The sequence below is a fragment of the Amborella trichopoda genome, chromosome 9, assembly GCF_054954075.1.
Source record: "Amborella trichopoda isolate Santa Cruz 75 chromosome 9, AtrichopodaSantaCruz75HAP2 v2.0, whole genome shotgun sequence".
Classification (NCBI taxonomy): domain Eukaryota; kingdom Viridiplantae; phylum Streptophyta; class Magnoliopsida; order Amborellales; family Amborellaceae; genus Amborella; species Amborella trichopoda.
This window is the reverse complement of record NC_142344.1, coordinates 49,740,177-49,884,355: the sequence shown is the minus strand read 5'-3', so window position 1 is coordinate 49,884,355 and position 144,179 is coordinate 49,740,177. Positions and strand designations below refer to the sequence as shown.

Here is a 144,179-nt window from a genome sequence, read left to right as displayed (position 1 = left end):
GTCTTTGTTGTTGCCATTGGCAGAAAAATAATCACTCAACCACCTTCCAATGACAATGACCAAAACAAGTCCATATTTATGTGAATTACGGTTTGAGAATAACATATTAAACCTGGTTTGTCCACAAACATTCATCGATGTCCTAGGAAAGTCTTTGTTGTTGCCACGGGCGAAAAAATAATCACTCAACCACCTTCCAATGACGATGACCGAAACATGTCCATATTTATGTGAATTACGGTTTGAGAATAACATATTCAACCTGGTTTGTCCACAAACATTCATTGATGTCCTAGAAAAGTCTTTGTTGTTGCCATGGGCAGAAAAATAATCACTCAACCACCTTCCAATGACAATGACCAAAACATGTGCGTATTTATGTGAATATACTTAGAAAAAAAAAAGGTTAGCTTTTAAATTGCCTTCTTTCTTATCGGGTAAGTTGACTGACATTGTGCTGCAACTATCAGCAAACTAATCATCAATCGAGGTGCCCGTTTACCTGCACAGTTAACAGCATTAACTGCATAAATCATAATCAGATTAAAGGAATTTGAGTCTCATCTCGTTCTTCAGCAGGCTTACAGCAAATGACATGTATAAACTGGGAAAAGCCAAAGATGCAAAATATGCCCTCTCATTGTTTTGTGGCTAGTAAATGCCAATCTATTGGCTTTCTGGTCTTTCCAACCACTCAATCTGAATAAATAGCATTAATCCTCTTTTTTCTGATTTAAGTACTACCATTTGTCTATGCCACATAAAATTGACAGCCTTTTTCCATTTTTATTCCGTCCTTTTTTTGGAAGAAATTAGAGGAACCAAACCTGGATACAATCTGGAAAGAATATCAAACACAAAAGGAAAGTAGAAAAAAGCTTTTATGATAATAGAATAATAAAAAAAAGCAGCTTCTTTGTAGTTTAGCATCTTGTTTTGACCCAACAGAAATATCATGGTCATCAAGGTCATGAACACATATATAGGCTCCAGCAGGAGCACACTGTACACTTATTGCCTTGGGCAAAATACCAACTTGGCAAAATTTTGGGATCCAAATTAGATTCACCATATTACATTTTAAAAAATAGAAAAAAGGGACTGAGTTGGTAACACGTTAAATAGGACAATCTTCGTTCAATCTTAGGACATTCTTTTTTCAGACATATATAGAATACATATTTTCCTTTTTCTCCTTTTTGAAGTTGGTTGTGAAGACTTAATACAGCACCGGTCAGGAGGGGTAACATGGTTCCAACGAAGGCTCTAAAAGGTCAAGTGGAAGGCCCAAAAAGATATAGATAGAAATAATAAGACGAGATATGGTGACTTATGGTCTGACTGAGGGTGTGGCTCTTAATAGAGAAGAATGGCAGAACAAGATTAGTGTAGTAGAGCCCAAATAGTTGGGATAAAGCTCAGATGATTATGATGATGATGATGATGAAGTTGGTTGGAAGGTTGAGGAGATTACATCCCCAAAACTCGGGGTCTAACAATACTCCTAAATAGGCTCTTTTTACCCAAGAGAGAATATCCCCATGTAAGAATATAATATTTTGACCAAAGTCATTATATCACTAGGTGCTCTTCACTTTGTTTACACCCACACCAAGATATTCTATCAAAGGACACGGCACTTAGGGATACAAATAACTCCTTTTTCTTCGCTTTTTTGTGATGCCATGCTTGGGATTCAAAATAAAAACTGAAGGATAGAGAAGCTCCTTTCTCTCCCCCTTTTTTGTGATGCCATGCTTGGGATTCACAATAAAAACTGAAGGATTGAGACTCTCGGTGCCACTAGAATAGGGCAATCCCAATCTGCTTATATTATCAAAGATAAAAGGGTGGGGGAACAAAAAGATAAAGAAGAAGTCGGTGAAGAATAACTTACAAGTTCTGTTCACCGACCACCCTTCCAGCCCATGGGGAAGATGAAACACAACAGAAAGGACAAGGCCCCGACTATGTCACTACCAGAGATGGTGCACATTTCACAAACGAAAGAACATTAGTGCTGTGAAAGAATGCTCTCGCTACAGTATTTCTTAAAGTTTGCACTCTCTTCCACCATGAACTCGCTGCAGAATATTCCATACAAAATTAATCAGCAAATAGTGAAACAGCATTGAAGGGTTTAGAATCTGCAATAAAAGATCATGTAGGCATACACAATTTTCAGATAAAGGCCAGCAATGTTCAAAACACAAACTTATAAATCATTAGACACATCATAGTCACTAAGTATGAAAATCTGACATGCAAGCTTCAACATTTAACATCAATTCGTGATGGTGTGCATTCAACTGAAATTGTAGATCAATTCGTGGTGGTGCGCCTTCAACTGAAATTGCAGATTCACATGATGTGGGGTGTGCATATGCCCATGGCCATAGGTAGCCCTTATGCACGATTTAAGGCCCACCTTGCATGTCTCAGAACATTTTGATATTTGCGTCACTTTGGTTTTAACAACCATACATACATGTGCATTTCTATGTATGTGTTTGTACAAAAGCATCTATGTTCGTCATGTGTCGACACACATACATGATATTTGTTTGTTAGAAGTATACAAATCAATGACAATTTTCAGTGAGAAATTGTATGTGCTTATGTATTTCAAAATCACGGAATGATGAATGTGAGGCAGCATGTGAATTGGCTTCACATTGGTATATGTATATGCCTACATGTGCATAGCTTGGATACTCGAAACTCTTTCTGTTTTTTTTATGATCGGTAAGTGAAGATCCAATGAAAAGAATTAAGTGAGAGGCCAAATCCCAGTTTCAGAATTACATGTTAACACCAAATTGTATACAAAAAATGAGAGAGAAGAAACCCTGAACAGAAAGGTCAGCTGAAATGAGATTAAAAATTCATATAAAATAAAGGCTTCTAATTTCAACGCAAATTAAAAAAAAAAAAATGTACATACAATATCCGTTCAACCATTTGTGATGCATCCCATCTTGGGCTCCAGGGACAATCAGAAATAGGAGGGGACTTAATTGGTATACCCATGGAATCAAAATGCTGTAAAATCATGTAAAATAAATTGAATGAGTATTATGAACATATGATCTTAAAATGTTAAATATCAATGATCCAAACAACTATGAAACTTTCAATATTATTAGAGATCAGTATTCAACAATGATCCAAACAACTATGCAACTCTCCATCTGTTCAGTCACGGAAGACATGATCTAGTGACGTCGCTGAGTATGCCTTGAAAACTAAATTCCTCTTCAAATAAACAGGATAGGTTAACACTCTAGAGAGAGAAAAAACAAACATGGATAAGCTAGAGGGTCCTAGAGAAATAAAAGCCAAAAAATAAACAATAAAGTTGGTTATGAGCTCTGAAATTGAACTAACACATCTAAATTAACAAATTCGTTATAATTATGAAAGCTGTAGATGCTTCTAGAATTGAAAAAAATGAATTTTTTATCCTTTTTTTTTGGAAATTGTTAACGGTTGTATTAATAACAAGGGAAATTACATCGTTTTTATCAGAGGATCCTAGAGAAATAAAAGCCAAAAAATAAACAATAAAGTTGGTTATGAGCTCTGAAATTGAATTAACATATCTAAATTAAGAAATTCATTATAATTATGAAAGCTGCAGATGCTTCTAGAATTAAAAAAAATGAACTTTTTATCCTTTTTCTTTTTGAAATTGTTAAAGGTTGTATTAATAACAAGGGAAATTACATCGTTTTTATCATTTTTAAGTAATAACAATGAACTGGACTTCCATAATTTCCTTGCATTTAACAGTAAATTCATATTTTTCAAGGGCCAAATCAGCTGCATTGATTGCTGTGACTAGTTATCAGCAAGCACTAGAATTCCGAGATACAAACGCAAGTAGTTGGAAGTTCTTGAAAATCCGTGAATGTGAAACTCTCAAAGGACCTTGAAACTGAGCCATCCCGAGGGGGTCGAATATGGGTTGGATGGGTTAAGAGGGGAGTGTTCCTGAAATGAAGGGGAGGGGGGCTGGGGAGGGACGGGAGAAAGACTCATTGGTTTGGCTAGGAGATGATGAGGGGATTGCAGCTAAAGGAGAGGGGTGACAGAAATCAGGGTTAAGAAAGGGGGAAGAGGGGGCATTGTGCATACGAGCAGGGGGGCCGGGAGAATTCCAAGGGGGGGGGTGAGGGTCTGGGACTCTAGGGAGAGGGAAAGGTGCATGTCCCGCAAGAAAGGGGGAACTGGGGTTGCAGAAAAAGTAAGGGGAGAGCGATAATGGACCCTGAATGGCAAAGGGACCTTGGAAGCTAAAGCAGTTGAGAGGTATAGGGAAGGGGGAGAGTGGGTGACAAAAGCTGCTATCCAGGGGGTCGAGATAGAAAACGGAAAAGGGAAGAGGTATGGAGAGGGAGGGAGCTTGCAAAAGGGGCAGGGAAGGCAGTAAGCGGGGATTTGGGCGAGAAGTGAGGGGAGGGTTAGGCCTCTGAATGGAGAAGGGAGGTTCCTCGTCAGGGGCATCAAGGAGAAGGAGAAGATAAGACGGGGTGGGGGCAAAGGATGGTGGTGCAGCAGGTTCCATCAGCTGAAGGGAGGGAAGTGTGGGGGCTAGAAATATGAAGGGCGAAAGAGGGAGAGGATCGACTCGGCGAGGGAAAGGGTGGGGAGATGTGGGTTGTGACAAGGGGGGAGAACGATTGCGATGAGGGTAATTCAAAGGGATTTGGGGGGGGAACAGGATAGGAGCCGGGACCGTCGGAAGGAGAAGGGCTAGGTACGGCGGGTGTGGGGACATGAGTGGTTGAAGGATGCCAGAAGGAGGTGGGTTGGGGAGGAGGCACCATGGCAAGGATGGAGAAGGTCGGAGATGAGCGGGCGGCCACTCGGGGGGAGAACAGTCGGACTGGGATGGCTGATCGAGAGGGGGAGTATAATTGTCGCCAAGAGGCAATGGCGGCAAAGGTGGCTAAGGCACGCATATGGGTGGCTCATTGGAGGAAAAGCACGGGATCACTGATGAGTGGGGACGGAAGGAAAGCAGGGGATAGGCAGTGAAGAATGGGGATGCCTCTTCGAGATAAGTGGGGTGGCAGTCTAGTTCTCATTGAGAGGGGAGGGGTAGGCCGCCTATCAGTTGCAGGCGGATTTAAAATGGGAGAAGTGGCAAGGATCACGTGCTGGAGAGAGGTGGACGGTGCCATGCGGTGGGGGAAGCCGGGTGGAGCCTCGGATGGTGGCACGTGGTGGGAGGGAATCAGGTGGAACCTTGAGATGGGTTGGGCTGGAAGGAGCCCCGTGATGAGAAATACTGGTTACAAACACATGGTGCACGGATGTGTAGTCCATCAAGTGGAGCTCCTCGGGGAGAGGGGAGAATGAGAGGGGGCTAGGTAAGAGGAAGGGGTGGGAAAGTCAGGGGTTGGGCTGATGTCAGCCCTAAGGGAAGGTGGGAGGAAGAGAGGAAGGCGAAGGAGGGAGGGGCAGGGAGGTTGTGGAGCAATCCGTGCCGTAGATGGGGGGGCAAGATCGGACCTTCTTTGGCCCTTCAACGGCAATGGTACTTCCTAGGGCGCTGGTTGCGAGTAACCGTAGCCCATCCGTAAGACATGAAGGAATGACAAGAGTGCTCCCGAGACTGAGTATTCAAGAGGGTGGGGCCATAGTCCTGGACATGACAGTGGGATGGAGGTGAGACCATGACCCTAAACCCTAAGGACACAACAATACAAAAAAAAAGCCAACCACTTCTACCCAAAGAGGCGGAATGAGGAAGGGATTGGGTGTCTCAATCAGTAGCTGAATGGTGCCCATGGGGAGGAACTCTGGAGAATTCCAATGCACCGAGACAAATGCGCCACAAGCCTCTCCGATGCGTTTTAAGGTATTGACATGCCAAGCATGGAGTGGAATGTGAGAAGCTCTGAGCCAGATCTTTTGGGATAGAGTTGCCCCCATATCCTTGCTCCAATGGGTAAGAGATAGGGTGGAGTCTTTGAACTGTGGTTTTCTTCCACTTCATCGCTCTAAGAGCACTAACCTCGGATGGGGAGGAGAAGAGGATGTCGCCACTAGAGATTTTCCAGAAGGTGACATCTGGTTCGACCCAGAGTTCCTTATCCCATTTTTCTATGCCTCTGAGGTCGCCTCTGTGTGGGTAAAAATGTCCAACCAGGGATTGCTTCATGGATTGCTCAAGAAGGGCAGTTTATTGGCCTCCCACAGAAATGGAGTTTGGAGAGAGCAAGGAGGGATAAGTATTGCGGGGGGGAAGGATGGGGAGGAGGGGATTGGGGGAAGGTAACCTATTTCAGCTTGGAGGGTTGGAATAGGTGTGTGTGATTCTCGTAGAGGGGAGGGAGGGAAGGTTGGGGATGGCCATCGGACGAAACCTAACTGGAGAATTTCAAGCCCGAAAAATGAAGCAAATTCGTCGTATCCGTGAAGAGTTGAAATGAACAGTCCAGGAAATGTGCCGCTCAATTCTATGTTTCTTCTATGCAACCAGTTTCAATGGTGCAAGGTAAAGATACAAATCAAGGTTCAAACTTTGAAGCAATTAAGATAATCACAGATAAGGGCCCGGTTTCTATGCGGCCAAGCCCATATATGTAGAAGTGCGGGCCTCTTAATAAATCTATTTTTGAGATGGATTTTAAGACTTAACTTTTTCTGGACATGTAATCTCTAACATGGAGATCATGAATATGAAAAAATAAATAAATTTTAAAAACTAGAAATAATAATTCTAATAAGAAAACATTTGGACCATTAGTTTCCATTGTTTTCAGATGGAACACTTACTTGCATCCATCTTTAAGATGGATGCTTTACACTTTCTGGACTGCATATGTAGAAATGCGGTCCAAAACAATTTTCCCACAGATAAAATCCTAACAAAATTGCTTTTGTTTCTAGAGACAGTGTCTTTATTGTTTTTGATATTTCTGTTTCTACAAACAATTTTATGTTTACATTGTCCATGCAATCAAAGTTGGCAAAAGCTCTTAGAGCTCCAGCAATTATTTTGTAGCCCTAAACTTAGACTAATTCACATAAGAACTACATGTACAAACATCACATCAACTTCAAAAAGTAATACATGAAACAAGAACAAAAATGTGATCATTACCTGAGAACTTTGCAATATCAACACTGGTTGTTGCTTAGGGAATTGGGTCGAAAGGTAAAAGTGTACCTACAATCACCAATTTAGAAGGAGATGAATCATATCATATGTTAACAACAACGAAACAAAAATATCAATATACTCTGCAGAAGAAAGATAAAATTAAAGAAACTACTTTAGCAACAACACAATAGATATGTTGGTAGACTTTGCACAAAAGAAATAAAAGGGAAAAAACTCATTTTAACAACACGAACACATCTTAGAAAATTTTTGCAAAACTGTTCACCAAAAATTATCATCTAAAGCATCAATCTAGCAAAAGAATGTACGATTACAAGGATCAAAAAATACTGCAACAAATTCCCCATCCCATGTTCACCAACTATTGCATATAAAATGCAGAACAGTGAGTTAATAATGAGGTACATATGCTATATAAAACAAAAAAGAAAGAGATCTCATGAAAGTATATGAACTTTTCTCGTACCAGAAATGTAAATACCCCAGATGAGGCAAGCATGGTCACTCTCCTGCAAAATATCTGACCAGAGAAGCACTCAGAAAAACCAGACAAATCACATAAACAGGAAATAAGTACAGAGTGCCACAAGAGCATACTGGATCAGCTTCCAATGGCCTGCCAAATAGAGGAGCTAAAGCTTCAATAAAGCGTCTTCTTGCATTAAGTGATGCAACAGCCTCCATTATCTGAAATCCAATAATGTTAAAATCAAACAAACTTGCATTAAAGGAGTAAGGGAGGCCATGAGCATTTTAATCCTGATGGTTTAGCAATCATGCGCCAGAGAGAATACTCAACAAGCAATTCATCTATGATGAAAAACAGACACTTGTCAGAAGTTTGTAAAATTAATCACAGGGACATAATTCACTTAAATGCTAGTGAATGAATTTCCAACCGATGGACCCAGAAAAAGAGCTGCACCTTGTGCCAACCAGGGAATTGAGTGCACCAAGTAAATTCATTCACATTAATGTGTTGTTTAGACACTAAGTTTTGTGATTCATAGGCGAGATAAGCACTTGATGTTACAGTAGAGTATACTACCAAAGGGGTTAAAATGAGAACATTTTAACGAGCATATCTATGGCTAATTTATTGATTTAATCTCTCACACCCTTGTTGGATCCAAGTCAATATTTTGAAATTCGCCATGCAGAGTATGGGTCTTTGTATGGAAAGGTTATAATATGCAGGTGGAAGATGTTCCTTTATTCTTCAATTATCATGTTTACCACAAGATCAAAAGATTAGATCCTCTTCAGAAAGGCTTTCTATTTAGGGAGAGCTTGTTGAGGCAAGGCGAATTTTAGAGGGCTATTAGAGATGAAAGCACAACTGCTTTTGATTATCACATGGTATTCAAGCAATTTGATCACTATAGTTTTGTACAGTGATGGGTCGTAGCGGTAACTATTAGTCATTGGGTGCATAAATATGTCTCTGGTCTAGTTACTCACTTTCATATCCAAGGTGCAGATAGGAAAGTTGCAACTTGCAAAGTATCAAGAAAATGTACAGCCAATGATTATTGAAAATTGAAGATTCGTGTTACCTATAAATCCAATCATTCTCTGACAAATTCTTTAGCAAGCAACTTAGCATCTCTAATGTGGATATTCAGATATAAGTAAGATTTGTATTCTGGATTCCCTAAAGGACAGTAAATTTTGACTGTATCCTGCTTTGGAGCCAATATCCTTATGGGAAATACTGCAACAAATTTTTGGTTCCTAAAATTCACATTACATATAGGAGATGCGAACTACCACAAGGGCCATAACCCGGTGCTGGTCCCGCCTAAGCAGGGTCCTGGGAGGGGTGGGCTGGAAACGGTCCTAACCTTTGGCTTATGCACAAAGTGGCCACTCTCAGGACTCAAACCAGCGCTCTTTCGCTGGCTACCCAAGCCTTTTACCGTCACACCAAGTGACAGCCCCTGCGAACCTATCACAGGTCTGAGCAAGTATTACAGCCCTAGGATTGCAGCCTTCTCTGTGTTTACGGAGACCACAAGAGTTTTCCTACCATCGTGATGGAGTTCATTTATGCTGGTTCTATCTTTTGCTCAATGGAAGAGGGGCAGTCTCTGGAATATTTTCCATCCGTTCTATTATATGGGATTAGAAGGAAAAGAATAGTAGAAGTTTTCGAGGGCAGTCATCTAACCAGAGATTTTGTGCATGACCAATTGATGGTTATATCAGTAGCTCCTCTGAAAGTTGAAAAGGTGGCATTCTATGATCCAAAGGATGGTCCTATGGTCTCTTCTTAAGAAATGGTGAGAAGGGATGAAGTTACGGATTGATAAGGTGCCATAGGTGGATATGCTCTTAAAAGTTTCTGAACCATGAATCAATGTATCATGAGAAGAAATCACCAAAGTTGCATTATCAAGCAGCGATAGAACAAATGTGTGCTGGTAGAAATACACAAATAATTTTTTCCAGGATTTATATCCGTTTTCCTAGGTGTTTTTCATGATCTATATAATCACACATTCAAATGTATGTTGTTACTGTTTGTGTGTATGTTAGATCAATCTAATTCACAAACATTCCAAGCCAGCATCCAACCAGTTCATATTTGCCATACTGCCTCGAACAGGACACAAGTTGGCTATGTCCTCCTCAGTAAAAGGGCATAAAACCCAGGGATGGACATCCGGGCTCTCCCTCAGCCAAACAAGCCTCGAAAGGCAGAGACCCAGAGGAGAAATTAAAATATTGGTGGTCCGCCATCCATAGAGCCAGATTACAGAACAAACAGGCAGCAGACGCCCAATATAGATCTGGTTGCGGAAACCATGCAAACCTCTCATAGACACCTCAAGCGATCTCGACATGAGGTAAAATTTGGAGGTAAACAAAACATGCATAAAGGGACCGCTTCACAAAAAATAAAAGGATTTGGACCTTCAAATGCCCCCCGGTCATTGGATCCACAGAAAAAGAAGAAGCCTATCAAAGACTTGGCTAAAGAGTTTGAAACAGTGTAAAATTGGGTGGAAGCTTAATCCAGCGTTCTCCAAACCTGCCCTCCAAGGTTCAAATCATTTGGACACCATCCGACCCCATTCTCAAGATTTTAAGATCAAAGGTCACTGCAATAGCAGAGGGTGCTACTGATACAGACAGTGCCTCAAAAAGGGGTCTAATTAACAAAGCCACCCATAGTGGATGGTCTCAGCTTGAGATGAAGCTTAATGGATTTTAATCCAAGCCTTGAACATCATTTGACCCACTTTTCGAAGAGATGAAGATCAAAGCTATTGCTCCAGCTGACAATGCAATGTACTACTCATACCGACTATAGCTGAACATGGCCTGCACATATACTGCAATGACCTCAAGGCCTTCTTTCTTAAATTTCTCTCAAACCCTGTGATGCTATGAGTTGGAAGTTCAGGGAAAATGGTCCTTTTTGACTAATCTACAACCAATATAAATGTTGAAAGAGTTCATTTTAAGATTGGGGATCGAATCAAAATTTAATATCAAGGATTACAAAGGGGCTGCTGTCGGCAGTAAACTGCATGAACTCCGGGCCCTCTTTCTTCCATTTCTCCCATACCCGAAGCTGTTTTGAGCTGAAATTTGTTGACAATGATCCTCTCTCAGTTACCTACAAGCTCATATAACCATATTTGCTTTAAGATTTGAAAGCGAATGAAGGCCCAAATTGCGATAATGACATATAGATTATGATCAATCCATAACTCCATGAATGAGGAATTTTTTAATGATGTTTAAGCCATGAGATTCCCAACTCAATCCCCACCAATCTATGAAAGAAATCAAGGCGAGACCCAAAGCCATGCTAATTTAGTCAAACAAGAGGCTGAACCGACAATCAAAGTGAAGCCCTAAGTTTCAAGGCATGACTTAAATTTTAGCTCAAAATGTGTATCTAACTTGCCTCAAAAGTTAAAACAAGGCAAGAGTTACACCCCAACGGCTATAAATATCTCATTCCTTTGTCATTTGGAGAAAAAAAGAGAATAGGAGAGGAAGGAGAAAAAGAGTTGCCAAGGATGAGACCAAAGGGGTAGAAAAAGAAAGAGAGATTTAGAGTGCCTAATAGAGACTTAACGAGTTCTATCCTAAGAGGAAGAATGCATGACTCCAAACCTTGGCTATGAGATTCTCAACCTAACGGGAATGAGATCAAGTGATTAAGGAAAATAGAGACTTCTTAAAGAAGATCAAAGGCCTATAAGATCAAGATTCAACTTTAGCTAGATCAAGCCCAATCTTCTCTTCAAGGAATTGTATGAATTGCGAGAGAGTTGTGAGGAAGAAACGCAACCCCCTTCTCTTATATCACAAGGAAAGAAAGCTCATAATCTTGTGGGGTCCTATTTCATGTTTTGTACTTCAATTCCTTTCAATCTTACCTTTGATTCCTGTGCTAGACAGAAAATCGCTCCTTCCTGTGCTAGACAGAAAATCGCTCCTTAGAGGGCTGCTACCACATTGCTTGCGTAGCACAGAATTATGTTCGAATTGTTAAGGGGGCCTTTTTTGCAACCTTCAAATTGTTTAGGGTGCTTTATTTGCTCAAAAAAAGGCTTTCTTATAGTGTCAATGGGTAAATCAATGGGCTGTTTATAAAGAGCCTGGAGCTAGTTCCTCTAACCATATATATATATATCTGTGTGTGTGTGTGTGTGTGTGTGGAATATACCACAAAACGCCTATAGATGTAAATAAACAGTGATTTCACCTACCCTCATCACCATCCAAACTTCATCGCACGGTCATAGTTGTCCGGTAGTGTTTCATTTTTCATTTCTGTTTTACTCATTGGAATAATGTGAAATTTGGAGCGTGTGTACATCTTAGTGAAACGCACCTAATAAAAATATGAAAAAAATAATTTTCAAAATATAAATTAACCAAAATACCAGCGTGAAATTTCGGGAGTATTTTGGTCAATTTATATTTTGCGAATTATTTTTTTCATATTTTTATTAGCTGCGCCTCAATAAGATGTACACACGCTCTAAATTTCAAGTCATTTGAATTTTAGAAAAAAAATGAAAATTGAAACACTACTGGACAGTTGTGACCATGCGATGAAGTTTGAATGGTGATGAAGGTAGGCGAAATCACTGTTCATTTTCGCCTATCGGCGTTGGGAAGAGTTTTCCATATATATATATATATATATATACATATATATACACACACGTATGTATATATATACATGTATGTATATATACGTATATATAAATACGTATATATACGTATATACATATATATACGTATATATATACATATTTATATTTATATATATATATATATATTGAAATTCATATTCTTTGAGAATTGTGCAATGATTTTGTGGGCGTTTTCTCTTGTTTACCCTATTTGGGATCCCATAATCTAGTTATCAAAAAAATCTACTACCACTTTCACACGTACAGTTACTTCTCATGCCAAACCTGGAAAGAAAGCAAGCTATTCTGCAAATTTGCAGAAAATACTCAACATTCTCATAGCATCAAAGTATTTAATCAATGTATCCAAACAAATTTACTTGCATATGCATGGTGTAATACATCCCAACTCAATATGCAATAGGAAACAAGCAGGAATGTGGAAGTTCCTCAGAAAATCGGATGGGAAGCAGGAATAGAGAACAGTTTCAAACCTGCAATTTGAGATTTTCTTCCAGCATAGGGAGGTATTCAGCCATGCACCTAAAGAGACAACAGGAAAAGAGATGCACACAGAACAATGATAAGTAGCCTACTGTAGCCAATTTAAAAAAGCATCGATTGTGCAGCATTTGATAGAGAGTGAATTCATGCAAAAAATCTGACTCCAGAAACTCCTTAATTAGTATTACCAAATCAACTTACATTCCATCTAGCCAGACAGGAAGCTTGATATCCTCAATGGAGAATAATGACTTCAGTTCTGAAGAAGCGACTAGTTTGATATGAGGAGCAGACGGAACAGAAGAATATTTTTTGCTAACTAGAAATACAACCTGCATGCCTCAACCATCAAGAACATAAAACAAGCGCAAGGAAAATATAGTATTAGGTAGCTATGTATTAACATTTAACCATCACTTTGAAAAGTTGAAGCCACATACAGGAACGATAATCTTTTATCATTAACTAAACTCTCTAATATAGATGTGAACCTCAATGGCTCAAACAGATCCCAATCTCCAACATAAAACTCCAATTGTTGCTATCATTTTCAAAAGCCAATGAGCGAGTAACATAAATACTAAGTAGACTGAACCTAATAATAAAAGAGTACATTCCAGATTTTTGAACACAGGCAACGTAGTCAAGGGCATTGAGCTCACATCTTAAGTTATTAACCTCTAGGTCCAGGGTTCAAATATAGCATTTATCTAAGGAAACCAAAGACTCTGCTTAGCCAGTTCACAAGTAAGGCTCAAAATGCTCTATGTGCATGTGTGTGTACCTGAGTGTTGGGCAGAGAAACCAAAACAACAATAAATTAACCACACATCAGGCGATTGTGTAAGAAAGCTATTACGAAGTGCTATGCAAGTTATGAAGTGCTATGCAAAAAGCTTCAGGAGGAATAGCTTCACAGAAAACAAAAACAGCAAGTTATGACCTAACTGCAGTTATCTTACAAAAATTGCAAAAAGCTTCAGGAGGAATAGCTTCACAGAAAACAAAAACAAGATTCGACAAAAAATGGTACAGCAATAAAAGAAATAAAACACATTTTCAAGCTGACTCAGTTCCCGAAGTAAACTGAAAAAAAAATGAAAGGAAACCAGGACATGAAAGGTTAAATTAGTCCTTATGTCGGAAATCATTGAATTGTTACTGGAAACACTAACTTGATACACAATTTACTATGAATTCATGTGATATTTGCAGAATCCCACAAGTTAAAAAGATATACACCATGTTTCAAAGGGAATACATAATGATTGGATGTGTTTGACTGGATTGACCAATTCATTGTTCAATATAATACATGGGAAGGAAGGAAATAGGCAATCCTTGAGACAACATTTCTACCAAGTGAATTCCATGATATATTCATTTCTATCTGAAACCCCAATCTACAGAACAAGTATGCATGAAAAGATCAAAGTGTGACATACTGTGCATAACACTCATGAAGACTGACAACACTTATAAAAAAAAAATTTTAAATGCCAAATATCACCTGTACGTAAATCTTTTGTTGGTGTTTCCAAGTGCACCCGTGCACCAGTTTATTCAAGTCCATGTCCAATAAAGGGACAGCAAACTTCACCTCTTCAGGCTACATTAGAATGTAAAGATGGGTCATATATATATGCAGATAAAAAAAAGGAACTGCATAAAAAAATTATTTCCAAAACAAATATAGCATATAAATAGTCCACAACCTGTGTAATGTATAAGCACAATTGCACAAGTGCAACCAATCAACTTACACATTACCTTTTTCAAATATCTTATTTTAAATTGGCACAAATTATTTTTACAATAATTACATTCAAAAAAGCCATCTCTTATGAACCCTGGAAACAGTAAACTATGGGAATTCATTTAATTTGAGAATTTATCTTCACAAAGCTTCACCCAAGATTGCAAATAAAGCATATTTCTTTGGACTCTATCCAAATGCAAAGAAAGCATATTTGTTGGGATTAAATTAATTCAAGACCATTTATTTTATATTTTGCAAAAAGAAAAACGTAATGAAAATTCCTAATTAAAAAATGATTTTTTAATAAAACATACTTAAATTATCTTTTAAGAAAGTGGTTTCTTCCACCAAGCCAAGAAAGTGTACGTCTTAGAAATAAATAAAAAAAAAGGCAGACAAACAATAAAAGTTTATCTTAATCTCAAATAGGAGAGAGAAAGATATGTAAGAAACCTTATGTATTAGAATTTTAGTTTGTGGAATTCTAATTTGTAGGGAGGTTTCCCACTTCATAAAAGAGGTTTCTTTTTCTTTCTTTTTTTTTCTTTTCTTTTTTTTGTTGTGGGGGGGGGGGGCTGCTGGTTAAGAGTATGCTGATGACGGACAAATGGATATCTCAAGAAATTTAGACAGGTAGGATATAGATGTATGAAAGTAGATTTACCTTATCAGATTCTGAAATTAGACACACTTCAATACCCTGTAACAGGAAAGAGGAGCTAAATAAAGGAATCAGCATTTAAAAACCAACCCAAGGAAAAGAATAGTTATGCATAAGAGCAGCTTAATCATTTCAAGAATTGATGTGATATTTGCTTGTCGATTGCCTAAGATTATATTATTAACGTAAACTAAGACCAGCCACCACATCGCTCCATGCACCAAAACAAAAGTAATTGTGACAATTTTAAGCAAAAGTCCATGCTGTCTACTGTAAAATTATCAGCAATGATTTTAACTACTCTAGGAAACGACATAACTAGTCATCTGGAGAAATACTCATAAAATAATTAATACACAAACAAGCTCGAGGAGGAGCCAAAAGGTTAAGGATTACAATCAGTTTGCCAATATCCAAATTTTGATTTTAAAATCATTGGCATGTGCTCTCACAAATTACAAAAATGATTTAACTAGTCCAGGAAAAGTTGCAACAACATAATGAGCCATGGGAAAACAGATAATACACAAACAAGCTGGAGGTGCAGCTAAAAGGTCAAGAATTTACAATCTGTTACACCAATATCCAAATCTCCGGGCCAATTGTAGCCAGGCAAGGCACTAATGTGTAGTTTTCAAAACAAATATTTCAATAAAAAAAAAAATTTAAAAAAAAATTTTAAAAAAAAATTTAAAAAAAAAAAAAAAAAAGTGGAAACTTATCATGTAAGGCAAAAAACTAGGATCATCTGTAATTCACAACTTAGTATACCCAGCTAAATTTGTTACGGGTGAAAATGAATATTTCGTTACATTTTCAAAACAGAGTATTGTATTGCATTTTCTTCATAGCATTTTTAAGTTTCAAATAATTATTTAAGGTTGAGCATCTCTAGCCGGAGTTACAAAAGAAGCATGAATTAAAGAAAATGAATGCAAGAGGTCAACCCATGAAGCACCAGTCCACATGCTTTAACATAATGGCAATTATAAATTAAACATGACAAGAGCTGAGCAAGTCTCAACTAGTTGTTATTCATCACTTGACCATGGAAGCACATCTTTTTTTCTTTTTTTGAATGTTAACTTGAGAGCTGCTGAGTATGGAACACTAGACATCAGTTTGTGGCACCCGCCACCCTGAACACCTCTGGCTGAAGCCCATTCTCATGGAAGCACATCTTGTTCACATAGGGTAAATACAATCATCAAGCTAGCAAACTTGAGAGTAAAATTTCCCTAAAACTTAAAATTCAAATAAAAACTTATGAACATAAGTTTTATAATTCCAGTTAAATTCAGGATAGTTTCGGAAGGACTACAGTACCTCCCTGGAAATAAGGGTACTGAGTTCAAACTTCAATCTTGCATCATCGATTTCTCCAACACGCTTCCTTTGATAAGCCACATACAAATCCCTAGCCATGATTCCACAGTAAAAATTTACTTATTCTTGCAATTAAAAAAAGACACTTAGCCATAAAATTTCAAAACAAAGGCATTCATAAATACAAAAACTATAATAGGTCATGCATGTGTTGCATGCAATGATGCCATAAAACAAATTAATGACCACTTATATTGACTTCAATCCAAGTTTTCAGGTCTAACCTGAGTCCATGAACAAGTGATAACAACCTCGAAGGATCTTTGATATTCCAATCCAACAAACTACTTATGGTTGTATTGTTATCACTTTGTCCTTCTGTGACATATGAAAGGGGGTGAAAGTTTTCATCTTCTGGTGCAAAAATGACATCCGGAGGAGCCAAAGGGTATACCGCATTGTATATAATATCCCCTTAAAAAGTCAAACATCTACTATCATTAGAATAGAATTTTGTGATAATATACTTCTGCAATCAAAGAAGCAGACAAAAAGTCAAAAATATACAAATCAGGAAGACTACTCACATCTTGTGTAATCTAGGCAGTATGGTACAAGTAAAGTAAATCGGTCTGAGAAAATAGGCTGTTTGCAGCCAGACCATACCTGATCAACCTGTGCAGTTCCAATTGTCAGTGAACTACACTGTGTTTTACAAGTTTACAGCAAAAGAGAGATATTCGACAAGCAAGGACCAAGTGAATCATTCTTTGCCTCTATCATTCCTAAATTCCTGAATAAATGAAAAATAGAATGCATTTTAATCTAACTCTATCAAATGCTAAGCTCAAACCACTGATACTCAAGAACATGCAAACTGAAACTCCAATATAAATCTCGAAATGAACAGGATCAAAGGGACATCCATAAGAGATCACATACACAAAACAATTTGCATAACTTCGGCCGCATTTGCCATGTAAATTTGAAATAGGCCCCATACAAAGCTACAGACCAAAGCCATGGCAAAATCACAATCCTTCTGCATTATTAGAATTTTGACAACTGGTTTCCCGCAAAATATGAATTGAATCCACAAATTTAATAAGAAACAACAAATATAGTTCGATATGACAAAAAAATTCGTTGTTACACGCAAATCACTTCTTTGTTGTCTTTTCTCTTGTTTGATGCCGGTAAAACACAGAGAGAAAGAAGAAACATTTGGCCAGTATCTATCAGAGATATTTCGATGTACCTTTAGAGTGAGAGGAGAGTGAATGAGGAGATAATTAAGCTGCGCAGCAATAAGAGGGGCCAACTGAGGTGGAGCGGTGTTCGAAGCCACTTCCATGGACATGGGCTCTTTACTGGATTTTTTGATATCTGAAAACCTAACCCTTCTTCCCCCTCTGATTCATATAATTTCGTGACAGGAAAGCAAGGATGAGAGAAAAAAGCATAAGAAGAAAACAGGAGCACGAAAAGATGAGAGAAAAATAAACAACGCACGAAAAACCCCGAATGACATTTCTACTGAAGAATGAATATTTATTCCAAAAATATGATGTACAAATGCTTGTCTATTTACACAGAAGCGAACGCGTGCTCACGAGTTGCGACTCTTCGGACTTGGGAAACTATGGCTCCAATATCTGGGAGGTGGACACGTAAATGCATATGGCCCAATCGACCTATTTTCCACGCATACTACTCCCAAAAATTCTTGGACGTAAACCTTTTGTATTTGAGAAAATTACTAAAACCACCTTTGCCACAACATTTTTAACTTCCTCCACTAAAAAAAAATTAAAACACTAAAAAAACGAGCATTGTTTTTTAATTTTTTTTAATACCAAAATATCCCCATTTGACTTATGCTTATAATATATATTTTTTCTTTTTTTTTAGAATGTCACGAAAAATATATCAGACCGGTCCGACACATTGATTTTATAGTGCTGGCCCAGCAGCCATACTGAAAAATGAATTCACTCCCTATTCGATACATTCATTTCATAGTGTTGGACCAGCACTATGGATATGTTGGTAGATGGCAAAGAAGGGTATTTTGGTCATAATTTTATTAATTTTTTTTGACAGGGGAAGTGCAAAAGAAAACGTTGTTGGGGTTTTTTAGTGTTTTAAGATGGTCTTTGAGGGTGATGATGTTAAGAAAGTTGAATTAATGGGGGTTTTAACAATTTTTATCATTTACAAAAACCCCTTAAAGTTAAAAAAAAAAAAAAAAAAAGGGTTTTTGGACCAAAATTCCATCTTTTTAGACCATGTTTTCTACTCTCTTTCTCTTAAGCACAAAAAAATGCACCTGATCGGCTCTATATTTAAATGCGCCTATGTGTATTTGGTTAAAATAAATCACTTTTTACTTGAAGAGTAGTTGATAAGAAAAAATAATGTTACGATTCAGGATGTGGTATCAAAAGCTTCTTCTTCTTTTTTTTTCTTAGTCGGGGATGGTGATCAATGTTTATAATTTTCTCCACACTTAATATACTAACTTGCTGCAGGACTCCAAATCGACTTGAGATTCCCCTAGTATAATCTTTGGGATTGTTTACTACGAGACTATTTTTATTTATTACAAGGAAGTCACAATCACTTATGGGAAAGGTTTATGTACTTCCCCTACATCATAGAAGATCTATGGTTCCCCTACTATCTAGCTGTCCAAAGTATTTTATTTTTAGTTTTTTTTATACAAATTGTATGAATATGAAATTTGGTATATGTCATCTTCTCACTAGGGCGCACCTATAAAAAATATTAAAAAATAAATTTTCAGTAAAATATAATAACCAAATACCCTTAAAACTTTTTAGGGGTATTTTTGGTCATTTTTATTGAAAATATACATTTTTTATATTATCCGCTAGTGCGAGTTTAATAGAGGATTGGACGTACAAAATTTGGTGTCAAAATAGTTCATAGAAAAAATAAAATAGTGTAGAGAAGTGACATTGTGATTGGGGCAATCTTAGGTCTCCATTCAAAATGGACGGCTAGATAAGGGGAAGAATATAAGTTTTATATTGTAGGGGAAGCATGGAAAGCTTACCCATTACTTATAGCCATTAGATGTCAAAGTAGATAGCTTATGTATATTATGAAGTGTGATGAAATTTTAAAACTTTGAATATAGTCAATGACACTCTTATAACCATCAATTTGAATTTTTGTAGACAATAGCGTTTGTGACCTCCTTATACCAAAAGTAAATGGTCTCACTATATACTTTTCCATAATCTTTTGGGAAATTTATAGATATCCCCTAAATACAATGGACTGCCTAACATCTTTAAAATACACTACTAACCTAATACTATGTAATATTACATCTACCTGCCAAGTAAAAGAGCAGTATTTTTAGGACGAAAATACTATATGTGTATTTGAGATAATTTATCTCTCATAAGAGCCTTATCCCAACTATGTGGAGTCGACTTGTAAACAATTAAAATTTTTAGAGAATGAGACTACATCAAATCTCAAACTTGTAAAGAGAGAAATTGTCTTAAAAATTTTAGTCTCAAATTTAAAGTTATAGATTCTAAAGAGAAAAATTATATCAATATTTTATAGAAAGAGAAACTATCTCAAATTTTACGTTTATAGAGAGAGAAACTATCTCATATATGTGGACTTATAGCCTTACTGACGGTATAATTTTGAATCCACAAAAAAGTCATTCTAGTCATTTTCTGTCAAAATAAACTATTTTCTAAATATTGGTTGATGTAACCTTTAATCTACAAAAATATATTTCTAATCATTTTCTATCAAAATAAACCATTTTCACAATATTTTAAAATATTTTCAAGGGATATTAGGATCATATAGAGTTGAATTAAGAATATGAACACTCCATTTGGCTATGCACTGAATCCAAAGCCACTTTCTCAATATATTACCTAATAGACTCATGACTCCCAACAAAATCAAACCAATGGTGCATTTCAGGTGTACCCCCTAGAGGATATACATACACAAGGTGTTGGGATTCCTCTAGTGGCACATGTGTATACCTCTTCTCATTGGATCCTTAGAAGAGTAGGTTTTTCATGCTTTGTGACTGACTATGCACTATAAGAAGGTTCCAATAGTCAGGGATTTAAGCCAGTGCCCTATGTTGGCCCTAACTTTCTCATACAAGACTAATTATTGAGTTTAAATCATCATACATATAAAATCACAGTGCCCTGGCCTAATCATCCAAAAGCCTAATTGAGCCCAATAACAATAACAATAAACTACTTAACTAGAGGCAACCCTGAAACCTCTCGGTGCCTTTGACACACACACACACACACACACTCACACATATATATATAACAATCCTCCTCATGACTATCCTTTAGTTTCCATAACTCTTGATCCGAGTGTGCTGAGATCCTAGAGTCATGTCACTCTTTTCACTCCCACTGTGATCAAAAGTCATAACATGTCAGTGTTAAAATGCTCTGAAAGGCCAATATATATATACATATATATAACAATCCTCCTCATGACTATCCTATGGTTTCCATAACTCTTGATCTTAGAGTGCTGAGATTCATATATATATATATATATATATATATATATATATATAACAATCCTCCTCATGACTGTCCTATGGTTTCCATAACTCTTGATCCTAGTGCATCGAGATCCTAGAGTCATGTCACTCTTTTCATTCCCACTGTGATTAAGAGTTATAACATGCGGGGGTTACAATGCTATGAAAGGCCATAACTCCAACAATAACACGTTGGAAGTGAGTTATCGAGCATTTCATTGCAGGATAGTGCAATTTAGTACAACACAAATTGTCCGTCTCCATGTGACTTGGACTATCCAAGTAAGAGGGAACCCCCCTGACTCCGATAGTGGATGTAAGAGTCTATGGCTTTTAAGTCTTTGCACCTCTGTTTTTTCAGATCTATGCGTGCTCTATGAAAGCAAGTGGGAATCTCCTCTAACCTTAGCCGGTTCGATTATTCTCTCTCCACCCCTAATTCTCTCTCTAGCTGTAATTCTCCTCGCATGTTTTACAATTGTGTGAATTTGTCTTCCTACATTGTATTTTTGTTGTTTTTATTCATGGATAAGAGATTTCTGCTACAATTTTACTTAGTTTATTGGCAAATAGTTTTGGTATCTATGGATTGTGGTATGTATTGCGTTATCCCCATTATTATTTATAGATATTGAATTTCAGTTAGGAGATGAGAGAGAATAAGAGAGGAATTTCAATGTGAACAATACAAATCTGCTTATTTTTGGAGATAGAGAGCATTTTGGGTAAAGAGTCTAATAAGAATAGGCCTGAGGTGCAAATTTATAGTTAGAAGAAGGCAAATGTGGAGCTTCTGGTGAGCGTGGGCGCAATCATGGTTGTCTGCCAGTTCCTCGCAACCTAGGTATAGAGAGGGGTAAGATTCAAAGAGTGAGAATGCGAAATATTGCCCTACTATCGGGCAGCTCTGAAGTAAACTGTTAGCTATTGCGGGACAACGCGGGAGAAAAATCAGTGAACGGCCATGGAAATGCTAGACAAATGTTAAAGAAGAAAAGGAAGAATATTACTATGCAAGAAGTTCCCCAATAACACCAATGCTGGACAGGTGGTGCAATTACAGAAAAACGAGGCTGTTGGGGGGAGTGGGGTGGTCGGTATAATATTCGGGAAATAATACCCTCTTAATGATAAAATGGAAGAAAATGTGTTCATACATATTTTTTCCAAAAAAGAATCTTATCTCTATATAATACTTTTATTTTTGTGTTTTTGTTGCGTTGGGATTCACCTGAGGAGGTATTACTGCAAAAGAAGATGGTGATGGAGGGATGCCCCAAAGACAACACTAGCTTACTTATAGATTGACTCCCTATCGCCATCCAACTCGTTGAGGTGAGTGGATGGTGATAGCCTTAATCTCCACATACTTGATGTGTGGATAATAACAACCTTACCAATAATTACAAAACACCACAAGTGGAATGGCTGGTAATTACAAAACACCAAGTTGAATGGACAAGGAAATCACTTGCACCCCCGACTGTGATCCTAGTTTGAATAAACTTGGTGCCCGCCAAGCCAGGGTGCCCGTGGACAATGATCACCCCACTTGTGACTATTATGGTCTACACACTTGCCCAACTAAGTATATTGATAGTCACTCCCTTGTCATGATCTAAACCCATGTCTCCCTAAGTCAAGCCATCCATAATCGAGCCAACCAAGTCATTGTTTGGATTACCATTTGTCCTCACCATCTTACCCAAGATCTCGAACCAAAGGTCTTTAGCCACTAGCCCACACATGCATACATTAACGCCGCACCATTTTGACCTCTCGCACACTCAAGACGGAGAGGGTCTCCCCTCCCTCACATACGGTCATCGGTCTAAAGAATTAGCGATGCTAGGAGAGAACTAACTACGCCAAATTAGGAAAATGTTTACAGCCTGTGTGAGAGCTTTTCGGAGAGGAGCCCGACATAGTTCTCGACCAATCTACAAGCAAAACTTAGCTTGCGTGCATTTGAGGCTAAGGAAGAAGTTATAACGGTGCACTGTTTAGGAAGGTTCATAGCTTTGCCCTAAAAAATCATTTGCACGTGCACGGAGGGCACCAGAAGCGTGCGTGCTTTGAAGGTTTAGTGAAAGGGCGGGAGCGAATCTTCGTTCCCTTGTGTGCTGCTCTACTCACTAACCAAATATGCGGAGGGTTATGAGAGAGGGTATAGAGAGTTGAGGCAGCACTTCTACTTATGCTTGATCGCTCCATTCTAGACGACAAAAATGGCGAGCGTTGCAGCGGCCATTAACCAGGCAGCGCTCTCAAAAACCCTAGATTCATCTTTGTGGTGGGACTCCTTTGTGTCTCTTCTCACAGAGCTTGAAAACCTGTCGCCACCGGCGTCACATCCTCCCCCTTCGCTGGTATGAGCAGTTCATAAACCGTAAATTCTTCTTTTCTCTCTCTCTCTCTCTCTCTAAAATCGCTACCTATTCTCAATCTCGAAGTGTTTCCATTCCTCAGACGAAGAAGCTCGAGGACAATAAGGGATGGCTTCTTAACACTCTTGCCTTTTTTAAGCCACCAAGTGTGGAGTCAAGGTCTGCTTTGGACTCTCCAAGTATCACACTGGGTTCGCATCGTGTGGTTATAAACACAAAATTGACGGAGGTTGCTCTTAGAGTCGGCTCTCTCCTGGTAATTTAGATGATTTTCCTTGATATTTTATGAGTTTGGTTTAAATTTTGGGATTAGTTGATTATTGTCAAAATTTCACATGATTGCAAACTTGTTAGAGTGTATTTCACGATTCATGGGAAAAGGTTTTGTGAATGCCCTGAATTTCACAGTAAGAAGAACATGTTTATGTGTATCAGTATTGTTGCATTATAGAGCAGCAGGTATTGCTATGATTAACTTACTTGTAAGACATTATTGTTTTTAATCAGATTTCAAGTTCACATATGGTTTTGTTCTTTTGCAGGATTTAAATGAAGTGCAAGCGTACATTTTAGTGAGTAGGTCCATTGAAGTCCATCAAGCGGCTGTTGACAACAAATTAGAGGCGTACCTACCTCAGGTTAGTGACTTGTTTTGCTTTTTGTCTTCCCTTGTGTGCTTGTCATTCTTTTGAAACGTAATGAAATTTTTATGAGCAAATAGAGATGTTCTTGCTGTTATTTGGGGTTGTTAGAGAAGAATTGAAATTTTTTAGTTGCTTTTGTAATTCTTTGTTTTATTTTATTGCCTTACTTTCATTATTTGTTGCCTTTCTTTTTCTTTTGTCCTGGTAAATTTAACAAGGGCAGTTTTTTGTGGAAACAACATGCAACAAAAAGATGCCAAATGTTGAAACTTCTGCAGGACAATCAAGAAAGATGAAAAGCATATTTTTAATCCCCTGAAAACTTATAAGAAAGTAGCTAAAGGTCCAAATATGAACCCCTTCACGGTTGGTTGGTATTTCAATTACCACGGCATCATCATTATTTCATCAGCCGCTTTGGACCTTTCTAATTCTCTCAGCATCTCTCTCTCTCTCTCTCTAAATTCTGGCTATATCTTCTTTGGCTTCCATAGTTTCTTTTTGGATATTCCTCCTCTTCAATCTTTGCATGCACTTTTCGGGATCTCCCTCATGCTCAGAGGATGGATGGAGTACCGCTTATGCTTGTCCATTTTACTCATAAAGATGAATTACTGGTGGCTGTAAAAAGAGTGGACTATTCTACTAAGGCCTTGTGATTGCCTAAAGATTATTAGCCTTTGTGCTAAGATTTAATTAACAACTTGGAGATAGTGATCTCCTTTCATACAAATGTTTATAATACCGTTGGAATCATTTCAAGAGTTTCTTAGGTTTTACAGTTCTATTTGACCTAACACATCCTCACTTTATTATTTTTGGACACCAGTAGTTGGACCATAGCTGTAACCTTGAATCCTGACTCTAGTCACACCCTTACAACTTGCTATTGCATACTAAGGTTGGTGGCATTCCAATAGTTGGGTGTCTCGGGTGCCACATGATTTCAGAGAATGATAACTTTTTCTGACTCTAAACCGATGATTGCAATTTCTTAATCAATTCTAAGCAAACTTGGTAATTTTTTTATCTACAAATACAAAATTTCAGACAATTATCTGATACAGGATGATGATGCTGAATGGTCCAAGTTAATTGCATAAGTATCTTAATCAAAGTCAAAGTGACCTTCAAGTAATATGCATATACTTATTTTCTTGAATTAACATCTGTGGGTGATTATTCCATAGAATCTGAACAGAGTATTCACTTCTTTTTTGTTCTCTCAGAATGATTGGCAAGTGCTAGCAGTATTGGGTATATCCTTTTGTTGCTCAATAATAGTCATTTCCTGTACATGTGTGCATTTGAAAAAATCTATACTATGTGTATATGCTGAATTTTATCTCCAATATTTTCGGATGTTTTTAGTTGAGCTATGTGGCTGTATTTTCCTTATTTTTCAAACCAGCTTACTGAAGATGTATGCAGTTTAGGTCCAATCAATTTCCATTAGACGTATGGCACTTTGATTGAATGGTTGAATATTTGGTTTGTGATTCTTTTTCTGCCTTCAAACTGATGGTTGCCCATTCTTTCTGCACTTGTTATAAAGATCATGATCCAGTACAATCTTGAAAGGCAATGTCTGCTGAAGTGCACTCGGCAGATTCTGCTGCATGCACGTATGTAACTCCTCAATGCCTTTGTCATATGATGGCTGTATCTATATACTTGTCTTGCTTTTTATGTTGCACGCCTTTATGTTTTGTTGTCTTTGTCTCAATTCTTGTCATGTTTTTTTTTCTTATTCTTTGCTCTCATATGCATATGGACAATGTAGCTCTCGGTTTAATCCAATGGTTTTCAATTAGCATCTCATTCTAACTTTCAACAAAGAAACAAATGCACAACTTGATTGATTTGATCATCTTGAAGGACATTGATGAATGTCTAAGAAGTTGATTGGCAGTTCGGAGGCTGACGTCTTGGGTTGCTAGATGTTGGATGGGCTGCTGGGACTTTGATAAGCTTAAAGCCTAGTACTAGATTTCTGAGAGAAGCTGGAGACGTGTGCTTGAAGGAAAAGGAAGAAGTTGTGGTAGAGACCCCGGAGGAGGGGGATTATGTGGAAGAAGGTAGTGGTTCAGAAGATGACAGTAAGCAATGGGAGATGAAGATGGAGATAGTGAGTTGGATTGCTCCATAGATGTTGGTGATACTGATTTGTTTTGAAATGCAGTGAAATTTTGTTGAGATCAGTGAAATTGTTTGGTTTAAAGTTTAAACATTTATTTTGACAGTTTTACTTTATATCCAATAAGTTTTACCTATATGTATTCATAGTATCATGTTATGAATAATTAATGTGGCCGTGGTGTTTAGGTTTCACTTTTTATTATCTATTTGGGGTTGGATCAGATGGGCCACACGCATATAAATTGTGTATTTAATTTTCTATAATCATGATGAATATAATTTTTTAATCATCATTTGTATTTAATGGGCCATGAATTTTCTTTTTCAGTGATTAATTAATGAACTTTTGGAATTGAAAGCTCACCCTGTATTTCAGCGTTTCAATTTTTCTTTCCAATATGTACATATCAGAGCATGGGCAGTGATCCTAAATTATATTCCTTTGGGTTCTAGTGAAACTACAGACTGATAATGTCACATGCTATTTAGTAACAATGTTATAAGCCATTGGTTATAAATGAGCCATTATACTTGACATTTTCAATAAATTACCCAAAAGGAAATAATTGACATTTTAATAACAAATATAATTTTAGTATTTAATTTATATGTATATCTGATATTATGATATTACATGATATAATATTATATTATATATGAGAAAATTATGTAAGTCAAGACCTTAATGTAAAAACTGCCTGTCTTTCCCCTTTGCAACCTAGTTGTCTGAACATGCATCCCAAGTTGTGCATCTTGCAATACACCTGGGATGGCTTGCATCTGGTAATTACTTGTTCAATATGAGCACCTGGGTGGAATTTTAAAGCGCTCGTATAGTTAGGTGGTTCATTATTCAATTATTTGCTTTTCTAATGAATCTTCTTGTTTTGTCCTTTGATGAATTGTGCTTGTATATGGGCTTGAGAATATGCTAATTGCTCTTTTTTTTATTTTCTCTATTAATAGCCTCTTTCCTAACTCCATTGTTTATTACAATTTGGTGTAGTATCTATTGGTAGTAGTGCCCCTGAAACCGATGCCATCAAGAAGTTTGCCATGGAGCTAGTACATGATGGCCTGGAAAGAACAGCATTTGAGACCCTCATGAATCTTCTCTCCTCTAAAAACCCAGAGCAAATGGTATACTTTCTGGAAGCAACCCATTCGCTTTCAAGCGAATGTCATAGTTTAAGCTGTTACTTAGTTTCCTTACATTATTGCGTGGCATTTTTGAAATGTAGCATGTTTTCTGAGAACTATTATGAGGTATACTTTAACAATTTAGCACAATCCATATCACTTGGGGATTTTTACTGGAAGGTATATTATGGTATTATGAACGTGGTATTATGAACTGTAAGGCTTCTACAGCTATGCTTCATTTATCCTCTTCTTGTGGTATGCAGTTACTTGTTAAATCCTTTCTTTGGTTTTATGATTTTATGGTGTTTTCTTTTGGGGCTCTTACTAAAATTCTTGTGCCTCATGCAATGATTGAAAAACATTTACTACATACATGAAGTCTACGGTTTTTTATTTAATTTGTAATAATTTTTCTTCTCTTTCTTTAAAATTGAGTGGCAGCAGCTGTGGTGGTGATGGTGCAACAGTAGTAGCGGTGTCTATGGCGGAGAGGCTGGGTTGTTTAGTGGCATCAGCAGTGGTGGTGGAGTGGTGATGTTGTGTTATAAGATGGGAGTTTGCCTCATAAGATCATTTTCTTAAACAAAATTGATTTGGAAACTGGCCTTTCCTAATCCCTAGTAATGCTATGGTTTCCCTACGACACTGTTTAAGATTGATATTTACACTGTTTATGTTTGATATTTACATGCCCAACAATATGTTGCCCAAGCACATCCAACGATCCTCTTTTTTTTTTGGCAACCTCTGTATTTCAAAGTTAGTGCAATATAGTTGCTATCCAAGCCCAGCATTGGGTAATGCTTGTGGGGGTAGTCTTGGTTTCCCGCATGGAAATGGATGCAGTAAGTGGTGTGTGAATCAAAATCCATGAACAACAACTGTCATTTACATATACATCTAGATGAGTGAAACATGGGATATAAGAAATGCTTGCTTCTTGGGGGCAAAATGTGTTTCTAGGTATCAATGGTATAATCAAGGTTGATCTTCGAGTTAAGTTTTATGGGGCCAGTATTTGACTGATGCACTTTATAGTGTGATCAATATAGAACCTCGTATTTTCTCGTGGTTTTCTGAATGAAAAGCTTGAAGAGAAAGAGAGAAGAGTGAATAAATGAAAGAATTGCGTGGAGGCCCCCTTGATCTAACTTGGGGGTCCTTGCATCTCTTTTTTAAATATGCCTATATGCATTGTGCAATTATGCCCTTGACTCTGATGATTATGTCAACATGATGCAAAACAAAATATAGAACAGCTGCAATTATAAATTATACATTTTCTCAACACACTCCCTCAAATTGTATGTCATGTACAATTTGTGTTCTAGAAAATGATGCCTTTCATTCATGAGTCCTTTGGTGAAGATATCAAGAGTTTGATTTTGTTGTGAAAGTGAATCGTATTTAAGTGAGTCCTCATTCTCTTTGAATTGTATTTATGTCCCTAAGGACTTATTTGTCTTTCTTTTCACTTAAGAAAATAGAAGAGATGTGCATGGAGGTCAGTTAGACACTGTGACTCTTCTCTTTTTCCCTTCTCTCTAAGTACCTCTCATCCTTCTCTTTCTTTCTGAACAATCTTTTGATTTCTCTCTACTTTCTTCTTTCCTTGGTTACTGCTGTATTTTTTATTTGGTATCAGAAGAAGGTTCCTTCGAGAATTTTCTTTTGAAACTATAAAGATGTGATTTGGCTGTGCGAAGGTCTCCGGAAGCCTTGTGGTTAGAAACCCTAGATCTGGGAAAAAGGGTATAGAATAAAAAAAAACCTAGTTTCACGGCTGCTTCATTGAGTTTTGATGCGGGATCAGAAATCCTGGATCTGGTTGGTATGGTTCGATGGTGTTAAAGGCTGTTGTCGGACCCCCTTAAATGGATCAGACCCTTGTTTATGAATTGTGAAACTGTCTTTTTGGAGATCTTTAGTATGGAAAGTCTTGGGCCCTAGTTAAAGTGTTTTTTGAGTGGCTGGTTGTGTTGATGAGCTTGTTTCTTTGGTGTTTCCAGGCTATGTTGTGGTCAATATGTCTAATATGCATTATTCGAGCTTCCGCCTTCTCTAGTGCTCCAAGTGTAACCTCCCATATTGGTATCCATGGGGATAACCTTGGACTGCATATTACTACTATCAAACTCAATGGAACAAGTTATTTAGAGTGGCCAGTCTGCAAAAATGTTTGTTGGTGGAAGAGGGAAGTTGGGGTGTACCAATGGTAATATTACTGAACCCAAAGAAACGTATCCTTCACATGATAAATGGGAAACTGAAGTTTTGTTTGTTACGTCTTGTTTTTTACACTTCATGCAACCGTTGATTACTGGGGTTTTATGTTACTTTGAACTAAGAAATATTTGGGACTCTGTACACTAAACTTACTCCAAAAGCAAGAATGCGGCTGAAGTCTACCAATTGAGGCGGGAAATTTCCATCTTTGACGGGGAAGATGTCTCTTGCATCATATTTTTCATTACTTCGTACTATCAGATGTTTAAGCCGGTCTGTAAAGTAGATGAAGAGAAATACAAAGAGTTTGGAGAACAAAATCATATTTTTGAGTTCTTGATAAGATTGAACCTTGAGTTTGAATTAGCTAGGGCTCAATTACTCAGTAGGGATATACTTCCATCCCTTAACCAGGTGTATTCTTTTGTCCAAAGTGAAGAGAGTAAAAAAAGTGTCATGTTGCCTGGTTAATTAATTGATCGATCTGCCCTTGTTTCGGCCTCATTACCTCCTAGAAAAAATAAGGGGGACGGAATTTGGAAATTTGGAAAAGGAGGGCCGAATCAAGGCAATAAAAAATAAGTTAAATTGTGACTATTGTGGTAGAAATCGTCATATTAAAGAACCTTATTGGAATTTGTTGGTTGGCAAGCTAAATCAATCGTCCAAATCAGCTTAATGCTTACAAAGCTTCATCCACTGGGAGTTTCACCGCTGCTAGTACAGATCAATCAATACAAAATGCAATCTAATCTTCACTTTCTACTCCAAAAGAGATTGTACCATTCCCTAAAGATGTTATTGGTTAGATGGCTCATCTTCAACCTCTACTTCAACCTTTGCACACTCAGGTACTCAAGCTTTTACTAATCATGTCTCTCTTGCTCTGTTTGGACAATCCTGAATTATTGATTTATGAGCATCAAATCACATGAGTGGTATGTCTTCCTCGGCTATTCTCTGTGTTTTGGTGGAGACAAAGTTAAGATTATTGATGGGACTATTTCGTCTATTGCTGGAAAAAGATTTGTAAATGTTTCTCCTCAAATGTCATTGTTATCAGTTTTGCATGTTCCTAGCTTTGCTACAAACTTATGTCTGTAAGTAACATTACCAAGAGTCAGAATTGTAGTGTGACCTTTCCTTCCTATTGTGTTTTTTGGTATCTAGATATGAGGAAGGCGATAAGCAGTGATCATGAAGCTGGCGCTCTCCAAATTCTAGACTTGGCAATTTCTTCTCAAGCCCTATAGTCCTGTTCTAGTGCTAATAAGGATCGAATTTGGCAGTGGCATCTCTGACTTGGTCTTGTGTCTTTTCAATCCTTACAAATTTTCCTAAGTCGTTTATTTCTATTAGTGTGTCTGAGTTTCAATGTGAGTTCTATGAGCTATCTAAACATTGTAGAAGTCTTATTTACCAAGTAATAATGAAAGCAAGGTTTCTTTAGTTATTGTTCATTCTGATGTTTAGGGTCCTCCACTTATTACATCTTGTTTTGGTTATTTGTATTTTGTTTCTTTTGTTGATGATTACTCTTGATCTACCTTGATACCTTTTGAAAACCAAATATGAAGTTTCAAATGCCTTCAAGGTCTTTCCTAACATGATTATCACGCAATTTGATACTACAATTAAGGTACTTCGAACTGACCAAGGTGGGGAGTATCGTAGAGCAGCAGCCCTGTTTGGATGTGCATGGAATAACACTTAAAAATTCTCACACTTATACACCACAACAAAGTGGTGTTGTTGAAAGAAGGAATAGACGTCGTTTAGAAGTGAATAGTGCCCTTCTCTTCAGTATGAATGTACTTATAAGAAATTCTAGTATGAAGTTGTGCTCACTGCATCTTATCTTATTAATTGGATGCCATCATGAAGATTACAAGTCCCCATATAAAATTCTATTTCCTCATCGTCCACTGTTCAATGTTCACTCTAAAGTCTTTGGGAGTGTTTGCTTTGCTCATGTTTTGGGTCTATACTATATTGAATTGGATCCCAAATCTGTAAATGTATTTTACTTGGTTATCCATCTTCGTAAAAGGGTTACAAATGTTATGATATAGTGTCAAAGAAGAAATTATTCTCAACAGATGTAACTTTTTTGGAGTTCATTCCCCTCTTTCCCACCACTCTTCAATGGGAGAATAGTGTGAAGAGTGGTCCTCTGTTCCTCTTCCTATCCTTATTATTTCTGATTATAGAAGCCAGGATGACAGTGAGGGGCATTTCATGCTGCTGAAAATAAAGAATCAAGAGTCTAATACTCGACGAAAACAGAAGGAAGTGTAGACCGTCATAGCTGACAAGCATTTACACCAATTGTGCTCCTCTGATCTAGGTAATATCTCTATCCAACTAATTTCCAGACCTCAATGTGATGATTCTGATTTGCTCAGTGCGGCATGCAAAGGTAGACAAAGTTGCACAACACAGCCGATTAGCAATTTTATTTCTTATGAGTCATTGTCTACTTCCTATCATCTTTTGTGTATGCTACACCTTTTTTCTATTGCTTCTAGCATTATGGAAGCTTTAGCTTATTCCAAGTGGAAAGAGGCTATGTGCGATGAGATAAGGGCATGAATAAAGAATGGTATTTGGGAGCTGGTAGATCCTCCTAAACAAAAGAAGATGGTTGGTTGCAAATGGGTTTGCACGGTAAAACACAAAGCTAATGGTATAGTTGACAGATACAAGGCACGATTAGTTGAGGGGTTCACGTGGACTTATGGAATAGACTATTATGAGACATTCTCTCCCTGGTTAAGATGAACTCCATTCAGCTCCTTTTGTTTTTGGCACCTAACATGAAGTGGTCATTACATGAACTAGATGTCAAGAATGTGTCCTTTCATGACGAATTGCAAGAAGAATGTACATGGTTACTCCACATGTATTTAGGGCTCCTGGCTCCTGGATATTAGGGAAAATTGTGTAGATTGTGAAAGGGCATTTATGGACTAAAGCAATCTCCCAAAGCCTGGTTTGTAAGGGTTAGTGGTGTTGTCCAAAGAGTCAGGTATACTTGGAGTCTTGCTGATCATACTTTATTTGTGGAATATACCATGGTCAGTACTATTGCCTTGATTGTATATGTGGATGATATTGTTGTAACAAGTAATTGTTTATTGGAAATTAAAAAGTTAAAGAGCTTTTTGGGAAGGGAATTTGAAATTAAGGATCTAGGCCATTAAAATATTTTCTTGGAATAGAAGTGGCTAGGTCTAAGAGAGGAGTTTTTATTTCTCAAAGGAAGTATGTGCTGGATCTCCTTAAGGAAGTACGCCTATGGAAGAAAACCACAAACTCGATGACCAAAGGGGTGAAGCTCTTAAATATGTAGGTATATTCCAAAGGTTAGTAGGTAGATTGATATATCTTCACCTAGACACCCAAATATTGCATATGCTGTGAGCATGATTAGCCAATTCATGCATGCTTCTAGAACTATTCACCTTGTAGCTGCTTACAGAGTTCTTAGATTTTTAGAATCATCAACAGGTGTGGACTGCTGTTTGCTAATCATGGTCACTTATGAGTTGAGGCTTATACAAACGCATAGTGGGCAGGTTGTATTGTGAACCAGAAATCTACATCAGGTTATTGTACACTGGTTGGAGGTAACCTTGAGACTTAGAGGAGTTAAAAACAATCAGTTGTAACCTGTTCAAGTGCAGAAGCAACGTATCGATCTATGGCTCATAGAGCATGTGAATTGATGTGGTTCAAATCCTGTTATGAAAGCTTAGTTTCCATGAAGTCCTTGTATTGTGATAACAAAGCGGCCATCAGATGGCTTGCAATCTGGTTTAGCACGATCAAACCAAGCATATAGAGATAGATTGACATTTTATTAGAGGAGTTGCTACTGGAGAAATTTGTCTTCGTAATGGAAAGGCAAAAGCTCAATTAGCAAATACTCTAACAAAGGCCATTGGGAAATTTCGACTATGCACCATCTTGAGGGAGAGTGTTGTGAAGGTGAATATTGAATTGTATTAAGTGTTGTGAAGGTGAATATTGAAAGCTCCTAGGTCTCTTTCAATTGTATTAAGTCCTTAAGGACTTATTTGTCTTTCTTTTCACTTTAGGGCACTTTTGTACATTGGTGAAATTTATAAGTAATATGAAATCGAAGAGAGGTGTATGGAGGTCAGTTGGACTCTATGCGACTCTTTTTCACCCTTCTCTCAAAGTGCCTCTCTTTCTTTCTCACAAAACTTTCGATTTTTCTCTCTATTTTCTTCTTTTTTTCTCCTCCTTTCCTTGGTTGCTACTGTATTGTTTGATGTATTCAGGCCCAATATGTTCTACTTGAATTGCCTCTTCTTCTATCTTCTCTTGCACAAAATGATAATCATTGTTGATATGTTTAGTGCAATCATGGAAAATATGATTAGCTGCGATAGCTAGTCACTCCAATTATCGCAATGAATTTTTGAGAGGCTGCACCTTATTCAAGTGCTATAATTAGGTTTTGAATCCAAGAGATCTCTGATACAACACTAGCCAATGCCCTGTATTTAGCTTTTGTGTCAATCTTCCTACGGATTTTTGTTTCTTGCTTCTTCAGGAAACTGAATTACTTCCTAAATAAATATGATATTTTGAAACTGACATGCGTGAGTTAGGATCTTCTGCCCCATCGATATTTGACTATTCAACAATAGAAACAACATGCACATCTTCTATATGATTTCTATGATATGTATTGCGCAAATTAATAGTACCTTTGATCTATCTGGCTCTACGTTTTAAGGCTTCCAAGTGAACATCGGTAGGAGCATCCATATACTCCGAATGCAATGTCAAGACAAGTAAGGGTAAACTGAATTACACTTACCATGCTTATGTATTTTTCTAGATCATCAATTAATTTTCCTTCATTAGCTCTCACCCTTTGTTGAGTGCTACAAGTGTAGCTGATGGTTTGCAATTGAACATATTATAGGGCACCAGTAAATCCAATTCATATTTATGCTGAGACAATTGAATTTTATCTTGGGTCCAATCTATTTCTATTCCCAGAAAATAGCTCAGCTCTCCCAAATCTTTCATTTTGCACTTATGTTGGGGAAATCTCTTGCTATTTGCAATAAGGCTTGGGAATTTCTTGTGATAATGATTTGGAAAAATAAAAAATGCTGGGTGTGGGCCTGACACCAGCAGAGGTCAGATCCTTCATTCCGAGGTGGGAGTGTAAAGTGGAAGACTTATTGACAACTTATCTAGGCCTCTCTATGGCAGGTAGACATGCATTTGGCAGGGTGGAAGGGTCGATTCCTCTCTATGGCAGGTAGAATGACTTTGATCAATGCTACCATTGCCAACTCCCTGATCTACCGCATGTCTCTATTTCACATGCCAGCCCAGGTTGCCAATCAACTTGGCCAAATCATGCGTAATTTCCTTTGGTCGGGGCAGGCAGATACGACAAAGTTCCATCTTGTAGCATGGGACAACATTTGCCTACCCAAACAGCGGGGAGAACTTGGTAATCGAAGCCTTCGTAAACAAAACCAGGCACTCCTTGGGAAATGGTGGTGGCGTCTAGCCACCCAGCAGAACTCTCTTTGCCCAGGTGTTACGAAAAAAGTATAATATCCCTGAAGGAGCCTGGATGCCAATTAGGAGTCACTGGCACAATGCGTCAAGGGCTTGGAGATCCTTTGCCTCGGCCCTTTCCCAGTTCAGAAAATTCATAACGTTTCATCCTAGAGAGGGCTCTAGCGTGAGATTCTGGTCCGATTTGTGGATAGGACCCTCCCCTTTGAGAGAGGTGTTCCCTACCCTCTACTCTCTGGCTCAAAACAAATAATTCTCAGTTGTTGAGGAAATGGTCCTAACATGCGGACGTAGAGTTTGGAACCCTACCTTTCGAAGGAATCTTATTGAAGTGGAAACCAACCATTTTCAATCACTCTCGACCTCTCTCTACTCCCACTTCCTCTCGCCTCAAGGAAGTGATGCTATCATCTGGATGCTAGCTCCCTCTGGCATCTTTTTGGTAGCATCCTTCTACAAAAGCTTAATTCTGCCCCCAACTTTCCTGGCAAACCCAACAGCAATCCACTCCAATGTTTGCCCACCATTGCTCCACCAAAAGTCCAAACTTTCAATTGGCTTGCATGCTCCTATAGGGCTCTCACAGTGGATCAACTTTAAAAGATAGGGATCCTGATCCCCAATAGATGGGCTCTCACAGTGGACCAACTTCAAAAGAGAGGGATCCCGAGCCCCAATAGGTGTGCCTTATGCTTATGTGACGAGGAGTAGAACCAACATTTGTTCATCCACTGTGACTATACTTTCGACCTCTGAGGCCAAGTGTTGCAACTTTTTGGCATTCAATGGGTCACCCCCCCCTTCGGTCAAGGCTTTGATCTCTTACGATCTCGACTCATGTTGGTCGAAGGTAGGAAGATTGTTAGGGAAGGCAACTATTGCAGCACCCATATGGTCCATTTGGTTGGAAAGATACCTTAGAATCTTCCAAGGCTTTGAACTTCACACACCAGCTCTCCTTCACAAGATTATCTCTCTGGTTACCTTTTGGGCCTCCAACCACAAGGTTTTTTTTGGGATCCCAGGAAGTGTTTTCCTCACCCAATGGATCAATGTCCTTCACCACCAACCGAGACTGGTGACCAGACCTTATACCTGGCAACCACCACCCCAAGGATGCATCAAACTGAATTTCGATGGGTGCTCCATTGGGAACCCTGGCCCGGCAGGGGCTGGGGGGGTCTTCCGCGAATCAAAGCAACGTTCTCTTGACTTTTTCAGAGTACATTGGCATAAAGGATTCCAATCTTGACGAAGCTTTTGCCCTCTTAATAGGCATAAAACTCTTCAATCCTTCATGGGGCCTTCAACTAATAGTGGAAGAAGACTCATATAATGTTATCTCCTGGGCAAGGAGAACGACCACTGTGGTACTTAGCCTCACTTTTTGACGAAATTGATCATATATGCAGGGATATGGACGTCTCTTGGAGGCATATATGAAGGACGTCCAACGGCATCGCAAATCTATTGGCGAAAGAGGGTGCTAGAAGCCAGGGCCAAGGACAAGCACTACTCGGGTCCGACTCCTTTTTTGCTCAAGGCCAGGGGCTCACGACTTACTACGGCTCGTTTTTTTGGTTTTTCAGTCTCGATGTATTTTTGCAAAAACTTCATTTAAATTGTTGTAATTGGGAGGCTCTATAAACCCTTTCTGTATATGTTAGGTTAACACTATTTTTTACTGAGTCACCCTTCTTTAGGGTGATCTCGGACTCCAATGTAACTCTCTGCCAGCAATACAATGTTAACTTTTATCAAAAATAAAAATTTCTTGTGATAATAATATCATCTACATATAAGGTAATGATCACAATACCTTTATTGCTGTTATAAATAAATAGGAAGTGGTCCAATGTCGACCTCATAAAACCATATGGCTTTATTGCATCATAAAAACTTTAAAACTAGGTACGAGAAACTTGCTTTTAGATCTCTTCAGTTTGTGTACATATTTTTTTTTTGTGAGAACTGTTTACATTGTATTTCTATAGAAGTTTACAAAAGGTATGTCTGAAAGCACACCCTCCCTGGGTGGCTAACAGTAAAAATACATTAACCTTCCATTATCAATATAGGCTTATATGAAGCGCCCATGTTACAAAATTTACAATGAGATTTACAAAAAATCTATACTGTGGCTTGCTCGATGAGAGAGGTGCTACTCTGTACGGCTGAGGTCCTGAACAAAAAAGGAATTGGACCTAATCTCGGAGTCAGTACGGCTGAGGTCCTGAACAAAAAAGGAGTTGGACCTAGCCTAGGAGTTTGAATGCAAACTAGCTCCCTCCTTCGCCAGTAGATGTGCTAGATTGTTGGACATCCTCCAGATATGCTGTCATAAGACGCTGGTAACCCTGCATAAATGAGAAATTTCATCAAAGATTGAGGACAATTGTCAATGAGGGAGGGACAAGCCTCTTGCCCAGGATATGGTGTTGGAAGATTCTCCTTCCACTATCAGTGTAGAACCTCAGGAGGAATTAAAGTTTCTCAATCCCAATAAGAGGGCCATGGCTTCTGCATATTGGGAGTCGAAAGTCCCTAGATGCACCGAAAGAGTAAAGAGGACATTGCCCTGGCAGTCTCTGAAAACACCCCTACGCCTGAGGGACCAGGGATGCCTAAGGAGCAGCCATCAAAGTTCAGCTTGATGCTGCCCTCTGGTGGGGGTTGCCAATTGCTAATTCTTGGGGGTTTGGGAGGTCTATGTTTAAGTATGTTTTGCCATTGAGGGAAGAAAGTGTTCTTAGGGATGCCCGAAAAGGATTTGTGTTGAGAAGCCCAGAAGGTGGTTAATGAGACTATCTTGTGGAAGAGGGCTGGCTGTTGTAGCTGAGCATCGTTGAAAATCTTATTGTTCCTTTCCAGCCAGAGAGACCATATTGTAGCAGCCACCGTGGCCTTCCATAATATTTTCCCAGCCAAGGGCCACTGAGAAGCGAAGTTGTGGGTGATGAGTGCTTTGACCGTGGGTGGGGTAACCCATTGGATGCCGAAGAGCTGGAGTTCAAGTGACCAGAGTTTACTGGAAAAGTCGAAAAGAATGAACAAGTGCGGGTTAGATTCCTCCTCACAGAGACGTAGGGCACATCTGTTTGGTAAGGAGAGACCTCTTCTTTGTAATTGGTCGATTGAGAGGGCTCTTTGAGAGCAGGCAATCCAAGTAAAGAACTGGATCTTTGGTGGGGCTATGGTGGACCACACTTTTGACAGGATAGAAGTGTGGTTGAGGGGAAAGGTTGGGGGTTGAATGAGGGCTTTGTAGAAAGAGGCTACTGAAAATAGGCCAGAAGGGGATAGGCTCCATACTAAAGAATCACTGCCGAAGGAGGGGAGGAAGTGGGAGGACAGGGTACCCAGTAGATGTAGGAACTGAGTGCACTCGTCCTCTGAGAGGTGTCTACGAAATGAAGTCTGCCACCCACAAGAGGCAATTCCTTAGCGATAGAGGAGTTATAGTCAGTGGAGAGGGAGAAGAGGGTAGGGAAGGCCTTGCACAATGGTGAAGTACCAAGCCCGAGGTCCGTCCAGAATTTAACTCTGGTGCCAACTCTAGCGTGGAATCTAAGTGCCTTCTGAATAGTGGTAGGGAAGAAGCTAAAGACAGCCACACTCCAGCCGCCCTCTGTTTTTGAATGCTCTCTGGTACCCAAATATCATCCTGGATCTTGCATTTTTTGCACAATATTTGAGCCCAGAGAGCATTCGGTTGGGTGGCCAGGCGCCACCACCATTTGCCTAAAAGAGCTGTGTTATGCTCTCTGAGGATTCGAATCCCTAAGCCCCCTTGTTTTCTTGGTAGGCGGGTGTTATCCCGAGCTACTAGGTAAAATTTTGTCTTCTCTGCCTGGCTTGACCAGAGGAAATTGCGCATAAGTTGTTCTATGCTATTGGCCACCTGTGCCTGCATCTGGAACAGGGATATGAAATATACTGGGGTGTTTGCCAGGGTAACCTTGATCAGGGTTACTCTTTTTACAGGTGAGAGATATCTCCCTGGCCATAAGTTGTTCTATGCGATTGGCCACCTGTGCTGGCATCTGGAATAGGGATATGAAATATACTGGGGTGTTTGCCAGGGTAACCTTGATCAGGGTTACTCTGTCTACAGGTGAGAGATATCTACCTTTCCAGGTGGCTAGGCGTCTCTCAACTTTGTCAAGAACTTGGGACCAAAGTCTTTTTTTGGGTTTCCCTAGCCTCAGAGGAAGACCCAGGTAAGTGGAGGGGAGATCTTCCACTTTGCTGTCCCAGTCTAGAATAAGGGTAGCCACCTCGTTAGTTGTCAAGGCAACGCCCATCATTTGGATTTTCTTATGTTGACCTTTAATCCTGTAGCTATCTGGAAGTACTGGAGAAAGAGTTTGATGGTGTTGATCTCCTCTCGGGTGGCGTCTAGGAAAGCCAGGGTGTCATCTGCATATTGTAGGTGTGACATCAAGGGACCTTGGTTGCTAGTGGTGAAGCCAGAGAGGAGACTAGACTAGTAGAGGTGGGAGAGGGATCTTGAGAAGACTTCAGCGGCTATGGCAAAGAGGAATGGGGAGAGGGGGTCCCCTTGGCGGAGCCCCTTGTGAGCCGGGAAGAAACCTTTCGGTGACATTAATGAGGATGGATAGATGGGGGTTGGAGTAACATCCCCTCATCCACCTTCTCCAACCATCTCTGAAGCCCATCCTCGACATGGTTTCATCCAAGATAGACCAGTCTACGTGATCGTAGGCTCTCTTCCAGTGTATTTTGAAAATTAAACCTGGTTTCTTAGCTAGGTGTCTAGAGTGGAGACACTCATTAGCTACCAGGGCCCCATCCAAGATCTGCCTATCTTGGATAAAGGCAGATTGGGAAGGAGAGATGACTGTTAGGAGGACTTTTGGAGTCTTGAGGCTAGGACTTTAGCCAGAATTTTGTAGGTGGAATTCTGGAGGCTAATAGGTCGAAAGTCCTTGATTTCCTCAGCCCTTTCGAGTTTAGGCACCAGGGCTATAAAGGTGGCATTTATGGCTTTGTGAATGATTCCCCTATGAAAGAATTCCTGGAAGAAATTGAGGAAGTTGGGACGGAAGGTGCTTTAGAAAGTTTTGAAAGGGGCGATTGGGAATCCATCAGGGCCTGGGGCTTGTCAACGGCGAGGGCTTGAGAGTAAAGAGATTTGAAGAATTCTATGATGGCCTGCTCGATTTGTAGTGGTTGTGTCAAAAATCTATTGTTGACTTTGAGCACCGAGATGGTGTTGTCCCTTCGGCAACAGTTTGCTATCCGGTGAAAAAAAGCTGTGTTTTGATCGCCTGTTTTTAACCACTTTACTTGGGATCTCTGGAACCAGTAGATCTCTTCCTTTTTGAGGGTGGATAGGTAATCGAGTTTGGATTGGGCCCTGAGGTTTAGTTCCGAGTCATCAAGGGCTCTGGATTCTTCCATACGGTGGAGGCGTTGGATAGTATCCAAGAGAAGTGATTTGGTTTGAGAGAAGTTGCCAGGTAAGGTTTTGCTTCAGGTTTTGAGGGAGGCGTTAAGGAGCTGGATTTTAGTTTGAAGTTTGTATCCGGCTCTACCCCTGATTTGAAGCGAGAAAGAGTCCCACCAGATGGGTATCTGAGAATGGAGAGAGGCTTCTTTGAGCCAAAGAAGTTCAAATCTAAAAGGTTTTGAGCCTCTTAGTATGGCATTGGTATCCAGGAGAAAGGGACAATGGTCAGAAGTAGGTGTGGGTAGCGTTAAGGCTTGGGACCTCAAGAAGTGTTGATCCCATGCGCTAGAGAAGAGGAAATGGTCAAGTTTGGAGAGGGAAGGGCTAGAAGAGTGGTTAGACCATGTGAATAGGCTGCCTTGGAGAGGAATGTCCATGAGTGCATTCCTGTTGAAGAAATTCGTGAAGTCCCTCATGTCCTGGGAAATGGAAGAGGAGGTATTTCGCTCATGGGACCATCTAGTGATGTTGAAGTCTCTTAAAAACCAAGAAGGATTAGGAAGAGCTGCAACGTGGTCCAATTCAGCCCAAAAACTGTGTCTGATGGAAGATGAATTTGGGCCATAAACGGTCGTGAATTTTCAGGGGGAACCATCGTTCAAGGTGAAAAGGAGGATTGTGACAAGAAGTTTCCTACATATGAGGAGATGAGGTTGTGTTCTAGCGGGTTCCAGATAACCCAAATGCCTCCTGCACGCCCACAACCGGTAGAGCCACCCACTGGGAAGGTTTTTTTCCCCAGATTTGACGGATGAGCTGCAAATTGGGATTTGGTTGTTTGGTTTCAATGAGGGCCAGAGTTGAGGGGGAGTACTTGAGAGAAATATCTCTGACAACATTCTTCTTAGATTGGTGACCCAGTCCCCTAATGTTCCATGTTACAATCTTTATGGGAGAAGAGGGTGGTGGGGATGAGGCCAGTCTGGAGAACCTCCTAGGGTAGGAGATACAGAGGAAGACAGGGGAGTCCTGGGATGGCTTGTCCTGGAAAGAAGGTGAGGGGAAAAGGCTGAGCAGTTCTCTATGTCCTTTGGATCTTACCTTGAGCCTGCTGTGTGCGTCTGCGGTAATGAACTTGTGGCTTGGACCTTCTGGGCCGTCATGGTGAAAGCCCATGATTCTGTACATTTCTTTCATCTTGTTTTTGATGTTAGAGTTCCTGCCATCAGCTGCTTCATCCTCCCCTTGGCTGGGACCTTCTGCTACGGTTGGGGGATTGGGATTAGGTTGACTTGGTCATTGGGGAAGTCTGCGAATTATTGTGGCTACAACTCAAGGCTAAAGGGAGGATATAGGTCAAGGGGTAAAGGAGGGAGTGGTTCACGAGGTGAGCCAGGTGTTGAAATGGGCTTGGTCTCCTGAGATGTAGTGGAGGCAGACCCCTCGAGTGTGGCTGGGGGAGAGTCTGGTCTACTGTGGATAGGTCCAAGAGAGGAAAATGCTCCTGGTAGGGGTAGGGGAGGTGGACAAGCTAGCTGAGAGCCTGTTGGGTGTCAGGGTTGAGAGGCCAAGGAATGGGCGAAAGGGGAGAGGGGAGAGGGGAGATAGGCAAGGTAATGGTAGGTCTGGACGGAGGAGAGGGTAGTGAAAAAGGTAGACTGGTAAGAGGGCCAAGTGAAGTGAAGGGAGTTGACTTTGGTGAAGCTAACCAGGTGGGGGGTATAGGAGAGAAAGTGGGCCAACATAAAGGAAAGGGAGTCAGTATTCGGGGGTGGGAGGTCCCAGGTTTGGGTGGTCATGATGCCTTGGGGAAGGAGGTTACAGTCCATAGGGGATAGTTGAGAAGGGTCTGTAGGTTCCTCAGGGGTATAGAGAGGCAGTGAGAAGTCAGAGAGGCGAAGAGGGAGGTAGTTTATAGAGATGGGGAGGAAAGGAGGGTGCACCGACGAAGAGTGCGGCTGACTGGAGGGGGAAGAGGAGCACCGAGGCGACGAAGGAGAGTCCTTTGCAATCTCTTGTTAGGAGAGGGAAGGGCTAGTGAAGCTGGGGTTGATGACAGAGGGGCAAGGGAGCTGTGGAGGGTTCAGCGAGAGAAGTAGGTTAGATGTCACACCCCAAGAATTTACAATACTGATATTCCTGAAATGTGACAGTCAAAACATATATACATCTCTTGATAGGACAAATTTATAGTGGCGAATTCTTGCAAAGTAACAAAAGAAAGCTTAGGCACAACTATAATATCTTTCGAAGTTGCCCTTGACAAGTACTCAAAATGAAACCGCAGTTATTCTGAAAAATGTTTACCATAGTTGGATGAGTTTGGCTACTCAGTAAGTGATCATCATAATAAAAAAAAATAATCATGATTGAAAGATATAAACGAACTTTCAAAATGGAGGTCAATTAAAAACAATGCGAGCACAAGCATTTTCAGAAATGCACAATTAAACATAATCCAAATGATTGAAATGCATATAACATTTTAACGGCAGTGCATAATTCAAAGATTCCACAAAATTACCCTACTGGCGTCCCAAGTAGGTCACCTATATTCCCCATCAGCGTCCTGATGGGTCCACTTAATCCCTATCGGCGTCCCAGATAGGTCCACTTAATCCCTGTAGGTCTACTTATACCTCTCCGGCGTACCGGATGAGTCGACTTAATCCCTACCGACGTCCCGGATAGGTCCACTTATACCTCACCGGCGAACCGGATGAGTCCACTTGCATACTTAAATTATTTCTAAATCTCTTTAATCATTCGAAAGCAGCAATATCATGTACTCAACATATCACTGAAATCATTAATATGAATTTCACTGAAACCATTATTAACAGTCACTTTCAATAACATTTCAAAAGAACCAATCAAGTATTTTGGGCTCAAATTTAGAAAGGTAGCAGTTCGTAAAGACATTCTAGTATAATTGCCAATTTAATATGTATAGAAAAACTCTTATAGAAATTCAAGAATACAGAATTATCACAATTTATGGGATATCAATTCACAAATAAACATTTCACAACAATGCTATAATCAATTGCAAAAATATCAATTTTTAAATAATAAGGCAGTCATTTGCACATGAAATTTACAATGTCTAAATATTCAAAAACAATAGAAAGAAATCTTACAATTTTACTAACAGCAGAAATATCATATTTATTTCTAATAATTTTACAGTATCTAAAATTCTCTAACAATAGAGAAGAAAAGTAAATAAATTTATTTTTAAAAATTTACAGCATTGAAAATTTCTAACATAGATAAAATATCACAATTTTTACTAAAAAGGTTATGTTTCAAAATAATGAGGTCGCGTGCGCATAAAATTTATCGCGTTTAAAATTCATGATAATAAGCAGAAATAATTATTTCATTTCATTTTTTAAAAAGAATGGATTATTTTTCAAGATAAGGAAGTCACTTACCTAAAATATTTGAGAGGGAGCTGCCGATAAAAATTCGGCTAGACAGAGAGACCTCAAAATTTTCTAGGGTGGGAGTCCTCGCCCTCGTACGACACCTTATAATAATATTTTATTAAGTTACACCTCATACACGAGGTGTAACGTTTATATTAAACGTAAAAGCTTTTAAGTCCCACGCAACCAAGGGACGATTTAAAGGGAAGTTAAGGTTAATAAAAGTGGTGATGGTCCCTAAGGACCATCATACTTATATGGACCATCACTTATAAAAGTTTCTTTTCTCTCTTTTTTTTTTTTTTTTTTGAAATTTTAGGATTATTACATTCTTCCCTCCTTAAAGAAATTTAGTCTTCTAAATATGTGTACCTGATTACTGAAAAAGATAGGGATATTTTTTTCTGATATCGTCTTCTTGTTCCCAAGTCGACTCCTCTCTTGAATGGTACTTCCATAATACAAGTGCCAAGGGAATCTCCTTGTTGCGCAACACTTACACCTTTCTATCCAGTATCAAAATTGGCTGCTCAATGAAGGATAGGTCCTTCCTGATCGGTAAAGGTTCATATTTCAAGATATGGGATGGGTCGGGCTGATATTTTCGTAGTGATGATACATGAAAGACATTATGGACGTTTGCCAATTCGGGTTGTAAGGCAAGTATATAAGCGACATCTCCGATTCTTTCCAGGATCTCAAATGGTCCGATGTAACGTGGGCTTAGCTTTTCTTTCTTGACGAATCTCATAATGCTTTTTATTGGTGAGATCTTTAGGAAAACTCGATCACCTTCCTCAAATTCAAGATCTCTCCTTCGGTTATCGGCATAACTCTTTTGCCGACTCTGAGCTGTCCTGAGCCTTTCTCGAATTAATGCTATCTTATCTGTGCTATCTAAGCTTCCTTTCACCAACCTCATCCCAACAGATGGGTGACCTGCATTTCCTTCCATATAGGGCTTCATATGGTGCCATCTGGATACTGGCTTGGAAGCTATTATTATAAGCAAACTCAATCAGGGGTAAATGGTCATCCCAGCTTCCTGTAAAGTCAATGCCACAGGCCCTCAGCATATCTTCCAAAGTTTGGATGGTCCTCTCCGATTGTCCATCAGCTTGGGGATGAAAGGCAGTGCTAAAGGTGAGTCTCGTCCCCATGGCTGACTGTAGCCTAGCCCAAAATTTAAAAGTAAACCGAGTATCCCTGTCCGATACATTATTGATCGGAACTCTATGCAACCGCACTATTTCCTTAATGTACAACTGGGCCAGTCGATCCAAAGTGTACGTTGTGCGAATTGGCAGAAAATGGGTAGCTTTAGTCAGTTGGTCTACAATGACCCAAATGCTATCATGTCTTGAATTTGTTTTAGGCAAGCCAGAGACAAAATCCATAGAGATGTGCTCTCACTTCCACTTTAGCACGGGTAAAGGCTCCAACAACCCAGTGGGCCTTTGATGTTCAGCTTTTATTCGCTGGCATGTTAAGCACTTAGACACAAATAATGCTACATCTTTTTTCAAATTATTCCACCAAAAGGTTTTCTTCAGGTCCTAATACATTTTAATACTTCCGGGATGTACCGTATAACGAGAGTGATGTGCTTCTTCTAAAATAGCTTTCTTCACACTCTCATCATTCAGGACACAAACCCGACCTTTGAATCTTAATAAATCCTCACTACATATAGAGAATTCATCTCTTTTTCCTTGCTTCACTTTTTTTATAATTGTTATAAGCTGGGGGTCTTTCTTTTGTGCCGATCGGATCTGTTGGATGAATTGGGGTTCTGTCTTAATGTTGGCAATCATACTTAGCACACCATTAATGGACGGAGTCGGATCCCAATCCACTATTTCCTCTAATAATCTCATTTCTTGGATCATTAGATGAGCTAAGACTCCCGTAGATTTTCTACTTAGAGCGTCGGCCACAACGTTCGCTTTTCCTGAATGATAATAGATTGTACAATCATAATCTTTTAAGAAATCCATCCATCTTATCTGCCGCATATTTAAATCCTTTCGAGAGAAGAGTTATTTCAAGCTCTTATGATCCGTGTATATTTCGAATTGCTCACCATATAGATAATGCCTCTATATTTTCAAAGTGAATACTATTGCAGCCAGCTCCAAGTTATGAATTGGATATTTTTTCTCATATTCTTTCAACTGTCTGGATGCATATTCTACTACTTTCTCATATTGCATTAATACACAGTCTAAGCCTTTATGTGAAGCATCACTATCCCCTCAGGAATAGTTAAAATAGGTGCTGAAGTTAATCGAACTTTTAGTTCTTGAAAACTCTCGTCACATTCACTTGTCCACTAAAATTTGACATTTTTCTGTGTCAATTGAGTCAATGGGGTTGCGATTCGAAAAAATCCTTCTACAAATTTTCTGTAATATCCTGTCAATCCCAAAAAGCTTCAAACTTCAGTGACATTACTTGGTTGTTTCCAATTAACAACGGTTTCAACCTTTGAAGTATCAACTGATAGACCTTCTTTTGATATGACATGCCCTAAAAATGTCACTTGTTCTAGCCAAAATTCACATTTACTAAGTTTGACATGCAATTTCTTTTCTCTTAATATTTGCAATACCATTCTTACATGCTGCTCATGTTCCTTCTGATTTTTGGAATAAATTAAAATATCATCGATGAATACCACAATAAATTTATCCAAAAAGGGCTTAAAGATCCGATTCATCAAATCCATAAATGCAGCCGGTGCATTCGTTAATCCAAAAGGCATGACTAAAAATTCATAATGGCCATACCTTGTTCTGAAAGCTGTCTTGAGAACATCTTTATTTTTAATCTTAAGCTGATGGTATCCGGATCTAAGATCAATTTTTGAAAATACTTGTGATCCTTGTAATTGATGAAATAAATCATCAATTCTAAGTAATGGATACTTATTTTTCACTGTCACCTTGTTTAACTGCTTATAATCGATACACAATGTCATGGTCCCATCTTTCTTTTTAACAAACAATACCGGAGCACCCCAAGGTGACACACTGGGCGTGATAAAACCTTTATCTAATAATTCTTCCAATTGTTGTTTAAGTTCCTTAAGTTCTGCAGGTGCCATTCTGTAAGGTGCCTTAGAAATTGGGCCCACCCCTGACAATAATTCAATAGAGAATTCAATTTCCCTGTCAGGCAGTAATCCTGACAATTCTTCAGGGAAAACGTCGAGAAATTCTCGGATAATCGGAGTGATACCCAAATTTATCTCTTCCTTCTTATCTTCTTTGAAATAGGCAAGAAAGCCTTGACACCCTTTTCGAAGGAGACGATTAGCTCGAATACAGGAGATTAAATATGATGGGGAGTCTTCTATGATACCATTGAAGTAAAATACTGGTTGATTCGGAATACTAAAGGTAACCATTTTCTTATAACAATCAATACTTGCATGGTATGCAGAAAGCCAATCCATGCCTAAGATTACATCAAAATCTTGAATTTTTAGGAGTATTAAATCAACCAACAGTTCCTTTTCTTCTATCTTTATTACACATGATTTGTACACTATATTGGTGTTAATTGAATTTCCCATCTGTGTGGCTACCTCTAAAATGTATTCTAATTGTTCTGGTTCTACCTTTAAGTGGCATGCAACGTGTGATGACGCAAATGAATGAGTAGATCCAGGATCAATCAAAACATGAGCTACTTTTTGGAAGATAATAAGAGTACCTTGGATCACTGATTTTGAGGCCTGAGCGTCTGGCTCGGTGATCACAAATACTCTTCCCTTCATCTGAGGCTTTTGAGCTATCTCTCCCTGCTTTGGAAGCTGTTGCATCTGTATGCTAGGACATTTTCTAATCTGGTGCTTCGGTATTCCAATAACAAAGGCTGGATCCATGGTTTTTCCCATATTTTTTACATGGTTCTATTGGGCTTTGAAGTGGCAAGGGCCTTGGCTTCTTGTTTGCCCTTTCAAACTGTTGTCGATGAGACGGTGTGGGTCTAACATGGCTTTTCTGATTTTTCGTCTTTTGGTAATCTTTGAAATTTTTTTCAACAATTAGGGCTTGATCCACTATTTCAGCATAAGTTCTCAATTTTAAGAATGATATTCTGCTTCTAATAGCTGGCTTGAGACCCCTTTCAAATTTCTTCACCCTTCTTGTCTCATTGTTAATCATATGTGGTGCAAACCTGGACAATTCAGTAAACTTGGCCTCGTACTGTGCTATTGTCTGATTTCCTTAAATTAATTACAGAAATTCCATTTCTTTTTGGTCTCGAATAAAATCTGGGAAATACTTTTCATTAAATGCCTCTAGAAATACTTCCCAAGTTGAGGGTTTATTTTCTTCAACCAATACTCTTTTTGCCATTCGCCACCATTGTTGTGCTTCTCCTTCTAACATAAAAACTGCCAAGGCCACCTTTTTATCATCAGGACATTCTATTACCTCGAATACTTTTTCCAATTGCATAATCCATCCCTCAGCTTCCAGTGGGTTTACAACACCCTTAAAAGAAGGTGGGTTCAATTTCTTAAATTGTTCGATATTATTCCCACCATTTCCCGTAACTGACTGCCTGGGTGGATTGTTTTTTTCCATCTGATGCTGCATTTGAGCAACCATATTGTTTAAGGCTTTGGGAATTCCTTCCATAATAGCTTCAACTATTATAGATATTGACCCCGGTCCGTACACGCAATAAATATTATTTTGATTACATTCTTTTTAAATTTCCTAAGAATCTTAAACCTATTGCTCTTATACCATAATTGTCATACCCCAAGAATTTACAATACTGATATTTCTGAGATGTGACAGTCAAAACATATATACGTCTCTTGATAGGACAAATTTACAGTGGCGAATTCTTACAAAGTAACAAAAGAAAGCTTAGGCACAACTACAATATCTTCCGAAGTTGCCCTTGACGAGTACTCAAAATGAAACCGCAGTTATTCTGAAAAATGTTTACCATAGTTTGATGAGTTTGGCAACTCAGTAAGTGATCATCATAATCCAAAAAAATAATCATGATTGAAAGATATAAACGAACTTTCAAAATGGAGGTCAATTAAAAACAATGCGAGCACAAGCATTTTCAGAAATGCACAATTAAACATAATCCAAATGATTGAAATGCATATAACATTTTAACGGCAGTGCATAATTCAAAGGTTCCACAAAATAACCCTACTGGCGTCCCAAGTAGGTCACCTATATACCCCATCAGCATCCTGATGGGTCCACTTAATCCCTATCGGCGTCCCAGATAGGTCCACTTAATCCCTGTAGGTCCACTTATACCTCTCCGGCGTACCGGATGAGTCCACTTAATCCCTACCGGCGTCCCGGATAGGTCCACTTATACCTCACCGGCGAACCGGATGAGTCCACTTGCATACTTAAATTATTTCTAAATCTCTTTAATAATTCGAAAGCAGCAATATCATGTACTCAACATATCACTGAAATCGTTAATATGAATTTCACTGAAACAATTATTAACAGTCACTTTCAATAACATTTCAAAAGAACCAATCAAGTATTTTGGGCTCAAATTTAGAAAGGTAGCAGTTTGTAAAGACATTCTAGCATAATTGCCAATTTAATATGTATAGAAAAACTCTTATAGAAATTCAAGAATACAGAATTATCACAATTTATGGGATATCAATTCACAAATAAACATTTCACAACAATGCTATAATCAATTGCAAAAATATCAATTTTTAAATAATAAGGCAGTCATTTGCACATGAAATTTACAATGTCTAAATATTCAAAAACAGTAGAAAGAAATCTTACAATTTTACTAACAGCAGAAATATCATATTTATTTCTAATAATTTTACAGTATCTAAAATTCTCTAACAATAGAGAAGAAAAGTAAATAAATTTATTTCTAAAAATTTACAGCATTGAAAATTTCTAACATAGATAAAATTTCACAATTTTTACTAAAAAGGTTATGTTTCAAAATAATGATGTCGCGTGCGCATAAAATTTATCGCGTTTAAAATTCATGATAATAAGCAGAAATAATTATTTCATTTCATTTTTTAAAAAGAATGGATTGTTTTTCAAGATAATAAAGTCACTTATTATTTTTCAAGATAATGAAGTCACTTACCTAAAATATTTGAGAGGGAGCTTCCGATAAAAATTCGGCTAGAGAGAGAGAGACCTCAAAATTTTTTAGGGTGGGAGTCCTCTCGTATTTAAATAATATTTTAAATAAGTTGCACCTTATAATAATATTTTATTAAGTTGCACCTCATACACGAGGTGTAACGTTTATATTAAACGTAAAAGCTTTAAGTCCCACGCAACCAAGGGACGTGTTAAAGGGCAGGTAAAAAGTTAACAAAAGTGGTGATGGTCCTTAAGGACCATCATACTTATGTGGACCATCACTTATAACAGTTTCTTTTCTCTTTTTTTTTTTTTTTTTGAAATTTTAGGAATATTACATTAGAGGGGGAAGCAGGCAAGGTCAGGTTGTCAGCGAAGGGAGAAGTCGGGGGCGGCTCAGGTGACAGGTGTGGAGGGGAGATGCTCGAGGAGGATGGGTGGATGGGGGCATCGGTCGAGGATGGGAGGGGCGACGGCAGGTAGGCGGGAGGATCTTAAGAAGGGAGGGGAAAAGGCGAGGGGGGTAGGTGAGTGGCGTCAGACGGCACCGAACACATCGGTGGGCTGGTAGGAGCCTCGTTTGACGTGTGTCTAGGGAGGGGAGGGGCTGCCACGTGTGCTGGTGAGGGAGTGGAAGGGGACAACTGATCAGGGGGTCTCAGAGCAGAAGGAGGGATGATGGAATCTTTCGAAAATGATGGGCCCGGGTCAGTCGTGGTACCCGAGGAGAGAGGTAGAAGATCCTTGTGGGCCTCTTTTTTGGATCGACGAGAGGTGGGCAGGGAAACAGTAATGGGCGGGTCAGAGGGGGTCTACACCCTAGGAAGCGGGTCAGTGGAGGCCCGCCCTGCACAAGACGTGGAAGGCGGAGGTGGTTTGGCCGAAGACAGGGCCATCAGATGGGCCTGGGCAGCTTTGAGGCTTCCATTAACAACCGACCTTTTCGGGGTCCGTCGACGTCTTCTGCTCGAACGAGCTTTCTTTGAGACCAGGGTCCAAGAAGCAGCCTGTGCGACCTTAGGTTTGAAGAGGGTGGCATGGTGTAGGAAAGCAGGGGATGGAGGGGAAGCCATAGTCCAGAGGATAGAGATTGGGAAGTAGAGGTCGTTGACTTCGAGCCACAGAGTTTTGGGAATCAAAAGAGGGTCCAGGACTTCCTCCAGAACTCTGATTGAGCCCAAGGGGAGGGTTTCAATCGAGATCAAATGGATCGAGATAAAGGTACCACAAGCAGCTGCGAGGCGGCGGAAAGTGTCGTGTGTCCAAGCCTGGAGAGGGATGTTGTTGAAAGTTAACCACACCCTTTGTTTCCTGAATGACCCCTCCGACGACGACCAAGGGCGAAGGCAGCAGCAACAGGCTCCATGAAAAGAAAAGGATTTTGAATCTTGAAGAGCAAGTTGAGCGCTACTTGAAGAGGGGAAGGAGAAGAGGATTTCGCCATTTGCGAGGTGCTGCAAGTGATATTAGGTTCCCTTCAGTATTTTTGTGCAGCCCTTTCAATGCCTCTGATGTTATGGCGCTCAGGCTGGAAGCATCCAATCAGAGATGCGAGCAGTTTAGGCTTTGATTTTTCGATCTCTCCCTGATCGATGGGGATACAATAGGGGAGAAAAGTGGACCATTCGGTGCTGCATTTCCTTTGCTCTTGAAGCAGAGGTGGGGGATTGCATGGAGTGGGGGAAATAACGGGCTTAGTGGAGGCTACAACCTGGGAAAAGGAGGCCTTAGGGGAGGGACGGGAGGAAGGATGGGAGGAGGTAAGCGAAGATCTCAGCTGGGGGAGGGGGGGGAGAAGAGAGGAGGACGGTGAGGTCCTAGGATAGAGCTTGTAGATATCGTTCCAGAAGGTAAAAAGGTGGGAGACGAGAGGGGAGGAGTGTGAGACGCGAGAAGAGACTCTCATGGAGATGAAATTGTATCACAGTAGTTTGTATACATATTATGTGGGATCATTTTCACTAAAAGCAAGTGGCTACTCCATGAAGGAATGTGTTCTTTACATCAAGCTGGAAGAATGGCCAGCCATGTTAGAGATAATACTACTCGAACCGCGACAATTTTTTAACATTTGGGCTAAATGTTTCTCTATAATCCAGTCAGTACCATTGTTTGAATCCTTTCATCACTAATGGAGCTTTAAATCTCTCGATACTTCCATCTGACTTGTATTTTATTTTGTACACCCATTTACTGCCCACAACGTTCTTCCCAACTGATCTCTTCATAATTCCCCATGTAATATTAAAAAACATTGTCTTCATTTCTTCGACGATTCCTTCAACCCATTTTGGATGCCATTTTGTAATGTAGCTGTTGACAGGCTCCTTTTTGCTTAGACAAACACCTAACAGTCCTTTGTATAGCGTTCGTTACTTATGCATTAGTCTCTAAGCTGGTGTAGACAATTAGACTTTTGGACATTTTGACCTGTTGCAATGGCCCCTGTATTGTCTTCTTGTCTTCCCAATTCATCATCCCCACTACATAAATGTTGCCCTTCTAGTATATCTGTGGAATCAGCCTGCTTCCCTTTGTGTTTTCTATGATATTCATCAACTCCTTGGAGGCAACATTAGGCTTTTGCTCAGATGAGTCCTCATCATAAAGATATTCACAATCTTCTCCAAGGTGATGAGGAACATCCTCTTCAACATTACTTGGCTGATCAATGTCATTGGGAGCACATCCAGGGAGAGCAACTTCTTCATTTTGCATTATTTGTTGGGTTGAGTGAAAGTAGGACTATGTAATATGGGCAAGTGTATATTGATTAAAATTTTTCTTTCTTTTCACCACCTGGATGACTTACAATAGCCCAATACATTATGAGAAACAATAAAAACATAAAGAATCCCAAGGACTCTCACTTGCTGCCATTTTATCCATTCTTTATTACACAAACAAAATTGCATAAATTTGATCTTTAGGAGCATGAAACACATAACTGTATAAACAAAAAATAACTTGCCAGAAGATTACCTCAACTAGATTTTGCACACCCCACTCCGAGTCTCCTCCGATGGCGCACGTGATCAATGATCCATTTTAGATATTCAAAGTATGTAAAACCTTAAGACACTACCCTTAGTCAAATTAGAGAGCAATAGTGGAACTATGGGTTACGTCTCTATACCTAGTATGGTAGGCTAGGTCTCAATACCTTGGCTTGGGACGTGCCCCTCTTTTCTTTTCTCAAAGATAACTCTATCTTGGAGAGGCTAGAGAGAGAAGAGATCAAGAGAGGGAGATGGAGAGAGGGTGGCGTGCGACTCTTTAGAGGGGGAGAGAGAGAGAGATGAGAGGTGCAGAGAATGAGGGACCCCATAGAGTCTATTTATAGATTTTCTGTAGGGTTAGGATTTCTTAAGGTTACAATCTTTACGGAGAATAGATCTAGACAATTGATCATAGGAAACCTGTAGGGTGAGAGATCTTAGTCATACAATTCTTAAATCAACCATCATGATTAAAAGGAAGGTGCTAAAGCCTTAGTTTTTAGCTTCTTAAATCCCATCAAATAAATAAAATATAAACAATATAATAGTACTTGCCCTTCTTTTCCATAGTCTTCTTACACATGCTTTGATTTAAAATCATATATCTTAATTTTCAAAACCTTCTAATTATTTCAACTCAATTGAATGCCTTGATTGATATGGCTACAAAATAGGAAAGAATATATGTGGGGCGTGCCTCTTGTGGGGCCTCTTGTGGGCCCTACGCACCACCCACAAGTTCTAATTTAGTGGTGCCTATGAAATGTAATGGTCCCTCGTGTGGAATAACAATTTTAAATTAAAGGAAATGTTTTTTACAATAAGATTAATATTTTATTTTTCTCTCGGAATATTAAAATGCTGAAAATTCAATATTTCTTTATTTATAAGTCCATTTTGAGAAAATAAAATATCCTAAGACTTTTAAAAATTCAAATTCTCAATCTAACAATCATTTAACATCAAAATAATTAATTTTAAATAATTTTGATGAGATTCAAATCCAACCATGTTAAGGAATATTAATTTACTGAAGCATTCCATCTTTTACTGTGGACTATAATCCACAATCACTTTCTCAAACTGCCCCAGCAGTTCGCATGACCTATAGATCATCGCAAGAGTTCATGATTGGGATACCAAAGCAGCTAGTGGGTGAGGGGACACAATCCCAGTCTATGAATTACAGGTTCTCTCCTAGGGACAAGTCCAAGGTCACATAGACCTGATGCAACCACAACTCTATAGCTCATAGGGGTCATCTCTCGCACATGTACACGTATCACCGTCAATGATGACTTTCTTTTGCAATACGGCTATCATATGTACATGCCGTGTGATAGTTGAATGATGACGCTTTGGCCCTTGTCCCTACAGGCCTACCATTACACACAAGAGTCACACAATTCATTGGCTCACTACCGTAGGTAACTCCGACCTCATCAAGGGATAATCCTGCTAACCCTCCTCGGTTGTGCTTTATACCCAGGTGCTTAAGGGTTTTTCAACTCGACTGGCCTAGCATGTTAAGCCTAATCTGAGTATCGAGAAATAACATTTGCTTATCTTGGCCATATGGACCATAATCTCTTGATCCTTTTGGACTATAATCTCTTGGTCACTCTTGACCATGCTCTCATTGGAGTTCTTTGTTCTATCATATGAGATATTGATTACATGCTCTCAAAGGCCTTTAATGGCCACAGAAACCCAACATTGTGGCTTTTAAAGACCTAAGAGAGATTGTAAACAAAATTACTTATAGTAATTTATGTGCTTCAGTGGGAGTATATTGTGGCTAACTGGTCGAAGTTTTCGTAGTCTATGGCCCGGGTCATGTCTAAACCTTTTCCCCTGTGCATGTGGTACCACCATCAAGGGTTTATTTTGGGTCATCGCTTGTTGAGGTCGAAGAGATGCCCAGGGATATTGTTTGTAGGTCAAGCGAGCTGTATGATCCCTTGTGTGTGGAGGAAGGGCCTGTGAGAGCCAGGGCCAAATCGGCAACAAAATTTCCATGCGACATATACATATGACAACTGCATTTTGGGGAACAACCTTATATAGAGGGACACTTTTGCATGTGCGTAGAGAGAGTGCACCCTTGAACTATGTGTGCATTTGACTTGCGCTTAGGGGGGAACCTATAATCTACATACTGGGATTTTGGTTCTACTATTTATTGGTTAACTTTGATGGGCCAATCATGAGCCCATGCACTTGACTGTGGGTTATAGGTCTCGTTGGGTTAACTTGAGAAGACAGTTGTGGATCATGAATCTAGACATGGTGGAGTGCCCTGATATTCACTTGTTTATGACCAATTAGGTATCTATCCACTTCTAAGTTGTATTTCTGTGTGTTTTCGATTTTTGTGGAACTCTAGAAATATTGTTTTCAACTAAAATTGTGTTACTGTAAATTTTGGAAATTTTTAGAATTTTAAAAATGGATTTTAATGTGTAAAAAACTCAAAATGGTATTTCTGTAATTTTTAAATAACAAGGGAATTTTAGGAGTGACAAATTTTAATTGTGTGGCGCCCACGTGGAGGGGTTAAGGGCACAACCCCACACATGTGGGCCCCACATGGGGTGTCACGTGGGGCCCACTAGGGCCACATGTGTCATTTTATGGGACACCCCACTTTATTTTGGCACATGTTGTTTTGAAATATCCCATTAAAATATTTTCTTAATGAAAATGTTATTATTTGATTGAAAATATTTTTTAAGAAAATCTTTTATGATTTTGTTGTATTTATTTTATCTTTGTCCAATTTGAAATAATTTGAATTTCCTTATTATCCCTTCGTTAGAGGAAAGGAATTATGGAAGAATATGTTTGATTGGTAAAAGTTCTAGATAAATTAGAAGTGGATATGGGTCAAATATCAGGGGATAAGGTTCCTAAAGATCCACTCTAGATCATGATGGCTGATCTTGGAGTTGAATGGCTCAAATTAAATCTTCTCTTACCTCACAGATCACCTAATAATTCTAGATAATGTTGAACTCCTAATCTAACAGGGACTTCTAGGCCCTAGAGGCCTATAAATTGGGGGCTCTTTCTCTCTCTCTCTCTAGCTCCTTTCTCTCCTCTCTGTCTCTCTAGAAGGTGGCATGCCACCTCCTCATAAGTGTAAGGGTGACATGCACCTCGAACGGAAGTTAAGGATTGGGGACATGCCCAACCCTCGTGTTATAAAATATGGGGAGATATGGGGAGGTGCCGTCTTGGCATTCCCTAGAAAAGGGGTCCTTAATGAAACCTTAATTGTGACTCTAACTCTCTTTCCTTGTAAGGTTTAGAAAGGCAGTCCCATAGGTCCTTCTCAGTTTCAGATTGGTAAAGTCAATAAGTTCTAGAATCAAGTGCACTATTGGTCCGGTGATCGGTGTGAGGTGTGCTAAGCCTTCAAGGGGTAACCCTAGGCCAAAGTCTGTAAGTCTTGCATATTTATTTTATTTTATTTTCTGATAAAGTTAACAAACGCTTGCATATTTATTTAATTCTTATTTACTGCTGCTCTCGTTTATTTATTTCCCAAAGTTCTAAAGTTTTATTTAGTTTGAATAAAGTTTATTTTTGGCAGTAAATTATTAAAATCTTAGATTGTAGTAGGCCGATTTTATTGTAATTGTGGCACCTATAAGTAAACTTTTCAGGAATTAATAAAAGAAAACAAGAGTAATTTTTGAATTTACAGCCTAGAATTCTACATTGCCAATTCTTTAATTATAGATTTTTTTTAGTTATCTTGAACCATGCCCTTGCCGGCTGTGTTGAATTTGACTGTAAATTAATTTTAGGTGGATTTTCATCCTCTTTCCATCAAAGGTAACATTTCTTAAAATAAGAACACGTTTTAGTCTATGGTTTTAACAACAATAGCCTTTATAACCATCTTCATGTCCAACAAAAATGCACAATTACGCTTTAGGAGAGTTTCTTCCTTTGACTATGGTATATATGAACATACGCATGACATCCAAAAGATCGAAGAAATGAATAACCTGCATGCTTACCATATCTTTAGGACTTCAGCCATTCAAAACGTGAGTGTGTAATCCATTTATGACATAAACAATTGTGTGAAAGGCTTCAATCCATATATATTTTGGTGCCCCACTAGCAAACATCAAGGAACTGGCAGCCTCTCCAAAATGTCGGTGTTTTCGTTCTGCTACCCCTTTTTGTTATGGAATATGTGGTCTTGAAATCTGTTACTCTATCATGTTATTCTTTTTGAAGTTAAATGCAAGAGATGAGAGCTCACCTCCCTCATCACTATGAAAGAACAAACTTGCTATACAAAAATGGTTCTCTACAAATTTTTAATATTGTACAAATGCTTCTAATACTTGCGAGTTTTCCTTGAGGAAATAAATCCAAGTATATCGTGAAAATCATCCCTAAAGATCACATAATATTTGGTATTTGAAGAAGCAATTGGTGTAGGTCTGCATACATTAGAATAAATTAATTCGAAAGGCGAGGAACTTATTTTACTAGAAATGGAAAAGGGAATTTGAGAATGTTGACCCCAACTATCAAGCATGAAATAAAACAAGCTATGACTCGTGGACAATAATGGGATTAAACCCTCTTGACTTGAGCTAATGACTGTTTTGTGACTGCAATGACCTAGATGGTGATGCCAAAAATTGGCATCTGCAGTTATTTGAAACAAAGACTAACAATGGGAGCTTCCTTGATTCGTCATTCAAGACATCTAGACGTCCTTGTCAAATCCCCTTAGCGAATGTTCTCCTGGATAATGGATCCTTCACATGGCGGACGTTGAACGAGTTCGCCGACCTCCTAGCTAAAGATGGAGCGCCGACCACGTATGGAAGACAATGAATGGTCCACCTCCTTTTTTGCACTGGACCATCGAGGTTCCCTAGGATTCTAAATTTCTTTGTGACTTCTTGTAAAAGGGCGTGCTTATAAGCCTAATTTTTTGGAGACCTCAATCTTTTGTTTGCAGTCTCTACAAAAGTATATAGTTTGTATAGGGGTTATGGCTTAATTTTTTGACTGAGATTCCTGTCTCGAGGGTAATCTCAGCTCTCTCTATCCTCAATCTTTTGTATTCGTTCTTGTTATAGTAATACAAAGTAAACATTATCAAAAAAAAGAGAAGATAATGAATCCTTCAAAAAATCAGAGGATGGTATAAAAACGAACTTTGACTTATTTTCTTGAGTCAATTGAGAAGCAGAAATGATATTATGATTGATTTTAGGGACCAAAAACACATCAGTCAAAAGAATGGGGCCTTTGGATTTTATGAGAACATTTCCTACATGTGTGATAGGGTGGAGGACCCGTATCTAGTTATCTCAAAATCACTACCAGAATAAGGAGCAAGATAATGTTTTTTACTAGGATCACCTCTAACATGGCTAGCTGCGCTATTGTTGATAATCCATGCTTGGTCATTCGGTGAAGGCAATGTCATGGCTTCTATTGAAGTGTTCAGGGTGACAACTTTGTCTTCATTATTATTTGAGCTTTGTCCCTTTTGATTGTAGTGAGAGAGTAACAAACCATTGCTGTATGGTTTCGACGACCACAAATTGGACATGCCACCCACTATACCCCAGATTTGTATTATGTGGATAATAATTGGGTGCAGGAAGAAGGTCCGCGCCTTTGATTTGGTGGAAATGTATGGAATCCACTTACTCTTCCACGAACTCTATTGCCATGACCCTGTCCATGTTCACCTCATTCACCATTAAACGTTGCAGGGTTGTTGGTCGTGACTAGTGCATCATGAGAACCTTGATTCTGAATTATATTTCAGAGTTGGTTGTCTATGAAAAAGGGACCCCAAAAATTTGGGAAATGGTGGCTTAGCAGTTACTGAGGTGATGATCATTTTATATTTATCCCTCAGGCCTGCTAGGACATCATATAGTTTCTCTCTTATTGAAAGGTTGTGGGATAATGACAAGCTGATCACAAAATCCTTCAATTCTGTTATAATATTCCACTATCGTCATCTTTTCTTGCTTGCATTGCTGAAATGCAAGTCACAAATGCATCACGTGTGCCTCTGACTCCTGTGAGAAGGAGTCATGTTGAGCCTTCCATAATTCTGCAGTTATCAGCATTGCAATGATTTCTATGAGGATCTCTTCAGAAAGAATTTCTCTGATCCATCCAATGAGTTGATGAATCGGTAGCGACCCACTCCTCATAAGCAGGGTTTGTGAATGAGACTTCTTTTGTTTCCCAGTCTCATCATTCTCTCCTTTGATAAGAAGTTCAGAAGGGGGTTTTGAAGAACCATCTAAAGGTCCCATGAGTTTCTAAGCACGAATGAATGGTTCGATGATGTCCATGTTATGAAATTGGATGAAGTCAACTTTGTAGTGTCCATAGAAAACGGGTTGGAGGAAGACATTGTGCTAGGTTAGAAGTTGAGAAGAAAGACAAAAAGGTTGCTGGAATTTCAGGAAAGGTTGTTGGAAAAGTGAGCACATGATGCTCTATACGAAGAGAGTTGAGCACGTGATGACCTAAGGAGTGGATATAGAGAATTAGGGTTTCAAAGAGAGGAATTATGATATTTCTTAAATAGACAAAAAGAGTGAGGTGCTGGACAGCTAGGTGTGTGATGCCATAGAGAGAAATTTAGGGGAGTGAGTCCCTCAAGAAAGAGAACTGGGCACGTGATGCCCCTATTGAGATGATATTTTTTCTGCCTTATTTTTTTTCTTCTTCTTTTTTTTCCCCTTCTGTTTTTTCCTTTTGGGAAAGGTATGTGAAAGGAAAGAAGAAGAAGATGACGAAGTTGGTAGTGGAAGGAGATAAAATCTGAAGGAGATAAAATCTGGAGAAGATAAAGGAAAAAGAAGGCGATAAAATCTAGACTTATGTGAAGGGAAAGAGGAACATATATATGTAGGAAGAGGAATGAGATAAAAACTACAAACATTTGAAAGGAAAGAGGAATAAAGTTCTGTTGAGTAAGTAATTAAGTAGAGAGAAAATTAAGGTTTTAAGATGGTAAAGACAAACCATCAGAGAAGTTATAGAACCTTGTGGTAGGGTTTGTTTGGAGAAGAATGATTGCTGTTTGCTGAAAGAAGATTGAAGAAGACGATGTAGGACGAGGAAGGAGATAAAATCTAGAATTATGTGAAGGGAAAGAGGAATAGATATGTAGAAAGAGGAATTAGATAAAATCTAGAGTTATTTGAAGGGAAAGAGACAGAAAGTGCCATAGAATAATTAGTTGATCATAGAGAAAAATTAGGGTTTTAAGAAGGTGAAGACAGAGGTGTTGCAGAACCTTGTGGTAGGGTTTGTGTGGGGAAGAGCAACTGCTGTTTGCTGAAAGAAGATTGAAGAAGACGTTGGTAGAAGATCCATGAAGATCTAGGGTTTTCGAACTGCTCTAGTACCATGATGGAAAAGCTTGAAGAGAAAGAGAGAGAATAAGATAAAGAAGTGTGTGAAATCCCCCTTGATCTAACTTGGGGGTGCTTGCCTCCTTTTAATAAGTACATATAGTTGCATTGTACATATATTCCCTTGACTATGATAATTATGTCAACATGGTACAGAATAATATATAAAATGACTACAGTTGTACATTATACATTTAAGTACATATTCTCAACATTTTCTGGTTAGTGGAACTCTTTTGCTCTTGTTTATGATCTTAGGCTATTTCATTGAACATGTTGCTCCACATGTGGGCGTTTCATTGTTCTATTTTGATTTCTTTATTTTTTTCTAAGTGATGAACCAAGGATTTCCTATAATTTAAGCATGCACTGGATCTTCAAATTTGTTTCCTAGGCTGCCAAATTTTGGTAGTACAGGTATTGATGGTAGACGATGAGTTAGTTTTGTTGGGTAAAAATGGGAAATTTCAGCAGCTAAGCAAACTGATGAAACTCACAATTAGCTTGCTGGAAGATATTACAAAACTCTCCCATTTCCCATGTTGCGAAGTTGCCTCCCTCTTGAACCATGTTATCTTTCTTGCCTTTGTTAATTACTACCCATGCTATTTTTTACTGCCTTGTTTTGATTCGTTGAATGAAGTTTGTATTATCTTGTTTTGTTTTTTGTGAACTCATGTTTTGCCAATATTATTAGGACCGGACCGGAAATTAAATCGGTGGAGGCACCAATTAAGTCGACCTTGACCTGTTCACTGATCTGGTTAAAATTTTAAAAAATTAAATAAAAAAATACAAGAATTGAAAAAATAGAAAAAGTTGGAAAAAAACTGAAAAATATTTAGAAAAATTGGAAAAATTCAGAAAATTATTAGGAACAACAGGAAAATTATAAATTCATAAATACATATGATTAGAAGCGAAAATTACATAATTTGTAAATATAACACGCTGTATCACCTGATGCACTCCACTAGGCCACTAATTCATCAAGCTATAACCAATTATACAATGAAATTAGTTAAGTAGTAAAGTGAAACACATCATATCCAACTATCCACAATTAAATGTTACAATGCCTCATATTGGCATACTTCCTCTCACTCTCATAAAGCCATAAGACTCATTGAGTCCAAGAATAAAGTCATAGAATGAACTCATGAAGGAACAAATATCCAATGCAAATGCTACTGTTAGATTTTTATATCACTGATTATAATATACATAAATGCTAAAGCAAATAAATCCAAGTCCTATGGAGTCTCCATTATCTTCATCTTCATCGTCATCTTCTTCTTCTTCCTAATAATTTCGACCTTCGTAATATCATTGGAATCGTCTCCACTAAGACCTTCTAAATCATCGTCTCCACCACCTATGAGAAATATTTTATATTACTAAGTTATTAAATTAACTTGCTATTTACTGAGAAGCATATACCATAAGAGCCTTGGAATCTTGCCAAGTTATTATTTGCTGATGAACCAAATCAAGTGGTTAAAGTTGAACAATCAAAATGTTAAATTGGCCTTCTTGTGGTGGTTCCATCTCCATCTGGTAATCTAATTGCCCTCCAAAACTGGGTGCTTTTGCTAGATGACCCATTCTTCAACAATATCGATCTTCTCTGTGTCAATTGGGCTGAGCAATTGGCTTATTGAATGGTCTTGTATTTGATGCTGTTTCACTAGTTTAGGACTTTAAGGAGTAAGGTTTGCTTACCAAGAAATAGGGGAGGTGTAGATATCAACCTAGCCTTATTGGGAAAATGGTTGTAGAGGTTTGCCGCAGAAGATGGGCAACTGTGGAAAGAGGTCATCTTAGCAAAATATGGGGTAGAAGGACGAGGATGGCTATCTTATTGCCCTCTTTTATAGGGCTTCTGGGACATGAAAGAGTATAGCCAGGATCAAGCAAGCGTTCAAGGGAAACACCAGGTTCAGAATTGATTCTGGTGATCTTGTCAAATCCCACAATCGATTTTGGAAGGATATATTGTTGGGGGATCAATCCTTTGGAGAAAGATGACTTTCCCTCCTTGCCAAGGCAAGGATTGAAGACATGTCATTGGGGGAAGTACTCAGGGGTAATGAAACTGTTTGGTCAGCTCAATTTTGAAGGGCACTCTTGGATGAGGAACGTCAGCAAGCTTATACTGTGCTTCAATACTCTCCATCAGTTCTTTTTCTCCAACTTGGGCCATGATAAACTGGTTCAAGCCACGGTGGCCACTGGGAATTTCTCGGTTTCTTCTTTCTACTTATCTCTGGGACCTATCCAAAACACATACCCCACTTTCCACAAGGTTTGATGATTCTGGGTCGCTCTTTAAGTCTAACTTTTGGATGGATAAAATGGGCCTGATTTATCTTTATTAGAACCAAATGAAGACATTTTTTTTTTCAAACTTTTCAGACTCCCTAATCTCAAGATTCCTAGCTCAGTCACCAATAAATCAAACCCAAATGCTTAGTCACCTATCATCACCCAAATTTCTTCATTGGTCACCTATCACCACCAATAAATCAAACCCAAATACTTAGTCACCTGTCCCCAACCTAATCTCAAGATTCCTAACTCAGTCACCAATAAATCAAACCCAAATACTTAGTCACCTGTCACCACCCAAAACACATACCCCTCTTGCCACAAGGTTTGGTGATTCTGGGTCGCTCTTTAAGTCTAACCTTTTGGATGGATTCAGCTCTCAGGCAGAACACTGGCCACCAACCAGTTGCAAAAATGGGTCTGATTTATCTTTATCAGAACCAAATGAAGATATTTTTTTTTTCAAACTTTTCAGTCTCCCTAATTTCAAGATTCCTAACCCTGTCACTAATAAATCAAACCCAAATACTTAGTCACCTATCACCACCCAAATTTCCAACACGCCTCCCATAGATCAAACATGCACCGAGGCACCAAGTACCCATCCTAACCACCAATCTCCAATTCCAAACTTCCAAACCACCAATCAATCAAGAAAAAACAATTGACACGTAAATACCACTCACCAGTTCATACTTCACAACCCTACATCAAAAAAGGACATGTAAACCCATTGCAAACTTCAATTTTGAATTAAAATTAAAATCCATGACTTTTCCTTAAAAATGATTGTTGAATAGTTGAATAAAAAAGTCATTATTTACATCAATATAAAAAACTGAAAATACTAAAACACACAAAATCTTAACTATGGAACGTTTTCCATGTTCAATTTTCCATAGAAAACTTAAAATGCATAAAATCCTTACTATCAAACAGTCTCCATAAGTCAATGATTCCGTAGTTCCATTGAAATATTTAACAACCAAAAAGAAAAAAAGAAAATAAATGAAAACAATTCGCAGAAAAAACCATCTTTCGTTGTACAAAAAAAAGAAAAAACGAAATCCCATCAAGTAGGAAATACCTATAAAATTAAAGCCAAAAATCCGTTGTATTTTACAAAAGTAAAACCAAAAATCCTTGAGGGAGAGAGGAGTGAGGGCACAAATCACCAAGCTTGTCTCTCATCTCTCTAAAACCTACCTTTTAAACCCCAAATCATCAAGTGTTGTTAGTTGCAAAGTAACTTAAAAAATGAAGATAAAATATGTAAATGCCATTTCTCAGAACATTCCCAAAGCCACCCATTTCGGAAAGCACTAGTAGTGTCTATATTGGTTGAACCAGCGTTTCTGGGAGTTGAACTGGATATCCCCCTGTTCATCCTGGTTCGGTTGACTCATCACTTTGGACCCGCATTACTCGCTGTTCTGTTCTGGTTTTGATTTCACTGGTTTCTGTTTTAGGTTAGATTTAATTTTGGGAGGCATAGAGCTGGGTAGTATATGATGTTACTTTGTAAATTGATTTTTTGGTGAAAGATGATATACTTCTCTTGGCTTTTCGGCGTTGTGATTATATAAATGCTTTTTTTTTTCAATGGTAGAAAGCATCTGACTTTAGTTCTTGCACACACTGGTGTCTTTTCTAGGAATCTGTTGCTCTGATATTATTTTGTTTGACTTGTTATTTATGAAGTTACAGGATGTTGATCTTGCAAATTTGTGGGCGGAGGAGACTTTGATTGAAGATAACCTGATCTTGGACATTCTTTTCCTTGTTTATTATGAACCTTTTTGTGCTTGTACTTCAGAGCAATGGAAAAAATTATGCTCACTTTTTCAGGTAACTTCTTTATTTATCTTGATTCATTGATATGCTTGTGTCATGTTCTTCTGAGAAATTATCTGCTGCTTGCACCTTATGTCTTGTTGATTAGCATACATTTTCAGGAAGTGTTGCGGGGTACGTGTAACATTGGCCGGTTAGCTGTGTCAGCAGAAGCAAGAAGGTCCTTGTGCCATGTCAAAATTCAGTTGCTTCTCATGCTTTTAGAGAACTTGGACTTCGAGAATCTTCTTCTTATGGTCCAAGATGATGTCCCACTAAGGTTCTCATATATTAGTTGAACTTTTCTCATTTCCTTTGTAGTATTGGTTGGAGCTTCTTTAAATTTCTCATCCTCAATGGGCCTTTTCTTTTTTACTTTTTTTGATGGTTTCATCACTTCTTTGTTCTTGCCAGTCGGGGCCATTTTGGATTTTCTTTGGAAGAGGTGCAAGAGATGGACTGTTTGATATCAGGGTTTTGTACTTTGAATACGGAAGAAGCGGGGCCTTTGATCCTTGCATGGGCTGTTTTCCTGTGCCTTTTATCGTCACTTCCTGAAAAAGAAGATTCCAACATGCTGATGGTATATTGCATAAAGAAGTCTATTTTCATCTGTTGCATGCTGCTGTATGGTTTGCAGATTCATCCGTGTGAATTCTGATTTCAGGAAATTGATCATATTGGTTATGTTCGACAAGCATTTGAGGCCGCACCATTGAAGTACATTCTTGGAATCCTCCACTCGGACATGTTGGGAGATTCTGAGGTAAGCTATTTTTATTAAGAAACTCTAGTTTTAGAAGTACCTATGGCTTTTGCAATTTCGATTTGCATTAAATATTAATATTGGCATATGCTGTGATGCATTTCGGTCTCCTCTCGTTGTTTCTCCATTTCTTTTGGGAGTGGGGGGGGGGGGGGGGGGGGGTATTCTTGTTCTACAGTGGTTGCTATGGTGTTGTTTTATATGTTAGCTGTGCATTACTCATTTTTTTTTCAGTCAATAAAGGGTCATTAATCATTGTTATGCGCATAATATTATTCTCTTTAAATTCCCTAGAGTATTTTATTCAGTATTTTTATTTTTGTTTAGTCCATCTACCAAACAATAGGAGAGACTTTTAATCTTGATTCACTATCAAGGATGTTATTCTATTGAGAATTGCAGGTTTAATTGGCTATTGCCATTCCATTGCTCTTCTTTGTTTATTTCATCTAGCATGTTGTCACAGTCTCAATACCTAAAATGCTAGTACAAGTGATTCAACATATTTGCAAAACTGATCTAGATTTCAAAACCTTTTGCAATGGGTTATTCAACCACACTGTACAATCATGCAAAAACATCCCCTTCAGAATGTAGGCATTTTCTTCATTCCTTGATTAAGAGAGAGGATCTGACCTTTGTCAGCTTCGGGTCTTCTTTTGTTGCTACTCCTCGAGTATGGATTAGATTCCGGTCGAATCTTTGCTTGAATTGCCTGACTGGAATCTTGGGGCATCTCAGTTCTTGGGTTTCTTTTAACTCCTAGAGTTGGAATCAGACTGAACCTGGTTATCCAGGGATTTGATAGAAAGTCAAAAAGGACCTTGGGATAAGATTTTAGGAGCTGATTGACATAGAATGGAGGCACTCCTATCACTTTTCTCACTTTTTTCAGACCTTTTTATAATGGCCTGTACTTCTTGAGTGTTTCTTTCTTTAGTTTTCCAGCCTAAAACTTTATAGCATACACAAAGCTTGCCCCATCCCCTAACCTATCTCTGTTATTTTTTGTGGATTTTGATTTTTATAACCCTGGAAGTTTTTGACTATTTATCCTATGGATGGATAAAGTGGATTCCAATGCTTCAATTTTGAAATACACCTTTATGGGTATTTTTTTAAAGTTTTGAGCACATATAGCATGCTCTTGCAGGAGTATTCTATGCAACAACTCCCCCGAGCAAAATAAGATACCTTGGTGGATTGTTTTGGTCCAGAATTTTGGGAAACATCTAAGTCACCAAGTTATTTTTTTTCTTAGGCACAGAGTATAATTTTTTTTTTTCTTTGAGTTTGGTCACTCATTTCAAGAGATTGATTCCCTTAAATTTGGGATCTAGAAGTTATTCCTAGCTTGAGTTTTGGCTGAGGGAGCAAATGGGCAGTATGATCCATGAAATCATTTGTTCCCTTGTATGGACTGATATGTGAAGTAGTGGTTCGCCATAGGTTTATTGAAGAAGATGAATCATGGAAATATTTTGCAAGGTCCTGAAGACTGTTCCTCTAGTAAATATTTTGCCACTTGTTTTAGGAATATATAAGATATATATTAAATTGTCTGCTAAGTAAATTTGTACTGTTGCAACTTTTCCATGCAATGTTCTACTCAGTTCTCTTAGGATATGCTTTTGCAGGGGCCTACTACTGGTTATAAAAGTGTTCTGAAAACGCTCATAGCCGCATTTATTGCTTCTTACGATGTAACGGATCAGGTGCCTTCAATTTGCTAACTTCTATGATTACTTTTTGGTTTATATAATTTTTTTGTGTTAAATGATGATTCTAAAAACTAATTCCTTTGCCTGTAACTATTAACAAACATTCTCGTGTTTGATATTTAGCTTGGACATGTTTCCTCCCCATCGGGTGTTCTGTCGAGGAGAACCTCCTTGCCTCACATCATTTGCAATTTGTCTACCTAATGGAGATTGATTTACTCCCTTGAGGAGCCTTTCCTATGCTTTCTTTTGACTTTAAATTTTATTGTACTCTTTGAATTCCTCTTGCATTACTAGCCTTTGAGGTACTCTGCTATGGCATCTATGTTTGCAAGTGGAAGATAAGAGAATATAGTTTCAGAAACCTTTGAAGGTCTCCAAGCCTGCTTGGTCACCATGAAATGTGTTTCTTTCTGATTTTCCTTCTGAAATTTGCCTACAGTACTTTTCCTTTCTTTGATGCCTTATTGTGACAAACGAATTTTATGGTAATGAAGGTTATTAGCGTTCTTAATTACTATTTCATTTGCAGCTGGACAATGGTAGTTTCAACCTCATAGTGGACATCCTTTGTGAAATTTATCATGGGCAGGTTTAAGTAAATCTTTCTGCTGAATTTATCTGTACTGGCTAATTTTTTTTTCTTTATACGCTTCCCCAGAGAATTTTACTGAAGCTGGAAATGGTTCTTTATTTGCAGGAGTCACTTTGTTTGCAGTTCTGGGATAAAAGTAGTTTTATTGATGGTCCAATCAGATCTCTCCTTGGTTTACTGGAGGAAGAATTCCCTTATCAGATGGTGAACTTTGTTCGCTTATTGTCTGCACTTAGTGAAGGAAGTTGGCCTGCTGAATGTGTGTAAGTTCTCTCTCTCTCTCTCTCTCTCTCTCCTCTTCTTATGTACATCGTCAGAATGATCTTTACAGCAACAAGTAGTTGCAATTTCTTCATTAGGTATTGTTGTGATTAAGGTTCTGTTTCTGCTAATTGATATTTTTGCAGTGCAAGTCCTTTGAACACATTCGTTCTAACAATGGTTAGAAAAATATCTGTCACAGATTGTTTTTGCCACTGGTTCGAACAAATTCTGTTGCAGTTGTAGGAATCCTCTTTGTAGAATCATTCCCACCTATTGCAGTTGTAACTGCCACTAGATTGGAACTCTTTGAGGTTAAACTTGATGGTTGAAGCATATGTTTCTGGCAGTCCTTATTTTTGCTCATTATAGGTGGCAGCTGAGGGGTGGTTAATCTCCTCGCTATAGGGATTGTGCTCAAATTAGCCCCTATCCCCATTAAAAGTGGAGTATAGGATCCCACTGGTCCTTACTACCATTGCATCCTTTAACTCCAGTTCTCACAACAGATATAATGCAGTGGAAAAATAACACAAGAATAATGATCTGATGAATTGGTTGAAATATGGGAAAGCTTACAAGCCAAGCTTCTAGCTCTCTGGTGAAACTATGACTGTCAAGACAAACAATATTCTACTTCTAAAGAAAAACCTTAAATACAGCTTCTGTTTACAATAATCACAATACCCTAGAATGAAACATAACTCCTAATTAAAGCAAAATTCTTATGACATTTCTGTCCCTTGTCAAATAAATAATTCCATAAGGTCTCTAACTACCTTTTTGTAGAAAAGAAGAGACCCTGAAATCCCTAATAAACTTAAAAAAATTCCTAATAAACCTAAATAACTCTAGAAATGAACCCTAAAAAATCTCATAAATAAATTCCTTAAAATTTAATTGAAAAAGAAAAAAATCAAGAGGCATCCTATCTTGCATCAAACTCCTCCGGTGGAAAACTCGTCCTTGAGTTTTAAAGTGTGTGCTAAGATATGTCCTTCATTAAAACCGTGGTCCTCTGGGGTCTTGGGTTATAGGTAGTAGGAAAAAATCGTCAAGACGGATCTTGATATGTATAATGAGGAATTGATACAAAGTTGTCAAATTCAACTATCCATATTGTCGCATTAAAAATCCCATTAAAAACAATAAACGCAGTTTTTCTTACCACTAGCTCATATGAACATATGAGCCCAACGGCCCAGATTCAATTTGGGCCAATCTGATGATCACGACCTCATTTCGTATTTTAATTTTAATTTTTTTTATACAAAATCAAATAACATGAAATTTAAGGCATCCATTCTTCTCATCAAGGTGCACCTAATAAAAATATTTAAAAAATAATTCACAATAAATAAATTGACCAAAATGGCCCTAAAACTTTTCAGGGGTATTTTGGTTAATTTAGTTCTTATAAATTATTTTTTTTGATATTTTTATTAGATTATCCTATTTTTGAAGAACACACGCCTAAAATTTCAAGTTATTTGGATTTGTTGAAAAAACATTAAAATTCAAATACGAAATGAGGTCGTGACCGTCAGATTGGCCCAGATTCAATCTAAGCCATTGGGCTCAAATGAACTCATATATTCATATGAGCTAGTGGACTAGTCTCAGCATTTTCCATATATATATATATGTGTGTGTGTGTGTGTGTGTGTGTGTGTGTATGTAGGTATAGCCCAAACATGTGGGTTTTATCGTATTCAATATTCAGAAAGGTGGAGGTGGGCGCATAAGCGGCCAAGGGTTTGGACCGCCCTAGGCGCCAAGGTGGCCGCCTAGGCAGGTGCCCAGACAGAAAAGGCGTCCTAAGGGAAGGGGTTGGGGTGGGGGCCCTATGTTGTTTTGTGTGCGTGTGTTTTGTGAATGTGTTTAGTGTGTGTGTGTATATGCACACGTATGTGTATGCGTGAGGTCTTGCGTGAAATTCGTAAAGATCGTCATTTTTTTCTTCTTTTTTCTTTTGGATCTGTATTTATGAAAAAGAAGTCTCGAACACTTGGAGGATATGATACAAGAGAGAGATAGAGCTTGTGAGAGAGCGGGACCTCGCATCAAACACTTGGAGATCATCCTTTTTGTTTTTTGTTCTTCTTACATGTAAAGAGGGAGCATATGAGTCCATGTATATCTTAATGTCTGTATGGGTGTGCGTGTGTGAGAGAGAGGCCGCATCAAATACTTAGAGTCATCATCTTCTTCTTCTTCTCATATGTAGAGAGAGCACATGGACTTGAGAGAGAGATAGAGAGAGAGAAAAAGGGCAATACAGGCACTATTTTTGTTTGGGTGGATTTGAATTTCTTTTTATGTATTTATTTATTTCAAGGATGGCCCTAGGTGGGCGCCCAGACTGCCTGGGTGCATGCGTTGACTGCCTAGGCCCACCACCTAGGGTACGCGTAGGCGGTTTGTCGGCCAGGCCTCCTAGGCAGACTGGTCATATTTTAATGTTCATTCCTGAGAATTTGTGAGCCTTTAATATAGTTGTAATTTGTAGGCTGCACTTATATAGCTTCTTTCTGATGCTAGTGTGTTTATCTTGCATCAGGTACAAGTATTTAGATAAGATGAGCGGGATGACCTCCTTATTTGAGGTTTCTGGTGCTCATTTATCTGCAAAAACTCTACAGTTGGTACAAACTGACCGACATCTTCAGTTTCATGGAATTGAGGGGCTTTTTATTCCTTATGGAACTGTTGGTGCGGTTATGAAAGTTATCGATGGAAATGTTGCTCTCGTTCGTTGGGAGGTAATGAATTGGTGACTTCTGTTTATGTTTAGGTGTAAGGCATGATGCGTAAACTGCCATAGTTCCTCATGCTTTTAGCTTATCCCCGTTGTCGTTATCTTCTTAGAATGGGGAAGTTGGGCATCCTGGGGTAAATATTCCACACCAGACTTGCTTTTGGTTGGAGGTCCTCCTCGGTGGCTTTTTTATACAATGCAAGGATCAAATATTGATTTTCCTTTTTATTCAACTGATTCTCCATTACTTCATCAACTTTATATCGCTGAAAAAGTATCATAGTCTTACTCACTTTTCGTTGCCTGCTTCACCTTTTCAATTCCTCCTCTATTACCTGATGTAGGAGAACTTGAAGAAATATAAAAATTCAGCAAGAAAGCACCTTGACACAATCAATTTTGGAAAAACCCTAAGGTTTTTTCCCTCCTAGGGCTTAAGCCTTAGGCTTCTTTTACAAGACAAAGTCATTCTTTTCTTATAGAGAAATACATAAGTGACTCTCCAGCCCATCCATGCCTTTATTTATATTGAAAAATTATTGTTTTGGACAATATTTGTCTATACGCTTTAACTTTTAACCAAAAGGTCATAATTTAAATATAACATGAAATTAAACTCTCTGACTTTAATTAAAATATCTAAAAAGTCCCTAGAATTCTTAGAAACTAAAAAAACCTAGAACTAAACCCTAAAACTAAAATCAGAATACACATACTTTAAAATTGAATAGAACTTAAAAAGAAGTATAATTTTTCCCTCCATCATTGCCTCTCTCGTAAGTAATCTTTTTGCAGTGTGTGTTAGGGCATTACATTTTCGTTTTTCTTGGTACCTTGTACTAGAACCTACCTTGCCATGCAGCCATCACTAGCATTTCTTTCATCGTAAAGGCTCCAAAGCACTAGGTGCGTGGGACTCTTTTCTTGGAGCGACCCTTAGTAATGACTTGAACGTCTCTTTCACTTTCACGTAGCCATCTTGGACAACCTTAACACAACGAAAACAGGCTTCAAAATGCATAGCAGGGAAATGAGTTATATGGGGCAATGACCAGCTCAACCAACTGATCTTCTTTTGACTATGTAAGATTGAGGTGGTCGGTTTCCCTCTAACACTGACCAACTGAAAAAGTAAGAAAAACGAAAAAAACAAGGTAAAAAAAGTAAAAAAGTCTCTGGCATTAACTCTTTGATATTGTATCCATTAACAATTTGTTTCATTTTTGTTGAGTTTTACTATTAGGGGTTCATTTTGGCTTCTTGTGTACTGGTTTTTATTGGTTCATAATGTTTTTGCATATGTGTTTGTTTTCTTTCTTGCAGCTTCCTCAGTCTGGACTGCTGGTGCTGCTTGTATGTTTATGTCAAGAATTTCATCAGATTAATTTTGAGGAAATGCTTACGATTTCGGATCTTCTTTGCCGAATGGTCACGTTTAGCACGGTGAATTGGCCTTTTCCTGATGCGTCTATCTTATTTATCTTATTGAACATTTAGTGTTGTAAAGCATGCGACAGCTGTTGGTGTCCTTGAGTCAGTTATGCAGTGTGATATCAATTTTAATTAAGTGATGGAATATTTGAACTTCAATTGATCATTCTTTGCCCTTTGAGCAATTTTATATTGATAGGATACTGCAATCCATATGGATTTTCCATTTTAAACGACATGGTACTGGTAATTTTTTTCTTTCATTTTCGTATCATGCTAATTAATGTCATGTGTTGTGCATTTAGGTTTTTTTTTTTCATTATCCCTAGCTCTGAGTTTGAGCCTTGCTATTTTTACCATTGTGAGTTATCTGAAAGCTGTTTGGTTGCCTCTGCTTGTTTGATCCACTGTGATCATCTTCATTTCAATTATGGCTAATGACTAATTTCCATTATTTGTCGTGATTTACAGTAGTGCCGGACTTGTTGAGTTTGTAATGATTTGACTAGAACATGTATTTGAGCACCTAGGTTTTGCCATAAGAATATATTGACATCCTCATTTTAAAGAGTGGGAATGTGTGAATCTTGGGAACTCCTCCTGACTTGTCCAAAAATGTAAATAAATCCTCTCCAACATGCCCAAACTGTTTCTTGATTTACTTGAAACACTGCTTTGGTAAACATCTGCATGTTGATCTTCAATTTTAAGTTATAAATTTTGAATGGTCATTCATGCTACGTTTACTGGGCTGAAATTGCTATTGACCTCTATATTCTTGCGCCTCGTAAGAAGTGGGACTCTAGACATTATGGATAGTCACGCAATCTTATATAAAGTGAACATTAGTTAGTGCTTTGGAGTTTGGTCCACAGTTAATGGGATCTCCCAAACAAGGGGTCTATCCCGCTCTGGAAGCTCGATCTTGCACTTCACGTGGGAAGATCTATATCCTATGGTATTTTTAAACTTTGGGATGTTCATCCTTCCAATAAGGGATCTAGATCCTTTGTTACCTGAGATCCAAATTCCTTTGCATCATATGTGAGGGTTTGTTAGGAAACTGAATCGAGGTTCCACCAATGTGTGTTCAAGATTCCTTTAGTAGTAGACTCTATTGTCCGTCTTGCCCTTTTTAATAGGTCATGATGTATATGACGCCGAAAATGGACCGGTTTGATATCACCCCTCAATTAGAATTAGCAAAAGCAATGTCTCCTTGCATAATATGGATCCCAAACATTCATGATTTGTATGTGCATGAGTCGAATTACGTATCCCTCGGTCTATTAGTGAACCATTTCTGAAACTTAAGCTTTAATTTAATGCTAAGTAATGGCTACTTTGCATAATTAGTTAACACTTTTATGCATAAAGTAATATATTAGTTGCATGTTTTTTCTGCATAATTTCTACTGGTGGTAGACTAAACTGTCCCCATTGTTCAAAAAACTGGACTGCTCAACGCTTAGGCAGTCCAAAAGGCCTGGGTGCATCGCCCAGTCCTAGGCGGCAGTCCTTGGATAGCTGCCTAGGCTGTACGGAACCCGCCTAGGCGGGCGCCCAGCACCCAGCCTTGGGTCGCCGCCCAGGGCCTGCGCCCCGTCTAGGGGCGGAAATGAGTTTTTTGTTTTTTTTTTCTATTCAGTTTTTTTGAAACATAAAGGCTTTCAAGGATGGGTTGTAGGTTCATTTGAAATCTAAACCCACAAGAACCCATTTTAGAGAGAAAGAAACTTAAAAAAACTAAATTTTGTGATTTTCATTGGATCGAAGTGTTTCTCAAAGTTACGAAAATGGTTCCAAGCATCACACATGTAGATTAGATTTAGTTTTGGAGTTTTTTAATCCTATTAGAGGTTGTTTTTTATTATTTTAGCACAAGAAAAAACATCTCAGAGGTGGGAGTTTGGAGTTCGAGCAATCAAAGTAAGTGCAAAACTTTATTTTTCAGATTTTTTGTTTTATTTTGAGATGTCTTCTTCAGGATCTAGTCGAAGTGGAGATCTGGGTTGGAAATATAGATATAACCTGAATCCAAATGACAAAAATTGTATTAGATGCAATTATTGTGAAAAAGATACAAAAGGGGACATAAACTGGTTTAAGAAACATCTTACCGGTATTAAGGGGGATGTTACACCTTGCAAAAATATTCCTGAAGCTATCAGAGAGGAGATTAAGCAATATATAAGTTATGTAAAACAAAAATAGAAACAAAATCCTTGTCATTTGAATAGATCTATTTCTGGTTCATCTAGAAGAAGTGATCCACTTTGGAAGTATGGTTATAACCTAAAACCAAACGATAAAAATTGTATAAGGTATATTATTTGTGAAAAAGATACTAATGGGGGTATTAACCGATTCAAGAAACACCTTGCCGGTATTAAAGGGAATGTTGCTCCTTGTAAAAAGGTTACTAAAGCTATTTAGGATGAGATTAAACAATTTTTGAATTTAAAAGAACCAGAAAGGGATGAAAATGAGCCTTGTTTTATGGGAATATCTTCTTCAAGTTCTTCTAGAAGTGGTGATCCGGGTTGGAAGTATCCGAGTGACAAAAATCGTATTAAGTGTAAATATTGTGGAAAAGATACTAATGGGGGCATTTACTTGTTTACAAAACACCTTGCAGGTATTAAAGGGGATGTTGTCCCGTGTAAAAATGTTCCTGAGGCTACCAGGGAGGAGATTATACAATATTTGAGTTCAGTGAAGCACAAAAAGATAGAAAAGGATAGAGCAGTCAGGACTCCTAGGGCCTCATCTGCACATACTAGTAAGAGTTAGGTAGAAGAAGAGGAGGAGGAAGATGCATATTCAGAAGGAACAGAGGAGGACGAGCGTTATATTGAAGAGGGAGATGACTCTGATGATGATGACCTCGAATCTGATGCATATGATGAGGCTTGCCCTATTCCTTATAATGATTATGATGATGATTGAAGAATGAAGAGTTGAAGACGCTTGAGTGCTTGACTCTTGGTGTTGACTGTTGAGTGTTAAGTATTGTGTCCTAGACTGTATATTTTCTGAATTTCTGTATATATATTTTTTCTTAATTTTAGTTTCTACTATCTAACTTTTGTGTGTATAGTCTACAATGTATCAATCTATCAGTGTTTGCTTGTATGGTTTACTGTTTTAGCATTGTATGAAAATATGTATTATGGTCTTATGGATTATCAAAATTCTCTTCTCGACTTCTATCTTTTCTTTTTTTTTTCTTTCAATTGGGCCTCCCAGGTTCTAGGCGCCCGCCTAGGTGCTGGGTGGCCTGGACCCCCCATGGCTGCTTAGGTGCCGCCTAACGATTTTTGAAACACTGACTGTCCCTTTTGGGCTCTTCAACAATTGACGAGTTACCTTGAGCTTCAGCTTAATACTTATTTTAGTACTTTTTATTCAACAAAGAAGGATGGCCATGATTGTTATTGTATTGTATAACGTCATAAAACTGCACACAACTAATGCCAAAATTGAAATATTATATAGTGGTTCAATTTTGTTTTTTTTTTTTTATAAAGCTTATTTCTCTTTAAAAATTTTATCACTTGATGAAAATATAAAGTACACTAAAAGGAGTACAAAAATATTAATTATTATATAATGATTGGATTTCTTATCTCTTCAAAAAATTTTGAATTTTTTAAAAATTTTATAATTATTTATAATATTGTATGGACTGTGCTTCCGATCTAGAAACCCTAGTTAAGTGCACTCAAGGACCTTGATTTTTAACTAGATAGAGCGCGAATCTGTGGAACTTACCATTCGTTATGTCAAATTTGGGATCGAGCTCCCCAACATATTGGGATCTCGATGCCTAAATTTTGGGGTGTACGGATGGTGATTCCACACCTAGGGACCTTCTAACCTTTTCACGGTCCTTTGCTCCCGATCCAATACCAAAACAGGTCTCGATACCAATTCTGGTAACTATGGTTTTGTCTGAAGGAAGAGCTTGTGCCAAAGCAGTGCTGTAGAATCCTTGTTCACTCAGCTTCTGTGCTGAATTTTACCCAGCTTGGTTTATTTCTCTTCTATGTTACCATGTTTCCCCCATCATGGTGCAATATTGAGTGGTAAAACTCATGTTCTTTGGGCTATCAATTTTGCATCCATGAGAGAGTGATGGTTATTCTCGGTCATTGAGATCCCTCTTTCTAGAGAGGATTTCAAATACCTCAATGTTATTGCCTCTTTGTCCTAGTGATCTTTACATTTTGAGTACCTCAATGTTCTTGTCTTTTTGTCGCGGTGATCTATGCGTGCAAGGTGCATAGATTGGCCCAAAGCTTCATTACAAATGTGATGCTGGGCTCATAATCCTTCGGTTTGTGGCCTCAACAAGTTTTTTCTTTTTGAGGAAAGTTGATTATAATTGTATTATTGTTTAATAAAATGTACAAACAATGAGGCCCTCTGAGAGAGCACTTTTACAGCCCCAAAGGGTTCAAAAAATGATACAAAAGAAGGATTACAACTCCAAGGAGATAGGTGGGGGGTCTACAAAAATCTAAAGCCCCACCGGGGTGTCTGAATAGGCTCCCTCTCTAGCAAGACGATTGGCTTCAGAGTTGGCTTCCCGAAAAACATGGCACCATGAGATTGAGATACTCGGAGACAACTGAGATATCTTGTCAAAGATGTCGTCTAAATGCCACGGGCATGGAGAGAGACTAGATGCCCAAGTGATTATGTTCTTAGAGTCCCCTTCCACCTCCAAGTTGGGAACCCTAGTGTTGAATGGGGTAGGAATAAGCTAGCAATGTCTGTCTCTCAATGGAACGAAAAAGGCCACCTACTCCGGATGGGCAAGGTTGCCAAGGGAGGAGTCATCAAAGTTAAGCTTGATGTAGCTTAGCTCAGGTGTTTTCCAAAGAGTTGCCTGCGAGATCTTGGGCTTGGCCACATGAAGTAAGTTGTTCCAATTCCTATGAAAGTCAGTGTAGGGGAAGTCCTTGAACAACTTATGGTTCGAGGCCTAGAAGGCTACTAAGTTCCTAACTGTCGCAACCGAAGATCTTTCTCCTTTGAAAATTCTGTGGTTCCTTTCTATCCATAAAACCCACAATATTGCCTCACCAAGTTTTAATGTTATTCTTTCATTCTCAAGGGCTTTTATGCCATAGCATCTCAGCCATAGTTAGTCTCTGTAAGTGACTTAATTTGTTTGTCGATATTTAATGTAACTTCTTGTGAGTATTTGCAAGTTGTACTTCCTTTGTGATGGGACGATTTCGTCACATAACCTAACAGCCTCAATCTCAAGTGTCTGACTGTCCACAAGTCCTTATTTTCCAAGGTATTTTGAGTTGGTCCTTACTAAGAGTAGTGGCTATGTAAGATTGAAGTGGTGTTAATTAAATAAAATTTGCACTTTTTCTTTTATTCATAACTGGGTAATTCTACTTATGATGCCAAAATTTTGCAGCAGAAGCGGAATAAAATAAAAATAAATACAACCTATGGATCTTAGCTTTGACTGCCTTGAAAACAAAATTTATTGATAAAAATTACCAGTCTAAATCAAATAGGAATCCTAACTTAAACAAGAATCCTGTTTTAACTAGGAATCCTAATTCAAGTAGGAATTCTAATACAAATATGAATCCTAATTCTAATACAAATAGGAATTCTAATACAAATAGGAATAAAAAACAATAAACGGAAAAGAAAAACTAAAGGAAAAATAAAGCTGGGACTCATCTGAATTTTGCATTGGGTCACCCCTATAGGACTCACCACAACTCACACCTGATTACCAGACCATTTGCGCACTGATCCTTGGCCTTGCTCTAGTCCTCCAAATCTGGGAAACACCTATGGCAATACTCTCTCACAAAACTAGGGCTAAGAGCATGAAGACAGTTAGGTTTTCTTTTCAACCCTTTAAAACTCTGGGTATCATTTCAACCCAAAACTTAGGACTTACCAAAATGTGGGACCACCCTTTGAGCCAACTATGGGCGTGCCCCTCTCAAGGAGCACCTATGTGGCGTGCCCCTCTCAAGGAGCACCTATGTGGCGTCCCAACCTAGGTCTCTATGGATGGCATCCCACTGCAAGAGAGAGAGAGAGAGAGAGAGAGAGAGAGAGAGCATGGAGGGGAGAGAGGCTAGAGAAACTGATGGTGGGAATTAGGGGTACTCCCTTATTAGGCCTTCATGGTGTAGGTATGCCATCTTCCTTTAGGACCCAAATATGACCATAGGACTTTTAGGTAATTTGTGATTTTAAGAAAATTATATTTGAACCATCCATTCATCAATATCATGATCAAGGAGCAATCCTAGAACCATTATCTCTCAGATCCTTAACCCATATCCACTTTTGTTTAAACTCTTATTATATCTTTTATAATAATCCCATAAAATTTGGACTCTTATCTCACATAGAAGTAACTTCTGATTATTTTAGAAATCTGAAGTCAAAAGAGGAAATCTGTTTCAAATAGAAAATATTTGCCATGTTTCAACAGGATCATGTAGGAGATCTCCCAACAACTTGGGATATCATGGGGGGTTCCACTGTGTGGCCTTTTCGAGCCTCACTTCCCACCCCATGTGGTCCCCTCACATGTGGGGAACTGACCCCGCACCCTCCCAAACGTGGCTTTCACTTAAGTATGTGCCCCTACAGAGTGTAGAAATCTCAAAATTTATCTTTTAAGGCTTTTTAGTGGCTAAACTAGATTTTAAAAATTCTAAAATGTATTCAAAAATCCCAGGAGCGTAAATAAAGTTGGAATTATATTTGACTTTCCAATAATTCCAAATCACATTTAAATGAAAACTAGAAGTGTATTGATACCAATGTGTTAGGAGTAAGTGACATCTTTGAGGCACTTCACTTATGCTAGAATCTGTGATCCATAATCATCTTCTCAAACCAACCGAATAGAACTTGTGATCACAGTTAATCATAGGGGCTCACGATTGGTCCATTAAAGCTGGCCAATAAATAGCGACCACACACCTAGTGTGCGGATTACAGGTCGTCCTCACAACAAAAAGAGCAAGTCATATCCATAAGGATGCATAAACGCACATATTACTATATTGCAAGGGGGGCACTCTTATACACATGTACACCGTTCACTTTCTATAGGGTTGCTTCTCAAAATGTGGTTCTGAAGTATACATGCCATGCAGTGGTTGTTGAGAATTTGCCCTTGTCCTCACATGCTTGCAACCACACTTAGGAGTCTCGGCAGCTTACTGGCTCTCGTCATTGTTAAGATTGAGAGAGAAGAGAGTTAAGTTAATATTGAAGCACAAGATAAGGTAAATACATATGTTTTTCACACACTACAAATCGTAAGGCAATGTGCCCTATATATACAAAGACTATATGGGGGTTACAGTATGGGTAGGTCAACATGCAAAAAGAATTACGACCATTATAGCAGGAGTTACAATAATTGTTACAACATGTTCAAATGGTCATATGAGGTACATTATTCATAGGAGTTGCATGTTTTAATGGGCGTGAGCCGATAACACCATAACAGCCACTGTGTGAGACCCATTATGCGTAGAAGCGACAGCTGTTACACAGTTTTTAATGGGCATGAGCCCATAACAATTGCTACAATCATCATCCTTGGGCATCTATTCGAACTTAATAAGGGATGACCAGCCTTATTAGTAATGCCTATGCCTAGGGGCAAGGGTTTTAATGTGATCTTGGGCCATATACCGTCCAACCTCAAGGGTTAATGTGATCTTACATTGGAGTTTGAAAATCCACTATAAAATGTTTAGTTTTACATGCTCTCAAGGCCTTTAAAGGCCACAAACTCCAACACTTGCTACAAACATTGTGATCATCACTGGTAAATTGTTCCAATGACATGTTGTGACAAATTCCGTCCCCTTCTTTACTTCTTGAAAAAAATTGAATGATTCTTAACATTTCTTGTTTCTTTTTCAGCTAGATCCTAGAAACTATCTTAGCCAATACCTTAACTTGCAAATAGTTACTTAGGGGGCTTGGTTGGGAGTGGTGACGTGATTTCCACTTTGTACTCCAAGTTTCACTAAGTCACAAAATATAGCCAACATCATTCATTTGTAGTTGTATAAAACTTGAATCCTTCCCATTTTTTAGCTTGGGCACATTATACAAACGGTTGGAGCTTGTTCCTGTATCTTCTGCTCACTTGTAGCTGTTGTTGGAGCATATATTATATTCGTATATTCCAAGTCAAGTCCAGCCACTATGGACTAAAATCACATATGTGATCTTCCTACTTTTCGTTGCATACTTGTTCTTCGATTGTCCTATTCCTCTACTTTTAGGATTCGGCATGGATGAACTGTTTAGTTTGTTTTCATGGTTCCAAATAAAATCCGTTTCTGTTCCTTTTTCTAGGTTGAATTGCTTCAAGGTTTCTATGTCTTTCAGGCTTTGCGCATATACTTGACGGACATTGGGAATTCTTTGCCGTTGCGAGGTTCTTTGATGGGTGGGCACGTGGAAGAGAATTTGCGGTATGCACTTGCATTCATCTGGATCAATTCTTTTTGCCTCCTTGACTTGTTCTTGTCCTGTTTCCCTTTTTTGATCCCTAGAATGTTTCCTTATATGAATTTTTAAAACCTAGAAACTACCCTGAGGAGTTCTAAAAATGTTGTGTACTAATAAAACTTGATGTACACGTTTTTGCATGCGCTAACAAGATGTGATTATGCAGAAATACTTTGTGAGACTATGATGTGCACAAGATATTTTGTACTTATCTAAGACCAGCGCTATGAATATTTGTGCTCATAAAGTGATGAAGAAACAATAATATGCACTTTTCTCTTTGCCATGATCCTTGTTAAAAAATGGTTGTTGCTTTTCTTGTTCTTTTATTTATTTTAAGTTTTATTAGTTATTTTATTATTATTTTCTTAAATTTTTTTCCTTTGGGTTTGGGTGGTGTCGGTTTTTTTTTTTTTTGCAAGGGGGGGGGGTGAGGAGTGTGTGTGTGTGTGGGTTGGTTTGGGGCTGTGCTTGGTTCTTTTCCACGTTTTAGATGCCAATTTAAATCACAACTGTAACCACAATTACTCCGCAGATTTGGATTTGTTTGACTTCTCCCTATTTCTTACTGTTTAGGTTTTCTATGGTCTGGGATTGAATAGAAAAATATCTCCTGGTATTGTTGAAGTGAATGATACCCATTTAATCCTCCATAAATTGTGGGCTCCTGTGTCTGATGTTGGGGTTTATCTTCTGGAATGTATGTTTGGTGCATAATTCAGTCAAATGAGCTCGAGTTGTGGATAGTTACTAGGTTTGCTTGTGGGCTTTTGTTGGGAAATGTCTATTGTGTGGTCACATGAATGGGTTGTTGGAATCCCAATAATACACAAAACCCCTCATTGGATCAGAAACATTATTCTGTTTTTACTTTTTGCCATCAAATAGGGCTTTTCCATGCAATATAGCCGAGTCACCTAGGGAGGTCTGATGTGTTAGTCCTTATAATTCATATTTCTACAGCTCGTATTACAGCTGTCTGAACAGTCAGCAATTTCTGGTGGCATGGATGATTTTCATCATTGGTAGTAGTGATGCGGTATTTCCCGATGTGTCCTGTACATGTGCCATGTCTACACTCTTTGTTCCATCATCTGATTGCTACTATTGCTTGACTGTAGGGTTGATGTGGTGGCTATCATTTGCAATGTCGTTGACAATCTCGTCTCCAACACTTGCGATGGTAAAGCATTGTCCAAGTGTGTTACTATTCTGGGAATGTTAATGAAATGGTAAGTGGCTACTTCTGATTTTGTTTACTTCACTTATGGATCAATAGCTCTCTTTCTATATGCCCTTTTTATTTTCTAGACTTGGGAGTGAATTACATGAGTTTAATTTTCTGTTACCTTTCCTGCTCGGATTTGTCTCTAATTTTTTTCTTTGGGATGTCTTTCTATCTAGTTGGTTTTGGATAATTTTTTGTGTTCATTGAAGTAAAGTGAAGCTCTCTCTTTCTCTCTCTTTATATATATATATATATATATATATATATATATATATATATATATATATATATATATATATATATATATGTCTGTGTGTGTGTGTGTGTGCGCCCGTGTGCATGCACATGTGCGTGTGTGTCTGTGTCTTTGTTTGTTTGTGCGCATGTGCGTGTGTGTGGAAAAGCCTTGTGACTGCCAGATTGAAAATGTGTGTGTGTGGAAAAGCCTTCTGACTGCTAGATTGAAACCAGCAAAGTCGATAAAAAGAATCTCAATTTGTAGGTAAGGAGCACATTAATTTTTTCTTGTCCTTCTTTTACTAATAGTTCCTTCAAAACCATCTGGTGAGCCCACTTAAAAGAGAGACTGGCTTGAAGATTTTTCATGATTCATGATTAAATCTTTAGGTGAGCTTTTTGGCTTAGAGATGAAATTAGGGCACATATTTGAACTTGTTTGGAGGAATTCATGGTGAAATAGAAACTGGAGGGATTTGAGGTAAGAGATCGTTGATTTTATATTGGTTCTGGTGTTGGGTTTTGTGGCCTTTAAAGGCTTAGAGAACTTGTAAATATGATATTTTATAATGAAATATGCAGTTCAGTCGGAGTGTGTTGATTGATCAAGGGTTGCACGGTTTATGGCCTTGGTCATGTCCAAAACCCTTACCCCTGGGCATGTGGCACAATCGAGAAGGGTTTTCAGTGGGGGTCATCTCTTGTTAAGGTCAGAGAGATGCCCAAAGATGATGTTTGTGGGCCAGTAGAATTGTGTGATCTCCTATGTACAGTTGTGGGCCTGTTAGAGCATGGGTCAAAACCTCAACAAACTTCCGCATGGCATATACGTATGACAACCGCATTACTGGGAAGCTGCCCTGTAGAGGGATACGTGTATAGGTGCATAGAGAGCCCCTTTTGCACTGTGGTGACAAGTGCTAGACTTGCTCTTAAAGTGGGAACTGTAATCTACATTCCAGAATCATGTTTTCACTGTTTATTATCCAATTTTGACAAGCCAATCATGAGCCCTTAAAATGGGACTGTTGGTTATGGGTCTTTGTTGGGTTGGATAAAAAAATAATAGCGAATCATAGTTTCTAGGGCGAGTGGAGTGCTTTTATTGTTGCTATTTTTGACCCATTGGTACTGGTCCGCTCCTAGTATGTTTTTTATAATTTTTTTAAAATTTTAAAATATTATTTATGCTATAATTTTCATTTCTGAAATTTTCAAAACTTGATAACACACATGTGGGACCCAGGATCCAGCCCCCACATGTGTGTGCGACCCATGTGGGGCCCACATTACCCCCTAAGGAGGCATGCCATTCTTTTTTAACAAAAAAAGTAGACAGGCTATTTTTAAGGAAAACGTGGCATGTCACTTTTTTCCTTGTTATAGGGGCCACATCCCAAGAAAATCTTTTTAAAAAAGGCTCCTTGCCACTTTTTTAAGAAAAAGGGGGATGCCCCATTTTCTTAATCTTTAGTTCAATTTTTAAAATTAGTTAAATATGAGAAATCTTATTAATTTAAATTAGATTTGGTTTCCTATCCTAGTGGGAGTTATTTAAAATTCAGATCTTCTTTGATTATATGGAATCTAGATAATTTTTAAATTTGATTGTATTTAAAATTTAAATAGGAGTTGGACTTGGGTCAAAATCGAAGGGGATAAGATTCATATCTTTCATCTCAAAATCATGATGACTGATTTGTGGTATTGATAACTATGGTTAAATCTTTCTCACCCCCACAGATTTCTTAATTATCTTAAAGGTCGGATTGGACATTGGATATCGCATACATGGATTAGAATCCTATTCAAAATAGGAAACAAATCTTATTTAAATAAAAGTAACACCAACAACACTTAAAGGATTAAAAGTGTGCCATTGGTTAGGGAATCGATTGTGGGGTGTACGAAGACATGTGAGGGTAACTCCAGCCTTCAGGCATCTTCCAGTAAGTCTTCCCAGTAGTGATTAATTTTTAGTATTATTTTGAAATTTTTAGTGAATTTTTAGGAACTTGTTTTATTTTAAAAACTATAGTGGAAGTTGGTTTAAAGCTCCTGAATAATTTCTATTTCTCTTCACAGTAAAAGTGTAAAAGATCCTAGGTTGTATCTAGGGTATTATTTTAATTTACAACCACATATAGTGGCCCATGTAAGTGGAATTCAAGTATTTGGAGTAAAAGTAAAAGAAATTTCAAGAATTTAATACCTTGAGTTCCACAAAGTCACTCATTTCATATGGTACCCCTCTAATTAGAGAGAGAGAGATATGGTTCAATGTTTTGGTGCCGCGTACTTGCTTCTTTCGTTGTAGCAGTTACACTCATTGCTTTGCCACCAAAGCAATTTTTCCTTTGTAACAAAACTTTTAACAAGGAAAGAAAACAGGGTGTGGATAGCCTGAGCAAAGTTACTGATGAACTTCACTAAGATGTTTATAAGGCTTTTTCTTTGCATATATGTATGTATGTATGTATGTATGTCTATGTGTATGTGCGTGTATGCACATGTGGGTGCGCTCAGGTACCTATGTGAAATTGTTAGGCACTTTAATTCCTGAATTTTTTTCATATTTTAGTATTAAACTTAACTAGTCCCAAGCCGGGGTAAAGGAGGTGGGTTGTGTTATGTAGGCAACCAACATATTCCATGAATCCTAACTGACTAGGATTCGTGCAACGGACCCCAAATAGTTGGGAAAAGGCTATGATGATGATGAGTATTATGCCCTTACATTTCTGTACTTTACTAGCTTAATTGTATCTGATGCAAAGTGTATTCTGCTTGCACTCCTACAGCAGGAGAATTTTTATTGACATGCATGTTTGTTGTTTTGTATTTTTCTTGTTTGTTTTAGTTCCCCTGCACGGGTTGTTGCTAAGATGCTGAGGACAAAACTCTTTCTTCCAGTTACAGAGGGAACATTAAGGTGGGTTTTAATGCACGTATTTGCTTCCTTGTTATAACCTTCTGCAAAGAGTAGTAACTAAAAAAAACTTCTGCGAAGAATTGTATGAAGAAAAATTTCTGGTTTATGGCACGTTTCTTATGCCTATAGCTTTGCAATATGAAGGGATGGCTACTGCATTGACTTGGGTGTTGGGAAAAAAGAAAGAAGGAAATTTATCGGGAGAGCCAATGAACTGCTGCCAAATAACATTCTCAAAAAAAAAAAAAAAATTCCTGCCAAATAACAGTGTGTTATGCCAAAATAAAATGAAGATTGGCATGATACTTGTGCTTTCAACATTTTATTCGTTAATTAGCAATTGACACTATTGTACATTGCCCATTTGACCTCACTTTATTATAATTATTGATGTGGTGACCATTGACATGTTACTTTTATGCCTGATGACATCCTCTTGCTTTTGAAGCTGGGAATCAAGGACTTCTTCCTTTGGAATTGAAGTCACTTCACAAACTATAAAACTTGCTGCCAACTCATGTGATCATATTGATGTTTTCTCCTTTTCCAGAATTCTGCATCAATAGTTTGCCACATGGAGTTCTTGTTGGACTGATTCCATATCTGGAACTTTCCTTTCTGGGGTGTTCAGCAATTGGAAGTTCTTGCACCAGAAGCCTGAACTGCTAGGGTTCTGTAACTGTTCCTAGTTTGGCAACTAGTAACGCACGACACCTGGATGTGCACACTTCTCAAAAATAGGAAGTGTGCCATGCTCATCGTGGAAGCGTGGGCTTCTCATTGAGTGGGAAGGCCCACATTTCTCATCGGAAGCTAACCATGGTCATTTTTATGTTTATCTTTATTTTTTTTTTTAAATCAAGTCAATGAGGGTGAGTTCGCCTTAGTGGGTTTCATCTATAAAATATTCATAAAAGTAATTAGAAAAACATAAAATGACCAAAATTCCCCTACCATTTCAGGGATTTTTTGTCATTTTATCTTTTGTAATATTTTTTTAATATATTTTTACAGGTTCTTGGGGAAAAGAAATATTAACAACAAAATTTTAGCTCAATCTGATATATTTTTAAAAAAATTGGAATACTTTGACATGCTTTCTGAATTGAAATACTCTAGGTATGGAAACTTCTAGGTTTATCAAACGAAGGTTTCCATAGGGGTTTGGATGGCATTAACGTACTCTGGATAATATTATTTTGTTAACTACTTCATGGTATTTTGTATAATGTATACTATTGTCTAATTATTTATCTTTTTTGTGATTTCCTGTTATTTTTAGCTATATTTGGCAAAAAACATGTGAGTTTCATCAAATTACTTTGAATAAAGTAGAACCGACTTTTCAAAAAGATAAAGTTATATGTAAATCTGCTTATCAGTTTATCTCAGATGACCTTATGATGGATCTTGCCAGACAACATATAGCTCATTATTAAGACTAATTTATTGAAATCGTGAATTAACAGTAATAACGAGTACATCCAAACAGGCCCATAGTTGCGTAGAATTCTACATAAGTAATTAAGAACAGTATTTTACAGATCCAAATACAAATCTTCTATGTTCTGTACTTTGGAACTTCCTAATTTTCCAGCTTCCAATTGTCAAACACACCATTCATGTCTATGCTTGCTGGAGTGAGTTAATCTAGTTTAAGAACACCTTTTTTACAAATCCCCAATTTCTCTTTTCATCTCACATTCTGAAATATTGTGGTTTTTTTGTTCTTCGTCATAGGTGATGAATTGTCCGACCAATGTGCCCTTTCATGATCAATCACACAAAGTGTCCTACCATCCTCTCTCTCTCTCTCTCTGTACACACACATATTTTCCTTCAAGCCATGGATCCCAATGCTCCTATCTCAGCAATCTTGTTTCCATTAAGTTTAATGGCTCTAAATTTCTTCTTTGGGTGGCTTTCCTTTTCTATCATTTATAGTCATTATCTGACGTTATTTTGGTGATGGTTTTCCTGAGCCTCGTCTTGACATCCTTTTAAGTTGGATATGCCTTATTTTTCTGCTCGTACCTATACTGAATAGCTGAGGATGGCTGAACTTATTCTTAACTAGATCGGTGCTAATCTTGCCCAAGTATTTGGCTTCTCCTCTTGCAAATTACGTATATTCCATAAATATACTTTATTATCAATCAAATTCCCATGATTTTTATTGCCTAAAAAAATCAAAGAAAAAATTGTTGAACCTCTATTACCCATTGAGCTTCATACCTGTTATTGTGGTTTCTTCTTATTTATTTATTTTTACTTCCAAGGGCACATGTGGCTCCTCAGCGGCCATTCCTTTTTGAGTGTTTGAAGAGGATAAAGTCCTGTTTTTTCTTTGTCGAATGAAAGTTTGTTATGTCTTTTTATACATCCTTACGATTGAAGGACATGGAGTGCTCCTCCTCAGTTGAAGGGTATGCCTTTAGCAGCATTTAGGTGCATCTCATTCTTCCTCATGGATCACAAATTTCTGCATAAACATTAAGTGGACATGGTTTTACATCCATTTTTTATGTTTTGCCATTGTTTTTGCAATCAATGTTGTGCTGGTCATTGTTTGTAGTTGATGGATTTGTAACTTGTAAAAGTTGTAATTGCAGGTAGGGGTTTATACAAGATAAATATATAGTGAATTCTGTTTCTGTGATAGTATCTAGCTTCAAATATATTAGTTTCCTAAGTAAAAAATGGAATTAAACTTTGGAAGTGCGTTCTTAACTTTGTGAAGTTGTTATATTTTCAAACTGTTATGATCAATCAGCCTTTTATTTTTTATTGTTTTTTCAAATATGGCCGAATTTATGGAGTTACCATTGTCTGGGATGTGGACTGTGTGGTGGTGACTGATTCTTGGAAGTGGTGAATGATTCTTGGAAGTATGAGTTGTAGTTAATATGAGGTTAATGAATTTTGTTATTTTGTTTTCTTAGTGGGATGTGGTTGCTTTCTGGTGGGCTGGCAAAATTGTTGTCATTTGACATTGATCAAAATGGGGAGACTATGTTGGTCTCAGGTAATTCTTTCTCTAAATGTTAATTTACCCTAATATATCAAGTGCTGTGCACGTCCATATCTTTGTTGGCCATTCTTCAAGTGTTGTATTGCTAGTTGTTGACATTGCTTTGATATCTATTACTTGTCTTTTGCAGTTCTAGACATCACTATGTCGCTTGTGGAAATCGGTGCAGAAAATGAAGTGGCATCTTCCCTTGTTGTTTTTGCTATTCAATTTGTTTTAGTGAATAATGAGCATTGGAAGTACCAATCGAAACATGTCCGCTGGAAAATAACATTTAAGGTATGTTTTTCTATGCTATTTCCGATTAATATTATCCACTAGATTTCCTTATATTGACATGCTAGAGAGAGAGAGAGAGAGACATTTAAGGTATCTTTTTGTATACTATTTCCCATTAATATTACCCACTGGCTTTCCTTATGCTGACATGAGAGAGGGAGTTATGTTTTTGTATGCTATTTCCGATTAATATTATCCACTGGCTTGCCTTATTTTGACATGAGGGAGGGAGGGAGGAAGGTTCCTTTTTGTTTGATTTATCCCATAAATATTATCCACTGGCTTGAGGGAGGGCCTACTCATGGGGTGGCCCGCCTAGAAGAACTGGGTTCAGGTCAACGACCCCTAAAATTTTGAGAACAGATAGGAAAAAGAAAATAAGTCACATTATCCTTCTTTTTGATTTGTTGAAGAAGTCATCGTGACTGTTTTTCTTAATATCTGGTCACTTTTTCTGTACTTTGTTTTTTTTATGTAACGAGTTTTCTTGTCCTACGTATTGTAACACTGCTTTGAGGTTTCCTAAATACGGTTGGTCAACGGTGCAGATTCTATAAAGTTGCTATCAAGGCGCATTTGTTTGTCAGAATTTGAATTTTCTCATTTTGTGGTCCATTACCACAATACTTTGATACATCTACTAGTCAACTAAATGACTTTTATGTGGTGGCTGGATGTCCTTTCCATGCTCTAGGGGCTTGTGCTGTCAGCCTTCTTGAAAAGTGCCTTCTAAAAGTTGATTCTAAATTATACAGACTCGATCCTCCTTTCCTTGATCCTTTTTTAGTGTATTTTGTCAAATACTTGCAAATCCTCTTTGTTCCGCTATCACCATCATGTTTTATGTTCAATTCATGTTTCAGTTCCAGAATGTGACTCGCTAAGCATTTATAATTACCAAGACCATGAACTGCAGATTTAAGCAGCGTTGGTAGTTAATGATTTTGACTTCAATTATGTATATCTTAGTGCGCACAGGCTCATAGATATGTGTTTTGCTGCTCTCATTCAAGTTTTTACTTCTGTGAGTGTTCGTGAAGTAGGGGTGCATTGTTCTGCTTATTGTGCCCATGATTTGCCATGAATGGATGCAATAGGTTTTTGGTGTCCATTTGGTGCTAGTCATCTGAGATCCATTTAGCTGTTATATGGTAAAACTAACATTATGCACCAACATCTCCTTTTCATTGGAATATGTCCTTTCTTGACTTGTGCAAGAAGCTGATAATCTCCAATAAAATCTGTGCATTCTCGACTATTAACTCTTATGCTAGTTCAACTCTTGTGCTTCCTATTGCAATGAAATATATTTTTTGCAATACATTTTTCAGGTTTTTGAGATAATGAAGAGATGCATCAAGTCAACTGAGGAATTACCTAAACTAGGTCATGTGGTTAAGGATATTGTTTTATGCGATCATTCTGTTCACAATGCCCTCCTCCAAGTACTATGCATAACAAGCAGGACATTGGAGGTTGGTGAAGTTCCACACTATATTATTTAAGAAATCTTTATTAGAATTTGTTGGTGAACATTATATGTTTCTTCTTGTTTTTTTTATGGTCACAATATGCTTGCTAAAGGAAAATTTGGTTCCATAGAGGCTATATGTCAACCGTCTGTATGATCCCAAGGAGATTAACAGCTTACAACTTGCTCTTTGCTCTGCATTGGATATCGTGTTTGCGACGCTTTCTGATCTTGAGGAGGTATATTTTCTTAGTTTCTGTATTTTGTCGAGTTTTTAGCTGATTATATTAGTAAATCTCTTGCTTCTCATAGTTTTTTTTTGTCCTTGGTGTTCCCTATTGCACCTTATTATAAATTGTTGATGTATTTGTACTTGTGGATGACTTGGGAAGTTTTACTGAGGATCTAATGTTTAGCTTGATGTTGTGTGTTGGCTTATGGATATACAACTGTGGACGGTATTTTTTGAATCATAATGCATATTATTGTGGTTTTATTAATCGAGTTATTGGTTAAAAACCTAGCAAAAATATATATTTTTTATATGGTTCATGAAGTACACCATTAGTTCTTGATATGTTTGTCATGAATTTATTTCTTGCATATTATGATTGAGAATATGCTTGCAAGTGCTACATCTATGCACCTCTCTTACATTTTCATGTGTGATTGACTCAGTCACTTGCCTCTATGTGTGAGTCTTCTTGTTTCTTTGTGTAACGAACTTTATATTCACCTAGATTCCCTCCTTTTGAACTTTCTGTCCCTAACACCAACTTTTTTTGCATGTTCCTTTGAAACTCAATTTTAAAAAGTTGAATGTATGTCATTAAAACCACTAAAACAAACATAGTTCCGTGAAGCAATAGCTAAGCTGTTAATCAATATGTTTTTCTTAACCCTTTTCTTTGTTAGATTATAGTTTTATCAGATTATGGACGGTTGCATGCATGTTTCTTTTCCAGTTGAAAACATGACTTGCAGGGTTTTCATGTGGATTCAAGCAAGATAACCTGAGAGTACAAGAATGTTTTGGGTTTCATACAGATGTAAAGCAATGCAAACGAAGAGAACATCATAACAATGTCCATAAAGGTGGCTGCTTAGGGGTGCCTAGATATGTAAGCAGCCCATGTAGAAGGGTTGGCGGGTCTAAGCACTATTATATGTGTTGTCCTTTTATGTAATATTAACTATCTTATGTCTAATATTTGTGCAATGTTCCTCATAATTTCTTATGTGGTTAAGGGTATAAGAATAAGTTTCTCTTAACCCAAACACTTGTATAATCAATGTATATGGGTCTCCACATTAATTGAGTGGAATGACCGAACCACCTTGTCTTCCATCTCACTCTTCCTCTCCTCTTTCTTCTCTTCTCCTCTCATTTGATAAAGTTTGGCGGAGGTCATGGAAGATAAGTAACAACTTCAATAATCCTGGTCTCAATACTAATGCTTTTTTTTTTGGGTGAATTAGTGGGGATTTTGGCCCCTATCTCAATACTAATGCTAATCATGGGCTTCTTCCTATGCCACAGTCCGCAAATCAACCTACTAACCATGCAGGAGTCAACCCGCCATCTCCCCTCATATATCAACTTTTTGGGAAACAAAATCATATCTCTGCTGACTATTGGCATAGTTTTGACTCCACCTTTAATAGGCCTAACTCTGGTGCACGAAATTGGGTGTCTCCATCCACAAATTGGCAATCATGATATGGCATGAATATATTGGAACTACAATAAAAGATGGAATATCCTCGTAATTCCTCCATTGAAAATCCAATTGGTACCGCAAGCAGGAGATGTTTTTTAGGTTATCAAATGATACATAGTGCAATAGGGTCGAAACAAGCAAGATCTATAATATATGGGAATTCCAATAGATACCCCTGATAGTCTAATGAATGGGTGCTATCTTTTTCCATCCAATTTTTCTTGTGCTCCTTATGCTATAGTTATCTATATATATTTTTCACTGTGTAGTGACTATAAAAAGTGGAACTCTTGAAGGTGTGAAGTTTACCATGTGGGCATGAATTATTATCTTTTGGTTTCAATACATGTGGTCTTCTATTTTGTATGTATGATCATTTCCTAATGGCCTTCATATTCATTGATATTGAATTGTTTGGACAATATTATTGAATTACTCTACTGTGCTCATTAATTTTTTCAGGATGCTGGCATGCCAATTTTCCACCAGGCATTGTTGTGCTATACAACAAAACCAGTTCCTGTTGTTACAGCTGTGATGTCACTAATAAGCTTCTTTCGCAATCTGGTAATTGAAACTATTTATTATGATGATTAATCAATATTCTCCTTAGTAGAGTTTGGCATGACAAATCAGTCTTGTTAAGTAGGTTGAATTAGTATATTCAGAATAATGTCTACTTTGTTACTTGTTTGGTTGTCACCCATATTAAAAAAAGATTATTTACATATTGTGTTATGCATTATTTGGTAAGGTCCCCTCCCCCCTTCCCCCCCCCCCCCCCCCCCTAGGCCTCGGTTGGGTGTTTATCTCTCTCTGTGCAACTCCGTAGCCCAATTGTCAGTAAGGTTCCCTCTTTCTTTCTTCTCTAAACCACCCAAAGATCGAATCCTCAAAACCAATGATTTAAAAAAGGCCGGGTCGACACAGAATCACCTGGTCTAATACGGGAATTGGTCGCCTCGTGTCGATTCTATCAATATATAGGAAAGTGTCTGGGTCTAGAAGAGGACTGACGATATGCTACAGTACAAATGCCGATTCACCTATCCGGACCCATTTTTGGCCTGTTCACTGTTCTTGCAAGTGTTTTTTCACCGGTTCACTATTTTTTCCGCATAGTAAAGCAATGATCCGGACCGGTTTTTGCTATGCTCAATCCAGGTCATCGATTCGTTTTTTAAATCACTGCTCAAAACAAATCCCGTTACAATTTTTTTGAGAGTGTTTGCCGTCTCTTCTTCAAACCCCAAGAAAACCCAAAGTTCAAAACACTCTCTAAGTCTCTCGAATCTTGGAAAAATCACAATTATCCAAAACAAGCACCCAACAATTGTCCTCTGCAGCTATGATCACCAATTTTCTAGCAGGGTTCTCCCTCTACCTCTTTTTAAACCCAAAAATCTTAGTCCAAAAAACAAATTGCCATAGTTCCCTTTGATAGTGGATGCAAAGACTAGAGCAAATTTCCAAGCCGAAAAACAAGGCAAAATGGATACCTTCAACAAGCCAGTTGCTTAAACTAAGCTAAGTGAATAAGTTACAATCCTTTAAATAACAATTACAACCGTTTCTAGCCTTGTAACACCATTGTAAATAAACTCAAATACCAACCCCTTATGGGGCAATTACATATAAAACAAGACTAGTTTATGAATTACACTTTCACAGCACAAATTACATAAACTATGTCCCAAAGCTTAAATACAACATACAATTGATCTAAACAAAATTCTAAGGAATAAAATCAACTAAACAGGGAATTAGAATGCCAAATTAAAATCGGGAAGCCATATTTCAAACCCCTTGTGCTGGGGCCACGCAATCGGATCTATAAGGACTTAATTTTGTCCCTTCCAATTGTACAAAAGTGGTTCAATCTCACAAGAATGTCGAATCCAAAGGGGAAGCAATTACACACCTTAAAATTACTTTTTAAGATCTCAACACATTGGCATTATCATCCGAAAACATAATGCAAAAGGTTTAAATCGAATAGGATAAAGAACAAGAGAGTTATGGCCAAACTACACACGGTGGTCCCTCGGACCACCAAAACAGTCTTGTATCAAAAGATTATGAACTTGCATAGGTAAAAACGTGATGAAAAACTTCTGGAAATTTTGTGACAATGAGACTAAAGTATTTGCTGGTTTTAAAGCAAAGTAATCAATGGATACTATGCATGATCATGGATTCTCATGCATATACCCTTCTTATCCTTTTCCCGCTAGGTGCAAGGAGAAATAAAACAATTTTCGCAAAATTTAAGAGCCATGAAGTTACTGAGAAATTGATAGAAGATGATGTCAAGAGGAGGTGCATCATTATTTCTAAAGTTGGTAGTTTGCACGGCCTTGAAGGTGCAGGTAACGGAGATCGGAGTGATATTTGAGTATGGCTACATCTTGCCATTGATGCTAGGGTCTGGTGTGTGTGTGTGTGTGTGTGTGTGTGAGAGAGAGAGAGAGAGAGAGAGAGAGAGAGAGAGAGAGAGACGCTAGTTATAGTTCTGTGGAGAAGAGTTCTAGAGAGCGACAGAGGGCATCTCATCGTCCCCAATCAAAAAAAAAGAAAAGAAAGGGGATAGGAGCACAACAAAATGAGATGTGGTTAAACAAAATTAACATAGAACACCTTTCTAATGATTTAGGCTTAATGTACAAGATTAGCTAAAGGTCTCGTCATGTATTATTTTGTGGACACCACCAAAGAACATTTAAGAAATTTAAGTAACTTCTTGCATCATCATTCCAACTTTTTTCTTTATACGGGTGCATCCAGATGCTTCATAACTGTTTGCTTTTATTTTTCAGTTGTCGTTCTGTGATTTTTATTTGGTTGCTCCTACCAATAATGGCATTAGCTACTATTTGCCTTGTATTTATTCTATTCCAAACCTTGATATATACAGTGTGTACTAATATATGTTTTTTAGCTTAAACTTCATTTTTTTTGCTTTTGACTTGATCAATCTTGGAGGTTTTTCGGGATCCTATTGTGGTGTCTGGGATGCAATTATATATTTCTACTCCTTTCCTATTTGTATACCAACCTTGTTATTTAATTTGTTTTAGAACATTTTGTTGGTGGTCACTTGCTGCTGTGTGCTATATTTTTGTTGAAAGAATATGAAATGGTTTACAGCTCATCAAGAGGAAACTCGAACTCAGAAATTGTTCTTACATGCTTGTTTGCCAAATTTGATCATTCTAATTTTTAATTCGATATTCTTGACTCAAAATGAAGGCTTCCAGTTTGTTTTGGAACGGGCCAGCCTTTTAGTTTTCTCCGTTGGTTATCATTTCTAATTCAGGTTCCTTTTTTAAGTGCTAATATTGAATTTACGTGGTATTGAGATTTTTAATGGTGCCTCTATGCGCTTGTTTATGTAGGAGATACAAGTGGCTGCAACAAGAGTGCTTTCTGGACTATGTTTTATTGCACAGAAGGCACATCCATACTCGATTGGGATTTTAAGCTTTGTCAGTGATGATAGAGAGGTTAGCCTCAAATTTGTCACTCAGACCTGGCCCTGATCTGTTCTTGAATGTCTCCACATTAATTGTTCCATTTTGTTTAGTAAGTCATTTATGTTTTGAATCTGAAATGTTTTTTGCAGGTAAATGATTTGAATGCTGCAATATGTTACATTCTTTCCGAGGAAAGGCCTAGAAGTGAGGATTTATTTATTGCTACAATGAACCTGCTTACATCTGCTGCACATTATCAGGTTTGTTGTGTTTAATAATAATGTCGCATTTCAGTTATTCAAAGCCATTTAGGACAAGCGCATCGTTTTACATCATTAAAGTGAAAATAGATTCTGAGCTTGACATGGGTGTGTGAGTTATGGGCCTACATAACAGATTTTGACCACATAATCTCCATTTTTAACATTTGCCGAAATTCATTTCAAACAATGTCTGCAAGTTTTTTAATCGAAATGCAATATCTACAGCTTGAAGTTTAATTTTTGGTGCAGCCTGCTTTTCTTTTTGCTCTGTTTTCCATGGAGAAAATGGTCGAGTTGCTCTCCAAAAGAAGCAATAACATGGATGACAAACATTTGAGTGCTGCCTCGACCTTGTCATCAACTTTGATGGATAGACCAACTGTTGATCTTAAGGTTTTACTCTTGAATTTTGTTCAAAGATCGAATCATCTGCTTGAAAGGTGTGCTTCTATGTTCGATGTTTCTTTCGGTGTGATGGCCCTTGAGGGGCTTATTGTTTATGTCTATAAGTTTCCATAAAGCTAATTGTCTTTTAGAATCCATCCTGTCCATTTCTCCTAAGGAATTTCATGTCCTTTAGCATCCATCTGGCTTAAATGTTTCAGTAACTTTAACTATATGCTATGGGTCTAGAGCCATTGGTTGAATAACGGTTGTGTTTTGCAGCCATCCTCGTATACTTCTAAGCGTGCTCAACTTCCTGAAGACTCTGTGGCTTGCGGGTGATCAATATATGAAGATCTTGGAGCATTTGTGCTCCAAGATGTTTTGGGAACATGTATCTTCTTTCGTCTCCTCAATTACTACCAGAAAACCTTCTTCAGCAAATATGAACTTGAACAGCACCCTAACCCTGGCTTACCAGTACCAATGCCAGTCTACAGTCTTAGAAATAATGGGTAATGATATCTTTTTACAGCAAAAGTTGTTGCATGATAAGTCGCTTGAACATTCCAAGGTATCAGGTGATGCAAAACGGAATGCCGGGAACTATTCTGTGTCAATTGCTGGTGCTCATCCCGGTCCTCAACACATATTGTCAAATTGGTGTGAGGGTTCAATTATGCAGGATCTGATCAAAGAATACACGTTCTCTATATATAACCACGATATTGTTCATCTCGCGAAGGTAAATATTTTTATTTTTATTTATTAATATTAGTAAGTTGTTGTGATGCCATATTTTCTTTATATTTAAAGCTCATCCATATATTGAGTTGGCTACTTGTATTTTCCCTGCATTGCATATAATCTAGGTTTTACAATATTTTGGTTTTGGCCAACCATGCTTAACTAATAGGTTTGCATTTTGTTGAGAAGATAGGTTTTGTTGAACTCAAATACTTGAAATATTGATATTATAATATTGTCGTGGAGCATAAAATATCATTGCAGCAATATTTTTTGCTTTAATGAAAAGAAAATAAAATTTTCAAGAAAGGTTCAATTCTTGAGTCTTGCATTCGTCAAGAAAATTTGACAGTTATTATTACAGCCTTGATTAGACTTATCCTGTTTTCTGTAAGGAAATTATCCACTACAGATGCACGTATGTTTGTGAACTACAAAATGTGTAGATATTGTATGTGGCCTTTGTAATCAATTCATGAAGAAAGAAGGCAGCAAGGGCTGGACATGAGAGAATGGATTGGACATTCAAGAGTGCTTCCTAGTTTGGGTATCCTCATATGCATATAAATGACTCATAATATTAATTATAGACATATGCCCATGACAATAGTAATAAGTACATAAGAGCATGGTTTACAATTTTGCCCTTGTAAACCACGTTTTATCCTTAATATATACCCCTCGAGTTGTACATCAGTAACAATCATGGACAACTTGCTTTTTAGAGGTTTTTGTCTCTGATTGGTCAGTTTTTTTATAAAAATATCTGCCACTTGTTCATTGGTCCAAAGAATTTAGGGAAAATTACAAATGGCCCCCAAGAATAGACTTCCCATGCAACTTACCCCCAGCCAAATTTTTTTCTCACTTTTTACCCCAAAATATACTTTCTTAGCAAATACCCCCCCCCCCCCCAATCCCAACCACAAAAAAAATAAAAGAAAGACTAGACTACCCTCGCTTGACTTTTACCCACGCCTCTCTCTCCTCTTTTCCTTGAGAAAATGCGGTCCGACCGATCCCTTTGGCGGTCCGACACTTCTGTTCCTGGAAAAACATGCGGTCCGGTAGGTCTATATGGTGGTCCGACACATTATGGACCAGCACATGCGGTCTTGCAGATCTATATGGCGGTCTGGCACATGCGGTCCGACAAATATATATGGCGGTCCGGCAGATTCAAAAAGGTGGTCCGGCAGATAATGAAAGTGGTCCAACACCTTTTTTAGTTTAAGGGGGTCCGGCAATTGGTACATTGTGGTCCGGCAGCCTATGTAGCCTCTGGTATTGTGCGTGATCCTACGTGAATATCTGGCCAAAATCAATTTTTTATGTACGAAAAAGGGTATTCTCATAAAAAAAATATGCCTTTTTTTACTTGGGGGATATTTGCTAGGAAAGTATATTTTGGGGTAAAAAGTGAGAAAAAAAGTTTGATTTGGGGTTAGTTGCATAAGTAGTCTATTCTTGGGGGTTATTTGTAATTTTCTCAAAAAAATTTGTAACCATTTCTTTATCTTCCATTTTCTCTCTCACATAGTGTTTATCTATCTGAATATGTTTGGTGTTTCCATGGAGCACTGGAATCACGGGGATGGCCATTGGACTTCAATTATCGCAGTATAGAACGACACTTCATAATTTGAGACTAGGAACCATACCAAGACTTCTTATTTAGGTAATTTCAGAAGTAACAGTTGCTATTGCTCTACACTTAGGCTCTGTGATTCATCTTTCCATTGTCATTTGCTTCCTGCTACACCAGGATGCCAAATTGTTGCCCATAGAGCACTGGATTCATGGAGATGGCCATTGGACTTCAATTATCGCAGTATAGAACATCAATTCATAATTTGAGACTTGGAACCACAAAAAGACTTCTTATTTAGGTAATTTGAGAAGTAACAGTTGCTATTGCCCTACATTTAGGCTCTGTGATTCATCTTTCCATTGTCATTTGCTTCCTACTACACCAGGATGCCAATTTGCCCATAAACACACAATAAGCTGTAATCAATCTTCTTGTACTTGGGTTCCCAGCCCAGTTGGCATCTGAAAAGGAACCTTTAAAGGGTTCATGTCGTTAGGATTATTTTTAAAGTAAAATTTCCCTTGATTTGTTGTGCTGTTTGTGTATCTTAATGTCACCTATTGGCAGCCTCTAAATGTTATTTTCTTGGATTATGCATATACTGGTTCACTTGATTGACTGCATAAAGATATGTCGGATCTTGTGGAGGTGAGATATTGTAAGGAACGAACTATACTACTGTATTTGTAGTTACCCTTTTCAACTAGCCTTGTTTTGAATCGCTCAATGGCCATCTGCCTTATTCTTAATTTTATGAACCCATTTTGACCATCAACATTATTTCCTTTGGGCCTTAGGACTATCAACCACATTCTACATTGTGCATATTGCTGTAGCCATTGAACGCATCAACTTATCCCTTTGACTTTTATCAACATGAACATAATAGTAGCATCCAAAAACTCGTAAACATGCTATAATCTAGGTGTCTTCCATGTGGAATAATGTCTGGAGATTTTCCACTAGTATTCATGGAAGGTAAGTGTAAGAAGCCTCACCGCACATAGATTTGGGACTCCACTAACTTGCATAATGCATAGCGTTCCCTCACTTTTATGTTTATGCTTTCTTTCAGCTACACCATTTTGTTGTGGTGTGTGAGGACAAGAAAGCTCTTGCTCAATTCTGATGTTGGAAAGGGTGACTGTATAGATGTGTACTCCACTCCATCACTACAGAATTGAGTGATGCGGCATTGGAAATACGCCTCAACAAAGGAACAAAACTTGATAAAGACATAAAAAACATCAGATATTTTGTTTTAAAAGTCATATTCAACTGCAATCATCGATGAAAAGAACATAGTATTTAGAATGATATTCAGATTCTATCGGAGAAAAACCCTAAACATCAGAATGTATTAACTCTAAAGAAAAAGTGGGCTATTTTGTTATTAACATTGAGAGGAAGCCCACAATGTTTGCCATTTGACAACTTGAACGGCTCTTTTATTAGTTGAAGTACATGAGATCAAACTAACTCTTTTCAAACTCAAAATAGGATCTTGCCCACAATGATCACGTTGCTGGTGCCATATGAACTCGTCGGCCGTATTGGGATGAAAACTGTGGATTACTGTACGAGAAAGACAAGAGACTCATTTTCTTGACTAGGAACATTCCTGATACGATTTTGTGAAGGTTCCCCAATTATTGTTTCTCTATCTTTATTCCTTCAATGAACATTTTCTTTGTGCGAAGATTCTTCTGGAACACATAATTAGGAGTAAATACTGAGAAGTACTTCTAACCATCAAATTATTGAGCATAGTCTCAAAAAGCGGCCTGCTCAGTTAAATAAAGGGGGAAAAGTGTGGGGGGAAGGGGAGGGGAGGCGGGGGGGGGGGGGTGGGGGTATGTGATTTTTATGTGCTTTTAACCCTGTTTTTTTTACATTTTAGAGTGAAGAAAAAAGAAAAACACACATTTTTCCATTTTTGTTAGATTGATCAGTTAATTCAAAGTTTTAAAAATTGATCCAAATATCATCCTTTTGGTTTGTATTGGATTTTGTAGATTTTTGAAGCTTATCAGGGGGTTTTTAGGAAGCATTTTAGATTGGGAAACATCTTTACCCCTGATAAAACAAATATTTTCATAAGCACCCTAGGTAATACTAAAATGCTAAAAATATAAAGGAATCTTAGAATCTTTAAAAAACTTTAAAATCCTAAGAAATTAAACCTAAATTTTTTTAAAAATACATCCTTAAAATTTAAAAGAAAATTTTAAAAAAGAGGCATCTTGTCTTGCATTAGTCTCTTCTAGTTGAAGAAAACTCATTCTCAAGTTTTGAAATAGGTTAAGATGAATTCTTTGCAATGCCTACGGTCTTTTTCAATCCTTACATTGTAAACATGATCTTGAGACTTGTGCATTAAGACATAACGGTTGAGCATTGAAATTGGATCTTTGTTATCAAATGATATATTTATAACTCTTTTAAGAAACCCTTAAGGAAAGGGTTATTATGTGTCGTCGTAATAAACATCATATATACACTCACTTTAATAATACAAACTAGCCGAAATAGCATCAATTCAGCCATATAATCCGGCTGGAATTTCGAGATGAGCATTGGGTTCGATGGTTGAGCCAAGAACTTCACCTTTTCTCCTCTGAGTCCTTCATCTTTGTCTTCATCAAAGATTGGCTCAATTACGAAATCTTGCTTTTTTGAAGGAATTATGAATTCATTTTGATCATCATAAATGCAATCTCATACGAGATCTTGTTCTTCATCTGAACATTCGTTGAAGATTGGTGTTGAATCCCAATCTACAAACTGCTGATTTTGGAATCAACTTGATTGAAATAAATATTCTCCATGGTCGGCCTCCTTGATATCATAAACATATTGTACTCACAAGCAGCGAGATTACCTCTCCCTTGTTTGTGAGTCAAATTATGCTCGTCAAAATTTGGAATGTCCATCTTTGCATCGAAAGCCCTAGTGTGATGTCCCCCACACCTAGGTATTCTATCACTTTCCTCTTTACTCAACTACTCACACGGAGCATATTGGTGAAAAGGGTTGTACTAGACATCTTCGTGGGCTAAAAGACCACCGTCTTGCTCATGAATGATGCCCGAGTCGTTGTGTAACCTGCTGAACTTGCATCATGGGAACTTCAATTCTCATCTTTGGCATCACGTGGTAGGTCTCCAAGAACTGCTCTTCTACGACCACTGCATAGGTTCACCGAATCACAAACTGATGCAGCCTAGAATATTGCTCTCGAGTATCTAGATAAGAGTGACAAGCTTAAGGTCTATAAGAGGAATTGCAGAAGGGAAAAATAGTCATTGAATCTATCTTTTTTTTTCTTTTATTTATTTCTTGAGTCATTGTATTTACTTCGGGGCATAAGTACTAATTTATAAAGTCTTTTATATATTTTTATTCACTTAAGTCTTTTATAGTAAATGACCATAATTAGATTAGTTGGATGGCCAAGATTAAGTTTTGTTTAGGGTTTTCTTGTATAAGAGATGTACTCAAGCATACTGAAGCATCATGGTATCGACTTTATTCAAAACCCTAAAGCAGTTAGTACTCCTTTTATCTCTGGTTTTTTAATCTTTCTCTAATTTTGGATCATCCCTATCTTCTTCTTTGCTAAACCCTAGCTCTAAGCTACCTGGCATGTGCCATGAACCTGTGGCAGAAAATCAACAAACCCTATTTGAACTCAACAAGTTATAATCTAATTTCAGCAAATCTTGGACTTGACCAAGGAGTTCTCTAGCCTTATTTTTTAAGATACCTGAGCTCTGATACCAATTGATGTAGAAAGAGTTTTGTCGGGAGAAATTTCTAATAATCACTTGATCGGAAAATAAAAGAGGAAGCTAACAAGCCTAGCATCAATGGTCATGTAGGATTCATAAGAATTCAAGGAAATAATGTTTTTAAACAATAATTCAAATCTCTTTTCTAAATTCTCTGCGTGCACCCCAATTTGTAATAAAAAACTTTACTTCGAAGTTAGAACCCAATCAATCCTAATTCTAATTGAATTAGAAGTCCTAAGTAAAACAAAATTCATAATGATAGTTTTATGATAAAACAAATAATTCCATAACCACTCTAACTACTTTTCTAATGAACTACTACAATCCTAGAAATATAAAAAGCACCTTAGAGTCCCTAAAAACTTTAAAATCCTGAAAAAATAACTCTAGAAAATTCCCAAAACATATCCTTACAATTTAAAAAGAAAAGTTTAAAAATAAGCGGCATCTTGCCTTGCATCAGATCCACAATATAAATTGCAAACAAAATGGCCATGACAATATTTATAAATAAATACATAAACGCTTAATTTACAAGTTTGCCCTTGTTTACCACCTTATATCCTTAATAGTCTTATCTGTATATTATCAATTATGAACCACATAGCTACATCATGTCTACATATTTATATTTACATAAATATGCTTCCCTATAAACACACATACATGCGGCCATCCACACACACACACACAGACCCATCTATTCATATGCAGTTGCACTAAGTTTTGTACTGTATCTTCTCCAATTTCAATCACTAAATCTTTATCTGTTGTAAAGTTAACAATTTCAAAATAAAAAAACTTTGTCTGTTATATTTAGACATAATAATATAGCCTGTGTGATCCACTTAGGAGCTTAGACCATTAGCCACATAACTATGTATTGGATAGCAGGCTGAATTATTGGGTGTCTTGTTAGTTGTCTCCACTATGCAAACTCCTCGCAATAATCATGTCAAAAATAAATGCACAATGACCTGCATACTCCGCTACTACACTATGCTGATAGAAATGTTTGCGATAGGAACACAGAGCATTTGGCTTTGAAAATCACCTATAGAAACCAAGTCCAGCAGGTGCAAGGGGCATATTAGGGGACCATCTAGGAAAGATTCTGGTAACATGCTCTTCTCCATTACACATTTGTGAAAATGAAGCTTGGGCACATCCAATGAATATAGGACTTAGGAACCTCGACCTGCATTGGACGGCCATCATAATAGAGGGTGATTCTAGAAATGTAATCACTTGGGCTCAAAAGGAGAGGATTTTCCACAGGTGTCTAAACTCTAAACGATGTTTTTGAAAAGATATGGGATAGCCTAGCAATGATCAGAAACTTATTACCGCAAACATGGAGAGAGTAGTATGAAGATTCCGATGCATTGGCAAAGGAAGGAATAGAAAGGCCATTTTTTATTGTTTTTTTTTTATAATGTTAACGTTTGTATTGCTGAGAAAGGGAAGTACAAGGTTTTGTAACTCCGGGTGAACCCACTAGACGGGACCCCCGGTTAAAAAAGGAAAAAAACCCTTGTACGGTAAAAGGCTTTCCCCCCTATAAAGGATACACAAAAATGAGACAAAGGAAAGGGCTTATAAAAATGCCCCCCTTCTGTAGTACAATGAGAAACTAAAAAAGGACCACAATAATACAAGGGGTTCACTGGTCCAGAGTAAAAAAGAAAGTGGAACCAGTGTGGGCTGCCTCGCCCTGTCTTCTAGCACCCTCCTTCGCCAGCCGGTCCGCAAAGTCATTGGACATCCACCAAGTATGCTGGCATGAGACGTCCATAGCCATGCAGAGTTGTTGAACTTCATCAAACACTTGTATCAAGCACCAAGGAGGAATACAAGTCCTACTAGCCCAAGAGATGACATTCTTGGAGTCACCCTCCACTATCAAGCTTGAGCCTCAAGAGGAGTTGAAATTTTTGAGGGTAATGAGGAGGGCTGAGCCTTCAGCAAAGTTAGAGTCCTTGATGCCGAGGTATTCGGAGAAGGTGAGGAGGATATTGCCTTCAAAGTCTCGGGAAACACCACCAGCCCCTGCTGGGCCGGGGTTCCCCAAGGAGCACCCATCAAAATTAAGTTTGATGCATCCTTGGCTCGGTGGTAACCAGAGACTTGGCCTAGCAGCCCCTTGTGGTTGGTGAAGAAGGATATTTCCCTAATGTGGAAGGAAGAAGGAACCAGGAATACCGGCAAAGAACTTCAAGTTGGATGCCCAAAAGGTCACCAGGGTGATAACCTTTTGAAAAATGGTCGAAATTGAAAGCTTTGTCTCTCGAAATATTCTAGAATTTCTTTCCAACCAAAGTAGTCAAATGGTAGCAGCCAAGGTTGCTTTCCACAGGATTCTACGAGCGTTAGGCCAGCTTGATTCAAGATTGGAGGATAGGAGAGCTGTTACCGAGTATGGGGTAACCCATTGTAAGGCAAAAAATTGTAAAACCTTGCCCCATAGGTCTGATGAGAATGCACAAAGCAGGAGCAAATGGGGATTTGTTTCCTCCTCGCATTCACACAAGACACACCTATTCGGAATGGGCACGCCTCTTCTTTGTAGTTGGTCAACTGTGAGGGCTTTTCTAGAGTAGGCAAGCCAGTTGAAGGCTTGAACTTTTGGTGGAGCAATAGTGGACCAAATTTTAGAAAAGTTCTCGAATGGGGGGGGGGGGGGGGGGGGAAGGAGGAGAGGTTTTTGTATAGTGAAGCCACTGGCCATTGAGAAGTTACCCAAGGGGGTTAAGGTCCAAATGATTTCATCATTTCCTTGTGAAGAGAAAAAGAGATGGTGCAGAGAGTTCAGAAGACACTGGAAATCAGTCGTCTCAACCTCGTTAAGGCTCCTTCTAAAGGAAGGATTCCAAAATCTGTGACCTCCCACGGTGAAAAACTCCTGTGCCACAAAGGACTCTTGGTTTCGAGCAAGAGCGAAGAGAGTTGGGAAGGGCTCACAGAGGGGGCAAGTCCCTAGCCACAGTTTAACTCTCGTCCCTTCTCTCGGGTGGAACCTAATGTTTCTCTTGAAAGAAGACAGGACAGTCAAGAGTGACTTCCATGCCCCTGAGGTATTTTGGGCTTGAACTCTTTTAGAGAGCCAATTTTCAGGCGGGGTCTTGTATTTGTGTTTTAAGACCTGCGCCCAAAGGGCGTTCGGCTGAGTTGCTAAGCGCCACCACCATTTCCCAAGTAACGCTGCATTCTGTATGCGCAATACCTTTATCCCAAGACCTCCCTGCTCTTTTGGTTGGCAAACCTTGTTCCAGGCCAGGTGGTATCACTTCTTGTCTTCCTTCCCAGACTGGAGGAAATTCCTCATGAGTTGGTTTAGGCGATTCGCCACCTGAGCAGGCATTTGGTAAAGGGACATGAGGTAGATTGGGGTGTTTGCTAGGGTGGCTTTTATCAAGATGGTTCTTCCAGCAAAGGAGAGGTATCTACCCTACCACTTGGCTAATCTACGATCGACCTTGTCCAGCACAAGGGACCAAAGCTGCTTTTTGGTTTATCGACACCCAAGGGAAGGCCAGGTAGGCAGTAGGCAGGTTTTGGACTTTACAATCCCAGTCTGAAATGAGATCCCCAATCTGGCCAAGTGTTAACGCTACCCCCAACATGCAGGATTTATCCATGTTAATCTTGAATCCAGTAGCAGATTGGAAACAACTACGGAAAATCTTCATATTTTTTGCTTCACTAGCTGTAGCATCTAGGAAAACTAAAGTGTCATTCGCGTATTGTAGGTGAGTGATTGTGGGCCCTTGTCTGCTAGATTTAAACCCTGTGATAAGGCCATCTTGGTAGACCCGAGCAATGGACTGGCTAAAAACTTCAGCCGCTATATCGAAGAGGAAAGGAGAGAGGGGATCTCCTTGCCTAAGACCCCTTGATGAGGGGAAGTAGCCTACAGGGGCTCCATTAAAGAGGATGGAAAAGTGAGGGTTCGAGTAACAACCCCTCATCCAATTCCTCCATCTCTCCCTAAAACCCATTTTGGCCAAAGTTGCGTCCAAAACTGACCAGTCCACATGGTCGTATGCCTTCTCCCAGTCAATTTTAAAGATGGGGCTTGGTTGTTTTGAGATGTGTCTGGAATGGGCACATTCATGAGCCACAAGAGCCCCATCCAAAATTTGTCTAAGGCAGATTGAGAGTGAGAAATGATAGAAGGCAAAACATGTTGCAGCCTAGACGCTAAGACCTTCGCCAGGATCTTGTAGGAGAAATTGAGGAAACTGATAGGCCAAAAGTCTTTAATTTCCTCAACTCCATTTTTGGGCACCAAGGCTAGGAAAGTGGCATTCATGGCTTTATTTAAGATGCCCCTATGGAAGAATTCCTCAAAGAATTTGATGAAGTCCTGACTGACTACATCCCAATACTCCTTGAAGGGGGCAATCGGGTAGCCATCAGGCCCAGGGTCCTTGTCGCTTGCTAGAGCTTTGACCGCTTTAAGAATCTCAGGTTTAGAAAAAGGTCACTCTAATCAAGCTGCTTGGTCTTCATTGAGAGAAAGGAGATGTTGATTGAGGCATAGGGACAGGAGATTCTTCAATTAAAATTGACAAGGCCATTTTTAATCTACACACACTAGACTTTATAATGGACCATTTTTTTTAGTCATAAAGAAAGGAGATTCTATGACTAAAAATAGGGGTCCATTATAAAGTCTAGTGCATGTAGATTAAAGTCTAGTTTATATAGACTCAATTTTTTAGATGTGTCTTGTTTTATATGAAGCTAACTGTATAATATTAACATAAAAATGTGTGTTGCTTTATGTTAACTATGTGCACAAAAGAGAGAATAAAAAATTCAGGCCTACTAGGAGCCAATGAAAGTAAACTCAGACATAGGAGAAGTGGCCAAGAGACAAGAGACAGTGAGTAGGAGGTGAATCAATTGCCAATAGTCACTGTAAATTGTACAAAATGGCCAAGAGAGGAAAGTGGTGGCCCACTTGGGATTGACTATGTAGAGTTGTTGATCTCTAGGCTTTTGATCATTGCTGCTTTTTGGTCAAACTGGTCTGCGAGAGTGTTGGCTTCACGCTGTACATGCTGAAAGGAGATGTTGATTGAGGCATTTAGTTGGATGGTTTCTATGAATACCTGGTCCAATCTCCCAGAATAGATGGACATCCTGTCTGCCGAATTGATAATATTTGAATCCCCCTCATCACTAGGACTGGGCCCCACCAAGCTAGGAAAAGCTTGAGTCCTTGGAAGAGTACTGAAGCTTTGGCCATTGTTGGGGTGGCCCTGAGAAGGACAAAATCATTTACTCATGTCTGTCTTTGAAGACTCCTCCCACCCGTACTGGGCTAGGGTTCCAAGTAACGAACCATTGTAATTTAGCTTGATGGGAGCTTGGTGTGGGGGGTTGCATTGGGACGATCTAGTGGAGGGATTATGGTAGCCCCCAATTTAACAGAAAAAAGTCTCAGAATGCTGGCAATTTCATTGACAAAATCCGGAAGAGTCTCAGAATTTTCTCTTTGCCTTCAACAATTCTTCTATTACATTCTAGCTAAAGTTTCTATTATAGTGCAAGAGCAGACACTCTCAAAGGCGCAGACGGGTAGTGGTAAATAGTGGTGAGAAGAAAGCAAGGAAGACCTGTGATTTTCAGGAATCCATTTAGTGATGTGGCCACCGGTGGTTTTCTGACATTGAAATTGCCTCCAACGCACAATGGTTTAGGGCATGAGAGGCCACCTAGCCTAGTTCAACCCAGAACTCCTGTCAGAGAGCAGGGCATGTTGGGTAGTGCACTGTAGTGCTCTTCTATTCAACACTATCTACTAACACTGACAACTGAGCATGAGAGAGTACCTTTGGCAGGATACAGTTTAAAGAAGGAACTCTGACGTTTTGGAGATGAGTTTATACATGTACATCAATTTTTATAACTCATGGATAATGTTTCTTAAATCATTGTTTTATCTTTTGTCTCTTTTCTTAATTTATTGGTCTAGACAATTCCTTTAACATGGTGCATATTTGCAGAGGGCTGTAAGTCTTTGTATTGTGCATTTAATCAGCAAAGTCTTGGTGGGTGATGTCAAGTATTTGACTCTGCCGTTTACAGCCAAGATAAGGATGATATACACAAAGGTACTTTTGATGCTTTGTTTTGTAAAGACCACTTATGGATTGTGTTTATTGTTTCAAAAAGCATAACACAAAGTGGAATACACTGGGATTACTATATATATGCTGAATTTTATATGTTGAAAGGATATAAAAGCACCATTACCCTCTTGAGGGAGTATGATGACTTTTTTTACATGCCTCATGAGAAAAACTATCACCTAGAAGACCTGATAAAAACCAAACTATATCAATTACCACATAGCTCTCTTTCATAATCCTTGTTCTTAAAAATGTGCCACTCACTTCAAATTAATATCGGCCTTTCAATTTATTTATTTTTGCAACATGTACCCTAAGTTTTTTCTCTCCTTAAACTAAGACCAATTCATTTCTTTCCAAAATGCCAGGTTTGTTTCTTCTTATTCATTGAATTTTTCTTTTCTTTTCCTGATTTGGTTTCTTCTCTTTATGGAAAAGTACATATAGTAGGCTATGGAGTTTGCTAGGGATGGAGGGATCATGTCACCTCTGTGAAAATGCGACTAATTTTTTTGAGATTTGGGAGGGAGGGAGGGTGGCCAAAATCAAGGCCTAACTCCTATGGCATACCTGTGAAGATACTACTAATTTCTTTTAGATAAGCTTTGTCCAACCTTTTATGAAAATAAGTTTATATTATGCTTGCATTTGGGTATCAGACAGTTGCTGGCACCTCTCCAATTATCTGATGTCAACAGTAGATGGTTGGGGTGTGTTCTTCTTGCCCTCAAAGTCTATAAAAAATCATACCATGAGCAGTGGAATGTGATGCCCCAACCATCTGATGTTGACATTGGACAGCTGCTGAGGTGATAGCAGACTGTTTGAACCCGAGGAAGTGAGGAAGAGGTTTTCCTTTCCCAAAACTAAGTACTAACTCTCATCCCATCTCTGTAGAAATACTACTTGTTTCTTCTAGACAAGGTTTGTTCTACCTTTTACTGAAATAAGTTTTTGAAATGTATATTATTTTAGCATTTGGGTATCAAACAGTTGCTGGTGCCTCCCCAACTGTCTGCTGTCAACAGTGGACGATTGGGGTGTGTTGTTCCTCCCCCTAAGTCCATCAAATATCTAAACAGACCTTGAGCATGGAAATGAGGCAGCCTAACCATCTGATGTTGTCATTAGACAGTTGCAGAGGTGGTAGCAAACTGCTAGGCACCCAAATGCTGATATAATATGCAGACCCATAAGTTTTCTTCTTTTGGAAAATAGATCCCACTCATTTCTCAAGCCCATCATTTCCCCTTATCAATAGGTGGGCACCTCTTAAAAAGAAAGGGGTGAATAACTCTTAAAACAAGGCTAGCAAATTTTTTGAAGCAACTAGAAGCACACCCCTATCTCTAGGGTTTATAAAATTGCTCCAAAAGATGATTTTTTTCTGAGTAGACTTCCCATTATTAAATACTCTTAAAACAAGGCTAGCAAATTTTTTAAAGCAACTAGAAGTACACCCCTATCTCTAGAGTTTATAAATTTGCTCCAAAAGATGATTTTTTTGTGAGTACACTTCCCATTATTAAATATTTCTAAGATGTTATTCATTTACTGCTTAAAGTGTTTGAATGAGATCAGCTTTGTGGTTTCACAAAACTGTCCTGTAGTTAACTAGAAATTTTTTTGTATATGTTGCTCGATCTCCCATTCTCTAAATATCTACACTCCTTGTTTCAAATTTCTTCCACAAATCTATTTATTGGTTGTCATCTGTGAGTTTCTCCCATTCTCTAAATATCTACACTACCTGTTTCAAATTTCTTCCACAAATCTATTTATTAGTTGTCATCTGTGAGTTTCCTACTTGCATTCCTACTCATTTCTGACTTGGTTATGGACGTAGTTGATTTAGACCTCGACATACTGATGCAGGAAGGAAAGGTGGGATATTAAGTTCACCCTTTTCCTGAACTTTAAACAAGTAAAATGGTAAATAATGCAGAAAACATATGGCTGCAAATCAAGCCAACCTTTTATATCCCTATGAGTAAAAGTCATTCCAATAACATAAGTCGACCAAAATTTGACATCTAACCTTTTATATCCCTATGAAACCGTAAAAAATTAACTTGAGATCCAAGTGAACAGTACCCATTAATATTAATGTTGACAATAACCATGAATAGTGCAATATGAATATTAACCAGTGATAGTAAATAAAAAATATAAAAAAAACCTAAAATCCCTAAAAACTTTCAAACCCTATAATTATCAAACTAAAACCAAAATATACATCTTTTGAAATTGACTAAAAATAAAAAATTAAAATAATTTTGTCCTGCATCACATACCCTTGAGCCCTATAACTCTAATCGTACTATGACGACTCACAAGAAAAATAGTACAATGTCATTGTGGCCTCACTCAGCCCCTGGATACAGTACAGTGGTATAACCTCTTGCAAATGAAAGCACTTGTTTTTTGATAGCCAAAATTCTACTCAGATGTATAAGAAATCACTACATGCTAAGTGTTCAGACTATTCGATGCCTTTAATGAGTTCTAGTTTTTGCGCTACGAGTGTTTTCTTTGGTCGTTGTCTCTCTGCTGCAGTTATGTTCTGATGCAGTTGCAATTCATTTTTTGTTTCTTGCAGTTGAGTGAACAACCTGCATTTATTGAGCTCTTAGAGCAATATGCGATGCAAGGTTACAGGTATTATCTTACTCACTGTGATAGAATTAGTCTATAAACATAATCATTGATTTGACCTCAGTTCTCCAATGTCAAAAATGGATAGCTGAGGTGAACTGTTCCTCTATTCAAAATCGATTGTAATCTGTTGAATGACTTTGATTGGAGGATTGGTTCACCTGAACGTTGTTGTCATTAGATGGTTTGGCGACATGAACCATGCACACAGCATGGTTAATGCTATCATAGTGAACGTTTCCTTTTCTTATTCTCACTGCTCACGCTTCTTGTAAAAGTATGGGTTTGTTGATAGCATAAACATTCCTTATTTTTTGCAGCAAGACAGAAGAACTGCATGCTTTAGTTCTTAGTGATCTTTACTATCATCTACAAGGAGAGATCGAAGGTCGTCAGGTTACTTATGGTCCTTTCAAGGAACTCATGCAGTATCTTCTGGAAATAAAATTTTTGCAGACCAACACCCATAAGGCCTCTCTAGATTTTCATTCACCTGTAAATAATGCTTATATGTTCCTTGATCCTATGCACGTACAAGAAGATATGGGATTAGAGTACTGGGACCATTCAGATTGGAAGGCATCCAAATCAATTGCAGAGAGTATGTTGCAACACATGCATAAAGCAAATATGGTCGTTTTTCTTGCAAATTCCCAGAAGATTGTTCTAAAAGCATTAACGGGAGTGTTCTTGGTATACGAGAGAAGTGTGAGTCTTACCTCTTTGTACCGTTTTGTGCCCATTCTTTTCAAACAAGCATTTAATGGATGTTTGTCAAACTCTTTTGTTTTTTAATCTTGTAAGCATCTGATATTTCCATGTACCACATGGCCCTAACAATCTCATTGGTGGTCATGCGGAAGCTTTAAAATATGGTTTTTCATTGGTTTTTTCTATGTTTATGTAGTCCAAATTTTTTTTCATTGTTTCTGCTCTCTGTGCAGTTGATGGAGAAAAAACCAATATCTGATGCTGGAGTGATTTCTGAAGCATCCCTGGAGTCCTCTCTGAATTGCGTTTGTGAATGTATGCATGAATTGGTAGAACCCCTACACCCAGCAACGAGTAATTCTGAATTTAAACTGAACTTCTTGGCAGCACAGGTAGAATTACTATTCAACCTTGCTGAATGCTTTTATAGACGAGTTTCGCTGAATACTAAAAGGAAGCAATTCTTGTCAGTTTGTGTACTGGTCATGAAAAAAGCCAGTGTGATCCTAAAACTTTTATTGGATATTGGACCCTATACGTCCGGACATGATAATAGCATAAAGATGCTCCTTTCTCTTCTTTTGGTATCGGCAGAGTTTGTTTTGTCAATATCAGAAAACTCAGTTTCAGACAGAAAGGATGTTGATCATGCATCTGCAGACATATGTCTCGTGACTTTGGCACTCCTGCCGGTGCTCTGCAGTTGCATTGAGAATTCTCAATTCTGCAGTATTTCTGTGGCTCTAACTGATCTTATACTGAGAAGCTTCCTGGCTTCAAGTACTTGGGTTCCTGTTCTACAAAAGCACCTTCCAGTACTATCTCTCGTTCGTTTACTCCAGCTAGATAAAGCTTTTGTCTCCATAACCGTAATCTTGAATTTTGTACTGACACTTGCACGTATAAAAGAGGGTGCTGAGATGCTTCATTCAGGAAATTTCTTGTTGTGCCTTAAGTCTTTGTTTGAGCGCTTCTTGAATGAAAAGGCTAATACCCATTATCCCGAGGATAACAGTCTCCCTGGGCAGATATGTAGTCTTGGCATGGCAATTGTCACTGCAATGATTAATTCAATAGGTGATGATCCTTCTCGCATCTCTGCGATGGGGGATACAATGTTGTACTTCTTCTCAGAGAAGGCATATGTGATTTATTCACTATCTGCTCCAAACATTCCTGAAGATGACTGTCGCAACAAGAAGGCCCGTTTGAGGAAGACTCAAACCTCTTTGACAATGCTTAGGGAGACAGAGCACGCTCTTGCCTTAACCTGTAGGCTTGCTAGGAATAATGGCACATGGGTTAAGGCCATGAAAGGTATGGACTCCCAACTAAGAGAGAGAAGCATACATCTCTTGGCTTTTATTAGCAAGGGACCACAGCGCATTAGAGGATTCTCAGATGAGAGTATGCCTTTCGTCTGCCCTCCCATCCTCAAAGAAGAGTTGCAATTATGTGAGAGGCCCCCTTTTATTAACAGCAAGCATGGATGGTTTTCACATTTGGCCTCGGCTTGTATATCCAAAAGTAAGATGATAGAAATAAAGGACTCTAAAACTGCCACTCGAAGCATGCAACAAACATATTATTCCAATGTAGTGGCTGTACAATTGTACAGAATTGCTTCTCTTCTTCTGAATTTTCTGTCTTTTCAAGCTAAAGTGGCGGCTAAACGGGCCGAGGAGGTTGGGATCATTGACCTAGCTCATTTCCCAGAGCTTCCAATGCCTGAGATTTTGTATGGTTTACAGGTGGGCTTGTACACATTCATACCTTCAATATAGCTTTTTTATGAGAAAGTATGGCATACAAAGGCAGGGTGTTGGCCATTCTTTCTCAGGCAGGGCACTGGAGACAAAACTGTAGTTCTAGGGTTGATGATGCTTTACTGGAACTAGTTCATTTCCATGTTTCGAGAACAGCTGTGGAATTAGTTCCCTCCTGTGGATTACAAGCGTATGCTTTCCCATGTCTTATTACCTTGATGCTTGAACTCATTCTATAACCAACCATCTTGCAGGATCAGGCTGTCGCTATTGTCACGGAGCTATGTGGTGCTGACAAACCAAATCAACATCTGCCTGAGGTTCAGAATGTATGTTTCTTGCTCTTGCAGATAATAGAAAAGGCCTTGTATCTGGAACTGTGTGTCTCACATATCTGTGGGCTCCAACGAGTATCTGGGCGTGATGAAGATTTTTCAAAGGAAATCAGGGCCCTGATTCGAGGTATGGGCCCACTATTTCGTTCAATTGTTTTGAAACATTATACATCTGTTAGTGGCTATGATTCCATGTCATAATGAGCATATGCATTTGTTCTCCTATTTTCAGTCACAGAGGATAACGCATTTCTAGAAGCGTCATTGAAGTCCCTGATGCAGATTGTGGCAATTGTCTACCCAGGGTTATTGCAGTCAGAGGGGATGCTGTAATGGGTTTTGTTTAAATGTGAAAGTGTTGTTCTTAGTCCTCGATGATTGGATTAGCTTCCAGAACCAAGAGGAACATGTAAGCATGAACAGTATTCTACAGTTGTCTACTGGAATTGTGAATTTCTGGTTATTTTCGTCTTTTTGATTGGTAAGTAGGTGCTTTGAACTGGCAACATAGTGTGTATACTGAGGTATCAGTAATAGGTCTCAAGGTAGAGCTCAAATTATTTGTTGGATTTTCTATTTGGTCATTGAGCCAATTCTGCATATTGTTCTGTAAGAAGTTGGTAATTTCTTATCAGATTTTTCACAAGTAAATTGAGACTCTTATTGGATGATATGGGCAATTCCAGGAAATTTACATAATGAATGTAGAATGGTGAACAATGGCCATTTTTCCCTGACATAGTATAGTGGAGCGAAGCATTCGAAGAAGCCTTCAATCCAATGCCCATGCCTGCAAACATGGTCCTATGAGTTGTTAGTGGGATATTTTCTTGCTAGCTTAATCAGAATCTGTTCAGATATTGATTTGTTGTAATCTACCTGGATTTTACCATCTGATGAAGTGGCAAAGAGCATATCTCCATCAGGATCTGCAGCCAAGCATGTAACCTTCGCATTCCCATTGACACCTACTTTAAGTGATCCAACTCTTAGAAACCGCTCTCTTAACCAGATCTCAATTACTCCACATTTTGTTCCTGTAAATATGAGCTCATCATTGACTGCAATGGAGTAGATGTCAAAGCCTGTCATTAATGATCCCACTGCTGATTTGGTGGACAGGGAGAACACCTGCAATGCCGATTTTTTAATGTCCATTCATCAGAACTGAGTTATGGTCAATAATTGTTATAATAAGAAAAAGGAAATGCAAGTAATGTACCTAAATCCACGTGATACTTATTATTCCTCACAAGGCATCGAATGACACTGATCATGCAAAGGGAGGTTTAATTTTTCTTATACTGATAATTAAGGGACGTTCCTGTTGTCTATTACAATTATGGTATCTTTGTTCAATGACATGTTTGTTTAATATTTTTTGAGATTGGCTGATACTTTATTCATTTGAGAGCACAATTGTATGTTTGGATCGACCCTAATGATAAAGCCAATGTTATTTGAAATTGACGTACCTTCCCTGCTACCCCATCAACTGAGGAACCACCTGCAAAAAGAAGGCCATCGTTAATGTGGAGAACGTGGATCGTCTGCTTTCCCAAAAGCTTTCTTGTACCCGAAAAGAATGTGCCTGATGTTCCTCTGCACAAATCTACTTCCTGTCCAGCCACATTTATATATCATCCTCAACAGATGAGAAATCCAACTAGAAAATTTGTAATTCTCTGGATTGCTTTTATGACCAACCCACCTACCAACCACATAGTGTCTGGAAAGCACAATGTACTTACCTGGATGCTGTAACCAGTGCAACCACAATAGAGTTTGTCGTCAGTCATGGCAATGGTCTTGACATGTTTATTGGAGTTTATATTTTTCGGAAATCCACTCCAGTTGTATACCTGCAACTTTTGCCAAACCATGAATTACTTGATAACAAGAATGTTCGAAAATATATTCTTTTCTATATGATGTAGAGAAAAGTTTGACCTTAGTGCCAGTCCCCTGAGAAATGAAGCATGCCATTTCACCGTTAACTGTGAGGCTGCACACTGCTTCTTTCACTTCATAAACCTGAATGCAGTGAATCTCTTCTGGCCCAATTCCCCAAACCTGTAAGTAGGGAAACTATCAGAAACATTATGCAGCACTTCAGAGTTATAGGGATTTCCCAGATGAACTGTTTTAGCACTGTTAATTGCTTAAGCGAGCCCAGCCATGTAAAGAAGACACATCACCCTGATGGTTCTCGTTGTTTAGAATAAACTAATCAGATTACAGATCATGAAATTGATAATTTCCATTCATTATCGACAAACTGTGAGACCAACTTTGTTTTATGGGGTGCAATGCTGGGAGGTCAAGAAACAACATACCCATAGAATGAGTGTCGCTGAGATGAGAATGTTGAGATGGATGAGTGGCAAGACAAAGATAGAATTCAAAATGGATACATTCAGGATAATTTAGGTGTGACACCGATAGGCAATAAGATGAGAGAAAGTAGACTTAGATGGGCTGGTCATGTGTGGTGTAGATCCAGCACACACCTGTTGGGAGTTGCGAGTTAGTTGAAGTGGAAGGCTCAAGAAGGGCATGGGGTAGGCCCAAAAGGACATTACTAGAAGTAATGAGAAAAGATATGGGGACTTATGGTCTCACTGAGGGTATAGCCCTTAATAGAGCAGAATGGCGGACCAAGATTCGTGTAGCCGACCCCAATTAATTGGGAAAATACTTTGACGATGATGATGATCGACAAACTGTGCAGAACAACCCCTGGCTTGTTTAGGGGACTTCTACATAGTTCTTCTAATTGTTTTGGCCATTTTGAAATCTAATGATAGGCTGTCTTTATTTTTAAGTTGGTATATACTCCATCTTACTGATCCCAAAAAATTACAGTACCATTTTGTTGAAATCATTAGGATTTTAGAGAGCTGAAATATGACGATGTTATTGGATTTTGTAGACGTTAAGATATGATTTATATGCTCCATCTTGCTGATTCAAAAAATTAGAGTACCATTTATTGAAATCATTGGGATTTTAGACAGCTGAATATGACGATGTTATTTGATTTTGTAGACGTTAAGATATGATTGATTGAGTGCATTAAAGCTATTTTTCATTGATGAAACAGTGTTAAACTATATGGAGAGCAGAAGAAAATTGCTCACCCGAATTGTTTTGTCAAGGGAACCACTGTATAGCTTTTCCCCTGAAAGTGCAAGAGATAGGCTTGTGACAGGCTTTGTATGCTCTCGAGCTTCTTGTATCAACCTCAAAGTTCTCCTTCCTGTATCCCACACCTGAAGATGGAAAAGAGTTCTCAAAACTTTTTCAAGCCATCGAATAATTTAATCTGGGACTTCGAATCCTTTCCTCAAGTCTTAATGAAAAGAATACGGCTATGCTGATAATAGTTTTCCTTGGTTGTTACTAATTTCTAGATGAATGACAGATTCTCACCCTTTATCTATTACACTTTCATTTGATAGGTCAAACATAAACTTTGGATTTACTCGTGCATTGTTATATCTTATGCCTGGATTGATATGCTGATTGAAAGGATACCTTGATATGTCCATCAGAATGGCTGCTGAAAAGCCTTCCTTTTGAATGAAGCAAGGACAGAATTTCACTATTCGTACTTGCATCGGTCTCAGCTACTACAGCACATGACCAGAACTCTGTCTGCTACATGACAGAGTATTAGGACAAGAAAGTAATAAAAATCTGTCACATGGTTATAAGAGCATCTAAAAGATTTGTTTGACTTACAGCGTCCACACATGGCGAGTTTATCAGTGCTTTCAATGTGTCTCGTACCGCTATTGAAGATTTCTTGAGCTTCTTCAGTGGCTTGCATATACTTTTTGCATACATACCCACTTCTTTTAGAGCATCTGTAAGCTCGAAAACAAATCAAATTAATGCATATGTTTACTTATTTGTCTTTCTGAACACATTTGGAACAAAATAATAATGTAGAATAGGCATGAATGTGCATTTTACCGGGATCATTAACAAAGCCCTTCAAAGAAAGGGCAGCAAGAATCTGCTCCTCTTGATTTTTCGATGATAGGAGGACATTAATAAACTGGTCAAGCAAACAGCGTTGAGCAACATCTCTTACTCCAGTATCAGGTAGAACAAGAAGCATGTGGGATAGCCATGTGGCAATAACTAAACAGGATTTCGCTAGCTCGAGTGAGTCACTCTTGAGACATTCTTCCAGTGCTTTAAAAATAGATCCATGTTCGTGATTGGCAAGGACAAATGCTACTCGTTTCTCCCAGTTCCTTGAAGCCTTCTCTTCCACTTCCTGCACGCATCAATTCACACTTACAAAGGGAAGGATGAATGGGAAGAAAATGATTATAAGGTAAGTACTGAGCGGAGCACCATTGTTTCTGGAGACTCATTATCCATTTTCCGTATTCTCTCCGCCTTCATGAGGACATTATACTGCCGATCCACCCCTGCTGCCTTGAGCAATAACGCCTCTGTGAGAGACTTTCCTGAGGGAGTTAAGCGTCCAGTAAGGGACAACAGCATGTCGACAGCTGTGATGCGATAAATTGGGAACTCTTCAGTCCGAAGTGCTTCAATTAGAGCCTCTATGGCTTCCTCTCTATAAATGCTCATTTTCCGAGGTTCAACCTGCATGTGCCATGACCGTGATAGTTGGGAACGGTTTTTCCCATTGTTAAACAGATGAAATATATTTTAGGGAAGATACCAGGATGGATATGTTTTTGGGAAGATACCAATACAATAACTGACACTCTTAAAAATTCATGCAGGTGGCCCAGAAACTTGATATATCAAAACAGAAACTGGGGTCTGTCAAAAATTCGAATGAGAAATTTGATATATCAAAACAGAAACTTGGATTTGTCAAAAATTCAAATGACTATTGTTTCCTTATTAAAACATGATATTGTAATATTTTAAGTACAAGATTGGATTCTATGTCATTCTGGAAAATATTTAAGTTAGTCCAAGTACTGTACTACCATTTAAAGTTCCTGGCCAATTGCATGATCTATGCAGGTGTTAGGGGTAGTAGCGTAATAGTTCTAGCTGTTTGAGAAGCTGATAAGCATACCAAAAGATCCAGCTGAAGAAGAATATTGGCAATTAATGGTCTTTGTTCCAATGGAGCCATCTGAAGATACACTAGAAATGCGTGCATTGTACTGAATGCTCCTTCATCTTTGATTATCTGCAATACCTGATTGCAGAATGTTCTCCTGAGGGAACACAAAGGATTAAAGTTTGATGAATCAAGATATTCTATCTTAAGAAGAAAGGCAAATTATTTCATGAGGTCATTTTGGATTTAGAAAGTGGCTGAGAATATATGAAAATGGAACCCATATATATATATATATATATATATATATATATTAGAGAGAGAGAGTACCCATTCCCTCCATCTCCATCTCATTGTCACTCTTTTAGTCATTTCACTCACTTGTGTCCATCTCTCTCTCTCTCTCTCTCTCTCTCTCTCTCTCTCTATTTCTCGAAGGAGATGGGTGAAGCCTCTTTTTTCATGGATGGTTCTTGATCTTTGTTTAGCAAAATCCAATCCCTTTCCCTCCGCTCTCTCGACACTGTTTTAGTTAACTATATAATCTTTCTATCCCTTCTTGCTTTTATCTGCCCTTTCTCTCTTCTCAAAGCCTCTTTTTCATCCATGTCTATTTAGATGCCTGGTTCTTGCTTTCTTGGCAGAGAAGTGCAAGCCCATGTGGAGATTTCTGATGTTATTTCAGAAAAAAAGCATATCCAGGGATGGCTTAGTTGTGGTTCAGAATAGAGATGCACGCATGGAAGTTTCTTCCTTACAATGAAAATATGAACATCTGGAAGCTTCTTGGTTCGATCATGACAAGCAGATTTCGAATCTATGCAAGTTCTTTTGCTTCAATCTGAACTTTGAACCTCTGCAGGCTTCTTGGTACAGTCTTTCAGGTAGCAATAACCTTTAGTGGTTTTATATCTCTATTCTTAAACCATTGCATTGATCCATGAGAGGAATGTGCGAAAATTGAGATCCACTTTGGGGTTTTCCTCGATTTACCCACCACAAAAAGTGTGTGTTCTAATAGAAAAATCCTAGCCACACAAGAATCATTGTTTAAAACACGGCCGCATCAGTGCATATGTGGCTGCATTTGAAGTGCATCGCATAGGGGTGCATATGCATTTTGGGGGGATGCACCCACATATGCACTACATCCTACCGCATAGCACATAGTGCATATTGACATCATAGCTTGTGGGTGAAAATAGTGCTCACGAGAATGGGTATTTTGGTCATTTTCCTCTCCGAAAAGGGGGGGGGGGGGAAAGGGTCTGGGGGGCTATTGAAACCCCCCGCCCCCTCCCCAAACACAAAAAACAACTACATTTGTGGCTGTTTTGGTACAAATGAAGAGAAAAAATTGGGTAGAATTTGTTTTTGTAAAAAATTGTCAATTTGCTCTTGAGGTTGGTTGGGTTGTCGATAGGGATTAGCGTAGGCGTTATTTTGAAGAAGTTTGAGCATAGATTCGTCAACATATTGAGGTTTCAAGGCCGGAGTCTGCAATTGCGATTATAGTTTTTGAATGTTTATGAATTATGATAATATGATGTCTTCTAATTTCTTTTATAAAGTTACTTTAAATATCTAGTTTCTACTTTCTAATGTTTTCTAACATGGGATTTAGAGTCTCTGCTGATAAAATTGTAGTTAATGAATAAATAAATCCCTATTATCAGATAAATCACCTCCATATTTTTTTAATGCATTAACCTATTTTTTGATATTTTTTGGAATTCTTTATATTATTGATTGCATCGGGGTGATGCACCCACATGTAGACCACATCGAATCGTAATCGCCACAACGGTCCCCCTACCGTATCCCGCATTTTAAAACACTGACAAGAATGTTTGCAAGTCGAAGATTGTGAAGAATGAGCTGGGATATCGTGAGAGATGAAGGTGAAACCATTAGAGAGATGCAATCACGTTGGTTTAGAAATACTAATATGTGTAGTGCTGGAGGGAGAGAGTGAGAGGGCTGCTGGAAGGACGGTGGAGATGGAGGTGGCAAAGAGACAAATAGAGAAATGGGGTTCAAAGTTAATGGGAAATGCAAGCTCCGTGAATAGATAGAGAGAGATGGAGGGAAACAGAGAGGGGGGCTGGAGAATGGTGGGATTTAGGGGTACCTTTGTTAAGACTATGTATTGAATGCATGCTTTAGTCATTTTTATTTTTCCTTTTGATCTATGATGTCATAATTATCATAGTCAAGGTCCTACTTGTAAAAATATAAGTACTTAATTAAAGAAACATCCTCCTAGTTAGAATTCCAAGGGGCTTTTCGTGCAATTCTCTGTCCCTTGTTCTCTCTCTCTCTCTCCATGCTAAGCGTTTCTATCATGGTATCAAAGTTTGTTCGAAAACCCTAGATCTCAAGGCCCTGCAAGGATCTTCCCACAACATCTTCTTCTATCTTCTCTCAACAAATAACAATCATATTCTCCAACCTTCTCTCAAGCAAAATAACAGCCATCCTTTTCCACACAAACCTTAACACAAGGTTCTATATATCCTCTGTCTTTTCCTTCTTAAAACCGTAATTTTCTCTCTAGGCACATTCTTTTTTTTATTTCCTCTAATTTTCCTCTTCATTCCCTCCTCTTAAAACCCTTATCTTCTCTCTACATGCTTACTTTCATTCAACTTTCTAATTTTCTATGTCAAAATCCTATTCTCTTTTAAGGTTTGCTGTTCTTCTTCATACATAATCTTATAAACGCAATCACAAAACCGTACCAAAATCTCAAAATCTCTTTCCTTAAAAACCCTAATTTTCTATACTCTCTCTCGAAGGTATTATGTGCCAAGTTTTCTCTCTAGAGCAACACTCGCTTAATTTTTTTCTCTCTAGGACATCACAGACCTAACTGTCCAGCAATTTTTCTGTCATCCTCTTGACAAAATCTCAAAATTTCTCCCTCCTTTTTTTGTACTCTCTCTGAAGCATTAAATGCTCAAATTTCTTCCCCTAGGGCACAATGTGCTCACTTTTCTTTCTATGGAGGCATTATGCACTAATATTCTAACAACCTTTTTCTCTTTCTTCTCGACTGCTAGCTAACCCATTTTCTATGGGGACTACAAGGTTGATTTCATCAAATTTCATAACATGGAAAGCCAATATCGAACCATTTGTTTGTCATCAGAAACTAATGTGACATTTAAATGGTTCTTAAAACCTCCTAAATTCCTTACAAAACATGAGATTGATCATCATCATCATCATCATCATCATCCAAGCCTTATCCCAACGCTTCACTATGAATCATGCGCGGTACATTGATAGATGTAACTTTGATCCATGGCTCATGTTTTATAAGAATTTCTTCGCACCATGAGGTGATATTCATAGGCAAGAAAACATGGTGCCTTGATCTACTTATTGGGCTTTATATCTCACCCCTTTGACTTTCTTCTGTGTAGACTGACAGTTCGCAGGTTGAGGACGGGCAGCTTGGTGACCGCGGTCGGCTGGTAGAGCCTCGTATTTTCTTGAGGGAGCATTTCTTTTGATTGTATGTTTTAGATGGCAGTTGGCCATATAGTGGTTTTTGTTTTGAAGATATGTATAGTTGTTGGACCTTTGCACCACATCTCTTCTCACTACTTCCATCCATGTCCTTTTAGGCCTTCCCCTTGCCCTTTTAGAGCCTTCCACTCGAACAAAATTGCCCCTCCTAACTAGTGCTATATTAGGTGTATGCTGCACATCACCTAAGTGTACTTTCTCTCATCTTATCACTTAATGGAGCCACCCCTAACATCCTCATCTCAGCTACACCGATCTTATGGATATATTGTTTCTTGATCGCCCAACATTCAGTCCCATAAAACATGGTTGTTCTTACGCTGTCCTATAAAACTTCCCTTCAATTTTATTGGTATTGCAGCGATCATGTAAAACTCCAGATGCACATCTCCACTTTGCCTACCTAGCTCTAATTCTGCGCCCAATATGTTCATCAATCTCTCCATTCTCTTGGATAATTGACGCAAGATATAAAAAATAATCTCTTGTAGGTATTTCTTGGCAATCAGTCTTAACTACTTCTTCGTTTCTACTCCATATTATTGCTAAACTTCAATGAAAATGAGATTGATGAGACTGGGAAAACGAAGGAAGTCTCCTTCACAAACCCTTCATATATAAAATGACTTGCTACTGATCTACAACTCCTTGGATGGATCAGTGCAATTCTCTATGAAGAAATTCTCATGGAAGTTGTTGGATTGCCGATAGTTGCTGAATTATAGAAAGCTTTAATCAATCCACCTTGCAGGAGTTAGAGGCATGTGTGATGCACTTGAAGCTTCCCTTCAGCAATGCAAGCAAGAAAAGTTGATGATCATCAAATATTGTAATAGAATTAAAGGTCTTTGTGATCAGCTTGCCATGATCCAAGATTCTGTCAGTGATAAGGACAAGGTATACTATGTCCTTGATGGCCCAAGGGATGAGTACAAAATTTTCGTCATCTTAGTCACTGCTAATAATCCTTTATTTCCCACATTTTAAAAGTTGCACCCATTTCAACTACAACATGAGTCCCTCTGCCATAGTCAACTTACATCGAAACACGCCCAAAATCAAGATTCTCATGTTGGTGATGATGGCCAACACCTCTGCAAATTTAATGGTGGACATGGATAGGGCGGTGGCAATAGAGTGGAATAGCAGGTGGATTTCGTCAATTTCCACCTAACCAAGGGCGTGGCCTTCTTCCTATGTCTAATTACTATCTATAAAATGCAAATCTAGTGTATATCCATGGTGACATGTTGAATTTGTAGTCATCGAAATCATACTATCACTACAGTCAGGAGGGACAAAGTTCGAATATTAATGAAGACAAAGTAGCTGCCCTAAACATTTCAATAGAAGCCATGACATTGCCTTCATCAATGATCAAGCATGGATTGTCGACAATGGGTTAGCTAACCATGTTACTCGTGATCCTGGTATATTTCTCTTGTGACACTTATTTTGCTAGTTGTTTTGTAATAACTAGAGATGAGTCCTCACTCCCTAGTACACATGTAGGAAATGTTCTTGTAAACTGTTTCATAGTTTCTGTTCTTTTGAATAATGCAGTTTTAGTCCCCTAAAATCAAGAGTCTCATTTTTGTTTCCAATTGAGACAAGAAAATAAGTCGGACTTTGTTTCTACAGTGTCCTCTATTTTTTTGAAGGATTCATTGTCTGGGACAGTGTTCGCTGAGGGAATTCGTCCTTGTCGTTTATAGGTCTTGAATAATGAATCGAGGAATCTCCCATTATTAGTCTCTACATTTCAAATAAGTGAGGGTGTAAATATTTGGCATCACCATTTAGGTCACGACAATCTTGAGTTGGTCAGGTCAGGAGGCTAATTCCATCGTTATCTAAGGGTGAAAATTTATCTTTTTTTTATGCTTGTCAATCGGGTCAACTGTCCCAATCCCTTTTTTAATTCTAATAAAAGAGCTTCCTTGCCTCTTGAAGTACTTCATTTTGTTGTGTGAGGGGCTGCACCGGTTGCTTCTTCTTCTATACCAATATTAGGTGATCTTTGTGGGTGATTTTTCATGGTATACTTGGATTTATTTCCTTTAGGAAAAATCTCAAGTATTCGAACATTTATACAATTAAATTTTTTTCTTGAGAACCATTTTGTAAGTCAATTTTGTTCTTTTGCAATGAAGGGGGACTTGAGTTCCAATCTTTATATTTAAGAACTACTTAAAAAATAATAGGATAGAGTATCAAATTTTGTGTCTAAATACTCCACAACAAAAAAAAAGTAGTGGAATGAAAGTGTCACCATATTGGTGAGGTTTCGTTTCCTTGATGTTTGCTAGTGGGGTTCCAAAATTGCTATGGACGGAAACTTTTCACATGCTGTTTATGTCATAAATCGATTCTCATTAATGTTTTGAATGTCTAAACTCTGTATGATCTATCTTACTGTTAAGTATGCAGATTATTTGGTTTTTTTATCTTTTGGATGTTACACCATGTTCATATTGATCAGAGTCAATAGAAGAAACTTTCTCATAAAGCGGAAGTGTGTATTTTTGTTGGATATGAAGACAGTAATGAAGGCTATCATTGTTAGAGCCCTAGATTTAAATGTGTTCCTATCTCAAAAAAATGTCACCTTTGATGAAATGAGGATGTGCAATCCACTTGGAACCATTTTCGGCAAGATGAAAATGAGGCCAGCAAGTGCATAGTTTGATTTAATTAGCACGATTCTGTAACTCAAAATGAAGAAGTTGTTCTACCTGGACGCACTCTCGGTGATACTCTTCAGCCGAGAATTGTTGATGAGGATGTTCCTCATCACCCTGCGAAGATTGTGAATATCTTTATTATGAGGAACTTCGATCTGAGCAACAATATGATGTTGCTCATCATCACCCTGGCGAAGATTGTGAATATCTGTATTATGAGGAACCTCTATCTGAGCAACAATATGATGTTGCTTCCAAGGAGTTGATTGTTTATCATAGAGGAAACCAAGGGGAACAGATTGGTTCCACTCTGTGTATCAGAAGGACAACATTGTAATGTGGGTGTCGAATTAGAGAGACAAGAAGCTCGTAGGATCAAACATTCCTTTTATCGCATCCCAACATGACTTTGACTCGTTTATCAGATGTGGGAACTCATTCTGTACCCACACTTGGCTTCTGTGGTGAGAAATTTTCCCACTCTGTAGAGCTTAGTCCCTCTTCCTTCACCAGCTCTCATTCTTATGCCCCAGTAACTTACCCATTAGCTACTGGAACGTTAATTTTCAGGATCATCAATTAATTTTCCTTCACCAGATCTCATCCTAAAAATTAACGAAGCATGGCAGGTATGCCCCAGTAACTTACCCACCCTCGTTATCAAAAACAAAAAAAAACCTTGCCCACCCTCGTTATCACATTGTCCCTGTAGTAAATCATGTATGCCAATTTATGCATGCTCCAACAATGTTCACTTGGAAGCGTTAAAACATACAATCTGATACATCACAGGTACCATTAATCAAGGCATCACATGTCACACAAATCGTATAGAAGATGTATGTGTTTCTTCAATCATTGGATACTTAGATGCCGATTAGACAGGAGATCCTAACTCACACAGGTCAATTTCAGGATATTGTGTTTATTTAGGAAGAAAATTGTTATCTTTAAGGAGCAAGAAGCAAACTCTTGGGCAAGATCGAGTACAAAAGCTGAATACAGAGGACTGGTTGGTGTTGTAGCAAAAATCTTGGATTCAACACCTGATTATGTCACTTGGGTATACGGGGCAATGCTCAACAATTTATTGTGATAAATGGAGTGCATTAACTATGACGGCTAATTCCATCTTTCATGATCACACTAAACTCATTGACGTCAATTATCATTATGTGTGCGAGAATATAGAAGAAGGGGCAAATCATTGGGACTGAGAATCAAAGTGCTGTTATCTTTACCAAAGGACTCACAAGTGAAAGGTATCATTTTTATATGACAAATTCTACATTCCAACACAATGTACAATTTGAGGGGGCATGTTCAGAATATGTATTGGATGCATGTTGTAGTCATTTTATACTTTGTTTTTTACCATGATCTCATAAATATCATAGTCAAGGGCATACTTCTAAAATGAATTATTTATAATTGTGTGTGTGTGTGTGTGTGTGTGTGTGTGTGTATATATATATATATATATATATATATATATATATATATATATATATATATATGAGATTGTATACAATGATACCATTCACCTTTAATACAAGGTGGTCACAATTATTTACAACCATTTGATGTGAAATTTGATTGCTTAGATGTGTCACAAAGTTCGAGAAAATTTCTTTTGAAGTTTGAGCTTGGTCAATGGAATGATTGCAGCCACCCAATTTCACATCCAATGGTCAAGATTAATGTGACCACCTTGTACCAAAGATAAATGGTCTCATTCTATACTTTCCCTATATATATATATATTCATTCAATTGAAGAGGCACTCACCCCCTAGTTAGAATTCAGATCAATCTCCCTTGTTCTCTCTCTCTCTCTGTACCTCCCTCCCTCACCCATGCCAAGCTTTTCTATCAACTTCTCTTTTGTCAAACAGAAAAGAAGAGAATGAAAAATAGTTTCTTTTTATAATGAAGAGAATGAAAAACTGTTTATTGCTGTATTTCACTCAGCTGACCTAATATTCCACCAAAAATTTTTCTTTTGGTTCAAAATGATCAATATGTAGAATCAGAACAAGTTATTGCTGAGATTCGTGCTGGAACATCCACTTTAAAGGAGAGGGTTCAAAAACATATTTATTCTGACTCAGAGGGAGAGATGCATTGGAGTACCGATGTGTACCATACACACGAATATACACATGGTAATGTTCTTCTCTTACCCAAAACAAGTCATTTATGGGTATTATCAGGAAGTCCATGCAAATCCAATATAGTGCCTTTTCCACTCCACAAGGATCAAGATCAAATGAATGTTCAATCTCTTTATGTTTATGAGAGATATCTTTCTGACCTCTCAATGAATAATGATCGAGTGAGACACAAATTGTTTGGGTGGGATCATAAAAGGGGGAGGGTGACCTGATCGAATTATATCCAGCAGGAATTGGGATTCCATATATCCCCTTATTCTCCACGAGAATTCTGATTTATTGGCGAAGAGGCGAAGAAATAGATTCATCATCCCATTCCAATATGATCAAGAATGGGAGAAGGAACTAAGGCCTCCTCGTATCGTGATTCAAATACCCATCAAGGTATTTGACCTATAAATAGTATTCTTGCCTATTTCGACGATCCCCGAAACACAAGAAGCAGTTCAGGAATTGCCAAATATGGGACCATAGAAGTCGATTCAATAATAAAAAAAGAAGATTGAATTGAATATCAAAAGACGAGAGTTTGGACCAAAATACCAAAATTCAAATCAAAGTAAATGGATTTTTTTTTCATTCCCGAAGAAGTGCATATCTTACCTTGATCTTCGTCCATAATGGTACGGAATAATAGTATCATTGGAGTAGATCACTTTGAATATAAGAAGTCAAGTAGGCGGCTTGGTCCGAGTGGAGAAAAAAAAAAGGATTGAATTGAAAATATCTTATGGAGATATCCATTTTCTTGGAGAGATGGATAATAGATCTTTCCAAAGTTTTATCTGAATCTTACAGCTTGTTGATATCAATGGCCTATAGTTGGGGACTTATGAACACAGGGTGCGTGAGGGACTTGCATTAGATATAGGGGAAAAGATTGTATACACCCCTGAGCTAATTTCTATAGGAATTCCTCACGGCCAAAACACAACCTATCTAGGGGGATTCATTTTGGCCCCAAATTTTGTGGATGACCTACATTCAACCCAATGAACAAGCTCATAAAAAGAAATTTCTAGGAAATGTTATCTTTTAGGAGAGAGAAATGCAATGCATATAAGTTAGTTGTTGTGTGTAAAAGGAAAAACAGTGTTAGATCGGGGCTTTCAGGAGATTTTGACCCCAAATTTTGTAGATGGTGCCATCATTACCAGATGAATAATTGAAAAAGTTGATTTTGAGTTCTTATAGGCCTAGATTTAAAATAGATGGCCTACATTCACCGAATTTTCTTTCCTAAAGATATCTGTTTTACATTTTTCTTCTTTACTTCATAAGATTGTTTGCCGTGTTCAAGAGAGTGTATGTGCAAAAATTTATGTAAAAAAGAAACCCTCATGAGTTAATTTTGTAGAAATTAGCTCAATGGAGTATGCAAGCTTCCCCATGAATATCTATGTGTCTGTGTCTGTGTGTAAAGTTGTTCAACACAAATGAAAAAGAGGGCAGATAATATGCAGAAGCAGAATATACCTGTGTACAGAAACTAGTTCAGACATAAATGCCATGCAGATGCTTCTTGCCCTGTCATTGCCAGCATGAAATAGTTCTAGAACTGGAGCTAGCTCTGCTCTGTTTGCTATCAAGTTGCTGCAGCTCTGGTCCGCTCTCATGCAGCATACAAGTATCGATACAACACAGATTCTGCCTTCAACACGGTCCAGGTTCTTTATCAGACCAGGAAGAGCGTTCATAGAAATAACTGATAAAGCATTCAGTGCCCTGCTATTCTCATCCCCACCCAATAGGATCTGTTCAAGCATAGCGATGGCTGCATCGTTGGGTTTAATCCCCATCAGGAACTCATTCTCTTCCTCACTCTTGTTTAGGATCACTTGAACAAGCGCTGGAACAAGGTCATGCGACGAGAGCTGGGAAAATGTGGGTTTCAGTTGATACATGAGAACAGAGGCTTCTGCTAGTCCATTCTTTAGGAGTGAGGCCAAGCAATCAAAATCAGTGTCCACACTGGTCAGTGTCTCTGCAACACTCTCATCTGCAAATACTAATTCAGATAGAATGTATATTGCAGTCCCCAAAACTTCCCGGTTGACTGTAACGGAAAGTATCTCAACAAAACCATTTACAATTGTGGGTTTTGCTAGGTAGGTGTGCACCCCAGGATCTGCCTTTGATGCCTTCCATATCTTTGCTATGGTTAAAAGGGCAGCTTCACATTCTTGCAAGTCTTCTGAAGTGCATATACAGGATGTGTAAGGCTTCAGCTCATTTATCACCATGTCCACAGCAGCTTGAGATATTACACTTTTTGGAGAAGTGGAAACAGCTGCATGAGTAAACCTTCTATTCCTCTTATCGCCTATGGGAATATCATTTGTAATCTGTGTAGGAATTGGGTTGAAAGAAGAGGACATGATAGACCCTAAGGATGATTCTCTCGAAGTAAATGTTGTTGGTGTTGATGCTTCACTGTTTGAGAATTCGTGGGCTAGATCAGGATGCTGTTCCTTCCATGAGGTAATCAATCTCTTCAATACATAATTTGTTTTTGGTAGAGTGGTTGCGGAGAGATTCTGGCGGGTGATGGGGCACGTAGTATTTCCTCTTTCTAGCCACTCCTGTATTGCTCTTCTCTCGTAAGTTTGGCCTGTTTCTAGAGTAACTGGATCATTGAATAGCTGACCTGTGATTGGGCAGACAAAGTCCTTGGGTGGTCTCTTTCGTGGAGTTAATTTCTCAGATGTTGGAATTGACGTGGTGCTTTTACTGATGTCTTCCTCGCTTTCAGTACTGCATAATTAGATGACTGATTGTAAGTTTTTTATTCTGCAAGTCATTCTAATGAGAATGTCAGACATATATGGATTGAAATGGCAAATGGTAAATGTTTCAATAATGTGACCCTGTATAGTAAATAACAGGCAGAGAATTGTTATGCACAGTTGCATGTTCGGTGGGATTTCAAATAACAGATCAATGTAGAAATTCATTATTTCAGAAAATCGCTGAGGTTAGCAAGAGTTTATACCAAGTTGTGCTCTAGAGCAATGATTCTGAAAAGTTTTACTAACTGCAGCAAGATATGACCAACATGTTTAATTAAGTGGGTGTCTTTTATTTATTCCTAAAGGCTTTTTTTTTTTTCTTTCTTTGTTGGGTGGTGGGGGGGTGTTATTTTAAGGGTAATATAATGTATTTTTTGCATAACATTAAGGATGGAAGATGCTCTTTTTTAATTTGACTCAGATGCCTTTTAGCTTGAAAAGCACAAACAAAACTAATCTTTCAAATATTTCTTCGGAAAGCCAGGTGGCCATTGTTTCACCTTCGACACAAACAAGTGATATAGGCATCATTAGATTTCCAAATTCCGTCAAATGTATTTTTTTTTTAACCAAATGACAATTTGGTCAAATGTCATTTGCTGTCTAGGGATGTTTGATTGGCTGAATTAGATTTACAATTTGTTATGGTGTGGTGTGATATTTGGTTGTACTGTTATGATGGACTGAGGGTGACAATGGAATGGTGGTTGTGATGGTTGTGGTGGTGGCCTGGTAGCAGTGGTGTGATGGCGGTATTAGTGTCTAGACAGTGGAGGTGGTGATACCGGTGGAGTAATGGTGGCTACGCAGTGCTAATAGTAGAGTGGGTGGTGGAGTGGTGTTAGTGGTAGTGCAGTGGGTATTGGTGGTGGTAATAATGATGGTGAACATGGTTGGGGGGGGGGGGGAGAGAGAGAGAGAGAGAGAGGGATTTAATGTGGTTTTGAAGAAAATCCAATTTGGGGACCTAATTGCAAATGTGAAACAATTTGGGGGCCTAATTGCAATTTTGAATTAATTTAACTGTGAAATTAAAAAACCCCTTGACATTAAATGCAAGTGACAATTTTAAATTGGCCCAAATTGCTATTTAGCCTGGAAATCAAACAGTGCTATAGTATGTGAAGAGAAAAAGGATGTCAGTTTGCACTGTTTAATGGTGATGAGTGGCATGGAGTGGTATGGTACAAGAAGAGAAATTGAAGGATGTACATTGTAACTCAAGTATGTAGTATGGGACGAATCGTTTCTCGTCTGTATGAGTATAATTTGAGGTGTGGAGACAGTCTCGGGAGATACATTTCTTATTAAATATTTGAGGGTACTATTGTCTTTTCTTTAATTGAAAGAAGTGTCGCATCTTCTCTAGCTCTGATTGCAAAACATAACTGTTTCTAGTATTCTCTCACATAATCCTTGTTCCCTTCACTCAAATTTTTTACTATGAATGGCCAACCATTTCTCCAACCTAATTGGCTTCATCTTGTTCTTTCCCTACAAGAAGCTCCCTGCGTATCTTGCTTCAACTTCGAACATGTGACCTACAGGGAGACTGCTGCTCATCTGTATATGGCAAGCTATGCGAGTAAAATTAAATTTGTATATATGACATACATTTGGAAAATGTTATGCGCGTTGGATGTGAATAGATGTAGAAAATGGAATTGTGGTGAAATACTTCTGTAAGAGTTAAGGCTCGATTGTTGCACTTGGATTTTGCATATGAAAGGTAGAAAAACAATAAAGGTGTATACTCATACCCACTTTCAGGCAGTTGGGTCTTTGAGATGCCAAAACTCAAACTCCTTTTACTGCTAATATCTTTTCTGCTACTCCTTTGGACTTCCTGAAACAGAGTCTGTAGGAGGAGACTGTTAAAATACCATTCAGTTTTCAACTTCGGTCAAATCCGTAGTTTAATGAAGAGATATACCTTGTCTTCCACTTCAGATCCATTAGAGCTTATGCTGGAATCGTTGCAAGTCGGGGATGCCGGTAAGGAAGAAGAGAGAGCAGAACTGGAAAGACGAGTGGAGAGGAACCGTATGATCTTTTCTGGTTCTTTGGTGTATATATTAGGGCTTTGTTTTAGAGATGGGGAAGTGTTTTGCTTTTGAGATGGGACTTTTGGGGAAGGGCTTCGTTTTGGAGATGGAACGTCAAGGGAAGGGGCTTTAGGGGTATCCATTGGAGACAAGTCCTTGGGAGAACAGCCAAGTTTTTGCATTCTAGACCCACTACCAATGTCTTCACTTGTTCGAGTAGGAGCGACTTGTTTCAGAGACTTGAGTTCAGAACCCATCTCTACATTATCTTGATAGACTATGGTATTATTATTTTGCATGTGTATCTGGTACTCAGTAGAATCTTCCTGATCATTTTCTTCATCCAAGACCTGACATTTGGACCAAAAAGCCACAATGCAAAGTAAGGAGAATCACATGGAAATGTAGGGGTGAACTGTATTTACAGAACATTACCTTGTCATCTAGGTTAGCTGGTTCGTCATCTTTTGTGGATCCACTGGAACTGTACATCAAAATGAAAATTTTAAGTATTCACTGAGTCACTTATAATGTTCTGCTTAACACTTAAGCCCATTCTTACATGAAGTTTTATATAAAAGTAAAACGAGAAAAGGAGGAAATGGGAAGCCTTTGAATTTTTAACACTACTCCAAATGCACTCCCTCATACCCATGGGCTGCTGTTCTAAGGTACAATTATATTTGAAATTTGCCAAATTAGATAAAAAACTCCAGACATAGAAAACTTATGACAGTTCCATCTCATGATTTCTCTTGGCTGAATGAAGAAATTATTAGGAAAAAAGAAGCAAGTCACATATACATGGCAACTCTATCATTCTGGGTTCCTTGGAAAAATAAATAAATAAATAAACTCTTTACGATCCAAACTTGTACAGCACCAATCTTAGCAGTCAAACCCAGTCAAGAAAAACTAGCTATGAAAAACTTCCGGCAAAAACAGTGAGGAGATATTGTAAAGAGAGTTTCATCACCATTCCTCTAAGACAGCCAAAATAACAAAAATAGTATTAGTTTTGGTGTTAGTGGAAGTGATAGTAGTAGTGGTGGTGGTAGCAGCAGCAGCAGCTGCTGCAGCAATAGAAGTAGCAGTAATAGGTAGTGGTAGTGGTAGTGGTAGTAGGAATAGCAGCAGCAGTAGTAGCAGCAATAATAAGGAGAACAGTAATAATATTAATAATAATGATAATAATTAAAAAACAAAAGCTAGCTGGACAGGTAAGTATACACCTACCTCCTTTCACTCTCTTTCTTATCAGAGAAGAAAGAGAAGCCAGCACTCTTTGGTAGGAGTGGCCCGAACCTCACAGCTTTTGGAATTGCCCTGCTGACCTCATGCAATGGCGTCATCGGTGGCTCTGCAATGGGCATCATCGGCATCCCCTTCCGCCCAGCTGTTGGATCAAAACACAAGCACTCCTTAAAATACCTCGCATAAAGCCTTGTGTGCTCATCCAAACACTCTGCATAATCTCTTTCTAGCTGCTCTAGCTTCTCAGCCTGATCAGGCCTCATCCCCACCACCAATGACTCCTCAAAAAACCGCTCTAAATCAGCAGTAAAAGAGAGATCAGCAGAATCAGGAATCACCTCTATTACAATCCTATGCCTTCCCTCTGCGTACCAACCTGTAATCATGGTTCAAAATATTGTGTTATTGATTGCTCTTGGCTGTAATGTTCCATTCTATTGTTACTTGATAAGGCCATTATATTGATCAGTTAAATCTTCTAGAGGGTTGCTATCTTCACCCATGAAGTTGCTATAATATGTATATGGGTGGAAACTCACGCCAGTTTGTGTTTGGTTTAAATAGCAAAGCCATAGGTGCTAAGAGCAGTGCCCTTATATCAAAGTTCAAAAACATGAATGCCTTACCCTTATTACTGCAATAACAGCCGATAGTAGCATTATTTTCTTTCATTAGAAAAGGGAAAAGCCTTGCCTGCAAGTGAGCCCATATGGGGCATAAAGAGCGCCTCCCAGAGCTGAGGCGCAAAATCGACCCTCCCAAAAAATGGGTCCACAATAAATATTTCCAGCGCGTGCATTGCTGAGTTGTGGAGATTGTTTCTGAGCTTCCACACAAATGCAAGGTTTAGGTGGGCCCATGCCGAGAGATATGAGTTGGGGACACCAGCCGTGGAGCGCGATGAATGAAGCATCGCGCAAACATGGAGCATGCGTTCAGCATGGTCAAGACGTGCAAGCTTGGCCTCAGGATTAGAAGTTGAAATTGCCTCTTCGATTGCGTCGATTCCCCAATCCAGGTTTGCAAGGACTGCTTGGTCAGCATAGTTGACTTCTGTGGCATCATGGGTGTCTTGGGCAGCAAGGCGCTCCGCACAGTGGTCCTTGTGGCGTAGGCGCTGATCGCGGTCGAGGAGGTGATCTTGTGTGAAGCTGCCAATGGTGGATGTTATGAACCTGCTGATGTCCCTCCCATCCAATGCAACAGTTGCTGCTCCCATGTTGGCCATCGTCTCTCTCTCTCTCTCTCTCTCTCTCTCTCTCTCTCTCTTTCTCTCTCTCTCTCTCACACACAAAAACCCTTTTACCCTCTTCTTGAATCGTTAGAGCTCTGTTGCTTTTAACCTCTCCATTCCAGTCTCTCAAGAGCTCTTTTTCTGTTCTCTCTCTAAAAAGCTCTGTTTGTTTGACTTATGTCCCCATTCTAGCTTTGGTTCTTGTCCTCGTGCTTTCTCTATTGCTATGTTTGTTTCATTCACCTTTCTCTTCTCTACCGGTGTTTATTTCATCATCCTTTTCTCTCTAGAGCTCTTTTTCTTTTTCTCCACCTTCTCCCTGTAGCTCTATTTGTTCTTTTTGCCTCCCCTGTCTGCTTGCAGCTCTATTTGCTCCTTTTGCCTCCCCTGTATGTCTGTGCACACCAAAGTTCGCTCTCTCTCTCTCACAAGAACCAAAAAAAAGGGCATGGTTTTCAAAGACTCAACCGCAGATTCATATGTTACATAATCAATCCAGCACTCCACGAATTGAAGTTTACGAAGTACCTGACTATTGTCAATTTCTTCTTTTACATTGCCCAATGTGTACCGTAAAAATCAGTAAGGGATATTCGACAACTCAACTCTGTGCACTGCTTTCTAAGATGGAGAGAGAGAGACTGCAGTTCATTCCTTGTGTTAAAAGGACAGCGCTGTGCGACCCATAACTCTAGGGAAGAGAAGGATGAGGCTCAGAAGTTAACAAGACCAGCCCCTTGTGTTTTTGTTTTTAATCTCTCTCTACAAGCTGTCTTAACTCTCTCTCTTCACTCTCACAATTGAAATGGGAGTAGAAAAAGCGCGTGATGTGGGCAGGCAAGGCCGGCCATTGGCAGGCTCCACTTGCATTGCATTGTGAAAGATGCCATTGTCATCGCAACGCAGATTCTTGGACGTGCATGTTTTGTCCTTTCATGAGTGTGGACTAAGTAAATTGGGAAAATTAGCTCTCTTGGACTCACTCCATGGAAAGAGACAATGCCATCTCTCTCTCTACTCTCTCGCTACTCTCTCTCTCTCTCTCTCTCTCCATAGTACATTCTCTAGAGTCAAGCTTTATGTATCATATATATATTGTCCTATATATGTATACGGAAATGATGGCGTAGGCTTACTAGTTTACAGTTGCATATGAGTCTAACAATTTGAGCCGATCAAATGGTCACAATCTCATTTTGTATGTTAATTTTAATTTATTTTTTATAAATTGAAATCACATGAAAATCTAGGTTTTTATTTTTCTTATCAATGTGCACTTAATAAAAATATTAAAAAATAATAATTTACAAAATATTACCCTTGAAAAGTTTTTGGGGTATTTTGATCAATTTATTTTGTACAAAATATTTTTTTGATATTTTTATTGGATTTTTCTATTTTTAAAGAATACAGGTTCAAAATTTCAAGTGATTTGGATTTATATAAAAAAATGGGCCTATGCCATCCCATATGTATATTACTCATAAAACTTGTTTTTTTTCTGAAAGGAAGAAAATACAGCATGCCCTTCTCTCTTAGTCTTTTTTTGCGGGGATGAGTTCCCACCCTTAACGCGTTGGAGCATTTTTCAAATAAAAATTGTTTTTTTGGGGTGAATAAATAAGAATAAATTTTTAAACTTTTTTATTTTTAGTAGGGAATGGAATTGGGTCAACTGCCATTCACTGAAGACCAAGTTCCTATTCCTGAATGAATGAGAAAAGTTGGATGTGAGGACCTGTTCAAAACAAATGATAGAGGTGGATTAATATCTTAATCATTGCTTGGATTTTTTTTTTCCGTGGAAGTTTTATTTACATTACCTCATTGTACGGTTTAACTTAGTTTCAAAATTCTAAATTAACTCTGAAAAGGAAAAAATGAGAGATTTTGTAGGTCAGAGTTCAAAAATTGTGTTAAACGCCGGTATCCAAGGACCGGAATGTAACGGTTTCGGCCAATGCATCAAGGTTTGATGGAAAAATAAGTTTAAAAAATAGCACTTTATGAGGTGATTTGGGGAAAAAGTTTATATAAGGTTAACTTTAAATATGCAGAATTAAAGACGCACCTAAAAAATCTATCGGAAAAGGTTGTTTTAATGTTAAAAGCCCTCTAATTGATCATCTCGATATCGAAATGTAGGAATATGAAAAAAAATAATACTACTAATAAATGAGTCCTAGAAAGAGTTCATCTTACGTATTATCTAGACCGTCTATTTTCAAGATTTTAATATGTTTATAGATCGGTTTGATTTTAACCCTTTTTTAAGTTTAAAATTTTATAATTAGATGTGAAAATAGATTTTCAGATAACCCTAATAATGTTTTCCACCAAAAATTACATGTTATGATAAAATTTGTATGTGCGCCTTAATTGGATTGTTTAAGGTTGCAACCTTATAGATACCACACCCTTTGACATGATATAATGTAGTGTATGAATTTATCCGAACTTCTTGCTTTAGTTGCACATCTTCTCGCAACCATGGTGCTTGTTGCTTCGGCTTGGTCTTCTACAGAATCTAAGTCACTTAGCTAACCGTCACAGAAGTCTTCAATCTAGCAATGACTTTATAAGTGATGATTTGAGTGCGACACGTTTTATTTATGGGATCGTATATAATGAGACAATTTACCTCTTATACAATGAGGTTGCAATTGTTTACAACTGTCCGATATGATATCGGATAGTTTGGGTGTGTGACAAAGTTCGAGAAGGTTTCTTTTGAAGTTTGAGCTTGGTGAATAGAATACATGCATCCATCAAATTTCACATCGATGGTCAAGATTAATTGGGACCACCTTGTACCAAAGACAAATGATCTTATTGTATGTTTTTCCTTTATTTATTTATATTCTTTAGAAATAATGAGTTTACAACAAATATAATGTGTCATTTTCTCATAACATATTCAATATGATTGGGTTTATATTACTATAATATTTGAATACTTGAGTAATGTGTAAGAGGTGAGCAAGACGCGACCAGAGTACAACATATATAATGTGTCATTTTCTTACAACACATTGAATATGACAGGGTTTATATTGCTCTTATATTTGAAGACTTTAATGTGAAAGTGACAGCGCTCTCATACTAATATAAAAAAAAAAGATATATAACAAGACCATTTACTCTTAAACTTGTCCATCATATTTCAAATCTGGTAGTTGTGAGTATATGACTAGACTCAAATTTCAAAAAGAAAAATCTCTCGAATTTTGTGACGCACAAGCCATCCCATTTGATATTTAACCTTACTCTCGAATGGAGAACGAGGGATGCCTGCTGAGTAATGATGGAGATGGAGAGGATGGTGAGGGCTTGGATTAGGGGCATGGCTTTCCCCATCTCCTGTTGGATAATAAGTGATTTAGGGACTCGCTTCAGAGAGCCTCTACGATGGTTGGTGGATCATTTTCACCACCATCCAATGATCTTTTTGGTCTTGGAAATTGGGCTAAAAGGGCTTGAATTCCATCGTATGAACCGGTGGTCAGGAAGGTGGAAGAGAATCATTGTGTTTTTATTCTCGCCTCGACTGGTGATGTTAGGAAAGTTATTCTAACTTCTATTCGCCGGGTGAGAGGTAAGCTCCTAACCATCTGTAACTAGAGTCCTATGCTTCATTCTCCATTGATTCATAAAGATCTTTGTTGGATTAGATTTTATGGTATTCTATTGCATGTATGGAATTTTAATGTGTTTCATAAACTTGAGAATTTGTGATGTGAATTTGTTAATATGGATCGGACAGTGCAGAACAGTGGTGATATCTCATATGTGAGAATGAGGATAAAAAGGAATTCATTTTCTCCAAAACCAAGCTTCATTAGACTTTCTATTAATGGTGATGATTTCTTGATCCATATCCAGATTGAAGGTGTGAAGTGTGGTACGAGACCTGTTGAGCAGGTGCCAGAAGCGGTTATAAAAGAAAAACAGGGGGGTGAAAGGGATGATGACTTTGAGTGGCATACAGTAAGGAAGAAAGGTCTATTAGAAGGACAAGGGAAGGCTGTTGTGAGAGACTTTCCAATACAAAGGCTGAGGACAACAATGGTAGGTGTCTCTCAAAGAAATTATGGTCGTACATTTGATGGGTTTGGGTATGCTAGACCCTATGATAATAAGTCATCTAAATTAAAAAAAAAAAATAGACTCCTAAAGAGGGACAAAGAATAAGGGAAGACAATTTTGATGATTTAAAAAAAGTTGAAAACTTACCAAAACCAGGTTGTGAGGTAGGATCCACTAGCTATTGTGAAAATCATGTTTTGGATGATTTGAATTATAATGAGTAAGGAAAATTAACGACTTTTCGAGAAGATTCTGGGGTGGTGTGCAATCAAGTCCTGGTAGGTAAGGAGATACGTATAGGAGATCTTGTTGTACCTATCACACCTGTATCTTCGTGGTGCTATTGGATACAAAGAACGACGGGGGTCGTCTCATAGGGCCAAAGTTAGATAAATGGGTTGATTATCGTGATCTAGAGGGAGTAGCAATACTTGGTAGCCAAAAACAACCAAGACAAGGTGATTGTGGAAATAGGGTTTCTCTGTAAGAGATCCTTGTTATTCTCTTCTTCTTGTTCAGGCTTCACAAGGGCCCAACGATAGCTCTCTATGCTCCATGGTGGGAAGATATGGAATCTAGGTGTTTTCTTTTTCGCAAAGCTACCCATATGAGGATGGAAAGGGGGCCGAGAATTCCGACAGAGGAATTCTCCTTATGATTTGAGAATAATGAATATGAAGCTGAGGTTGAACCCCACCTTCCGATGGTGGTGGCGGAGGAAGACAACATCGTTGAAGCTGTGGGGGATAATGCGGGGGTTTTGGAGATGGCTGGTGGTGGTGGAATGGTTTTGAAAGGTCTTGGAGAGGGGCTAGGGGATCCACAGGAGTTTACGATTGTTGTCGCTGACTTGCAAGAAGTTTAGAGGAAGGGGAGATTATTGAAGATGAGCAAGGGGAGAGATCAGGGGAGGTGATGGTGAGGAGATGAATCATGGTGATGAGAGTGAGGGATTTGAGGACAATTCTGAGGATATAGCGGTGATGTGTGATGATATTGGGTTGAGGTTCAATGTGTCAATTGCACAGGTGCTAGAAGTTATAAAAGAAAGAGTTAAGGTGTCTAAGATGAGTAAGAAGCACGTTGACTCCTTTGTTGTAGCTGAATCAAGTGGTGATTTGGGGGATGGATTAGTTGGTGTTGATAGTGTGGCGAAAACCCCAAATTCGATATTATTTGCGCTTGATGGCTAAGCGACTGAAACAAACAAAGGATTAAAAGAAGCAAAGAAATTGTTAATGTTGAATATTCTAGCACCTCATCATCGAGTTCCCTATTGTAGCCAGAAATGACTCTTCTTCTCGTTTTAATGAAGGTTGTTAATTGGAATGTATGTGGGTTGGGGGAAGCAAGGTGGAAATGTGAGATTTTGCTAATGGTCAGGACGTTTAAGCCGAAAATTTTGCAGCTACAGGAAACTAAATTGCTTAAGGCGACAGTTAATTTAATTAGGGAGGTGTGGGGTTTTGGGCCGTTGTCTTTTTAGGTGTTGACTCAGTAGGAGCGTCTGGTGGTCTCCATGGGACAAAACTTGCTTTAAACTTATTGACACTTTTTTGGCTGATAGATTTTGTGGGGTTGTTTTGGAATAGGTTTTAAATAGATTTAAATGGTTGTGTGGAAATGTATATGGTCCTAATTCTAGTGTGTTGAAAGATGACTTTTTAACTGCTTTATCTAATGTTATCGAAGCTGTTGATTTGCCATTTTGTATTGGGGGCGATTTTAATCTGATAAGGTGGTCTGTTGAAATATCATCTCATAATTCCCTTAATCAGTCTATGAGGCTCTTTAATAACTTTATTTTGAGACACCAATTAATCGATTTTCCAATTAATGGGATACACTGCACTTGGTCTAATAACAACACCGATAATTTGATACAAAGCAAGATTGATCAATTTTTGGTATCTAATGAATGGGAGCAGCAATTTCCCTTGGCCTGAGTTTTGTCCTTTACAAAGCTATCTTCAGATCATGTTCCACTATGTTTGTATACTAATAACTGCTAGAATGGACCAAGACCATTTCGATTAGATCTTGTGTGGTTAGAAGAGAGAGATGTGGTTGAATTAATTACACAAACTTGGCAAAACTCGGTTACTGTTGGTTAGTATGGATATTGAGGGCATAAGAAGTTGATCAGTATTAAGCATAAGTTAATCCAATGAAAAAAAGATACAAAGTTTCAGATCAAACATAAGATTGAGGAGATTATGTTTAATTTGGATGTAGTTGAAAATCAGATTCAGAGTAGAGACACGTTATCCAATGATATTCGAGAGAAGAAGACTGGTTTTGCTCTTTGCATGAGTCGTTGAGAGCATAAGAGATTTATTGGAAGCATCTCTCAAGAGTGAAGTGGTTGAAAGAAAGTGACTTGAATATTAATGTACTCAATGCTATTGCAAATTCCAGAAGAAGACAAAATGATATTTTAGGAATATGTTTCGAGGGTGTGGTGGAGGGAGATAGAGTGGCATGGAAAATGAAATTGTTAGTAATTTTCAGAAACATTTTACAAAAGATTTGACGTTTACCCCAAATTTGCATGGCTTGAGTTTTACAAGGTTGAATTTAGAGGCGGCAAGATCTTTGGAGGGCTGGGCACTGAACAAGAAGTTAAGAGTGTTGTCTTTTCTTTGGTTGTGGATAAGGCCCTGAGTCAAATGGTTATCCTTTGAGATTTTTTCAGAAGTTTTAGGGACTAGTGAAGATGGATTTAATGATGATGGTTAATGAGTTTCTATCAAGTGGTGTTTTAAGTAAAGCGATAAACTCAATGTATATAGCGTTAATCCCAAAGAAAGGTACCATACCGGATATGACTGATATCTGATTAGTCTACTGACGAGTTTGTATAAGATAATTGTAAAGCTATAAGCAGAGAGACTTAAAGGGCCATTGCATAAAGTTGCTATGGGTCCTCAGTCGGCTTTTATCATACGAATGATAATTACTGATGGGGTTCTTATTGATCAGAAGTGTATTCATTCTAGAAGCCCTAAGGGGAAACCATGAGTGTTGCTAAAAATTGATTTGGAGAAGGCCGATGATTGAGTGGATTGGGATGTGCTTTTGGAAGTTCTAATGTGCATGGGGTTCGAGGATAAGTGGTGTTGGTGGATTAGATGATGCTTATCGAGTACCCACTTCTCTATTCGATTAGAAGGTAGCTTGAAAGCATTAAGACTATGAGGGGATTGAGATAAAGTGATCCCTTGTCTCCATTTCTTTTTACTTTGTTGGAAGATGCTTTCAGTTGATGCGTTGGGAATGTGGTAAGTAGGGGCATATTTAATGGTTTTAAAGTAGCTTGGGATAGCAAGCAAATCCCTCATCTGCAATATGCGGATGAAACTCTTCTTTTCTGTGATGCATCTGTTGATCAAATGTTAAATATTAGAATAATGTTGTTGTGCTTTGAAGTGGGTCTTGGTTTGAAGATTAATTTTGATAAAACTTCAATTATAGGTGTAGCTTGTGGGTGTGAGGTGGTGGAGCCTCTAGCAGCTATTCTGGGGTGTGGAATTGATGTGTTTCCAATTAAATACTTGGGTTTACCCATATCTGATCAAAGATTGCCACAGGCGGTTTGGAATCTGGTACTACAAAGAATGAACTCCAAGTTAGACTTGTGGAAGTATCTAAGAACCTGTCAATTGGAGGAAGATCAACTCTCATTAAACCTTATTTATCTAATTTGCTAGTATTCCAAATGTCATTGTTTATAATGCTTGCATCGGTTATTAAGAAAATTGAGAAATTGATGAGGACTTTCCTATGGGGCTCGAGTGAGTTTGGGAAGAAGTAGCACCTAGTTAATTGGGAAAGAGTGTGTATACCAGTATCTGAAGGGGGACCTTGGTGTAAGAAGATTGATGTATATAAATCAGTCTTTATTGACTAAATGGTGGTGGAGATATAGGGATCGTGAGAATGCACTATGGAAGGAAATATTGAAGGAAAAATGTGGTGAGGACAGGTTCAACCTATAGTTGGGGGGCAGTAGCAATCAGATAAATCAATTTGTGCTACGAAAAGGTATTTTTCAAAATAAATGATTCATGATAAGTTGCTCTAGATGGAAGGTAGGTGATGGGTCGCATGTCCCCTTTTGATATGATAACTGGGTAGGTGCGCACCATTGAGGTATTCTTTTCCTTTGATCTTTAATGCATCTGCTAATCCCATCTTTAATGCATCTGCTAATCCCATGGCTAAAGTGAATGAGTTGTTTTGTAGGGAGAGTGGAAATTGGGTTGTTAATTACATTTATAGTAGAATTTCTGATAAGTTTATTATGCAGATGGATGGTAGGTTTGTTAAGTGTTTTGGAGAATGTGAAATTATTCCAAGATTATAAAGATGAGGTGGTATGGGAGGTTGAGAGTGATGGAATTTTTTCAGTAAAATCTGAATCTAATATTTTGTTTCATGACCTGATTAGGTGGAATACATGCTCTTTGAGAAAATTTTGGTTGTGGAAGATCCCACAAAAAGTTAAGGTCTTCCTTTGTGTCTTATTTAAAGGGAAGATATTGATTGTTGACATTATGAGAAGAGGTAAAGTTTTCACCAACATTTGCATGTTGTGTAAGGAGAGTGATGACAATGTGGACCACTTATTTTTGCATTGCCATTTTTCTTATGATATTTGATGTTGGTTTTTAACAAATTGAGTATAGTTGGGTTGATGCCTGAAAGCCATACTAAAATCATTGAGCTAATGTCTGTAGATGGGCTGCCTACGGTTGGTAACTTGATTTTTTAGATTGGGAGGGAAGCTGTATTATAGGAGATTTAGTTAGAGACAAAATAGGCATACTTTTGAGGGGGTGGCTATATAAGGAGATTTACTCAAGAAAATAATACAACATACTTCATGGAGCTAGTTCTCGATCACTAAGGAATGTTTTGGTATGTTGAAGGTTGATATAGAAGTGAATGTTGGAAATCTCATGACGCAAAGGGTGGTGAAGGTGAGAAATAAAGAGAGATGGATATCTCCTAGGATGGGATCTATTAAGATGAATTGCGATGGTAGTTTTTATGGTAATCCAGGTCCAGCTGGCGTGGGGAGATAGTAAGGGATCATCGGGGTGAGCGCATCTTTTGTTTTGCCTGTCCCTGTGGAGTCAAAACGGCTAATGAAGCGGAACTGTTAGCAGTTTCATAACGTTTGAAAATTATTACTAAGAAAGCTATCTAAAGTTCTTGTGTGATCGAGTGCAACTCTTTGAATTTTTTAATTGGTGCACTCACAAATTTAGAGAACCATGGAAGTTGAGGTCGAAATGGATAATTTGAATCTTTCGTTTAATCATGTTTATAGAGAGGGTAATGCAGTGGTAGATTCCTTGACCAAGAGAGTATCTCTGCAGTCTTTAAGTATTTGTATTATTGTTTGATCTCTTTGTAATCCTTGTGATTAATAAAGTTATGGAACATTGTAAAAAAAAGAAAAATTGTGACCCCTATATAATAAAGATAAATATTCTCATAGTATAGAATCACAAAAAAGAAATTGGTATGCCCAAATATTACCAAAAATAATACATGGCTTCCTTTATTTTGTGAGTCGTAAGTGCATTTGTTTCACCCGAAAACTTGCCATACACATCCTCTTGATCTCGACCCAGAAGATCATGAAAAATCATTCATAAAAAGGAATGAAATATAGTTTTAT

General features: G+C 38.3%; 3 protein-coding genes across 20 annotated transcripts; 1 reads left to right on the top strand and 2 right to left on the bottom strand.

Moving 5' to 3' along the window:
• Positions 1-206: 206 nt before the first annotated feature.
• LOC18441679 (BRCA1-A complex subunit BRE-like protein) lies at positions 207-17,935 on the bottom strand. 4 transcript variants are annotated; one of them, XM_088846045.1, is made up of 14 exons: positions 17,806-17,935; positions 17,214-17,340; positions 16,832-17,021; positions 16,548-16,638; positions 15,225-15,260; positions 14,312-14,410; positions 13,003-13,133; positions 12,792-12,840; positions 7,733-7,822; positions 7,602-7,655; positions 7,115-7,180; positions 2,945-3,042; positions 1,898-2,084; positions 207-523 (listed from the first exon to the last, which is right to left on the bottom strand). In XM_088846045.1, exons 6-13 carry the CDS (start codon positions 14,372-14,374, stop codon positions 2,015-2,017), a joined length of 621 nt encoding a protein of 206 aa, XP_088702171.1. In that variant the 5' UTR covers positions 14,375-14,410; positions 15,225-15,260; positions 16,548-16,638; positions 16,832-17,021; positions 17,214-17,340; positions 17,806-17,935; the 3' UTR covers positions 207-523; positions 1,898-2,014. The 4 variants fall into 4 exon arrangements, with proteins under 4 accessions (XP_088702171.1, XP_088702170.1, XP_011626093.2 ...); XM_088846044.1 differs by having other exon boundaries at positions 207-502; XM_011627791.3 differs by having other exon boundaries at positions 17,135-17,222.
• Positions 17,936-22,766: 4,831 nt separating this feature from the next.
• Positions 22,767-114,280, top strand: LOC18441682 (nucleoporin (DUF3414)). 13 transcript variants are annotated; one of them, XM_088846038.1, is made up of 32 exons: positions 22,767-23,495; positions 23,596-23,769; positions 24,056-24,151; positions 25,713-25,782; positions 27,303-27,436; positions 64,670-64,816; positions 64,911-65,081; positions 65,216-65,384; positions 65,469-65,567; positions 67,205-67,282; positions 67,821-67,880; positions 67,989-68,146; positions 70,705-70,906; positions 72,226-72,345; positions 80,749-80,834; positions 81,993-82,103; positions 85,197-85,268; positions 88,211-88,293; positions 88,430-88,578; positions 89,910-90,053; positions 90,181-90,288; positions 92,233-92,337; positions 95,166-95,273; positions 95,393-95,503; positions 95,756-95,946; positions 96,173-96,635; positions 108,037-108,144; positions 110,762-110,820; positions 111,138-111,525; positions 111,762-113,279; positions 113,549-113,756; positions 113,862-114,280. In XM_088846038.1, exons 6-32 carry the CDS (start codon positions 64,758-64,760, stop codon positions 113,960-113,962), a joined length of 5,229 nt encoding a protein of 1,742 aa, XP_088702164.1. In that variant the 5' UTR covers positions 22,767-23,495; positions 23,596-23,769; positions 24,056-24,151; positions 25,713-25,782; positions 27,303-27,436; positions 64,670-64,757; the 3' UTR covers positions 113,963-114,280. The 13 variants fall into 13 exon arrangements, 9 of the variants coding, with proteins under 9 accessions (XP_088702164.1, XP_020527488.2, XP_020527487.2 ...); XR_016040223.1 differs by having other exon boundaries at positions 22,884-23,495; positions 64,676-64,816; positions 64,924-65,081; positions 95,756-95,899; XM_020671829.2 differs by having other exon boundaries at positions 22,884-23,495; positions 64,676-64,816; positions 64,924-65,081.
• On the bottom strand, positions 114,266-135,540 carry LOC18441683 (putative E3 ubiquitin-protein ligase LIN-1). 3 transcript variants are annotated; one of them, XM_020671833.2, is made up of 17 exons: positions 133,864-135,540; positions 133,153-133,546; positions 132,352-132,400; positions 131,805-132,266; positions 131,632-131,729; positions 128,559-129,836; positions 118,704-118,848; positions 117,998-118,255; positions 117,608-117,917; positions 117,374-117,498; positions 117,167-117,286; positions 116,770-116,901; positions 115,580-115,702; positions 115,381-115,491; positions 115,105-115,248; positions 114,509-114,760; positions 114,266-114,419 (listed from the first exon to the last, which is right to left on the bottom strand). In XM_020671833.2, the coding sequence occupies exons 1-17, from the start codon at positions 134,396-134,398 to the stop codon at positions 114,402-114,404; spliced, it is 4,554 nt and encodes a 1,517-aa protein (XP_020527492.2). In that variant the 5' UTR covers positions 134,399-135,540; the 3' UTR covers positions 114,266-114,401. The 3 variants fall into 3 exon arrangements, with proteins under 3 accessions (XP_020527492.2, XP_088702168.1, XP_088702169.1); XM_088846042.1 differs by having other exon boundaries at positions 117,608-117,902; XM_088846043.1 differs by lacking the exon at positions 133,864-135,540 and having other exon boundaries at positions 133,153-133,312; positions 133,509-133,546.
• Positions 135,541-144,179: the final 8,639 nt, after the last annotated feature.

Bases quoted from the DNA above. Each gene is read 5' to 3' on its own strand.
- LOC18441682 (XM_020671828.2), top strand. From the start codon at position 23,355: ATGGCGAGCGTTGCAGCGGCCATTAACCAGGCAGCGCTCTCAAAAACC. The intron at 80,835-81,992 runs GTATGCACTTGC...GCTTGACTGTAG, and splicing joins CACGTGGAAGAGAATTTGCG to GGTTGATGTGGTGGCTATCA. The intron at 82,104-85,196 runs GTAAGTGGCTAC...TGTTTGTTTTAG, and splicing joins CTGGGAATGTTAATGAAATG to TTCCCCTGCACGGGTTGTTG.
- LOC18441679 (XM_011627791.3), bottom strand. From the start codon at position 17,907: ATGTCCATGGAAGTGGCTTCGAACACCGCTCCACCTCAGTTGGCCCCT. The intron at 17,022-17,134 runs GTGAGTAGTCTT...TGACTTTTTAAG, and splicing joins CTGCCTAGATTACACAAGAT to GGGATATTATATACAATGCG. The intron at 14,411-15,224 runs GTAAATCTACTT...ATTCTAATGTAG, and splicing joins TAATTTCAGAATCTGATAAG to CCTGAAGAGGTGAAGTTTGC.
- LOC18441683 (XM_020671833.2), bottom strand. From the start codon at position 134,398: ATGGCCAACATGGGAGCAGCAACTGTTGCATTGGATGGGAGGGACATC. The intron at 118,849-128,558 runs GTATATTCTGCT...GTGTTCCCTCAG, and splicing joins GAACTAGTTTCTGTACACAG to GAGAACATTCTGCAATCAGG. The intron at 117,499-117,607 runs GTAAAATGCACA...TCGAGCTTACAG, and splicing joins GGGCTTTGTTAATGATCCCG to ATGCTCTAAAAGAAGTGGGT.